At 41.9% G+C, this 143,141-nt stretch overlaps 9 protein-coding genes across 11 annotated transcripts; 3 read left to right on the plus strand and 6 right to left on the minus strand.

The window, feature by feature from the left end:
- Positions 1–1,647: 1,647 nt before the first annotated feature.
- LOC111220332 (leucine-rich repeat-containing protein 4B-like) lies at positions 1,648–10,514 on the minus strand. Its single transcript, XM_022743391.1, has 3 exons — positions 10,330–10,514; positions 5,759–6,367; positions 1,648–5,632 (listed from the first exon to the last, which is right to left on the minus strand). The coding sequence occupies exons 2-3, from the start codon at positions 5,999–6,001 to the stop codon at positions 3,644–3,646; spliced, it is 2,232 nt and encodes a 743-aa protein (XP_022599112.1). The 5' UTR covers positions 6,002–6,367; positions 10,330–10,514; the 3' UTR covers positions 1,648–3,643.
- Positions 10,515–22,649: 12,135 nt separating this feature from the next.
- Positions 22,650–27,275, plus strand: LOC111220268 (heparan sulfate glucosamine 3-O-sulfotransferase 2-like). The gene is made up of 2 exons (XM_022743295.1): positions 22,650–23,152; positions 26,297–27,275. Exons 1-2 carry the CDS (start codon positions 22,650–22,652, stop codon positions 26,913–26,915), a joined length of 1,122 nt encoding a protein of 373 aa, XP_022599016.1. The 3' UTR covers positions 26,916–27,275.
- Positions 27,276–40,463: 13,188 nt separating this feature from the next.
- LOC111220342 (ubiquitin carboxyl-terminal hydrolase 31-like) lies at positions 40,464–53,746 on the minus strand. Its single transcript, XM_022743401.1, has 16 exons — positions 53,173–53,746; positions 49,732–49,869; positions 49,399–49,487; positions 48,498–48,590; positions 48,143–48,278; positions 47,740–47,890; positions 47,325–47,505; positions 47,126–47,237; positions 46,922–47,016; positions 46,244–46,321; positions 45,947–46,076; positions 45,634–45,753; positions 45,259–45,484; positions 44,987–45,145; positions 44,723–44,875; positions 40,464–44,630 (listed from the first exon to the last, which is right to left on the minus strand). The coding sequence occupies exons 1-16, from the start codon at positions 53,704–53,706 to the stop codon at positions 43,087–43,089; spliced, it is 3,939 nt and encodes a 1,312-aa protein (XP_022599122.1). The 5' UTR covers positions 53,707–53,746; the 3' UTR covers positions 40,464–43,086.
- A 1,982-nt stretch (positions 53,747–55,728) lies between these two features.
- cog7 (component of oligomeric golgi complex 7) lies at positions 55,729–63,106 on the minus strand. The gene is made up of 17 exons (XM_022743557.1): positions 62,633–63,106; positions 61,370–61,518; positions 60,970–61,086; positions 60,397–60,565; positions 60,196–60,278; positions 59,931–60,053; positions 59,586–59,784; positions 59,345–59,472; positions 59,052–59,206; positions 58,824–58,940; positions 58,638–58,703; positions 58,292–58,478; positions 58,034–58,174; positions 57,776–57,859; positions 57,522–57,636; positions 56,866–57,009; positions 55,729–56,680 (listed from the first exon to the last, which is right to left on the minus strand). Exons 1-17 carry the CDS (start codon positions 62,796–62,798, stop codon positions 56,514–56,516), a joined length of 2,310 nt encoding a protein of 769 aa, XP_022599278.1. The 5' UTR covers positions 62,799–63,106; the 3' UTR covers positions 55,729–56,513.
- Positions 63,107–63,760: 654 nt separating this feature from the next.
- Positions 63,761–65,721, plus strand: LOC111220269 (myeloid-associated differentiation marker-like protein 2). The gene has a single exon (XM_022743297.1). The coding sequence runs from the start codon at positions 63,832–63,834 to the stop codon at positions 64,732–64,734; it is 903 nt and encodes a 300-aa protein (XP_022599018.1). The 5' UTR covers positions 63,761–63,831; the 3' UTR covers positions 64,735–65,721.
- A 634-nt stretch (positions 65,722–66,355) lies between these two features.
- On the plus strand, positions 66,356–67,096 carry LOC111219632 (myeloid-associated differentiation marker homolog). The gene has a single exon (XM_022742345.1). The coding sequence runs from the start codon at positions 66,356–66,358 to the stop codon at positions 67,094–67,096; it is 741 nt and encodes a 246-aa protein (XP_022598066.1).
- Positions 67,097–68,242: 1,146 nt separating this feature from the next.
- Positions 68,243–70,478, minus strand: LOC111220256 (putative protein MSS51 homolog, mitochondrial). The gene is made up of 5 exons (XM_022743282.1): positions 70,309–70,478; positions 70,084–70,208; positions 69,359–69,922; positions 68,984–69,077; positions 68,243–68,447 (listed from the first exon to the last, which is right to left on the minus strand). Exons 1-5 carry the CDS (start codon positions 70,476–70,478, stop codon positions 68,243–68,245), a joined length of 1,158 nt encoding a protein of 385 aa, XP_022599003.1.
- A 1,983-nt stretch (positions 70,479–72,461) lies between these two features.
- Positions 72,462–81,818, minus strand: LOC111220069 (putative protein MSS51 homolog, mitochondrial). Of its 2 annotated transcripts, none has more exons than XM_022743017.1 (7): positions 81,559–81,818; positions 79,519–79,693; positions 79,183–79,332; positions 77,247–77,371; positions 76,363–76,926; positions 73,816–73,909; positions 72,462–73,252 (listed from the first exon to the last, which is right to left on the minus strand). In XM_022743017.1, exons 2-7 carry the CDS (start codon positions 79,674–79,676, stop codon positions 73,045–73,047), a joined length of 1,299 nt encoding a protein of 432 aa, XP_022598738.1. In that variant the 5' UTR covers positions 79,677–79,693; positions 81,559–81,818; the 3' UTR covers positions 72,462–73,044. The 2 variants fall into 2 exon arrangements, with proteins under 2 accessions (XP_022598738.1, XP_022598739.1); XM_022743018.1 differs by lacking the exon at positions 81,559–81,818 and adding an exon at positions 80,681–80,790.
- A 3,222-nt stretch (positions 81,819–85,040) lies between these two features.
- capn15 (calpain 15) lies at positions 85,041–120,867 on the minus strand. Of its 2 annotated transcripts, none has more exons than XM_022743208.1 (12): positions 120,683–120,867; positions 103,688–105,341; positions 97,655–97,863; positions 95,456–95,639; positions 94,469–94,692; positions 93,546–93,671; positions 92,288–92,440; positions 89,911–90,072; positions 89,557–89,792; positions 89,269–89,438; positions 87,068–87,246; positions 85,041–85,773 (listed from the first exon to the last, which is right to left on the minus strand). In XM_022743208.1, exons 2-12 carry the CDS (start codon positions 105,317–105,319, stop codon positions 85,596–85,598), a joined length of 3,453 nt encoding a protein of 1,150 aa, XP_022598929.1. In that variant the 5' UTR covers positions 105,320–105,341; positions 120,683–120,867; the 3' UTR covers positions 85,041–85,595. The 2 variants fall into 2 exon arrangements, with proteins under 2 accessions (XP_022598929.1, XP_022598930.1); XM_022743209.1 differs by lacking the exon at positions 120,683–120,867 and adding an exon at positions 116,100–116,278.
- Between the last annotated feature and the right edge of the window lie 22,274 nt (positions 120,868–143,141).

Here is a 143,141-nt window from a genome sequence, read left to right on the forward strand (position 1 = left end):
CGGGCGGAAAATTGAATCACAGAAGTAGCAAACAGTGAAATAATATACCTCTCAGTCATTGTATGACAGTCATCGAAGTGCAAGTGCAGCACATGTTGAATTTGCTATAATTGAAGAAATACACTTTGCTGCCACACTGTGTACCTGGCTGGATGCGTGGAAAAAAAAGACATTTAATGACAATACATAAAGACCCAAATTGATAATATCACATATCGGGATACAACCAACAACTGGAAAAGAAAAAGAGGGGGGAAAAAAGAAAAACACAAAAATGACATTTTTTTCCTTTTTTTTTGTATTAAAGAAATCAAAATCTTTCTAGAGCTTAACACTGTTCACTATTTCTTTTTAAAAAGCTTTCAAAACAGACCCAGGTTTTTTTATATATATATATATTGTTTTATCAAACAGAACAGCTTACCTTTTAAGGACCAAAAGGTCAGTCCATTTTCTTGTCTTGCAATTTTGGTGTCTCAGATACGATAATCCATTTCATTAAGGAGTTTTGCTTCCAACAACCCAAGAAATGTCATCTGGGCTGAAGCATCCATTGCAAGCGATGGGTGGTGCAGAGGATAGACATATGCCAGTACTCCATCTGTAGCCAGGCTACATCAATTCTCCACCATAATAAACAGTGAGGTACAGTTGCCCAATCTGCAGATATTCAGATTCCAGTCTCAAGCTTGTGATCCTCATTAAAAGGTGTTACGTTTGTTAGCATTCCTAGAATGAGCTTCCTTTTAAATCGCATCAAGTATATGTACAATGGCAGCCACTATACTAAGATGCAACAGAGCCTCTCTGCATTCCTTCTAAACGTTAATAATAATGATGATAACCATGCATGGTGCATGTTACGGATGTCCAGAGGTATGAAAGGAACATTTCTATGCTGATCAGGGGAGTCACCATCATGTTAAAACATTGCTACAGTAGTGTTACAGATTTGTGGCATGGTTAAGATGCAGAAACGTACCCTCAAACAGCACACAAGGAGGTATCTAATATGCTCTTTGAAATCTGACGACAGAGCCACCAAATGTAGCACATCAAGGGAGCGGCCATATGTTGTGTCTTTAGCCTTCATTTATATTCTATTTGTGTCTCTGTGGGGCTACAGTTGAACCCTGCCCACTAGATCCGTTGGTTGGGTTGCAACACATTTACATTTACTATGGTTTTGAATGAGATTCACAATGGAAAAACACTGACACCAAGTTGAGAGGATACTTGGCTGCAATTTAGACAACCTGAGTTATTTGATCAATCCGTTTAGATGTGCCATTGTAGGTATTAACAGACAGATTTCAAAAGATGGCTTAGATGTTTAGCATTAAACAGGACGAACGTGCTGTGCATTGATGTAACAGATGTTCCTTTCATGGATTAACCTCTGTGACTGCTCAATCTGGGTGGGTTTTCTCTGATATCATCACTCATATCATCATCATCATTATTACTATTCTTCAGTTCCTTTTCTTCCAATAAGTGTGGGCTCATTGCTGATAAGAAAAACCATCATCACTCATATAAAACAGCTCCTATACATATATATATATATATATATATATATATATATATACATATATATATATATATACATGCATGAGGGGGGGTGCAATTAAAGAAAAAGCAAAAGAACAAAAACAGCAAAATCACATACAGAGCTGCATTACAGTCAAAAGACTCACTGATATGATTTTGTTGATACTATCTCAGGTTCATTTATCTGGAATAACTGGTTGCATGTCCAGTTTGTGCTCAATTGCAACAAACATTTTAGGTTCCTACTTAAAAAATACAATCTGTTATCCAAAAAAAAGTAATTTATTCAATGTTTTCCTTAACCTTAATCATCTTCCCATTTCAAAAACACTGTTAAAGAATCACCATGGGAGACGCGTATCGAGGGCTAATTTCAGACAAAAGCGCCTTCATTAAGAATAAGATCATCTAGTTCTGTCAAAAACACTCATTTTGGAAAACCAGTAGTGTCTGTAGAACATCCATAGGAGAGTGACTGAAAGCCTGTGTGAGCATGTTAATAGAGAAGATGGCACCTATCATTACCAGAATGACTAATGGCTAAACCACAAACCATACATTCAATCCAGGTTTAGCGCAGAGGCCTGCATAATGTCTCACACTTTACTTATGTGGTTGCCATATTGACCCGCCACAACCCAATATATGATTGATTTATTTCACACGTAATGATACATGGCTAGACAACTGTACACATTATATCAAACTAACAAAAATAAAGAAATACATAGTTGAAACGCAAGAAGCGTAAATGGCATTTAACATATGAAAGTTACACTATAAAAATGTGGATCTTACAATTGTCATACAACCAGACATTATTATTATTAATATACTGTACATTTCCATTCATTCCAATCATCCTAAGATGGATGTTTAATCCCTTCTTGAATGCTGTTGCAGATAGATGTCTAATCATCCTTATGACAGCATTTTATGGCATGACTATGGTAACCATGAGCAAGGAGGTCATATCAAATTCCTGTCTAAAAGCAAATATCTGGCTACTGATCTGATTTAAATAACACATTGTCAACACTTTATTTTACCCATACAGATCTTTGCATTGAATTACCTTTCTGTGTTTGTGGAACATAGTTTTACCATTATTTGATGCTGGCATTTAAGTATCAGAATTGTCAATTCAAATACCAAGTAGCTGGCTTTTACAAAATACATAATACACTCTCAGAACACAAAAGTTTGTAATGATTATTACTGAAGCAACAGACAAAAGTTTGTCAAACAGAGATCTGCATTTACTGTTCTACAACCTAAATGGACTTTATGTCACAAAGCCAATTCAAAGATTCACAATGAGTGTTGCAATTGAGCCCTTATGTTTCTGAGAAGTAGCCAAACTTAAAACATGTATCATAACCAACGTCCACTATCGCCGCCCCTGATTATTCACAAAGAAACAAACTGTACCAGCTTATACATCCACCCCAAAATATCTCTGCATTGGAGTCTGCGATGATACATATTTAAATGAAAATATATTTATATAATTTGTGGATTTTTCACAGTAGTTTGTACTGCACTGTACCTTTTTGTCCATCTATTTATGCCTACATAATTTTCACCTTGAGGGAGTCTATTGAGTCACTTGAGAGAGAGTGTGGCTTGTGTTTTGTGTGGAAGAAAAATGTCTCTTGGATTTTGTTCTGTAATGTCGCCGATCTTCAGTGTGGTAAGTGCTGTGCATGTCTTTCATCTCTGCTGGCCAACAACAATTTGGGGACTGAATACTCTGAAAGGCTAGTTTTTCCCTATAGGAACACAGCTTGTAGAAACTGCAAAAAACATTTGCTTTGGCACAGATTTACATTGTAGCAATGTCCATTCCTTGATCTCCATGGCCATGATCGTTACTACAAACACAAGTGGCCCATTGTGGTAATCCTTGGCTCAGTACACTGTCACGGATAAGTCTATGTGTTTGTGTATTGCCGTGTCAGTCTATCCTCTCTCCTGGTGTAATGTCAATGCACTCTAGTGTCTAATCATTCCGCGCATTTAAACCCAACATCAATCCCCTCTCTGTCTCCGACTCTTGCTCACTCTCTCTCTATACTCTCACTTTTTGTTTTTAGATTTGAGTCTCTTGAACGTTTTCCTTCGAGCTCCCTTTGAAGAGAAGAGGCTCCATTTGGGGATTCTGGTTTTGGCCCATGAAACCTTTGATCGATCCATGTAAGCCCATAGTTGGCATGGGGAGAGACATTGGCAGCGGTGGGGACATAGAATTGGGGTTGGTATTGGTGCCGTTGCCTGATGAGGTGAGCAAATTAGATGTAGAGATTGGGACTGAGGTACAGGAGATGGGGATATCCTGGCCTTGCTGGTTCTTGAGGATCCCTCCTGGTCCCATCCCTTCGGTGCCAATACTAAGACCCATCACATTGTTGTTGAAATGGGTCTTGTAGTAATGGTTAAGAGTATCTGTACGGCCAATGTTGGGAAGGTTGACTATTTCTGGATGATGTATCCTTAGGGTTCCTTCTCCACCTGCTCCAGAATTCATTGTTGAACCACCTGAGATACCACTCCCGGCCCCGGCTCCGATCTCATCTTCTACATTGACTATTTCAATGGCTCTGGCTGGGCCGTGGTGCTTGTGTAGCTGGTGCTGCTTCCGGAGTTTATAGAAGACCACCAACATTACAGCTGCCATAAACGTAATGGCCACAAAGCAACCAATGATGATCTTAGTTGTTTTCATTACATCATCCAGGCCAGGAATGTTAGTTACATCCATTATGGACACAGTCACTGCATTTTCAGTAGCTCTGTTGGCTCGTGGGGACAGTGAGGAAAGAGAGGAGAGAGAAGGTGATATAGTGATGCCAGGTCTGCCCTCTATCACCCCTCTTTGAACAGTAGGATTAGAGAAATCTATGAATGTCTCATTAACATACTGTCTTGCTGAGTTCTCCTCCTCTCCTCTTACTGTCTCTACTGTTTCCACAGTGACAGTGGTGAAATAACTGTAGCTGTTGCTGGGGTCTGACGCAGACACATTGAGGACAGCGGTTGCAGTGGTGTTTCCAGCAGAGTTGGTTACCATGCAAGTGTACTGCCCAGTATCTTGCACGGTCACATTTGTGAAGTTCAGTGTTCCGTCATGAAGCACTGAGATCCTAACTCGGTACGATCCATGGGTCATCAGAGTGCCATTTGGAGTGAACCAATTCACAGAGGTCATCGAGGTTCCAGTGCGACATTTCAGCTCAGCAGCCATGCCCTCAGTGACATTGAGGTCAGTGGGTGGCTCAACAATCACTGGGGCATAGCAGGTAAAGTGGCTCTGGTCTAGTTCCCCAATGTACTTGCCCTTTAGACCTGGGGGCGCATGGCAGCGAGCACAACATGTGGTGTTGCTGGGAACTGTTTCTTTCAGCCACCAGCTGAGCCACAGAACATCACAGTTGCACACCCAAGGGTTGTGGTTGAGATGCACTCTCTCCAACTGGTGCAAAGGGGTGAAGAGATCATGGGGCAGGGAATGCAGGGAATTGTGGGAGAGGTTGAGCTCCTCCAGGTTTTTGAGATCATCAAAAGCATTGCGTTCAATGACTGAAACTCTGGAGTGCATTAGCCACAGCTTGCGAAGCGACACTAGGCCCTGGAAGGATCCAGGCCGGACTATACCAAGCTGGTTCCCTGAAAGCTCTAACTCCTCTAGTCGTACCAGTGGGGTGAGGTTAGGGATGTCCTTCAAGCCGCACATGCCAAGATTCAAGAAGCGCAAGTTTACCAGACCTTCAAAAGCAGCCTCTGAGATGAAATCCAGCTTCCTGAGTTCCCCTAGATCGAGACGTCGTAAAGAGGGAACTCGGTGAAAGGCAAATGCAGGCAGCGTCTCGATGGGGTTGTTTCGTAGCCATAGTTCCCTTAGCTTGCTGAGGTACTCAAAGGCTTGTGACGGTACCACTGTAAGACGGTTGTCAAAAAGCTCCAGCGTGTTGAGGTTGGGAAGGCCATTGAAAGCTCCCACCTCAATTTGTCGGATGTGGTTCTTGGAGAGCTGGAGGATTTCCAAATGCCGCAGGTGCTTAAATGTGTCAGACTTGATCACCTGGTGTAGAAACAAAAACATGGAGGCACATTGTAGCAACGCCAAAATTATCGCTGTCAACATTTATTCAATAAATCACAATGTATGCAGAATTTAGGGTCTGCATGTACATGAAGCCATATTTACCTGAATTGTGTTCTCTTGTAGATTGAGGTATCTTGTGTTCTCTGAAATACTCTCCGGGACTTGATCTAAACTCTTCCTTGTACAGATGACACGGCTCGCCTGATTGGAGCAGGTACAGGGGGTGGGGCAGGGGGGTGCTGCCTCTGTGAGCTGAGGTCCATGGTTGTGAAACCACAACAAAAGCTGGACCAACCAGAGGAGGGGGGAAGGGGTGCAGGGGCTGGTCACCATGACAACACGCATGGCAACTGAGTCATGACCCACCCCTATTGCTATGATGTTGATAAGTCACCTCCAAACAAGGGAATTTAAGTGCTTATCTTGATGTTCATATTTGATGCTCTTATTCTGTTTTTTCTCCTTCAAGCAGTCACTTTAAAAATTGAGAAGAAAAAGTGCAATGTTATATTAAAGACTATTTATCATTAATAGATTCTTATTTTACTTTGCTCATGTTTCTTTGACTATCACACACCTTATTCTCTTCAATATGTCATTTTAGGGAACCCTGAATTTTTTTGTTCCCATGGCAATCATTAGCGTATAAATCAAATTTGGGGGAGGATTTGCTCTTGAAAGTGTTGTCCCTGTGGAGGCTGTTGCTTCTCACTGTAGGGGGAAGAGAGAAAAGCAGAGAGAGGAAGGAGGTCAAGCAAGTGCACAGTGCTGTAGCTTCAAGATATCAGCCTACCACAAACATGCAAGTATTCCCAGGAATTAAATTATATCTCAAAATATTAAAATGTCCTGTCACCAGACAGGACATTGTAATATCTTTTCTAAAGAGGTGGCTCTCAAATTGTGGCCTGTAGTCGAACTGGTGTCAGCTGCCATTTTCTTCATAGGTTGAACTTAACATCTGGGTCATGGTGTGAAATGGCCACAAAATTCAAAAACCTCAAGCTGGATCACAAGTGCTGCAGTACACCCATTAGGATGACAGTCTCATCATCCACTGGTATGCGTCTAGTCAGATGCATGCTCTCAGAAATAGAATCTCACATTTTAAAGAATGCAAAGTTGTTGAATGCAATTACAACTGCCGGTGGGACTCATCTAGACCTAAGGTTAATGCAGAGATTCGTGCAATCCATCATGAGGCAGCAGCACAGCATTACAAATGAGATAACAAATGATGCCTGCATGCAGTAATTTAGCAATTAAGATATGAAGGAATGATTATTTACTTCTGAAATTTTACTGCAATGCACATGCTGTGTGCAATAAGTGCAACACGTTTAGAAAAGATCCCCAACCAGTGAGAGCGGATGAGCCAAAAATGAAACTGACACTTAGCTTTTGAACAAAGTGAAGACGATGTTGCAAAACACTTTTATGGCTTTTGTAACACATATTATGTGTGTCTTTGGTTAAGAGAGTGTCACACACTTCTTGAAGAAACAGAAATGGCTGCAAGCATCAGCAGACTCACTAAATTTAGAAATGCTTGGGCTTGTTCCCTTATACTGATTAGACCAAAGAGAAAGTGTTCATTGTTTTCTCAAGCTCGACACGATGACTCTAGCAGTCACAAGCCCGTGTTGTCTATTGAAAACAAACAAGAGGATCTTTGTTACCTGTCATGTTATATGACTGCCGTGTTACCATTATTTATGTTCTATATATAAGAACTCTAGGATACGCTTTCCAAATGTTTTAGTCTCTAATAAACAGGTTATTTTTTAAAAGCTTCCATGGCAGTCCTTAGCATCTCCACCTAGAAACACGGTTGCTGTGGCAACCTGCTCACTCACCATCTTGTGTTTTTACTGTCCAGTGCCCTATTCCACATTACTTTGTTTAGCTGAGCTTGATGAACATTTGCTGCACAAAACTGATCAGAAACACCTTTTTGGTCTGAATCAACATAAATTTGACTTAAAGCTTAAGCTGTATTCTCTTTTTTTTTACCAGATATACAATCAATGGTCTTTTGCTCAGTAGATACCTTGACCTAGAGGAACAAAAACTGGCTTTGTATATAAAAATATATATTTACATAAGTGCAGGGAAACCTGAGGAGCACATAGTTGAACCTTGGCCTTCAATATCACAACAGAGGGAACAAATCTGCCATGAATCTTAATATCTACAAGGTCTGAGGATTAGGTCAACATCAGTCTTTATTAAAAACATAGCTCTGAGAACTCTTAAAGCAGCTATTAAGAAAGCTCATAAGGGAGTGTATGCTAAAAATAGACTTTTTCAGATGCTCTGCACATCCCACAGACTCTCTCTCTCTCTCTCTCTGTGCGTGTGACACATGCACACACATACACACTTCCATATCCACAACCTTCCTAAGTGTAACTGCCACAGAGAAATAACAACACATCCATCTCCATGTAGATTTTTGAACACAAATTCTAAACCCCAGCCAGCAGGTAACTGTGCATTTCAATAATTCCACAAAGTTGAAAAAAGAAAACGCTTCAGTGTCTGTCCCAGACATCAGAATTGTATGTGATCCAGAATGGTGGTTTGATAGTTAGAATGGTGATCAGTTCGTCATAAAATGATTCATGGAGGCATCAAAACACAACATCATTAATATTCAGCTGGTCAAAGAATTGATCATACCACTGCTCTGTTTTTGATGCAGTGTATCATACACCAGTACTTAATTGAAAATACTGTTAGGATGGTGTTTTGCTTGTATTTATTGTCTCTTTTTTCTTATGGATATCTTGAAAATATTGGTAGTTAAATGTGATTTCAAGAATCCTGCGCTCTATAATTCCTCCAGCCACTGCCTTCATTTTTTAAATTTACCAAAGCACAGAGGTAATGGGTGAAGTTGAGATATAAATGTAAGAGATGTGCAGCTGTATTCAGCACAAATATATTGTGATGATGGTATAAAGATTTTGCAAAAATGCACAATTGCATTTTGTTCTAAGCTTTAATGTGTTTCCATCATTGCATCATTACAGGGGAAAAGCCTTTGGCAGCAGTCAACAGTAGGCTAAGCTGTTTGATGCAGGTTTTTTTTTCTTAAAATTGAAAGAAGTGAGCATTTTCCTCTGCTTTAAGCAGCAAAAGTCACTGGGGTGAGACAGTCAAACGATCCATGTAAAACACCACACAGGGTAAAAAATTATATTATAAGGAGAGACCTTGAATCTGCAAGCAGGACGCCTGTTGCCTTGACCTCCCATCTTCAAGTTCTCCACCACATGAGAACACAAGAACAACAGCACACACCGATGATGGCCCTTTATTTTTAGAATATTACACCTTGACTCATCTGAGGGCCAGCTCTGTCGCCACTGGCCTTCATCCTCATCCTTGTGAGGAAAAAAAAAGAAAAAAAGAAGTGTTTTCTTTGGGTTTATGACACGGCTGAGACGTCGGCTGAGTTGTATTTTTTTTCCAACCAATTTCACACACAGGTATTTCTCTGTCTTGATCTTAGCCGTTTTTCCATGTCAAGAGCAGATTGCAACCGTGTAGATATTGATTATTTGATCAGGCCTGAGAGAGCGCTCAGTCGTGAAAAGACAAATTAGCTGCAAGCTGCTGACCAATTGCTACAAACCAATCACATCATCGTAAGCGCCTGATTGTATCAATGCCTTGCTCTCAACAAACAGAGTCATTAAGGTTTATGAAGAGGCAAAACGCGTCTTGTTGTTTTCATTAAACATCGAGGCTGTGGGATATTTCCTGTATGCCTACACAAGGCCCAATTAGACCTCATGTATTTACAGATGGTCTGGATGAACACAAAGCGACACAGGTGCAGCAGGGCCAACATCATCTACTGTAACTATGACAACACTAGATTGATTCAGGACGTGGGAATCAGGGTAGGATGGGACGCATTTCAACAGTATATAGTAACAACCATTGCTTTTTGTTTAGAGAGAGAAAAATGCAGGTTGATGCCAAATATTTTCTCCACTTTCAGCTGGTGACGAGTATATTTTCTCATTTCTCTCAAATCAACTCAACAAGAAAAAAGAGAAAGAACGAGAGAGAGAGGGAGAGGGAGACATAACCTGTCCATTTTCTCCTGCAGTCGCAACCTCTAATCTGCAATCTCTCCTCATCATATAGCCTCTAGCATAATATCTCCTACAATTCAACAGAATGGCCTTATTCATCTATGCAGCTGCGCTCACTACGGCGCACCTTCTCGGGAACGCAATTGAAATTCTGAATAGGCCTAATTCTGCACATGCTGCATTACAAAATGGCTTGCATCCATTCTCTCTTCAGGGTAATGACAACATGACTGCACCCAAAATAATCCATAGGCTGTCCTTTTTCTTTATTTGTAAAATAATATGTGTGGACATGTGAAACACACACGCTTACATAAGGAAGCGTGTCATTTTAATACATTTGCAATGAGCAGCACAGCTTTATACCACTGACAAGACAGTGTCTTTTGCTGGTATTAATTATTTACTTAAATTATAATGCATCTGTGCAACATTTGCACATTTCATTATTCAATCTTTATCATCTCGTGACTGATTTCAGCATCCATGCACGTTAGGTAACAAATGCAATAATTACGCCGGCCATTTCAGTCCCTTCTACCTGTACATCCAATATACACGTACCTTAATGTTTCGGCGGCTGCGGCGTGAGGTCGATGTTTTCTCTCCTCTCGTCCCTTCTCCCGATCGTCAGTTTTCCAACCTCGCTATCTATGTCTCCTTTTCTCGTCCCTAAATTGATTCGCTTGTTTCCACGGCTGTGAGCTGGCTCTTGTTCTTGTAGGCTAGATCCGCAGCGCCAACGCAACGCGGGGGGCTACAGTGATGGCAGGTTAAAGATGAACCGAATCCACACACACACACACACACGCGCGCGCACACACACACACACACGCGGGGTAAAAAAAAAAGACAGTGATCAGATTAAGGGGTCGTTGGAGAAAATGATTTTAGTATTATCACATTTAGGAACGAGGTCTGGGACGAGTGCATCCATGCGTCTTATCATCATTGGAGAGGAACGCAGGCAGCAAACGCGACGGCGCCCGCTGGGCAGAGCATTTTGCGTCCAGCATAAGCGACTCTTTACGCACATTCCGTATGTTTCAGTCTGAATCCCACTAAGACAGCATTAGAAGAATAGATGAAGGACCAAGGACTCGTGGATGTACCTGCCTTCTTTAGATGCTTTAATGGATTAAACTCTACATCCAAAATGTTACCAAAATAAGAGAAATATTTTTTTTTTGTGTGTTTTTTAGTCTCAATTTTTTTTTCATATCACATAAGCTCTAGACATGTGATGAGTATAGTCACATCTTTATTAATATGACTCAGCAGCACTCCATGTTCAGCAGAATTAAATGAGTCAGTGTGTTACGTCTAATAAAGGGAGATTTTAAGCATTATCAGTGTTTATCATGGGCACCTGTTTAACCAGACGTCATCAAACATCTGCAGTGAGAAACATTTCTGCTCCACTGAGTCTTGAAGAGTTTTGTAGGCTTACTATTGTCCATATCAGTGCTCAGTGCTAGCACATGCATTTTGGTAATGGCCGGCTAAGATTAAATCTAGCAAACTAATGAGGTCTGTTTTCTGCAGACTTTGCATATGAGTATTTATTTATTTTTTCCCAAAGCAATCCTCAGGGGTGAAATTAAAGCTGTACATAAGGAAGCCACCACTATAACTTGCTGTCAGCATCCAGACAGCAAGCACTCTGCAACCCTGTCAGGCTGGCACTTTATAAAAACCCAAACCTTTGAATACTTCTGAACCCTGCAAATGTGCATAAGAAGTATTTTGTGAGCAGGTTCCAGAGTTCGGTAGGCTGCTGCATGTTTTTAATTACAGGATTGCAAAGAACGTCAGCAAGTTATTAGCCAATAAAGAAAAGCTTTAGTCAGTAAAGAGATGCCAATCTTTCTCTCTGCGTGGCCTGTCCGTATTGATCTTTGCTCATGTGTGCGTCCACACACGTGTCAAGTGCTTTAGCTCCTCTACAATTCTTTTAGTGTAAAGTTAGTGCAGAAGAAGAAAATCGCCCCTTGTAGCTTTGTATCCACTACCAAGACTAGTTTGTGGGTAAAAATAAATCTCAGTACATCTTTGCTCTGTCTCAGCTCTAAAGGTCAAAGGACAGAGAAGGCCAGTAATGCTTCAGAAAGACCCCCAAGATATATACTCTCTCTCCCCCTCTCCATCTCTCTCCTCCCTTCCCTTCCTCACCCTCTCCCGTGCTCCTCCCCTCCCTCTCCGTGAATGCCGTAGTGAGTATTGTTCACGACCACTAGCTTTTGCTGAAAGCCGCACAGCAATGAGGTCTCTGTGCCTTTTTGCCTCTCTCTTCCTCTCCCCTCCCCCTCCTCTGCCTCTCTCCCTCTCCCCTCTCTCTCTCCCACCCATCTACCTCTCTCTCCTTCCCTCTCTTTCCCTCTATTAAATTTCCAGTCACACAGTGGTGCAGAGGATATTCCTCCTTTCCCTCTTTCTCCCTCTTCCCTCATTCCCTCTCACTCATGCTGAAATCTTAGCCCACATCCAGTCTCTCGCTCGACCCTGGCTGCCTTTCAGTGCTTTTCTGCCACTCTCGTCTCCTCTCTCTGTACATCTTTTTGCCTTCCAACCCCCGCGCCATTTAAAATGATTCCACGCCACCCATGCCAAACACACCCTGTGCCTCTGCCCCCCCCCCTCCACTCTATGTCCTCACTGTCATTGCACATTGAATCTGATATTCCCCTTATGCATGTATGGTAGCTTGTGTGTTTGTTTGTGTGTGTGTGTGTGGTGTGTGTGCAGGCACCCTTGAGCATGTGTGTGTGTGTGTGGGAGCGATGGAGTGGAGGGAGGGAGAGGGACATGCATTTGTGCACAGTAAATGAACAAACACTCATCGCTGTATTGCTTGTGTCATCAGTACAGGAAGGCTCTTGGAGTAGAAATACAGCGGAGAGAGCTAATCCCAGTATCCAGAGGACGAGTGCATGGCATTTCCAATACAACCCAAACCCCATAAACTCTTAATGCTGTGTTAGGCGCCACAGGGGAGGAGAAGGGGAGGGCGATGAGGATTTGGCAGCAACATGCTAGTGCCAAGACATATGTGGCATGCTGATAGCAGTAGAGAGGTGCAGCTCACACTCTGAAGAAGCTTAGGAGGGGTGCTGATACACATCCATCACTTCCATGGTTTTGGGATACTAGCTAAAGGCACTCTGGAATTGGATAATTGAACGCAGTTCAAATCAAAGATTAAGAATGTGAATTATTTTTGTAGCAGCGGCGCTGATGTTAGATTCTGGTGAAGAGGCATCAGTGATCTGTTCAATGGCCCGAAGTGTCCAATTGGGATTGTGAACAAAGCGATATTTTTGGTGGTTATTTTTAGGAAATGTAAGTGAAAAAGTTGGATTGGTGCTCATTGCCATCTGTGCCAGAGAATAAGAGAGATACAAGAGAGAGTTTCGAGTTATTCATGGTGACACCCCTGTGTGTGTGTGTGTGTGTGTGTGTGTGTGTGTGTGTGCGCGCGCATGTTAGCGAGACAGAGAGGGAGAGAAAATAGAGAGAAAAATCCTTGTGTCACAGTATCTTAGCAACTGCCTCCATCTCCTTGGAGACAAGAACTGACATCATTTCCTGTCTGCGAGAACTCACTTTTGGTTTGTACACAGTGTGTTTGTGCGTACGACTGCGAGGGCATGTGCGTGTGTGTGTCTGTTTGTTTGTGTGCTGGCGTGTGTCCATGTTCATATGCAGATGTGGGCCTGCAGTAAGTGCACCGATGCAGATAGGATGTATTCTAGTGTTTCAGTCAGGGTGCGTTCAAGAATGTCACTCCATTTGAAGTCAACAAAAAGAGAAACAAAAGTCATTTTCTGTGATAAGAATTATACTGGCACTGATTTCTACTTAAAAAGGTTTAATTGTTTACCCTATAACTATTATTTTTGAAATTGGGATTTTAAATGGAGCTGTGAAATTGTAACATCAAGACCAAAACTAATAGGATTTTCAGATCCAAATGTTTGTTTTTTTCCTCTAAACAATTTGAATGCTATTTTCTTGTAGCTTAAAGTTAAATCCATAAACATAATTTGTACCCTGTAATAGAGCTAGTTTTTCTGTTTGTACCAATGTGAAATGTTTGTATGTTTTTATTTTCCATCCATTTGTACTTTGACAGCCAAGACTGTGTCTGCATCATCAAGTTTGTTAGTATCTAGAGTCTTCTGCGTGTAGGCCTACCAAGCAGCCTGTGAGAGAAAGCCATCTTCAACTGCCATCTTGTGGGCAAAGGAGTGAAGTGCAGTTAGAGATAAATTCTCTCTCACTTTATTCTTAATTCACTGTTATGTTGTATATATATATTTTTTAGCTTAAATAAACATCAAATATTTCATTATGTCACACTCCACAAACATTAGAAATCCAATAATGACGATCATTTATTTCTAGTGTTTTAAATGGGGAAGTGAAATCATGTCACCAGCACCTTTGACTACTCAAGCTTAATCAGAAAGGTTTGAACTTGCCAATGGAAATAAGATATAAAATCATCAATTCAGAATAATATTTTACAGTCAATGCATTCTACAGAATTAGCTTCTTCTTCCCAGATTTAGCCAGCACTCTAGAGTAATTATGGAAAACATTAACCTCCAAACTGCACTCAACATGTTATAATATGATTTTCCCCATCTTCCCATTTTTGTTTTTTGTTTGTTTGTTTTTTCATTTTACAATCTTTGTGACTAATGGGCTAGCTCATGGGATAGCTTCTAATTTAGCATGCAGATATGACGGTGTAATCAAACTGTGTATTTCCCAAAAACTATTTCTCAAAGATACCAGAGACTTGATGATGTTGAAAATGCTTTTGAAAATGCTTTTGAAAATGTTCAATGTGCCCCAGTGGCTCACCTGGTAGAGCATATACCATTAAGGCTTAGTCCTAATCACAGCGGTCCAGGTTCGAGTCCAACTTGTTACCCTTTACTGTATATCATCCCCTTTGTCTCTCCCTGACTTTCCTGGCTCTCTTTCACTGTGGCAAAAAATACCCCAAAAACTAGTTAACAAAAACCCTTCTTATCCTGAAACAACATGATGCCTAGAACCATGTAAAGTTGAGTGTCCTTTCATCAGGTGTGCCACTATAACATGTCAGCTTCATAGCACTTGCCTCCAAAAGTGTTCACTGACATTTAAAAAAACATCCACTTTCACATGGACACAAAGCCGGCTGCAAATGCATTTGAAGGTAATGATTTTGTTTTGCAGATGCATTGAGCGGGAACTACCAAGAACAGCAAGAGATTAATGACACTTTAATGTGCACATGTGCAATCTTCTGTTTACCAACTTCAGAAGCATAAAAGACTCTAAACTTTACCCTACAACCCGAAGGATAAAAAGGACTTTAAGACCAGTTCCAGGAAGATTGGCTCTACTGGGATTACAATGAACTCCATACAGTCACAAGTTTGATGTCACAGAAAGTATATTCTAGTGACCATGGCTCATAAAAGCCAAAGGGTACACTAATCTCATTCTAATCTCACAAGGTATGTCAGGACATTTTAGTATTGTGACAGTATAGATGCTGAAGATGAAAATGACAAATGACAAAAAAGTGGCCAAGAAAGGTTGTGGTGTAAAAAATATGGGTCAGTACATGAAAGAACGCAGAGCTTTTACTTCTACCAGATGATTATTATTCCAGGCTCATATGAATCAACACAGTCAGCAACACAAAGAGTCAGACCATCATACAGATCAGCATACGATTTACAAGACATCACAGGGGAATCAGTGTCCAGCACTGTGCCAAGATGATGCTTCAGCAGAATGTGCTCACTTCAGCAAAGCATTCTTATTCAAGCTCACAACTTCATCATTAAAGTTCCCTCAATCAAACGGAAGAGCTGAGGGAAAGTTAAAGCAGCAAAGTCACTCCTGTAAAAAAAAAACAAAGGCAGGCATCTACAACACACACGTTGCCCTGCACAGCCTGTTCTGTAGCCAAGACAGACATCCTCTACAAAAACACCGGCAAATAGCATATATACAGTGCATTAGGGACATAGATGACTTGATATATAAATTTTTGTAGTTCTGTGAATACACAATAATACAATATGCACTATGTTAGGATCATGTGCAAATAAAGAAGAAATTTTAGTCATGCTAGCGATGTGGCCTTTGGAGAGCAATGTGGGTACATCAGTTCATCAATTTTGTCCAGACTTAAATATCTCAATAACTACGAGATGATTTAACACAAAATTTTGTAGACAAATTCATGGTTCCCAGAGGATGAATCTGTCTGACCTTGGTGATCCCTTGACTTATCATCTAGCGCCACCATTAAGTTCACATTTGTGCTTTTGATTGAAATGCTATGCCTGTTAGATCAATTATCATGAAATGTGGTACAGATATATAGATATACACTCCCAAGTAGCCCCATTATCAGGTTCAAATTTGAATATGTCAAGTTTTTTTTTTTTTTATTAGCAATTACCGGCCAAAAATAATGACAATTACATCAGCCTCTGCTGTGTTTAGTGCTAATTATTAGTGTTAATTATTATTAGTGTTAGCATGCTAACATGCTTCACTATGATGGTAAATATGCCTGTTAATCATCAGCATGTTAACATCATGCCATTGTGGATATGTTAGCATGCTGGTGTTAGCATTAAGCTCAAAGCATCATTTTGCTCAAGTCTAGCCTCGCAGAGCTGCTAACCCTCTGAAACGCTGAAAGAATGTAATATCCATGGACAGCAGCTTTTTCTGTCCATCACCACATTTGCAGGACACTGTCACTTTGAGACTCACACAGCTGTAAGCATGTAATGAGCAAGAGTCAGATGAATGATAACTAGATCAATGTAACTGCAGGGCCTTACACTCTGCAGCACTCATGTTCTTAGTTTCCTGTTGTGCAAAACTAGAGGATAAGCACACAATGCCTTCAGTAAGAACCACTCACCATGAAATGAGCCCACATCACAAAGAGCAAAGTGTATATGCATGAGATTGCTTTATTCTGCATTGTACAAGGAACATCATTATAAGCTTATATATTATTTGAAAATTTTAAGTACACAGTATTGTCATATTTTAACAACAGAGGACACATGGTTAACCAACCATCATGAAAACGAAAGAAAGAAATAAATAATGAGCAATCACATTCATGTGCATGCATCAAAACCACAGCTCAAACTGAGGGCAGTTAAAGAGTGTTTAGGCAAGCATTATGTGAAAGTCTGTTGCGTTCTCTTTATTCCAACAGCGGGCCTCTTGACTTCTCAGATCTTTTTTTAAATGCTGATATTCCGACTCAATTTTTTGGTATTTTTGCAAATGGTCCAGCTCTAAGACCCAGCTGCAAAAAAGGAACAAAACAAGTGTCAAACTCTATGATAAATGTATAGTAAACACAAGGATAGTAAATATGCATTGGGAGATGAGGATGTTGGGTACATAATTTCCGAACAAAATGATCAAGAAAATATGAAAATCAATAAATGTATAAAACACCATATAAAAACGATGCATAACTTGTGCAATTACCTCTTCACGGACCTTCTTCCATGCCATTTTATTACGAGCACAACGGAAAAGTCCCATGTCTTTGTAAAAGAGACAGTCTACCTGAAAGGTGACTAAAGGGTTCCGGTCTCTGGTGTTTGGCAAAGTGTAGTTTGGGTCAAAAGTGTGATGCATCGCCACCAGGATCACTTTCTGGCTTCCTAAATCTGTGGCACAGACAGACAACACAGATCATACTTTGCAGCTAAAAGACAAAATATAAATGTAACATTTTCTCTTGTGTTTGGGTATCTGCACGTTTACCTGGGATTTTGGACAAAGCTGCATCTAAGGCTGCGTTGATGTCAGACTCAAAACGACTGACAATGGGACAGAAGACAATAGTCGCTTCTCTCTCCTCAGGTGAGTTCACTGTCTTTGCACCTTTTTTGGTGAGTTTTTTAAGAAATTTCTGGTGAGCCTCCAATGTATTTCCGGCAACATACGAGTAAATTTTTGCCATTTTTCCTGAAAAAGAAAAAAAAAGAAAAGTCAAATTTTAGTTTTCCCTCACCATAACTTTCTGTTGAGGGTCTTGGAGATCCTGAACCCTCTTCAACAACTCAAACTGCACACTAAAAATAATTCTATCAGCTTGATACTTTTGAAAATATCTTATAATAAACAGTGATGTCATGTTTGTGATGGGAGGGGTTGTCACATGTTCCATCTGTGTAACTGCTCCCCCCGAATCACAAACCTAGATGTTAATCTGTTAATCATGTTTTAGAAAGGTTTGCTCCTAACAGGTCAAGGGGAGGTTTATGCCTCTCTGGGATCTAATTTCCCAAGATATATTGTTGGTCACTACGCAAGATACTGTAATCTGCATTTCCTTGTCTCTGAAGAACTTTTTTAGCAAAGAGAAGGAAGGATGATATGTTTGATCATACAGAATCCATATAACATACAACCTGAGTCCTAGTTTGGCTTAATGGTCAAATTTGCATTTTGGTACCTTTATCTAATATGTAAACCCAGTTTGTTGCAAAGGAGAGGATTAGTACTTCAATACTTATATTTGAAGGAAAAAATTTAGTTTGCAATTATTATCATTATTTTTCCACATCATACAACATTGGCCTCGGGGAGACCAACAACAATGAAAAGGGAACGCCTGTGGTAACTCACAGGGGTTCACTTTTATAGGTGACGTCATCTACACCTCTTCCAATTAGGTTTTTTAAAGGTTTGAAAGGTTTTCAAAATGTTTTGGAATAATTAAACCTTGTTTGAAGCAATTTGTTCAGGACGTCATTTGTAGCTTTGCCAGCAGACAGCACATCATACAACGATTTATAAGAGACATGGCAGTAAATCATTTCATTTAGAAAACTTAGAAACTTACTCTTCGAGTCGATTTATAGTCGAATTGTTTCGTCCGACACCAATCCAAACGATACACGAAATGCAATGTTTACGCCTTGAAAGCTTTCACTTTCACTTGAGTACATTGGCGGAACCAGCCAAATGTCGCCCGTTTGGTGCATTGCCATAATATGACCAGCAGAGGTCAGTATTGCGATGTGTATTGGGCACTCACAAGCCTTAAAAGGATGGCCAACACGGCTACCCCCATAAATTTCACAGTTGAAGAATGACATTAGTGGAAACTACTTTCAAACCCATGTACTATTCATAAATTAAAGATTTATGATGAATCACATTTTTGGTGTCACTTGTCTCTGTGGCCTACACACAGAAGAGAGGAGAATCTGAATTCACAGACTGCATGTATTAAAGCTACAAAGGATAAAGGAGTCCAAGTGAAAGCTGCTCAGGATTTTTCTGTGCTGGAGGTTTTGGTTTGTTTTGATTGTTACAGGATCTACAAAGTCTGTCTTCTTTTCACTGTCAATGCAGCTGATAGGCTACTAAACGTACAGATCCACTGTTGCCTGCTTAAAAATGTTCTTCACACTGTTAGCGTCTGGACTACTGGATTATCTGACGCTACATTTATATCCTAACACTGTGTCAACTGACACACTGACTGAAGGAACACTGCGATTGCATGTTTGTCACCAGACAAAACACTTCAGTGTGTGTGTGTGTATTGTTTCATAAAAGGGGTGTGAAGTGAAGCAGTGGGAGTGTTTTCTCATCCTGGATCATCTGTATCTGCACCCAGTGTCAGATCAAGAGGCGAGACAAGCTGACAACCCCCCCCCCCCCCCCTCCTGATGTTTCACCTACCTCAGACAAATGAGCAGTGCAGCTGATAGAGTGGTCAGTGGGCAAACTATGGCCTTTATCCAGTAATCTGCAAAAGGAAACCAACAGCACAAAGGAAAAACAGTGTATATTGCCAGACACATTTATTTTGTTTCCCCTAAAAGTTAGATCCTGATACATGAAAAATCTGCTCTTGTATCAGCTACTTTTAACTCCTCTCACACAATTTCTTTTCTTTATAAAATGACAGTGTAAAATAAAAAAAACGGTATGGAATTAAATTGTTCCACGTTGCTCTTCTGTCATAGTTGGTCTAAAACGGTCTCTCGCCTCCGTAATAAAAAAAAACCAAGACATATGCTCTGTAAATTAAACTAAGGATAAACTGATTTCAGGTACCAGTATCCTTGATAGTGGCACTGCAAAAACAAGCCGCACACTCAGCACAGGCGATTATAACATTTAATCACTGAGCCCTATCGCCGAGCTTTGCAGGCTTCTCGCCCCAAGGTTTGATTTACCCGCCCTCTTCCTGAGGAAAAATCTCATTCACTAGACGAATTGCTGAGCGGGCCTCTCCGACCGGCCCCTATAAATCATTCTTTAATCAGAGGCCTCTGAGATTGGGCGCAGACACCCGCGGGAGCAACACTGTGACACCTCAACTCCTCCCCATGCGTATATCTGCAGTCCTGGGAGTTTTTATCCTCTTCTGTTTCCACCTCAGGCTTGTCTGCATTTGTATCAGTCATCAGGAAACTAAGAGAGATGACTTACCCTGCACACTTTGCTCACACCAACACCACCTCTGCTAAGAGGAGAGAGATGCCAGGCACAAGATTACTGGTTTCAGGCTGCGAGGAGATACACCCCCTCAGGGCTGGCGAGCAAAGTGGGCAACTGCTCCAGGACCTCAGGACTCCTGTGTCTCTAAAAGCTCCATCCTAACAGTGTGTTAGCCGCTCATGCTGCAGTTTCCAAAATGGGAAATGGAAAAATATGAACTAAATTGCAAATACAGGCAGATGGCTGGCAACTCTGGTCAGAGTTTTTCCTCGTTATCTCCAAACTCCAGTCAGTCAACAAAATATGTTACATAACAGGAAAGACGTGTTCCTGAAACAAAACCTTCATCAAAGCAAAAAAATCAACTCAAAAGTATCAACACATCAAAGTTTAGTCTTAAAGGTGCAATGTATAAGATCTGGCCAGAATTTTAGTTTAAAATGTTCAAAAAATGAACTATAACACTATCAATAGCATGTGAAGGAGCCACCATGGTGATGTCATGACTAAGACCTCCATCTAATGTATTTCAGAGATATCTACTGGAATGAGCATGCTAACCAACAAGCTGCGTCCCAGGCCGTGTTGTTATACCCCTTTATGACACTAGATTCTAGTCCAGTCCTCCCCAGTGATGGACCAGCACCTGCCTTTTCTTCTGTCTGGCCTCATCAACCACATTACAGTAACACCTCGGAGTATTATCCCTGCACAGAACAGATATTGTCTATACTGTGATCTTTTGCACATCCTGCTAGGTCAACACTTAAGCACAGTTTTTTTCAGTTTTATTTTTTTTTTAATATGTGTATCTATGTATATTTATCTTTTTGACTGTTGCAGTATGTTAACTTTTTATTATTTCTTGTTAATGTTCATTGTTTACTGCACCAAACCCCAAGCCAAATATCTTGTAAGTAAAAAACTACCTATCAATAAACCTTATTTTCTGATTCTGCCTTTGTGATGATGTCATCATCCCTTCATCATGCTGCTCTAGCCTGACACCCATGTGTCATGCAGTATGCCTTCATATTTTTTTTATAGGTAAATAAAAACATACTGTTTGTACTACAAGTACTCATAATTTGTTTTAGTGCTATCAACTATGCTATCTATCAATAATAAATGCATGTACAAAAAATAAATGATAAGGAACATGGGAAAACAACATGATTAACTAGACAGCAGCGAAGAGGTGAAATGCTGCCCCCTATGGAGATGGAGCAAGTAGCACAATCTTACACATTACACCTTTAAATGTGGAAACAGCAGTTGAAAGACAAAACTGTTCTTGTGCTTTCAATCATATCAAATGATCTTCATCAGCAATAGGAATTTGCCCAGTTGTGGCATTATGGATATTTAATTTTCTGTTCTGGGGGGGGGGGGGGGGTTCTCACAAAGTTTAAGCAGTGAGTGATGTTGATTTTAAGCAGTGGTTCAAGTAAAACTCAACTGGCAGTTAGCTAGACATGGACAAACCATTAAATAAAAACAAATGTTAAGTTAGTTATCAAAAAAGGTAACCTCAGGTCACTTCAACAGAAAGGAGGAAACTAGTGCTGATTTGCGCAAGAGGATGAAAACGGCTGTAACGCTGCAGCTTCCTCTGAATGGAGGGCTGCAGTGCCGCTGGTTAGGGTCATGAAAGTATTAAATGGTGGATGTGTTTCTTATCCGTTTTGTGCCGTTGGTGTAACTACTATTGCTTCATCCTTCACACATATAGACATATTGAAATTATATACTGAATCTCATCTGGCTGGGAAGAAGAAAAAAAATCATATATGGGGATGCATCATTCAACTTGCAAAAAATAGTCTCGCGCCTCCATGTTTATATGCAGCAGATATAAAGTGTGCCAAAAAAAGACACCTGCATGCTGAGAAGTGAGTAAGGTCAGACGAGTGAGAGGAGAGAACTGGACACTTTTTTTCCTTTTTTTTTTTTTTAAATGCAAAGATGCTCTGACGTCACCGTGTTGAAGTATTTCTCTGTCGCTCAGTCGGTTTGGAGCCGACAGTCCGCTCAAGTTGCCAGAGAGCGCGCGCACCCCTCTGCTCCTCACCCGTGCGTGATGACCATGGAGGCGTCCAGGAGTTTTAAAGGAGGACGTCGTTGCCAAACTCAGTGCGCGGCGAGGGACGCCTTTTCAGTTCCCGAACTGAGGAGATGGGACACGGAGGGATTGTGTTAATATGCTGCGTGATCAAGTGATGGAAGTGCTGACCACCAACTGAAGTTTTTTTTTTTTTTCCTGCTTTGGAGTCGGTGAGCAGTTCACAGCCACTTAAGCGTCTAAAACAAACCAGAAAGGACGGATCGCAGAATCAATTAGAAAACCATGCACTGTTCATATCCATGGAGAGATGGCATGCGTGCTCCTCTTCAGTCGGCTTCTCCCCTTCTCTCACAGGCTCACAAGAACATCAATTTGCTTACTATCCCTTCTCCTTTCATATTTGTGCTACTGTGCACTATTCCCTGCCGATACCATCATGCACAAATCAGGTGATCCGACGCCGAGCTGCCAACGCGTCCTGGCCGATGGAGCCAAAAGGCGCCTTCAGAAATCCCTCTCCTGCGTTTTGCCGCTGGACGAGAGGGCGAGCAGTGTTGAGGCATCTCGGCTGAAAAGCGACCAAAAATCCTCTTTGACTCTCCACATCGTCAGGAATGACACGCCCAGCCCCCCGATCGGTAGTTTAAAGTTTGGGAATAAAAAGTTACCAAATGCCATCATAGTTGGTGTGAAAAAAGGAGGGACGAGAGCTGTGCTGGAGTTCATCAGAATCCATCCTGATGTGCGAGCGGCTGGCACCGAGACACACTTCTTCGACAGGAACTATGATAGAGGCCTGGAGTGGTACAGGTAAGAGCATATCTCACCTGCACAGGTGCGTGTCCATCTGTGCCTGTAATCGAATATATAAACGGAACCTGCAAATGACAACACGATTACAGTTCATTCACGTTTTATGGCAAGAAATCAGAGACTGCGATTGTTGGTGTGATACATTATGCAAGTTTCTACACTGTGGACACTGAAAATGAATTATAGTGACTGTTGATCACTTCTGTTTGTGGGGTCAGTACTTAGTTGCCTATATTGCTTAAAGTGTAGCATTTTCACTCAGCTGGGGGCCCGCAAAGACTCATGGGAGTCTCTGGACATAGGATCAGATCATTAATCTAACATGCACGTATCTGATTGCAAACGAATGGTGAGGAAGGATGTATAAGATGGGCAGTCAGTACACTGTGTGAATATTCTTGCTTTGCAATCTAAAAGATTATATTTGCCGAACATAAATGTCTAATTCAATTCCAATTTCTAGAATTGGAATTTAAAGGGAATTCAGGTAAGTTGTGGCTGATCAAATGTACTTAATGTAGGCCTAGTTTTTTTTCCTAAGATTTCTTTTCTGTGCAAGTCTATCTATTCTTGGAGGAGTTACCCAATATTTTGCAATGTAGAAAATGATGTGCCTCCTGCCAGCCAGTGTAAGTTCCTCTGAGATTTAAAATCACTCATGTAAAATCAGCTTGTTGCTGTTAAAAATACGGCCTTGCACTGTCCTTGTCCCCCTTCCTCTCCAGGGTGCCTCTCTGTGTACAGTACACTGTGTTTTGAGAATGGTAAACATGCTCGATGTGTTTTCCAGTCTCTTGATTCATTTCATGTTCTTATTGCAAGAAACTTTGGAGGCCTGATTTCTGTTTACACCCGCAGAACAGGGGCTGTTTTTTTTTTTTAGATGTACTGTGGAGCAATTCATCAGATTTCTCATAAAAATCCAACCTCTGGAGGCACACAGTGTAAACTGCAGTGTGCAGGCCCGCTGTAGCTGCCAGGCCTCTGAGCTATTGTCTTGTTCTTGTTTGTAATAGTTTTACTAATATCTCTAAATGAACATTAAAGTGGGTGATTTATTGATTTAAAAATTCTAAATGAATGCACCATTAACAAAGTGCTTCCCCATCAAATTGCTTTGTTTGACAGATCATCAAGTATCTACCTATATACTCCATACATGAAGCAGCCACATCATTTAAAACTCCTTAATTACAGATGTAAAGCAGATGTGTGTTGTGGTTAAGTTATGAAATACTGTGCACATATGCACACAAAGAGACAACCATGCACAACACATTCACATAGACTTCCAAATACATTTTATGTTAATGATTGGCTGCCATGTACCCTGCAGGAGGTATATGTATTAGGAGTATTATAAAATAATTATAAGACTGAACGTATCTCCACTAATTGGCACTATTCAGGACAGTTAGAGGCTGAAGCCCTTTCATCTCAGAAATGTCTTGGAGGTGTGAACCCTCCCCCATCACCGTAACTTGACTGGCAGCTGTCAAAGCTGTCGAGGAAAGGTCAAATGCCAACTCACTTACTTTTGAGGATTGCTTTCAAAATAAAGAGTTGCCTCTCTGAAACTATCTCGTAAACACTCATCAATGAAGGCCAAAGTATTGTTTGGAGTAGTCATAGTCTCATTGTCAGCATGCCATTGAGTGTGCTGCTGTTTTGTCTCATGCAAACAAAAGAATAAAGAAAACAGTAGTGATAAAGATCCCTGAGGTTCACTCCCTGAGTGTGGATGCATCAGATGGTGACTGGACTGGCGAGACCAAATGAGAAATGCAATAAATTGGCACAAGTCTGTGCAATACTAAAGGCTGCAGTGCAGAGCCAGGTCGGCCAGGGAGCAACGCTCCTGTGGAAAACAAATAAACATTTCATATTATTTCACAGGCTGTTTGCGGCACAACAAAACCTTTCAGCAAAGTAAGCACCAAAAATTCATCTGAGCTTCATTTTCCAGCTGTTTCAATCAACTTTAGACTATGGTAGAATGTAATTTAATCCTATGCGAGTAGGACTGTAACATACTTGAAATGGTGCCTCCTAGTGGTAGTTTCAATACAACCTGGGGACACAGAAATCAATTGGTTGAAAGCAGCAGATATAATGCACCAGTCAAATTTCAAAAAACACACAAGGGCTTTAATTTACAGATAGACCTGCAACAATTAGTCGATTAATCGATTATTAAAATAGTCGCCAAAATTGATCAGAAACTATTTCAATCATCAAGTAACCATTTAAGTCTTTTTAATTACAAAATACAAATCCATTCTCTAGTTTGTTTCTCAAATGTAAAAAAAAAAAAAAAAAAAAAAATCAATTTTCTTTGTCTTGACATTTACATGAATATTTTTAGATGCTGGACAGACAAAATAAAACATGACATAAAACAATAACATAGACAATGAATCATGACATCACTGTCAGATGTAGGAAATTGTGATGGGCATTTTAAACAGTTTTCTGGTCTTGTATTGACAAATGATGAAGCGACCAATAGACAAAATGTCTGACTGATTAATGATGAAAATAATCTTTAGCTACAGCCCTATTTACAGGCTCTTGTTAAAGTCTGTCCTTGATCTTTGATGGTTTCCAATCAAACTATTACTGTGGGAAGGCGTACCTCTTCACATAATTTCTTTCAAAGACCACAATGGCCTAGTTAGAAGACCCAGAAGTCAGTCTGCTATATGTGTTCTGTTTGCATTCATGGTGATTTATTGCTCTTGAACCATGCAGGGCTGATGCACAAGAGAGCTGTCTGCAAGACAGGTCTCCAGTGACAATAAACTACTATGACTTTGCTTCTGTGCTCCTATTAGCATTTACATGGAGAAAGTGGGTTCACAGTCAAACTGGAGCTACTCAGTTTGTGAGGTTTTATATCTTTGCAAATCACTTGTGTAATCCTGCCCTAAATAGACATCTAAAATACACTTTTTACCATTTGACAGAGTGAATACAAGGACAATATGTCCTTTGTATCCAAGTCTTTTACCCTTCACGGTATTTAAGCAATTCAAAACAGCTAGAAAATATGAAGACAGAAACTCTTAAGATAAAGTCAGTGTGAATGAGAAATCTTTATGTTATTGGAACTTTTACTTTGTGTTTTCATCTTTCATTCAGAGGTTTAATGCCAAGGACTCTTGAAAGCCAAATCACAATGGAGAAGACACCAAGCTACTTTGTGACAAAAGAAACACCACACCGGATCTCCACCATGTCCCGCAATACCAAACTCATTGTGGTGGTGAGAGACCCCGTCACTCGGGCAATATCAGATTACACACAGACTTTATCCAAAACTCCCGACCTGCCAAGCTTCCAGGAGCTGGCCTTTAGAAACCAGTGCCTGGGCATTGTGGACACGTCCTGGAACGCCATTCGGATCGGCCTCTACGCTCTGCACCTCGAAAACTGGCTACGTTACTTCCCTCTGGCTCAGATCCACTTTGTGAGCGGAGAGCGTCTCATCACTGACCCAGCGGGAGAGTTGGCTCGGGTGCAAGACTTCCTCGGGTTAAAGCGCATCGTCACAGACAAACACTTCTATTTCAACCGCACCAAAGGCTTCCCTTGCCTTAAGAAGCCGGAGAGCAGCGGCTCGCCTCGCTGCCTGGGCAAGTCCAAGGGCAGAACTCATGTGCAGATAGACAGAGATGCTATTGAGCAATTGCGAGACTTCTATAGACCTTACAATGTCAAGTTTTATGAAATGGTGGGCCATGATTTTAAGTGGGAGTAAAGGTATGAGACATATTTTTGAAAGATTTATGTATTCTCTGAATCTTCTTTTAAAATAATTTGCCTACAGTAATATGAAGGCGGAGGGGAACTCTGAGCAGCCTTCAGACAATTTGTGTGAAATGTCAAAAACAGTATTATTCTTTCAAGTGACACTAATGAACAGAGCAAAATCTATTCTATGACATTGCTTTTGCACTTGTAATGATCAGTTACCAGCCAGCATCAGTATCCTGTTTGTTGCTAGATATAGCCATTATTTCAGCTTCAGGATCACATGATTTCAGTTCCTGTAACCGTATATTATTGCCCACTGGATTCCCCATTTCCTGACTGGTTTATAAAAATAGAGGAAATTCCAGGGAATGGGATTAGTTCCTCTTAAAACCTGCTTCACTAATCAAGGCAGGGTTTGAAAGCAAGACCTTGGAAAATGTCAGTGAAGTCTTCAGGGAGAGCAGAATTAAGCTGCTGCACTGTGGTGGTAAATCCGAAATGTAAAGCCATAGCACAAGTGTGAACCACCTAATGTTGCTAACTGTTGGTCTCATCAGTTTCTATATAGAGTGAGAGATTTTTTATTTTTCATTTTTTCCCAGCATGAATCATATAAGTTCATCCATGCTGTAACATTCAGCACTTCACTTTGTAGTCTGTGCTTTGTTTGCAAAAAAAAACATGTTTATATTTTTGTTACAAAAAGTATTTAATCACTGCCTTACCCACACTGCTTGTCCATGTACATCATTAAATGAAACAGATGCACAAATACATTTATCAAATGATTGATTCTGTCTCATCTGAAGCCTTGACCTTGATAACATGCATTTCACAAAAGTGTTAATCACTTTTTAAATCCCCTCCTACTCCCGGCTTTTGCTTGACTTATATAAAACAACACACCAAATCAAACAATGCTCCTTTAAACTAAAAGTTGACATTGTGATTGAAATTCAAACTAATCACAAAAACAGCTGAATCAGTATTTTTTGCATCTAATTAGTAAAATTGTGGTTAGACAGCGTTTACATCTGTCTCCCATGTTGCCAGCGAAAACATATCCTTGTTGGTTTGTTGCATTCTGTGAGGTTGTCCGTGTGCCTCTGTTGTAGGTGGGTGAGTGGGTGTAGCTGTGAGGAATTTCAATCACTTTTCAAAAGACAAAGCAAGGAACACCTAGTCGTGGCAGGTTATCAAATAGATTCTAGGACTGCATGTCACATGATTGCAGTGAAAAGTTTGGATTTGGCTGCATGGTACGAATACTAAAGCCCGACTGTCTGAGCTTCAGCCAGACTCATACACTACTGCAAAAACAAAAAGGAAAACACTTTTGTGATTCATGAACGGGGACATTACAGTGGGCTCTATGAGTTGAAGCAGTGTGAATTGAGTCATTGTGTTCTCAGAATTCCATGTTACACAATATATTATGGGTAATTTTTTAGATTATGATTTAAATTCATGCCTTAAATTATTTAACTGTATATGGGGTACAAATAACTATATACTAGTGTTGGTAAATATTTTGGTAACTACAAGGGAAGAAGACAATGGGTTGGGAAATAAAGAGGCAATGATTGTGTTTAAGAAGGACTTTATCTCATGGTTATGGCTTAAAGTAATATTATTACTGGGTAACAAGGCAAGAACAATGAAGGAATGATGAGTGTTGAAATGTTAAAATTAAATTGCCCTACAATTTATTTCAAAATTATGATGTATTTACAAAATCAAGTACTTTGAGAAATTAACATGTAACTTATTTTAAAAATGGAGTAACCTACTTATTATCAAGACAGTCCCTTGACAGCTATAATTACATAATTGGTGTTTTTATTCATGATTTATTTTAATGATGATGAACAGCGGAATAGTAATGCAGTTTTGGATCTGTCTGACAATCAAAGCACAAACAGGTTTATTGGAAGATAAAGTGGGGTGCTGTTCATTCAAATTCAGCAAATGACACTAGGATACTATTAGGATTACAACTGTGGACCAAAGACTAAAAATATATTATAGGGCTAGTCCGTGGTATCAGGATACTGTACCCTATACTTGTTCAATATGTACTGAGGAATTGAAAGTACTTAGTATAGTTTAATACTAGGTCCCATCCAAACAAAAATGTATTATCCCTATTCCCTGTTCTTCTGCCCTACTCCTGCAACAGTAAATATGTAATTGGAACATCTATGTACAAAAAAAATTTACACTGTAACTTGTGATGCTGTGATATAAAGTGTCACCCACTTTCTTTGCAGTCCTAAAATAAAATCGTTGCTCATCACAAACGTCTGCAAGCAAGAATTAAATCAATATCAACAAATGTAGATCCTACAGGAGTAAGCAGACATATGGAGAGAGTATAGAGACATCTAGGGTTCAGTGCAGGGCGGCTCACAAACAGAACAGCAGAGACTTGCTCAGCATTTTAATGTGTATCTTTCAAAATCACAAGTAATAGACGTTGGAACATTGAACTGTGAGAATCGGTGTTCTTATCTAATAATACTCATTAATAATGATTTTGCTCCCAGTGAAATGTAGGACACATTGCTCCTCTCTGTTATCTACATACCTCAGAAGTCTAGTACTTTTATCTGTTTGAATACTACTTCATCTGAGGTTCTCTTGAAATTTACATGTAACACAGTATCCTTTGAAGATTTCTTGGTGTTAGACAGAGCAATACAGAAAGTTGAGCTTATGAAACCTAAATCCCGTTCGTATTTTTACTCTGCTGTATGTTCAGCCTCTCAGTCTCCTCAGCTTCCCCCTCCTCTGCAAATGGCTACAGTGCATTGTTAAGAGAGGAATCATAAAAGATGCTCCACTCTGTTTGACCCTCTCTCAGCCCAGACGTCTGCCTTTTTCTCACATTCTGTCCTCACAGCTTTTCATTAACTCACCATCTCTCTCTCTCTCTCTCTCTCTCTCTCCCCGTCCTCACATTCATTAAACTCATACGACCTCCAGGTGGGGGCGTGGGCCGTGTGGCTCCTACACCTACCCGGTGCCCTTCTTGTCATCATGCCCGCCAGCAGCTCATTTCTGTGGCTTGCTGAGCACAACACAGGTGAGCGTCTATCCAGTAGTCACAGTGAGCAGCAGCTCTCTGTATGGTACACATGGGTCCTAATTAGGCCTGAGGGCTGGAGAGGAGCAATCCCCTAGAACAAGCATCAGCCAGAGTCTGATTAGACTCTGCAAGTCAACGGCTCTCCAGAGATTGCTTGCAGGTCAAATCTCTCCCTCTCTCTTTCTCACCCTCTCGCACGCACACACACACACACGCACACACACACACAGAGAGCTTTCTCTTCAAATATGAATCCCCTCAGGAGCCAGCCCATGCAAATCATGAAATCCTTTGCATTTCGGAGCACCATGACGTGACCTATTTGCACTCAAGCTAATGAGGTGCTTGGTAAGCTTAATGAGTATTTGTTAAAGCTAACGTGTGAATATTGTGTTGATTAATATTTTCTCTTGTTGTTATGAAATGTTGTGACTAAATGATTCATTTCAAGCAACTCCCAACACAAGGTTAAGTTTTAATGTGTGGATTATATTTTTAATTAAAGGATTTTCGTATATAGTACAATTTACATGTGTCATCCCTGTGGAGCTTCTAGGTAATTATTAAATGCTCAAAATACCTGAAGGGACGAATTAATACTTTAAGAGTACTGTTGATAAGGACTAGTTGTTGCCGAGACTAATAATAAGACTTCAAGGACATGAGCAGAGACATATTGTTCTTTTTATCTTTCACACTCCATGGAGAGTTTTGGAAAGAGGCTTAGAGCGTTCTTGATAGTAATTTTTGAACATTGTGATCTGATATTGATTAATGCTTAAAGCAGCATATTTTTTTTTTTTTTTTTTTTAATATTACTGGAGGGTTGAAAATCAAAACAGCAAAAGGTCTACTTTTCTCTAAAGCACCAAAAAACAAGACTAAATAAAAGTCAAGTGCAGAGGCAGAGGACAGACTTTAAGTGTTTAAATGTCACAGTGATGCTCCTCATGCAGATAATGTAGTTCATCTACAGAATCCCTGTTGGTTAATGTAGCTTCAAACATTCACTCCTTTGGATTTTTAATGAGCGTACAAGTAAGATGGAGGCAGCGGCAAAGGATTATTTCAAAAAGGAATTCTCCACTGAAACGTTAATATTGCAGTTAGTATTAGATATAATTGTTAACAATGCCCTAACTATTATAAATGCAAGCCTACAGGAAAATGCATTTTACATGCTCGCTCCATTTAAGCAGCGCTAAATTAAAATAGTACACATTCACACAGCCCTCATCCTTTGCTCGAGATGCTCACATGAGATAGAATGAGGTTCCCTGATATCCGAGCGAGACAGCAGCTGACACTGCAGAGGCAGGGATTCAGCAGTGTACCTCCTTCAGTCCTAATGCCTCAGAATAGTTTAACTTCTGCAGCCGACAGGATGTCCCAGTGGTCGAAATAACCAGTGACTTAGGAGCCAAATTAAAATGAAGTGCTGACAACTGTGGCACAGTCTCAAGTACATAATGATATATGTTCTACAACTATTTGCAGACTAGTGTTAGAAGTGAGTCTGGAGGGATGACACTTAATAAGCATGTGCATGTGATGTGCTCTATTAGGCTGATGGAGGAAACCAGCAAAGTGAAGAGGAAGAAGTGATGTGTAATAGACGTAAGTTTAGAGTGAAATGTAATTTTAAACGTAGGCAATATTCTTGTCTTTATTTTTTTTTTTTTGACAAAATGATGTTATCAACGACGGCCTGTCTAAAAGCAACTAACATTTTTTTGTGTTCGTGTTCCGATCTTTGCATCTATTTTACACATCAACAGCCACCAGCCCACCCCTTTTTAACTTGTCTCCAGCAGAGTGAGAGGAAGATGGCAAAGATGTGAGATTTTGTTGGACGCGTGCCCTCTCAAGATTTAGATCTGTGAAATTCTGCAAAGTCCTCCAAATTAGAAACAGTTGTTCAGTGCCATCTCCTTGTTGTTGTATCTGTTTGTCAGACGAGCCGAGAGCCTGTTTTCTGTGGAGCAGCCTAAGTGAGGTAGAAAGCTGATTAGATTGGAGGAGTAGTCAGACCTCAGCATCTCTCTCACCAGGAGATGTGTTCTAATTAGAGTGTGTGCCTCATGTCTCACTGAGGAGAATAACAAGCCTCATCCCAAGGCTGCCTCCAGATGAACCTCACATCCGCTGCAAACCAAAACGCATCTGATGCATCAGCAACCCCTGGACTCCAGACCACACCTGAGTCGACATGCAGTGCATTAGGATTTTGAGGGGGGTTTACATCGTGTGGTAGCGCTCTCTGAGCAGGAAGCCTTGCAAAGCTGGAGCAACAATGAGGGAAGCCAGGTAGACTGGCTCTGCATGCAGATTTTAATGTCCAAACAGTTCTTTCAGGTAATGAACACATTCCCAAACCCCAATCATTAGCAAATGGGAAATTATATCAGCGGGGCGACTATTTCAATGGTGCATTTTCACCACTGAGAAGGGTGTCTTTTTTTCAACATATGGAGCAGTCTAAAAGGAGGGACAACCCAGATGACATTTAGTAGGGGTGGGGGGTGGGGGGGTGGGGGCTGTGATTATGGGATTCACGCAGCCAAGATGATCCTGCATAAGCCTGCTCCAATATGTGAAGCTATTTTAAATCACACATCAGTCTTGGGTTGTTGTGCAAATGCCTCCACACAAATTACAGATACAAAATAAGGGTAAAACCAATTGACACTGTGGGAAAATGTGAGAGCAGGCAGAAAAATTTGATGCTACATGCTACTCAACTCTGGTGAGAAAGACTCAATCTACTTTCAGTTTTTGAGTTTTTGGGTCTTAAAACAATTTCTGATCAATAAATAATGATACTATATTTGATCTAGTGTTCACCAATAAATCAAATAACTACACATATTAGAAAAACATTTGATATCAATAGACCCACAGTTGAAAGAAAAATGCCTGTTCACTCACATATTGAGCTTCATTGACTATTGACTTACCTATAAATCAATCTCAGTTTAAACTATTATCAAGGCAGCACAGCGCTTTCCTCCACATACATTTACATAGTACTCGATCAGACAATAAATTCTTTGTTGTGTCCATAAACATCAGTGCACACATGCACGCACGCACACACACACACACACACACACGGTGGAGGATGGTCCAACCTCCCCGGGCGGCTTGTCTCAGATTGGATGTCAGATGCTGGAGACAGCTGCACTCATCACAGCTTTTTATGAATACATTACCTTTTATGTTCATCCAAGCACTAATTTATCTTCCTCAGAAAATCAAACAGGACAGACATTCACCAGTCCTCTAGAAAATTAGAACTTTCAGAAATTGTGCTCGTGTCTAAGACAAATATCTGCAGCCAAAATAACCGCAAATCATTCAGCTGGGTGGTAATTCAAACCTCGTCTTTGACGGATTGCGTGTGCGGATGTGTGTGTGTATTTGTGCTGTCTGTTTGTGCCCGCATGTATTTTCTTCTTTTTTTTTTGAGCTGAGATGGCTTATGAAATATCAAAGTGTGTTATTTGCCTCCACGAAACTCCACAACATCAAAGACTTTCCCCCTCTCCCACAAGAACCCAGGAACCTCGAGTTTTTTACTCGTGCAGCCTTGCCTGCCTTCCATCTCAGCATTGCTCAAAAGGCAAAAGCCTCTAATGATACAAGATACAAGATGGAGAGACTGCTGCCAACAAAACATGGGGAGAAAAAAAAAAAAAAAAAAAAAACAGATCAACAACTAAACAGACACATTTTGGGTGATGATTGACATCCCTGCATCTTTTTATTATTCCTGTGAAGTTCGTCCAGACACACTGATGCCAGAAACTGTGGCCTCACACTTTGGCTGATGCAGCAATCTGGTGATATGCGCCTCTCTGCCTGCCAACCACCTGGCTGGAAGAAGCATAATCAAGCTCTCAGTCAATCATTCCTCACACAGCCAATAGTGTAGGAAGAGTGTCAGAGGAAGCGTGGCAGACATGCGCTGGCTGTATGTCCAACTTTGACACTTCACACCTTGCTCTCTAGCATCCTGATGATGTATTGGCAAGTTCTGAGGATTCCAGCAACCCACTACTGTGCATTATGTAGGAGACATGAATGTGCAGCATGTGGGAGAAATATGGCTTCTGGGTCTCAAACATTTAACAGGTTAAGGTTTTAATAAGTGTATCCCCTGCCATCTTAAGCAGAAAGAGCAGTCGACTAAAATGTCAGTGAATTAATTCATCAGAGCGGTTTGAGGAAAATTACACTAAAACCATCTTACAAATAAAGCTGCAAGTTGATACTGTGCTGGTAGAGGAATGATGGAAATTGCATCCTGTATGACTGTTCTATTGCATAAAAAAGGCTTTTGTGATCACAAATGACTCCTGAAAAGGTACTATGAGGACTAATCCTGACAGTTCACGGGAGTCATCTCTGGTCCGCTAACAACAGCACAGTCTCCTTGGGTGTTAAAGTTGTTTTCAAGGCACCACTCACTGCTCAGGGTTATGTAATTCAGCCATGGACGTCCCACATGACACGTTATGTATATTGCATTGCCTAAAAAGCAGCTCTCTCTCTCTCCGCCTGCACTCAAGGCTCGCTAGATTTTTCATCTCCAATTAAAAAGGGAACTAAAGCACTGCATCACTGGACTCAAGAGAAGAGAAATAACTGACATGCTCGCTCCTGAAACAACTGAATAATTGAATTTGTTTGCCATCCAGCGGGGGGGGCTCGCATTGAGAATACATTTAGTCATGTGTAGTTTGCTGCTTAGTGTGATGCTAAAAATTACATTTTAAGATGATAAAATGAATAGGCGTGACTTGAAATAACAAGAGAGATCTGGTGTTTTTGTAGTAATTTTCTCCAACTCTGACAGTGACCAAAAAAAAAAAAAAAAAATTGTGGTCTAGAATAATGCTATTTTTTCTTATGAGCCATTTTTTCCTTTTTATTGCTATTGTAAATAGAAAACGCATCTTGACTGTAATTAACTAGAAATGCAAAATACTCTGATTTGGGGAAGTTCAACAGATTTTTCTAATTTCTGTTATTAGGAATTTTATTGCTGCTTTTTGAAACCAAATGAGGTTGTTTAAATTAATACTTATAAACTGTGCAGTACGTTACATCTTGTTCCATCACTACACTCTCTTTCTCGCTCACACACAGACATATTGACAACGGACCCTTCTCTCGATTGGCTGACAGCAACGCATTCCTGTGTATTTGCATATAAAGCGGGGAAGTGAGAACCGATCACAAGTGGTCAATCGAGACGCATGTGGAGTCGCATGTTGAGGCCAGGTGTGAACTGACGAATTTATAGCTGACCACTTGGGACCGGATCACAGAGACGGATGTTAATACCGGGTCTGAACAGGGCCTACTTTACAGTTGCCTCCTGAAATTTCCTCAGTAAGATTTAGCATAATGATGACTGGCAGCACTTCAAAGCTAGCCCATGGCCCTGTTCAGATCAGGGCCCTATTCCATCAAAGCAGATAAAGGAAAATCTGGCTTATTTTGTTAAGTCTCGCTAATATAAGACAGAGTTCTGTTCCATCACTGTGGCCTATAGGATTCCCTGCTCAGTAACCATGGTAACTGATACTGCTGAACAGTCATGCTTAACTTAGCTGTGTCAATGAATTTCCAACGGACAGAAACAGAATCCCAAAAGACAGCTCCATCAGGTTTTTTTTTCATGTCCATGTTCAGAAACTAGGGTCAACCCCCCCCCCTCAAAGAATAGCTTGATACTTTTTTCCTCAGCTAGATAAAAAGGTTTTTCTCTATGTGTAGGCTGTATGTTTATGTTTCTGCATTGTCATATTAATAATGTAAGCTATCAATCATATTTATGTATTATATAATAAATAACTATCTTAAGCTTCAGCCCCAAATCTAAGTGAATGGATGGAATATTAGCATGATCAATCTGTATAATATAGGCTAACATAGACTATTATAAAGGCTACAGTTGGCAAAATACAATTTAACATTTATTGCCTTTATCCTGATAGCCACAGTAAGCGAGGACATGACATGAGGGAAGGGCCACGGGTCAGACTTGAACCCGTGCCATTGAGGTTATGAGTAAACTTTGATGATATGCGTTCTGCCAGGTGAGCTACCAGACGGCTGTGTTACTGACTTTACCTCTCACAGGTAAATCTCACAGCACACAGAGCTCATCAGTTAGTGCTCACTGATAAACTCCAGTCCACCTGTAGTTGTAACTAGTTTGGTTTTACTTGGCATTACTTTATTCACATATTATACAGGCCGGGTGGTAACCCTAATCAGCAGGGGGTTGCTCTGCTGCTGAGAAGAAGACAGCTCTAGTTTTCCCTTCTTTCTGTGACATCATCATCTTTTTGACAATCGACTGTTCTGGGGTGCTTGTATAGTTAGTGTGCGCGCATCATGCAGCTTGTTCAAGGCTGGTTTGAGTTAACGTTGATGAGGCTCGGCTAAACAGTGTTAATGGAACGGCTTGAGCCTAAAGTGAAAGTTGGCGTTAATTCTAAGTGGGCTTTTTCAAGTAAGCGCAGATTTCCTTTGAGACGTTGATGGAATACCCCTCTGGTATTAACATGCGTCTTCAGTGGTCCGATCCCAAGCGGTCAGCTATAAATTCGTCAGTTCACACCTGGCTTTAACATGCGCCTCCACATGCGCCTCGATTGACCACTTGTGATCGGAACTCACTTCCCCATTTTCTATGCAAATAAACACGTATATGCTGTTGTTTTTGGACATGTTGTGGAATGAGATAGCGGGGGACGTAGAGGTGGAGCAAAGTAATGCGCTGCTTACAGGTTTTATAATGAAATAAAGGTTTATCCATTAGAAATAGTAAAATATTGTCCATTCATTATGAAACTGTGACGAAACAAATTAGACTGGCTTCATACGTGTCTGAACAGATACGCACTCCTACTTTAATCAATCCAGCTGTCTACACGGGCTCACATTTTACTCACACTATACACCAACAAACGACCAAAAAGCCAAGGTAGCTTGTTTAACTTCACTGTCATTGTGAGCTTTAACTCCCATGCATCAACCTTAAGCCAAACATAGCCCTTACAGTTAACCATAAAACACCTCACATAAAATGACCCCACTTTTGAACATACATTTTGAACATGGTTGCCAGAGGTCTGGACTCACTTAGGACTGTTGTGGTGAGATGTATACAATTTAAGATGAGACCATTTAGACAATACCAACAAACCCTCTCCACAAGATTCTGGCTGACAGAAGCAGCTGCAAACGTCTCATCTCACTGCGCTGCAGAACAGAGAGGTTCACGAGATCCTTTGTTCCCACTGCCATCAGGCCATACAACACCTCACCCAAAAGAAGTGAACTAATTTAATTTTTTTTATTATTGAATGTTAACATTACTAATGAGCTACTAGACACATGAATTTCCACTAGGGAATAAACAAAGTATCAATCCATATATCTGAATAAATGTCAGACACAACGGTTAAATGCAAAAACAGGAAATATTTATTCCACCCAAAATAAAATGCATGAAAATAATAACCGGGGTTTTCGTTTTCAGTTTATGTCACCATAACATTGGCTTTCATGTTGGAGCTCATTCTGAAGGGCAATATTGTCATTACTCACTGTCCGTTGGGAAAAGCGAGAAGCTTTTAGTGACCAGCAGTGCAAACCCTCTGTGGAGCGGCTCGCTGAGCAATGAGGCTTGATCCATGTGCAGAAAGCAGTCTTCTCCGTCAGCAACAAGTCCTGAGCACCTCCACTGCAGCAGCATGCGTGGCAGCGTCTGAAGCAGAGTCAATAGGAAGCAGTCTAATAAACTTCCGGTCTATTAACTATACATGTTCATATTATTATGGTTTTAGGATCCATACTCACTCACAAGCCTGGTGAAAAGAACGTGCTTTCCCACACATGCAGTCAGTCTTCTGCTCCAGTGGAACAAGCGTGAAAATGAGTTAGCTAACAATAGTTCACGCCGTCCACACGTGCTACAGCGTTTGTGCTAATTTAGCAGCAAATTACCGACTCAAACCACTTCAAATCTGATCTCCTTCACGGTTTCACAAGGTACATCCTTCTATAAAACCACCAACTCTTAACTTGACTAAAATGGAGTGACTTAACAGGGTCTAATGAACTTATTAATCAGAGCTTGACATCTCCTCTCTCCACCTGTGTCTCTCTCGGTGCGTCTGCTCCTCGTTCTGAGTTTTAGTCCCGCCCCTCTAAGAATCCGACAGGTTACACTATTCATCCCAATTTTACACTGATTAGCTGATACTGACTGATTGACATCTGTCTTTAGCCAACACACACACACATACACACACAGAGAAAATGCACCTGAGACGTTCAAGGTCTACCCCAAACATAGGAGACTTCACTACCTTACCAAAATAGTTTGAAGTATACATTTTCTCGTATTGATGTCCAAAAATAACTTCACACTGACCCATTATATATTTCAATATACAAAATATAAAAGGATAGAACTGAAGGGCATATAAAAACACCATACAAAATCGAAATTAGTAGGGTACTACATAGTCTTGCTTTAAAATAGCCATTTAAAATTTCAAACTTTGAGAAAATTCTTGAATGAAACTGGAAGAATTACACTGTGTCATAATGCTGTTTGATTCTCCTGCGCTCTTCTTAAAAAAAAGACAAAAATTAATAAATTACTCAAAAGGCTTTTTTCTCTTTCTTTCTTGCTCTGAGAAGAACTTCAGAATTCTCTCTGATCTATAAATACCAACATATCTGACTTGAGGTGTATTCAACTCAGCTGCTAACACCTGCTTTGTAAAGTTTTCCTCTTGTCTGCAAGTTTCACATCTTTCCTTTTCCATCAACATTGGATGAGTGTGGATGTTTATGAGATGCTTAGACCTGCTTTCAAATGTCCCATATTCCTCTGGGTTTTCTACAGTCTGTAGTGTCTATGGCTAACATAGGCCTGTTAACAGAAAGAATGCACTGTAGCACAATATCACTGATGTAAATATGTCAGAAGGTGGACACAGTGTCATTATAGTGCAATCCAATTCAATAGCCCTGAAACAAATACTATTATTGTGCATACTGTTCAGTTTTATTGAATTTGTTTCATAGTGGTGGTATTGCTAATTCTCAGTTGTAGTTTGGTCTGTGTTGTATCGTATTGCAATATGATGTAAGATACTGTATTCTAATGTAACATCATGTTATTGGTGCAATGCCACCACAAACATGGGTCTTGATATTCTCAGTAAAAAATTTCTGACATAACAAGGTTCACAATGTTGCAGGGCTATTTTATTGGTTTGTAATATGGAGGTGTTAGGCTGTATTATACAGGTGTTTATGATATTGTGACCATCCCCTGTATTTCGGTTTCACCACAGCACTCAATGCATTGATCCATCCAAACAGCGAGCAGTGAAAAAGTGAAAGCTAATCATGAAAATTCTGTTCGGCGTCTCCTATCCAGGGACAGAGTTTCTCAAAATGGAGACTTAGCAGCAGCATTAGGGATCGAATTTGGCCCCGGGAGATACCAAGATTGCATTGATCAATAAGATAAGATTGCCTTTCTACAATGCATCAAACACATTAATGTAGCAAAAGCAAAACATGTAAACTAATTACAGCATGTTAGATGCATTATGTTGAGGAGTCAAAAAGGGTAATGTCACAATTTGTGTGTTAAATCCAGATAAAAGTTGTTGAATTCTCCACTGAGGTCTTGCTAATGATGTTCTCTTGGAGCTTATACAATTGGCAAATGATTATTGATTTCAGCACTAGAGAAGCCTGGCTCCCTTACAGAATGATCTTGTGCCGGGTTGCAGTCTGTGAATTTTCTAATTACATTCATGTATGTATATTAATTGCACAACTTCGTATTTTCCTTTGGAATGCGCAAATGCTCAATTCTGATAGGATAAACAATGAAGAGCTTTACTGCTGCATGTCAAGAGAAGCAAGTTGCAGCACCCTCACGCCACAGGCCATTTTTTAAAATTTCATTGCTTCTCAGACTACGCAAGAGGTGAGAAGTGAGAGGGTGAAAATGTAATTCCCAAAACTGATGACTGCTCTACAAAATTACAAGAACAGAAAGACAAAGAGGCCGCATTAACACTTAATATGCCCAGCCTTGGGCCAAACTAATAAAACCACAATTGAATCAGCTCTAAATAAATGATGGTGCTGTAGTTTAATAACATATCATCTCTGTCACTGACAGCATTAGATTTGACGCTACTATATATCTTAATAATCCCACAAGTTCAAACTGAAGGGCATTTCTCACGGACAAATTCATGTTGAGCGCTGCTTTATCTCCCCATCTCATTATTTTTGTGTCTACTGGGATTTTCAGGCAAACACAGAGCACCACCAAGTGGAGCAAAGGAGAAATGTGACCCAAAAAGTAGCAGCACAAAAACTGGAAATGCAAAACAAATGACCCAGAGCTGCATATGTCGACAAAATTTTATTTCATGACATTATTTTATTTTGTTGTCGTTTGTCTTGCATTGCTAAAACAATGCCAACACACACTGCTACCCCCCAAAATAAGATGAACACAGTACATGTCAAAAATTACATTATATCACAGAATATAAATGGAAAAATAAAAAGGTTTTTCTCATGCATTTGTGAAAATAAATAACTCCTCATAGCATTTCACTAGATATATACATCCCTCTCATATGATCAACACTGCAAGATTTCACTTAAAATTGATGTGACGTACTGTACATAAGTCAGTTTATACACTGCATGTGTTGGGTGTAATTCCACAGTATGAACACACTGTAGCCACCAGGCACTGAAGATAATGTTTAGATTTATTCTGCACCATGTGCCAGAAGGCTGTAAAGTAGTTTATGGTCCAGCTGCTTGGGCAAATGATGCACACTCCTCCTTGAATGTGACGCTTAGTAGATCAGTAGATCTATAATTGTGATGTTTAATCATTTAAGAATTTATACTTGGTGGGACTCCTTACAACGTTAGTCAATGATACCTTCGAGCGCAATCTGTCACAGTGAAAAATTCAAGATATTATCATATACAGTATTACAGTCAAGATGTTATGTCTATTGTTGTATTGTGACTTTTTTGAGACAGGTTTGAGGTTTGATCATACAAAAATTAAAACCAGAACAACATCAGATTTCAGAGAATATATTGCACATTGTTGCTTTTTTTGGATCTTCAGACAAAAGCAGAAGACTGAGGTCATAATGGCAGCATGTTGTCTTGAACGGTCCCAACCTAACCTGACAAAGTGTGTACATTTAAAACCAGAAAACAAGCCTGGCATTACGTCTTGTACAGCACACTACTGGTGTTGGCCATTTTAATTTCTCAGCTCTCAGAGCAGATGTTACAGATGATAAACAACAGTTATACCACAAGTTATAAACTGCAGCGATGTTTTGTTGCCAAAACCATATAAAAACAATTCTTCTTTTAAAATCTGATTAAAATTGGCATTGTGGGGGGAAAATGTGAGACAAATGAATACAATACAGAAAACATTAATTTGCAAGTGAGTTGATTTACTTTGAGAGGGTGAATGAGCAATACTTATCATTCATACAAAATGTATATTGATTTGAAGAAATGTGCAAACAAAGCTTTAATAAAGTATGCCTTAACATGCTCTCTGATGCTGGCATTTGGAAAAATATACAGTTAGAAATATATACACATCCAAGAGTAGCACTTCTACATACTCAGTGTGGGCATTAGCAAGAGTCTGCTTGCATAGTTAAGTGCATGCATAAGCAATTTATCATGCAACAACTGTCATATACTTCATGAATAGTGATCTCTTTTTCTCAATCTTTGTCAGTGCGTTCAGTGTTGATCTACTCATTGATGCAAGCTAAAGATGTGCACAAGCTGTGATGTCATGTATGAAAGACAAGAAGATGGGCTGACTCACACGCACCATAATGCTCTATGTACATGTATGGTGTTCAACGAAGGCAAACCCAGCTGTCTCTGAATAATGTTGTCTGTGTGCGTATAGTGGCTTTTTACATTAACCCTGTGTTCGTCTGGGAGGAATGTTTGGAGATGTCTGGCAGTCAGAGGAGGCTGATCCCCATGAGGGACATGGGCACCGCAGGTAAGTGTTGGCATCAGCAGCTGGAGGGCAGAGGTGGTGACGGGTGGGTGGCTGTCTGAGGGGTAACAGGTTATTACTGGTAAATAAAACACAAACATTTAAGAACCATTACAAACCAAAGGTCTCCGGACATTTAACACCAACGACACATGCTTCATTCCTGCACTTCTCCCCGGTCTCTCCATCACAGTCTGATTTTGGCTGCAGAAAAATACTTCTTAAAGGCTGTTGCACAATTACTACATCAAGGAGCATATGTAAACAACAGTTCAGGTTAAATAGGCTTAATTGTGTTTTACTTGAAATTACATTTTCAGTGCTTAATAAATATTAAAATTGAATTATAAATTTACCAACACCTGCAGTTATACAATTTAGATTAAATACTTCACTATGATTATCTGAGGCACTGATGTTCGTTGTTGACATATGGCTCTCAATATTGAAGGAGAGCTGTACATAAAGATTTTTGGAAATATTTCAGTGTTTCACTGCATCAGCATTTTAAAAATTGCCAGTAAACTTCCTTTGGTGACTGAGTAGTCCATGTTTGATATTTCTCAAAAGTTTCTTTCCACCATTATATATTTGCTTTCCATCTTGTGCAAAGTCACTTTTATTTTCACCTCCTACTGAGATGTACTTCTCCCAACTATGCTACAGACAGAACAAGGCAATATTTTCAATACATGTGCAGTCCATGCTTATTTACAATACAGTATAATATTCCTCAAAAACAATGCAATCCATACAAAGTGCTTTGTTAAAATCCATTCCTAAATAACTATTTAACAATGTGGACAGTAAGTGTCCAGTATGGCAGCTGGTATTCAGTAACCACTGAAAAGCTACAGGTGCTTTAAAGATGTTGGGGTCAGACACTGGGTCTAGTTTGATGGTTAAAACACCTCAGAGCTGCACTTGAGAGATTGTTATCAGGTCCTCAGAAGAACATTACTTGGACCTCTGGCTAGTTTGTGTGGAGTTGATGGGAATTTTTCTAGACTGCATTGTCTTTTTAGCAGGCTCTTTCTTCGAAGGGTCTTTTGAGTTGGCGGAGGACTGGGTGGTCGTTTCTGCCCCAGAAAGCTTGGACTTTGTGGAGGGCAGCAGTGAATGCTTAGCTGCAGCGGTTGCCTTGGAGGATTCCTTGTCTTTGGCTGTGGTCACATTAGTCTGAGCCTCTGATGCCACATTCTGGGCTTTCCTGCTGGCTCCATGTGGGACTCCTTCTTTAACTGCATCCCCACCACTATCCTCTGGACTTCCTTTAGCTTCTGCCGTCCCTGATTTCCCACCATCAACTGACTTACGGGTCTCTTTGGGCCTCAGAGCAGTTTTGAAGAAGGACAAACCTTTCTCCTCTGTCTTACTGTTCCTACGAGGTCCCTTAGATGGTGGGGCCGCGCTCGCAGAGGAAACTCCCACACTCGAGGATCGGAGACTAGCCATAGAGGAGCTACTACTTGAGGTCCGGGCAGCTGCCTTGTTCTCCGCAGCCCGGCCCGGCCTGCCCTCAACTTTACTGGCAGCACTTGACCTGGAGGGAGGTCCTCCAGGGTTAACCTTTTTCTCTGAAACCGCACTGGTCCGTGAAGATTCACGGCTAGTGCTCCTGTCTGCTGCTCTAGTCCTTCCAGAGGCTGAGCCTTTCTCGCCTCCACCTCTAGGTGTTGTCCTTTTCTGAGGATTTGAGCTTTGTAATCCCGGAGAACCACTCTTCCTCTGTTGGGCAGAGTCAGGGCGTAAGACCTCTGGGGTTTGAGATGACCCTTTCTTAGAGGGGGTTGCTGTTCTTGAGGAACTAGCCTTGCTAGTTTTAGGAGGTCCATCACCTTTGTCCTTGGGGTTTGATGCTGATGCTGCACTCTTGGCCTGCGTTCGAGACGGTGACTTGTCAACAGCTGGGGACGCAGGAGAGAGAGAGCTGGATGACGTTGAGGAGGTGGCAGGACGCTTCTTGGGACTCCTTTCACTCTCTATCCCGGTCTTTGCTGAGGTCCTTTTGACACCAGTGCTATCTGGAGCCACATTTCTTTGTTTCGGCTCTTTTGCAGCCGCCCCATGTCGAGGACTAACCTGCTCAGCAGCAGTGACTACATTGTTGTTATCCCCGGTCTGGACGGAGGTCCTCTGCTCTGCCTGTGCCACAGCCTTGGAGTGGACCTGCTCTATCAGCTTCTTACTACCAGGATTACTATCCAAGGCTGTGAGGACTGACTTGCCCCCTGACAGCTTGTCTGGCTTAGGTGACCCAGGGAAGCAGGAGGTTGACAGCTTGTTATCAACCACCTCTCCTATCCTCTCCAGAGTCGGAGAAGAGGAGTGGGATTCCAGGGAGAAGCGTGAGGGAGAGTTGGAACGGAGTTGGAGCTTAGCAGAGTGGGGCCAGGTTGGTTTAGTGCCATTTTCATTGAGTACCAGTGGACTGGCAATTGAAGATCTCGAGGAGAACGTTTGTCTTTGCATGCCTCTCACTGCTGGGCGGCTTGATAAGCCTGCATTGTAGAAAGATACACATCAATAAGAAAATATTCATGTTTATGAAATCATCTGAGAAATCGCCTGTCTTTGGATGAGTGTCCCTCACCATCATCCTCGCTCCGTTCACCGGCAAACTCAGCGGACTCCGAGAGGGAGGCCAACGAGGTGCGTCTGGAGGAACCAGACGAGGCTTGGCTAGGTGGACGGCTACCCATCAGCCGACTTATCCAGTGCTCACACAAGGACGAACTGGTGGATCCTAAAGGCCCAAACAGAGAGTGGCTGATCATCTGCAATATATTCCATAGAGCACACCCGAACAAATACTGTATGTAAGGAAGTGTACAGCCTAACATCAATAAAAGATTACCTCCCACAGAGCTGTTGGCAGACCAGGAGGGAATTGTGGCGCGTCTTTGATAAAACAAGATGTAAGCAGTCTGCTTGCACACCTCATCTTCAGACATGGGATGAACATCGCTATCATCAAAGCAATACCACTGTCCATCAATGGAGTTCTTACAGTGAGCTACAAGACACAATGCAATAAAATGTTAAAATATCCTGCAAAACTTTCATAAAAGCAAAATCAGTTAATACAACAACCATATCTGTCACTGCTTGTGCATGGTGCTGTGTTACCTGTGTAATGTCCTCCCTGCATGGTCCCATGATGGTTGCACACTGCATACAGGTCATAAAGGTAGTCCTCCGGATCACGGCCCAGCCCATAAGGCCGTCTCCATGGTGACCAGTGGGAGGGGAGACTCCAGCTGCTCTGGCTCCTCTTTACCATATGGGGCGCCATGTCCATACCCGTGAGCGGGAACTTCACCATGTTCTGCATCTTCATCCGTCGATCCCCATCCTGAAGGATGCAACACATTCAAGTGAGTATATTCTTTTAAAAGCAGTTCCTATTCAGTAACATAATACATACATTATCTCTAATTCATTAGATTTTTTTTTACTTTTAGAAATCTGAGCATTGTGGCAGCTTCGTTTGCAAGAGAGCACCTGTCTAAAGCGCTTCAGGTGAAGTATGAGGATGTCTGGCAGGGTCCACAGACTGAGCTTGATGCTGCCCTGCTGGAGCTGCTTACAGTGTGGACATCGCCATGCATCATCAGGAGCGAGCTGAAATGAATGTGGAAAAATATCAGTTATTAAAGAGCAATGTTTTTAAAACTCTGCATTAGTTGGAGACGGGCTGAAACTGTCAATGAATGTTAGCACGCGGCAAAGATTGACAAAAACTTTCTTTAATCCGCGTATTTATTCAGTATCAGTGATATTCTCACTGACTACATGATCCCATGTCTCAGCCTACCTGTTCCTCTTTGGTGTAGAGTTGAAAGCACTGGGCAAGTGAACATGTCTGAGGCTGCAGGTGCTGCTCCTTTACTTGACGCACACTTTCAGCATCTGGGATGTATTCGTCCTCAGTTCTTTTGAACAGACTGCAGGCATAACATGGCACACAAGTCTCACAGGGATCACATAGAACTTCAAACATTACATGTGTTTGTGTTAAAATGCTCTGACAGAAGATACAACATGTCACATCACACATCTGCCCTGAGCTTCATCAAGTGAGTGAGATTAGTTTTTGCAAGAGCTCACTTACTAGTCTTTTGTCTCCTTGTCCCATTCAACGACAATTTTCACATGAGGGGGCCCTCCAGGGCCGCAAGACTTGTATGCCCTGTTAAAAATTAGATTAAGAGAACCCCAAATTAAACTTCCCATTTTAGACATTTAGCTACTCATACAGAATTATAACTACCATTGACTGAAGAACTGGAAAGAATATTTGGAAGCTACACTGGACTAAGTTTCATTTTGAGACTCCCACTACAAGCCACTACTACAAATTGTTTGGAAAGTGTGTTTTGAAATTGCACATTGGATCCCAGATGGTTTTAATAAACACTTGAGTCAAAAAAAAAAAACCCTGTTGATGCACAATTAATAAAAGTTCTGGTAAACCAATGCACTATATTAGGCCAGTCTTCAAGGGTTCATTTTTGTTTGTTGAAGTAGTGAAGCAAATGTCATTTTTTCTCATTCCCTCCATTTAAAAAAAATCCATGCAGCAGCCACAGAGGTTAGCACCTTCTGAGAAGGAAATCCATAAAAAACAGGCAAGCTATTATACATATTTTAACATCAATACCACTGAAGAGACAGCCTACATACTGTAGCTCTTCAATCAACTTCAAGTGCATTGAACACACTGCAGGATTTATGTAATGACTACTCAAGTGAGGTAACACACCCCCCTTGTGGTGGTAAGTGACATTACCTCTCCACAGAGGGATGGCAGAGTGGCTGTTCCTCCTGAGGCAAGAGATATGTGATTCCAACCACTCCTACCACACGCAGAGTGAAGGGCCCCACCTACAGACCATCCAGGATAAGATATTTTAAAATATAACACATGAACGTCATGAAAGGATGATTCAAATCAAAGGGTCTGCGTGGATAAGAGCATGCTTAGAGTACATACCTGCACAAAGACTCCAGGGCGCAACAGATGCTGCATCTTCTCCAGGATCTCTTTCTGAAGTACATCCCATGTCACTGTACGCTCCAGATACAGAATGAATGGATTACCAAACCTGCACGGAAAACCAAAGCAGTGAGGTTTTAAAGAATTCTTTGAGTTGATGAAGGACATTCTTGCACTTTGTTGCTCATTAAAGTACCTGCGTCCTTGCTGTCCAGCACAGGCTCTGTTACACACCAACAGGACAATCTTCTCAGCCTGCCCACTGTTCTTATTAGGACTCTGAGGTGGTGTTGTAGGCTCTTGTATTTGTGTGGATATCCTGTTATTATCTGTGCCATACTTCAAGTTGTTCTGGTTGAGATTTGCATGTGGGCTTCCTGAAATCAACACACAATGTTTAAAGTTACAAACTTTTTTAAAAAGTGAAAGCCATACACTACTTTATAAACTGCCTCAAAAATCAATCCAACATGCAGGTCAGTGTGTGCAGCAGCTTCCTGAATAAAGCATTTCTCCAATATTAGTCCATTTCTAATCCAATCTCCACTCCTACTACCGTAACGAGACAAAGAGCTAAACTAATTTCTGGGGGAATACACAGGATGTTGTACCGCCTCGCTTGGAGCGGATCTGTTCTGGTCTGAACAGCTCAGGTGTCTCGAAGGCAAAGATGGAGTCACTCTCCTGAATGATCTCAAGGTCGTCGTCGTCGTCACAGAAGGAGCGATGAAAGCCGTCATAGTACATTTCAGTGAGGACAATCTGAGCAGAGACGGGGAACAACAGCAGAGCGCGGGTTGCAGAAGAATTGGTAGCAAATAAAATCAATGAGGTATTACTAAAGAGGGCAAATATCAGATGGTCAGAAAGACAAACATAACCAACAAATTCTCTCATGTCTAACTGAAAACACTCATCCATCCAGTTTCCTCAAAGTAGCACACACTCTCTTTAATCCTCTTCACTTTGATGTACTAAGGGTCTTAAAAAAGGAAGTTTCAAATGAGGCAGCACCTGTTGGGCAGGGATTTTGGTCTCTTGGGCCACAGCTTGTCTCAGTCTGGACACGGTGCCAGAGAGAGGCACCGCCACCCCGACTCTCATACAGTGGGAGCACTTTCCTTGGTACACCACTGTCACATACAGTGGCCTGCAACACAGAAAGATTGAAATTAATTGGCTGTTTCATAGCCGCGGCTGGACTGATGTTACAAAGATAGATGGCATCTTCTAATTTTAGCTTTCTCCTGTCAGATCCTTCATGGTGTTTGTCTAGGCTGGGTTTGACACTCTTTTTAATGCTGGCATACAGAGACATGTTTTTTTTTTTTTTTCTCTTACTTGTAAACTAGATACAGAGCCACCTTACCGTGTGTGAGGTACCGGGATTGGCAGTGAGATGCAGAGGAAAGGATCAAAGGTGTTGCTCTGTTTCTGGCAGTGAGGGCAAGTCAGAGAGGACCTACACAGAGACATGATGACAATAAAGCAAAGCTGCTGGAGTACTGGTAGTTACTGTTAGTTACTGCTAGTGTATCATTTTAAAGGAATACTTCAGTGTTTCAGTAAGTACATTTATTTGCCTCCTTGCTGAGAGTTAGATGAAAACATTGATACCACTCTCATATCTGGTTAGCTTAGCTTTAGTGTAATGACTGGAAACAGGTGGAGAGCTAGCCTGTCTCTGTCCAATGGTTAGAAATCTACCTTCTTACTCTAGAAAGTGAAAACGACACAGTGTGGTTTTAGGGTTGAACTTCACAATGACAACAAGACTCCAGGAAGTCACTGCTCCTGGCTAACACACTCCACATAACCCCCTGTAAATCCACAACTTGCTGATTTTACATTAAAAAAAAATTACACTTGCACAAATTAAACAAACAAGATACAATGTGTTTTCCAGGTGCTTCCTATCCCTAAAATTTTAACTTCAATCACTTGTTGTTATCAAGTGACCAAAGTTCGAAACTTAGGTTGCTTGATGACAAGATGACAAGAGAAAAAAAGCTAGTGAGTGAACCTTTAGAAAGTTTAGAATATTTTGTCACAATTTGTGTTTTATGTGTTCAGCACATGTTGTCAGAGTTTTGAACAGATTCCCTTGACTTAGACAATGCAGGTTTTTGTGGACATTGTTTTACTACTTGTGAATGTTCCTCGTTGATTTTCTGATAATTAACCTTTATGTGAGTAAAGTGTGTGCAGTAAATCAGTATTTAATTTGGTATAAATAGATAACAGTATATACCAGTGATTGAAAATTTCACCTGTATTGTGCCTGAAACAGCTCCTGTACAAAAGAGCCAGGTGCTGGTAGTGGAGATCCTTCAGGGGGATTTTCTTCTTCTACTGGAGGCTGCAAATATAAGACAGACACTGAACAGTTATTTGGGACACAAGCACAATGTAATGCACGTTAGAAAACAGCAGCAGTACAGTTTATTGCAAAATTGATCGGTCAGGTAACACAAAAGGGACAACATCTAGTAAAAACATTAAGAAAACTGTCCAAAAATATAGATTATACTGGTCTATAGCTGAATATAGAGTATCCTATACTGCAAATACAATATCTAACTGTGTTCTAAGTTGCTGTTTACCTTCCGGGGGGGTCTGATCTCAGGGTGGACGATATGATTGAGGTCTTCATGAACTCTATCCAGCAACCAAAGGAGGAATTCCTGGGCATCGTGCTGGGAGTTACCCCTGAACTGAAGGGCACTCTTGGACACCACATTCTGCAGCAGATAACAGCAGAACAAACAAATTAGGTCGTAGCGCATCGCTCCAAAAACAGGGAGATGGTTTGATAGTGCAAGCGAGTTGGCTGATCATAAAATATTCAGTGTGTTTGACCAGGATGACGATCAGCACTCTCCTAAAGGTCAGCAGAGGTTGGGGGTGATGTTTGAGAGAAGCTTTTTAAAACCAGGACACAGGCTGAAAATCGACAGCTTAACCTCACTAACAATTAGCTATTGGAGATGACAACAGTGTGTACTCTACAGAGCCACCCAGGCTGGCAGCTATAAAGTCACCTCTACTCACCAGCTATCAAATGTCACACAAGGTCAAAGATATGGGGGGGACTGAGCACCGTGTGCCGTCCCAGCCACTCCCATGGGACACTGTTCCTCATTTTGAGGACATTACCAAGGCAGCCTCTGCAATTTGTACAAACTGTGATGCAAACAAAAAGCGAGCTTTCCTTCTGTGGCTTGACCACAGAGGCTCCCTTTAGGTAAAGGTCTGTTTATGAAACTATGAGACATTATGAGACAGTTTTAAGGCGAAAACACAGAACCACTGGGCGAAACGAAACGTAAACACGAGCTGTTTCAGTGAAATGCCAAGGAAATGTTAATGATGCATTGTTTTAAACATCTGTATCCCTTTGAAACAGACAGAATTAGTGAGTCCTATGAATTATCAGGCTGTATGTGAAATATTTAGTGTTTATGAAGCAATCTAATGGAGAGTGAAAAGAAAGACTGGGGTCAGATTTTATACTATTGTGGAAAAATAAATGTTTTCTATTACACATTTACTATTCAGTGTGTCATGTATATGTTATACTGTTATTTGCAATAAAATTGATTTTGCAGTGTTTACTAATTTGTCAGTGATTTCTCATGAGTAACAGGAAGTTGATCTGAATATCTACACTGACATGAAAACATGGGTAATTTAGTTTAGGCAGCTTTCAAGTCTGTGGGATTGTTAAGGACCAGTTAAAAAAACTGAATTCTGACTCAACGACCACAGTAGAGATACTTGAAGTCACAGATCTAAGGGCTAAAATGTCCCATTAACGTAAAGTAAATATTTCATTACGACAATGGAGAAGAAAATTGTCTAACACTGATCCTTTGCGATATTAGAAGAAGTTGATAAAGAAGCTTTTAACTTTTCTACTTTATTCCATCCCAGATATTTCACACAGCAACAGTTTGGGAAGAAACAGATTAATCCTTCCAAATTATTCTTCTCAGCAGTTGTGCTGATCAAAACCATCATTTTGACTTTAAGCAGGTTAAGCAGGACATTAATTAATGAAAGACTGATTGCTTGAAGCTCATCATTTATTAACATTAGAATAAAGAAGATCTACAGAAAAGCCTAATAACTGTATCAACCATGGAGTTTGTGTTGTTTACACACTGCCATCATGTTGGATTTGTTTTACCATCAATCATATTATGAAATTAAGTATCATTTTTCACCATCAGTGAACGTCCCTCCTAATCTTCTATGAGAGAGTTCTTGTAGCTCGTGCTCCTCGGCAGTTTGGATGGTGAACAACAACATTATCTTCAAACCTATTTCTTTGGAGAGAAAATGGATTCTGAGGCACAGTGGATGATTCCCCTGTGTTATTACTACGGATGTCTCCCTAACGATCTTTAAGTGCTCTCAGTTTAGGCTCAGATTGTGGTCTGAGGCAAGAGGCACAAAAGCGTCACATGTGCATGCTGAGCAGTAAAGTACACGAACCACGAAAATAGCATGCTTCGCTAAAGTTCAATTAGCAGCGTTTAAGTTTGTGATCTATAAATTGGAGAGCAAAGTACTTCCAATCCATCTACATGTTTGATTTTGTGAGTTATTAGAGAGAAAGTCAGTAAAATTTTTACTGTATGCCGCCCAACACACATCAGGAACAATGATATTAAAAAACAACAAGTAGGATTTACTTCGGAAATCAGCTTATTTCAAATTAAAATCTAAATTGAATAAATTTTCCTTTTCTGAGTACCTGATACTCCTGATAGCTGTACTTAATCTCCCTACACAGTTAAACATATTCAAGGCCTCTCACTCTGAAGAGAATAATCTATATCCAATCAGACAGTTTGTACTCTGGCTGGCAACCAAGGCAGAAAAAAATGGACAGAAATAGTAACACTCTAAAGAATAAGCAAAGTGTTGAATAGCCCTGTTCAATTTAGTTCCTCTCCTTCGTACATTTTGAACTTCTGAAAGAAGAAAATAGCTTATCAGACAGAAAAAAAACACACATAAAAAATAAAAAGAAATCCCTGTTGCAAAGAACAAACCTTTGTGATTGTGACAGGCAAATTTTTCAGTGCTGGGATAAGAGTTTAAGAGGCAAAACGTTGAAACAACAGATGAGGCTGGAACAAAAGCTGATGAGTGTGGGATGGACAATCAAGCAGTTCAAAAAAAAAAAAGCAGCTCTAGGACTCAACAATCAGCTGAGCAGCTCAAAGAGCCTTTTAAAGAAAGGAGTTTTAGTCCAGGAAAACTGACTTCGCCTCTTCCATTATGATTCATTCTCCTATAAAAAGGGTGATTATAAGCAACTCACAACTGTGAGCTGTGCTGTGACTCCTGTATAAAAACTGACACTTGACAAAAGAGAAACTACCTTGTTTTTCATATATATGTACATAAAATATGGAATGAAAGGTGGAGACTATAATAATGCCAAATGAATGATGAGCTCCAGAGGCTTGTTGACAAGAAAATCAGTCATTGAAGGCTTCTACTTAATCACGGCATCTGACCCTGTCTGCAATTATTCTGACGAATGAAGGAATAAGGGGATATTAAACAGGCTCAAGTTCATATTTTTAGGCTGACCAGTATAAGGCCAAAGCATCTGCATCTGGTGTTGTCAGTATATTGTCAGAGATGGCATTGTGCAAACTAGCTCACTTAGATGCCTTATCCTTATGGCAGAAAACAAAAGACAACCGGGGGCTGAGGTATCCAGTAATGTTATTTGTAACAATCTGAACTCAGTTGACTTTACTTTTCTGTTGTGAGTTAGACTTTCAGCTGAAAAGAGGCTAAAACTGACCTGAAGATTTGCCACAAACAAGAATCAATAAATGTGAGGGGGAAAAAAATCAGGACCTGTAAACTTAATTATTGTATTAAAGCACTTACATTGATGTCATTTGAGTCTGTATGCACCATATTGCTATCCATATATGTCAATATAATGCATGCACTTCATGCATTATATTTTGGGGAGGTATTGTGAGATTAATCATGCTTTGAGACCTCACACTTACCTTAAAGTCTCTGCTGTGCTGAGGTGTGTACTCAAAGGTCCAGAGCGCCCGAACCAGCCCGGACAGCTGCTCCGTCACCTCCCCTGCCTCGTGCTGCTGGCTCCCCTTCTTCTGGAGCAGCACCCCGTTAGACTTGGCCTTCTCGTTGTTGCTGGTCGTCTCCCCTCCTTTGAACTGCTCCAGAGCCAGGTACTCAGCGAACAGCTCCGTGTTGCTCAGGCATTGTAAGATAGCGTTCATGAAGCAGGTGTTGCCGTGGTTCTTGAGTCCGGCGACACCTGGCACCTTGTCCCCGAAGGGAAACCCCCCGCAGTCGCTGTCGTCGGACGGGACTGACCCCCCGGTGGTGGTCGGGATCAAAGTTGCGTCGTCCTTCTCGTCCTCGGCGGCCTGCTCGTCGGTGCCGAAATGAGACAGAGTCGACAGAGTCCGGAGAACTCTGTTCATAAAGCTCCCCACTGAGCGGACCGAGCTCCTCCGGAACAGCCTCTTGCTGAAGGATTTCTTCTCCTTGTTACTGACAACTTTCGACATGGTCAGTCCGATGTCTTTGCCCGCGTTTTACGCCTTAAATCCAAAGAGGGCCCCCCCTTTATTCAGAGCACCGCTTCGTCCCCATGAAATGACAGCTCCTTCACTTTCTGATGTTTTACACAAGGCCTGAGCATATTTCACACAAACACAAAGGCCTGGCAGTTCTGGGGATCATATCATATGGATACAGCAGAGAAGGATCAAATCAGCCCACTTGCAACACTGCGTCGGATTGCATAAACAGCCTCCATGGAGAGCCACTACCAGGGCGCTTTACATGAATGCCTGGGGTAGTCCCGCACCAGCCAGCAGCCATCATCTCTAGCAGTCGGTCGGGTGAAATAACACAACCTGTGTCATTGTTTATACACAAAAACAAGGCGCTGTGGTTGACTACCAGTGGACACAATGTCTGCCAGACATAAACATCAAATCAACCTTTCACAATTAGGCAGAGTGACGCGCGGAATTCCTCATCATTTATTAAAGAAACCGCAGCTCCACCCTTTTAAAGGTATTCCTTCACCTCCGGTCATCAAATCCACGCGGATGTTGAAAACGGATCGGTTGGTGGTGTTTACCCTGTGAATGTCTTCCCTAAATCGCCTCCACAGTGAGCGCGCTCGCACGAGCTCCGCCAAACCGAGGGACCCCCCGACCGGAGCGGCACAGCCCGCCGCTCCCTCGCGCCTGCCTGCTGTGGAGCATCTTTTCGTGAGCCAGATGTGAAAGGTGCACGTTTCGGTGTCCCCATCCGAAAGTTTCGGAATAGTTGTCTTAGTCTTCGTGCGTCTTAATTCCCACTCCGGATGGGATTCACGGCGAGGCCGCTTCTCCCGTCTCCATCATCTTCTGTGGGCACCGACACTGCAGGCAGGGCGGTAACGGCTGACGTCAGGGCCAAACACTGGTCCATGTTGGAGTGGAGCAGGTACAGCGGCATGTGATGCTGGATGATGCTCCATCCATCCCCGTCTCTGGACAGCATGGACACTGCTCAATGCCAATTGGTCAGCAATGTCAATATATTATCACATCATTAACAGATAATAACAAGACTAATTCTTTGATCGAGCCAACAAGTCCACAGCAAGCTTTACCATGAGTCCGAGTGTTAGATGAGTTATTAACCTTTAGATATATTAGTACATCTTATTGTAATTCACTCCGCTGTACAACATTCAAAAATCATTCAAAATTATATAATGTAATTCTATTATGGAAAATGGCCCTTTTAACAATGTTATATTATTACATATTCCACCATATTATTGTATTAGTATTATTATTAACATATAAGAAGCATGGTCAAGGAGGAGCTATTTTTAAGTATTTTATATACTGTTGGGTAGGTTCATCTGTAACCATGCCATTAGTAGTTTTATAAAATGATCATGCCATGTTTTGTATATAAAACCTTAATATGACAGCTGTAGTAACTATACTGCAGCTGTTGTGGAGTAAAAATTATAAATCCCATTGTGTGTTTTTATTTTCTATTGTTAATTATTTTGATGACTTAAAGATTGTTTTAGTCTGTAAATGTCACAACCTATAGTGAAAGGCTATGTATGTCAGTTTCCCAGAGCCCAAGTCTTCAGATTTCTTGTTTTGATTGAGAAACAGTCCAAACCCCAAAAATAGTCAATTTACAGTCACAGAGAACCACAGCAGATCTCTACATTTGAGAATCGATGGCATTTCTGCTTAATAAATTACTTAGTCAATTATTAAAATTGCACCAGTTGATTAATCAAAAATAATCAGCACTAGTTCAAATATTAGATTTTCCCATTTTGCCAAAAAAATTTTTTTCCTCTTTTTCCTCATTCCTCTCGTCAGGAGTCTTACCTGTGTGTTTCAGTAAAGTCTTCTATTTCTGCAAGTATTCCCCTGACACCTGACTGTGACAGACAAGCCAATTTTCATGGCTCGAGGGTGCAAATACATGCAACATCGGTTAAGAACATAAAATGGTAAAACAAGACACTTTTAGACATTGGATTCACAATCTGCGTTTGACAAGCTACGAAAAAGGTCACACGTTTATTAAACTAGATCAGTTACATTAGCAACTCATTCTGCCCCCGCATTTCTCAAGTAAATAAAAAATAGCTTTGGAAAATCACACAAAAGGCTACATCATAGTGTTGATGTAAATGTTTTATGTACAGATTTTCAAGATACTGCATGGAAAAATTAGGAAAAATGTCCACATGGAGATTATTCATATCATTTATCCAACCCCTACTACATCAGAGAGAGAGAGATAGACAGATCCTCTACCTTTACTGTTTAAAGTCAACTGCTGAACGTGAGGCTCAGTTACCAGAAAAACAATAGTGCTCATATCAGAAATATTACCTTTATTATTATAGATGAATTATATCAGTCAGATAGATTTCAAATGCTCTCACACATGCCCTGATGTACATTTTGTTATTTCCTCAGATGCTTCAGCAACTTATAAACGCAGAGATTAAAGATGTAGTGTCAAGACACTTTCGCTTTTTGGCTTGACTTGAAGGCATTATCACTGATGACACTGTCACTTTAAGTCACATTTAGTTCAAAATTAATCAGTATAAAAAAAAAAGTCTGGACCACCCTGATTTCAGTCTCTTAACATTCCCATAAATCCCATACATATACGTATGTACGTATATACATATACACGTAGACAGAACAATAAACCTAAAATGCTGCCGCCCCAAACAATCCAGGAATGGATAAAACATCGCTGCGAGTCCCCGGTGCTGCTCTGGGAGCCACTGTACCTACATAGTCCTTCTCCCTCTCCCTTACTGTTAGTAGTCGATGCAGCGGAGGGCAGCGATGGTGGAGGCCAGTCGACGAGGCAGCAGTTTGGTGGTCTGTCTGTAGTTCTCTGGCTTGGCCCTCAGCAGGGTGACGATGTGCTGCAGGGCGCGGGAGGGCTGCAGGCCCAGAGCGTCCATCACGTTACTCAGATAGTCTGTGGAGCAGGAACAGGAGTCATCACCCAAAATGATTCAACATACATTCATTTACTGGGGAGCCAGCATTTCATTGCCTTTTTCCCTGTGAATATTAATAACAATGTCATTATATATCACTGTTTCTCTTAGCCATCAGTCATGGCTAACTGCATGTGTCCATCCAGCGTTATGGTTACTGTACCGATATCTGTGGCCAGCTGTTTGGTGGAATGGGTGCTCAGTTGGGGGATGAGCAGGATGGCATCACAGTAGGTCTGCATGGTTGCCCGAGCAATGGAGCCCAGCCAGTAGTCTGCTGTGTTGTCCAGCTCGGGAAGGTCATCACCTGGAACAGAGGGAAGGTGACGTTTCAGTCAGTCAGCTGACAGGGTGTGAAAGGTATAAGAGATACTGGCACAATTGCTGAGACGTTCTTGGAGAGGTTGGTTGGGAAAAAAAGAAAGAGCCAAAGATGGAGGATAAAGGTTAAAATTAAAAAGGTAAAAATAAAAACCCAAAGATAAGAAAAAACTAGTGCTGAATCCTCAACTCTTTAGGTTCTCAACTGCCTTTGCTCATACAGTAATGTGGGCTAAATGGCTTTTTATTTAAATATCCAATTAAAATTAAATTTGTGCATATGCTCACACATATACATAAAAGTTTCACTATGCTAAGGTTATGAAGTATCTCTCCTTCTGGCTGTGAATTTCTCAGGAAAATGAAGAAACTATAAGTGCAGAGCATTAGGGCTTCAGAGCTGAAGCGGAAGGCTTTGTGGAAAGAAGACAGCGGAAGAAAACAAATATCGTTTAGAGAGACAGATTGAGAAGAGAATCAGGACTGATGGTCAGTAACCTTGCTCTGGAGGGAAAGGCAGCTTCCCAGCATGTAAAGCCATTTCTAGTGCCGGGTCCTCCTGTGTCACAAATGGCTCCAGGTGGAGTGGCAGAGACATCAGGTACTGCCCTATCTGGAAGGGGACAACATAAACTAATATTGCTTGATATCCAGTAATGATCTGCACTCAACAATTTAATTGGTATAAATTATGATTTAGGGATAATTTACATTAAAAATCAGCGCTTATATTCAGATCAAACCTGACTGACATTTGTAATGTATTCTTGCGGCGACAGGCTGAAAGTCGGCAGGTCCTCTGTGTAGCTCTCTCCAAAACCGGGTGCCTCTTGACTCTTATCACAACGAAGGAGCGCAAATCAAACAGCATGAGGTGAGATTAAAATAGATACAGCAATGCTCAGATGCACATTCACACATACAATCCAAAAGCTCTTAGCACTCATACACTCAAATCACATCCATCAGTATTTGAAATCAAATAATCTAGAAACTTGACACTTAATCACCTCCATCTTGGAGACGAGGCAGAGCTGGTGTTTGATCTGCAGGAAGACGGAGTCGAATGCCAGCTGGTTGGCCTGCTGGTTGAGTCTGGTCAGAGCTGCTCTGGGCTCAGCTAACAGGCTGGAGTTACCGGTGCCCTTCTCCTGCGAGACAAACAGAGAGAAATGCATCAAAAACAGCTGCAGAGGGTGTTTGACTGAGAGTCAGTTCTTTTCAGAGAGAAATCACCAGACTTTTCTGACATCAGCACCACTCCATACCTTTAATGAGTAGAGGACTTCCATCAGGCTGTTATATTCAGCCATATTGCCCCTCTGAAGGTAGTTATATTCCTGCCATGGGTTCTTGGTGGCGCTCTTCCTCTCTGTGGAGCTGGCCTCCTGGATGCCTGCCAGGCTGCGGGGGCTGTATGACTCTGACAAGTACTTACCTGCCGTACCCAGGATCCTATAGGAGGGATTGATTGATGACAAAAATGTTTTATTAAATTCCCTTAAACTTGATGATGTGCCTGACGATGTGCCACAATTATACTGTGTACACAACAGTTTAAGGTAAGATGGGACAAGTGGAACATGAAATATGAATCATGAAAGTTTCTCTTACTTGTTTGACAGCTGCTGCTCAAACGCCCCACATTGTCTCAGTAACTCTCCACAAGTGGCAATAATCCTGCAAAACACAACAGAAAAAACAGTTAAGTATGGGCAACGTCTTGCATACTCTCATCCTCAAACTAGTAAGGTGTGTACCACTTGGTTTTTCGGATCTGAAATGTAAAGGAGAATTAACCTGACTGAGTTCTGGAAGGCTGTCCAGTCCTCCTGAAAAGAAGATGAACTAGGCGTATCCTCCAGTTTACACTTCTTCCTGATTGACTGCAGTGTCGTGGAGAAGTCAGACACATACCTACGAAAGGGACAACATTAAAACTGGCAACACAAATCAAAAGTTCACACACGCTAAAAATGAGGCAAATTATTTCTACCAATATTCCATGTGAGATTCAAGGGTGTTTACTTGGTGAAAAGGGCTTTGAGAGCTTTAAGGAGGCCACACACGGCCAGTCCGTCAGTCAGTTTGACACAGCGGTCCACAGCCGCACTGGACAGGCCAAACAACTTGCCGACAGAGTGGCTCAACTCCTCTACACAATCAATTACCTCCCCGTGTTCCTAAAAAGAAGAAAGAATATGGAGTGTGTGAAACACGAGGCAACACCAACTTTAAGAAAAGAATGAAAATGGGAAGGGAATCAGACGAAAATGACATTTGTGGCAAAAGTGTATGTGTATGTGTGTGGGTTGTGTTACCAAAGGAACGGCACTGATCTGGATGAGGAGGTGACCTTCCTCCAGATCTCCATACTGTAGCTGATAAGATTTATAGGGGTCGTACAGCGCACACACCAGCTCATTCACCTTCAGCAGGTTATTCTCACCTGGAGAAGTAGAACAGACGTAACATAAGTAACATAAGTGAGCTAACTCACCACACCTTCAATCAATACAGTTTCTTTGTTTTGAAAGCATCATTTCTTGGCATTGTGCAGACCCAGGTGTGGCAGCATGGCGGCCTCCAGGCTGTGTCCAAAGGTGGATGTAGTTTGATGGAGTTCCAGCAGGGTGTCAAGACGCTGCTCGAGAGCTGCCCGCTCCATGGCCGTGCTCAGGCACACAGCGATGGACGGCACCATGGCCCCCAGAGTCTGGATCAGCAACACTGTCACCACTTCATATGGGTTCTTGAACACCTGTTGGGTGTTGACAGTTCAGGTAAAGTTTGGTATTGGACTTTTTCTGCCTGATTACTGTCCGGCAATTTCAAATTATGTGTTAGCGTCGATGCAACATGAAGTACAACTTATTAACTGTCTGTCAGTGCTGTAGTGTTTCTGACCTGGCTGCTCCACTGGAGCTGAGCGTGCCACGTGGAGAGCAAGGTGTCGTAGAACTCAGACAACTGCTGATTCAGACTGAGCTCGCTCTGAGAGAGATCCTGCCAAATGCTCACCAGCTGGCCCTGGAGAGCCCAAAACAAACATTCATTCACAAATGGACAGTAGTGCATGTCTCCACCGAACAGGTTAAAAAGAGAATATGATTTTGTGATGGCTCATTTATTAATTAATAATCAGGGTCAGGGAGAGGCCCGTCACACCCACCTTGTGACACTTATAGTAGTAGGCAAGGAGCTGTGGCATTCTATCTATCTCTGTGAAGACTTTAACAAACAGCTTGGCTTGGTCTGCAGAGAAAAAACATGAAAACATACAGTAAGCATATGTAGTGTACACTGACAGTGACCTACAGTGAACAAAGAAATGGAAATCTAAAACACAACAGCACTTGTCACAAGTTTTTACCTATAGACATGGAATTAAAGGTCGCTACTATCTGTGGACTGGCGAGGGCCTCCAGTCTGTTTTTCAGAGCCTCCAGGTGGACACACTTTTCAGAGTAGTCTGGTGTGTCCACCAGCATGGCCAGGCTGTTCTGCATGCTGGTCAGCTTGGAGGAGATCACTGCAAGGTCCTGGGAGAATAAAGAAGCATATTCAAGCTGAATGTCAACAAGCCAACACCTAAAATTTTATTGTCAATTCTTTCGTACTTTACAAGTATGAGATATTAAATATTTTGATCACTTTTTCTGACCTAAAAAGAATCTGTTGCTATCAATTGCCTGTGATAAGGAGTGAATCCATTAGGAGCTAATTACAGGATTTAGTTGTGTATGAACTCCTTCTCTTACAGTATAATAAATATATATGTCCATTTATGTGAATGGTTTATATTACATAAAAAGGAATTCAATCCCATGATTTTCATTTTGAGAACATTTATATAGACAGTGAGAAGCTGCCACAACACAAAGGTTCAGCGAGGTCTACAAAAACTTAACAACCAAAGTCCTTCAGGAATTTCTTTCATTTATACCTGTGTTTTGAAGGTCTCCTCAATGTCTGCACTCAGTGTGCTCCATTTGTCTGCCTCCTGTAGAGCCTCAGCTGCCAGCTGCATGCGGCTCTTCACCTGATCTATCTCCACCAGGACCTGGTGAATAAGACCCACACAGAATACAAGTCATGCGTAAGAAATATCCTCAGAGCACCCTGCACAGTTTATGCTACTCAGGCTTTGATGATTACGCTGCTCAAAAACAAAAGACACTAATTGTTTCAATAATATCAAATTCATCACTTGATCCCTTTAATAGTCAATGTAGATATGTGTCTTTGTTTAACATGCAATATGTTACTTGTGAACCCTGAATATACTTCAAGTATGCAAGTGCTAATTATGTAATAATGTCATAGCAATGGAAATGTTCGCACACCTGCATTGACTGCACAGTGTCCTGCTCAAACTTCTTGATGTCCTCTTTGACCAGGACCATTTGCTCTTTGAGGAAGGAAGCCTCCTGTTTCACAGCCTCCACATCTCGCAGCACTCTGGGCATATTTTGGAGGGCCTGATGACTGCTCTCTACAAAACAGGAACACAGCAGTCTTTCAGTTACTGAAGCACATAACAAGAAAATTATAACTGTAACCACATTATATCATAGTTGGTGCCACTCTCTAGAAAAACAAACTGAAAACAGTCATTACATGCAGTTCTCTTTGGCATTAGTTTTAGCAATGAATGATGTGATTTCTCTGGTGTGCTGATGCTTTTTTTCCAAGACATGAGAATTGTCTTGACCTTAAGCAGTAAAATATATTTTTTTATAGGGCTGAACAATATGCAAAATATTCATATTGCGATTAATTTGAGAGTCACTGGTAATGGTCATTTTTGCATTTTATTTTAACTTAGTCATTATACACTTAGTTGCCAGTTTATTAGGTAAGCCTAGCTAAAGGTAATGCAGTCTAATACAGCAATCCTGCAACAAATCCTCCCTTCATGAATGTTATAACGTTTTTATTGAAACTCAGATGGTGTTGATTCAGCTGATTCTACCCCCCTTTATATGAATGACACATAAACACCTCTTTGTATAATGCAATACAATTCAACAGCACCTCAAACAACATCCTCTAAAATTATCACAAAGTTGAATCAACACCTCTTTCTGACAGCATCAACGGATGTAGCTAAATGTACTTAATAAATTGGCAATTTAGTGTATGTAAAGGATTCACATAAACATCACTGTCCTTTGTCCACTGTCTACAATGATCTTGTCCAGTTAGGGTTACCAGTTTTCTGATGATTCATATCACCTTCTTTGAATTGTTGCAAATTTAAAAACTCTCTCAAGACCACACATTTTCAAACTTTCCACAAAAACATAACTCGCTTTTGCATCATTTTAAATAGTGAAGTCAGCAACGATAAATAACTATGTAGATATAGTGTAATGCCCTACTGTGTAGACTGCGAGCAGCAATAGTAGTGGTTTGTGGTGCTGTTGAGTCCTAATTTTTATATATTGAGAAGTATTTCTAGTATTTAGTCTATCCCACATATATATATTCAGAAAAGGTAAAACACTTGACAAGAGCAAATATTGTTAAGAGAGGCAGCAGGCGAAAGAAGACGTTTGTGGTGCTATAATGGAAAGATACACTTTAGTTTTCTTAAACTAACTGACCCTCAATAGCATTGTTGACCTCCTGGATGAACAGCTGCAGTTTCATGACCAGTGTGGCTGCGTGTGTGTCTGCTTTCCCCGGCGCGTCCTTCTGCACCACCTTGAAGGCGCCGTTCACCCAGTCTTTCACATCAAAGTCATCGTCCAGGAACTTAGAGAAATCCATCTGGCCTCCTCCCTCCTTCCCCGGTGCAAACAGCTGGGCGGTGTTCAGTCAAACTCTGCGGCTGCAGTCTGTGTCATCGACCCATTGCTAACGTCAAGCTAGCTAATTCTTCCCAAACAATGGCTTCGACACGAATATAAAATAAATAGCCCAAGAAAATGAAATTATCATTACAACTAAATATAGTTCCAACAAGGCGACGGCTTCCTCCAGAGTTGTTTTTAAATGTCTACAGTTTCAAAAGGAGAAAAGTACGGACATATTTCTCTGTGTTTGGCTTGATGCTGTTACTGCCACTGACACTTGACAACAACTTCCTCCTTGTGCTTTCTGTTTATCTTCCCCAGAAACAAGCGCCAGCTCCAACAGACTGACCTACTGAATAAAAAAAATGTATCCGCAGTATTAAGAATATTTCGTCAACAAAATGGCACAGTTTGTTTGTTTAAAATATAGATATAAATGAGCGAGGTGCACATACAGTGGTTGGGTTGAAGCAGTGGCACAAATAAGTATATCCGTGTAGAAACGTGTTTTTTTTTTTCTCGCCCTTTAACTGTCTAAAGGGCTTGTTTGCCCTGAGCTTGTCTCTCAGGCAGTCCTTCATTCCAGGCTTTGTAAGTCCCTAGACATCTGCACCTCAAATATTTTAGATTACTATGGTTATGTTACATTATTGAATATATAGCCTGTAGGTCAGCAGCATGAATGTATGCACTCTGCTCCCCCCCACCCACCCACCCACCCCCATTACCTTTCTGTAATAGTGTCCCTATCCAAATAATGGCTTTACCTAGTCAAGCATCAAGCACAACTTCAGTTATTTCATATCGGCTGTAGCAGACATTCGTCCCTACACACAGCCCATTTCATGACTATTATGCAAAACAGAAAGGCAATAAAAGAATATAAGCAAAGTGGAGTTGGAAGGCAGCTTAGCAAACACATTTCATCCACTTTCTTGCAGCTACCTGGGAGGACGTATACCTACATTACAGGCATATTTCAATCACTCTTCAGCTCCTTCAGAGAGATGGGAATAATTGAAAGTATTAAGGACACCTTATCCAAAGCAGTGTTTACTCCTTCTTCTCTTTTATCCGGACGAGGCGGGCTACATATGGCTCAGATCATTCTGTCTCTGGTCACCTTTGTCCTGGCTGCCTTCAGAGGAGGGAGCAGCCATACCTACTGGAACTACGCCATGTTCACCTGGGCCTTCTGCCCCATTATGACCCTCATCATCACCATCATTGAGATGTTTAAGCTTGACATCGTACTCAATTTGTTTTGCATGGACTGGTCTGACTTCACCACTGGGATGGCCATGTCTTCAACACTCATGACCGTTTCTGTTGCTATCATATATGCCAACTTCTATGCCTGCTTCAAATTTGCATGTCTGTATGGCTGGATAGTGAGTATATTTGCTTTCTTGTGTGGTATGGTCTACACATTTGAAGTGGTGAAGGACAAAATCCTGGACAAGAAGGAGGGGAAGTACCTTGCTGCTCTGCCTGGATTCTTCAAGGTACTGGAGGCCTTCGTAAGCTGCATGATTTTTATATCACTGACTGGTTACAGAGACAAGCCGGCTCTGATCATCTGCGTCATAGCTTATATCATTCCTTTCCCCATCCTCCCTCTTATCATAGCCACCAACATCCTCAAGAAACTGAAGAAATGTTTGCCTTTTAACTTGGACAGATTTGTGTTCATATTCCTGGTCATCTCTGTTGTGCTGTATATCTTCACTGCTATCATGTGGCCCATTTTTATGTTCAGGAACAACCCTCGTCCCAGTGACTGTCCACCCAGCTTCTGTATCTGGGCCATTCAGTTCATGGTTGCATTCCTGACATATGTGAATCTCATTCTTTTCACACTGGACCTTATTTTCACCTTGCTTGGTATCTGTGGCTTTAGCAAAACATAAACATGGCAGAGACTTTCCAATCATCTTTTTAAAACATTCAAACTTGAACTACACCTCTAAATAACTGTTTGTAATTCAGGTAATAAAAAAGTAATAATAATAATTCATTTATTTATTTAAATTAAAAACTGTAAGGTAAATGCTCAACATATCTTCCCATAGCATTAAAGTAAAATGCTTGAATAATGTTTGTGTTGTCAGAATGTTTAAAATGTTTGAATAATGCTTTTAAAGTCTGGTCTCAGGTTGGTGAACACTGCCATTTCTGCACTGAAGTCACATGATCACATTTTCCACATCTGGGGAAATGTAATTGGTTGCACACAGTCTCCAACGGAGCAGAAACAGCGCTGCAGCTGTACACCGCAACATCACAGACTGAGGCTTTGAACATCCACTCAGAACACCAGAGCTAAAGGGTAATCTACATTTTGTCATGCCTCACGTGTAACTTGGTCCAACACACAAGAGCAGAGTTAACACACGATCACATTACACAATGTATAATATGATTTCAAAGCAGAAAATGGTGCTATTGTCAAACAGACTCACAATCAGACTGGAGTGGCAAAATAGGATTTTTGAGCATTGAGGGTTCCGGCTGCAGTCTTTTATACAGAATATTAATTTATATTTTCCATGTCATATGTATTCATGAACAATGAGTACAGTTCTGTTGAAGCTGAGACTTTTAATATTAATCTGTTGTTTTGTTTTGTCCCATATGACGTGTAATCAAACCTAAAATTACACATGAGCTCTGTGTGTAACTTTCCATTCTCCATTTTTATACTCCCTGATGTGTTGCTGTGTTTCTTGAGTATATTTGGAATATGAACTGCCTATGGCACTGCCAATGAATATTATGTAAAAAAAATTGTAACTTGCAATGTGTCTGTTCCTGAAAATGAGATTACACATGAATGAACACACCTGAGTTTCCTGTGATCTGTCAGCCACAGACACCGGTGTGAAGTGTGCAGTGGGAATAAAGACGCTCTGAAGAGACGCTCTCATGTTCTTGTCCTGATTTTTTCAATACCAGCTGAAAATGGTTTAAAATGATAGAAAAATATGTATGTTAAAAAAGAGACAGAAAGGCAGTGTGTATGTGTCTGTTATGGTTCACATATAGTCAGTTTGGAGAAACTCACGAGGAATTGTTTCATATTCAATTTTCCATTTAATTCAATTACAGGAAATCTAAACACATTTTACATTTCATACACATGGAAAAAAAACATAGCAGAAAAGTTGCAGCATATTCACTAGATTTTAAGCAAATAAGGGAATAAATCTTCCAAATTGAATTATTTTAATTACTAAATAAATGACTTGAGAGTTCAAAAGCAGTCCTTCTACTAAACAGGCATTCACAGAAAACACACCTACATAGTCTGAAGAACGATTCCTGCACTAAGAAATTTGAATACAAGGAAATGTGGTGGTCATTGGGTCAAGTGTTCATTGTTACTGATGAAGCAGCAGCAAGGACAGTTCAGAGGACTGCACCAAACTGAGCATCATGTGTGGCCCGTTCAAGAGCTGTCCGGGCATTTTACGCCTCCTGGAAATAATCTTCAGCGCTCTATCTCTCCTCATTGTTATCTTCAGAGGCAGGATGGTGAGTCCATGGGGCGTATGGTGTGAGTTTGTCTGGGTTTTCTGCATCATTGTGCCCTTAGTCCTGACTGTGGTGGAGGCCAAAATGTGGCACATCCTCCTGGCTGTCTTCCTCCCCAACTGGGCTGACCTGACCTGCGGGCTGACCGTCCTGTGTGCGGCGATGATCACCTCCGCCACGCTGATCTTTGCAGCCGTTTTCATCTGCCTCTCCTGCATCAGCAGCATCCTCTGCTTCATCTTCTCCGTGGTCGCCGCCGTTGTCTTCCTGGTTGATGCTGTGATGCAAAAAATGAAGTGTCCGAGCGGCTACCTGTCCAGCCCGAGAGGAGTTCTCCGCACGGCAGAGGCTTTCACGGCTTGTATCATTCTCACCGCTGCCACTGACCACTTTGTAAATGGCGAATGGTTCTTTCGTCCTTTCGGGATGATGTGCGGCATCATTGTGTTTGCTGTTTTCCTCCTGGTCACTGTGGTCATCATTGTTCTCAACCTGCTGAAGCTGCTGCAGTGTCTCCTCTCATTTGGGCTCAATATGATGGAGCTTGTGTTCAACATTGTGGCAGTGCTGTTGTACCTGCTCGCTGTCATTCTTTGGCTTGTCTTTGGTTACAAACGATCCGGATACAATCCTTACATCAAGTGTTCCTACACTGACCTTAACACTGTTTCCATTGGAGCCATTGTCAACCTCGTCTTTTACATTGTAGACCTGGTTTTATCCTTCAAATCTCGCTAGAAGTGTAGACATGCCTCGCATTTACAGATTAAGATGGAAACACTGATTTGCTTGTGATGCATGATTTTATTTCCTCACCTGAAAGTAGATTTTTTTTTAATTAGGAAAATGTTTAATTGACAGCAGCCGTGTATGTTATGTAATACAGGAAATTAAGCAATTTAATTATCATTTTAGCCCAAAATCAAGTCAAATATTTGTTTGTTTGTTTTTCATCTTTAAAAATAACAGAAAATCCTTGCAGAATACAAGTGTTGAAGTCAGATGGTTAATGAACTAAATTGTTTGCTTCATTCTCACTAGTTATGAACAGCTAAATATAACCTCATGATGAAAAGGTGCCATTTTCTTCTTGGGTGAAATGATGTCTTTAAAATAAAGGAAAGAAATCAGAACAGACAACACAGTCTCTCCCATATTTAATCATTTGAAATGTTTTATTGAGAAGTTATATCAGTAGACGTTTGGATAGTCTGCCGACAGAGAGTATTTGTAAGATTTCAACAGTTATAAATTGAGATTAAACAATCCAGCTGTTTTGCTGATGCTCACCCTCACCACTTACTGGTTTACTGATTGTTGGTTGAATACTTGCATCGGCCATACCAACGCTTCTCAACAGCACAGACCCCAATCTGATAAAATGTTTGCTTTAACATGTTTTATTACAGAAAGTGTTTGAAACCCGTGACCAGAATAGTCATACATTCTGCCATCGTGTTCCTTATAGATGGAATTATAGCGAAAATATTTTTTGCATCGTTGAACATTAGTCCAGCAACCCGAATGTTCAGCGAAGATCAGTGAAATATACTCTGTAAACTCCCTGTAGGACAGACTACAGGACTGACAATGCCACAATAGTTCAGAAACAGTATATTCAAATCTTACAACTCTGACAGTTGCATGACATGAAACTGCGATAGTGAATGCAAATGTCAGAGTCAATACTTAAAACTGTTAACCAAGGGAAATGGTACACAATTTGTTTTAGCAATAATAAATATGTATTTACGTGTTATTTTTTAACATTAATATTTTTATTGCTATTTTTAAAACATGATTACAGTAAAAGAAAAATGCGGTCTTATAAAAACAATGCTTCATAGTCTGAAAAAATCAGAGCTCCAGATGTGAGAGGCTCCTTCAGGCCTCGTCCGGCTCCTCAAACTCCACAGTCTCCAGGAGACCCTGAAAACAGAAGTAGTGGGAGTTGCAGTAGACGGGAGGCTTGTTGGGACATGAGCCCACCACTTCTGGTTTCAGCGAGGAGAAGGGGTTGGCTCCACTTCCCTTCATGTCCATCTCCAGCTCCAGCAGGATCTGCAGGGAGTAGGTCATCTCCATCTCACTGCGGAGAGAGGACGAGAGGCATCAGTAGCTGCGCGCCCTCCACGATAAGAGGGTGGTGAGAGGATAGAGAGCGAGCTCGGCTGACGGCGGCGGAACCACATTCATCAGACATTGAGTATATTTGCATACTTTAAAGCACTTGTGTAACATACACTACAATAATGCAAATAATATGTGCCATTTAATAATAGCCTATGCCAATTTGGACGCTATTCACTGTTAAATCACATGAAGGACATGTGGGAGGGCAGGGCAGTTTAAAAATACAATCCATAACAGATTATTGATTTTTTTTTTTTAAAAATCAGTAGTACAGTACAACATATTTAAACACAGTAATAGGATATGAATATTTGAGATATTTCAAGTTACTTTAACTCACAAATCCCCAAAAATATGCACTTAAACAAAATACTGTAGTGTATTACTGTATTGTAATATGTAATCTGAAACTTCTTTTATATTTATGTGTCTCTATCTGATTCTGTTACAAGGACTTTTAACCGTGTGTGACTACTAGTCTGTAACACTCACTTGAGAGCAGTGAAAAGTGAAGGAATCTCATAATCCCTGAGGAGCAGTAGTGTTGGAAGCCAGCCGTCGTCCAGGCCCTGACTGGCATCAAAGCCTTGACATAAAAAAACGAAAATAAGTCAAAAAGAGCTCGGAATGGATATAAATCTTGCTGAGCACCTTTTCAGTATATGTATTACAGTCTAAAAGTCAATTAAATTTTATTTTCTCCTAAAACAAAATGTTATATTTCATGGCGTAACACTTTTATTATATCTTTGTCTAAAGGGGAAGACGACAATTTGAAGTGAAAAAACTCCTTTAACCAGACCAGCTCAAGATTTTAGAGTTTGTACAATCACATCTCCAGGATGACGCGAGGTTGTATGTACATACCAGGATGAAATCCCACCACCAGGTCTGGCTTGGCTGCTTCCTCTTTCTCCACCAGCTCCTCCCAGAACTGGTGGTAGAGCCCCTTGTAGGCGCTGATGTAGACCCTCTGCTTGGGGCCAAACGCTCTGAGTGGAGGCCTCACAATGGGGCCATCCAGCACCTCTGGCCCCACCATGACTATCTCGATTCCCTGGTGTCCGGGGAACATGTGGTTTATCTCATCGTAGTCCGTCAGTCTGGCTGCCAGTGTCTCACTGTGGCCTGCTCCCACCAGGTGAATGGTGAGAGGTTTGGAATAAGGGTTAAGGCCAAATAGCCTCATCCCCCAGGCGATGGTCAACGGTCTGCAGAAGAACTCACTGCAGACTCTCCACAGCGACAGCTTCAGGTCTTCATCGTCAGGCCGAGGCCTGCCAGCATTGGTCCATAGGTCTTTCATCTTTGCACCATTTAAAATGGGATTGAGGCGAGCTGTGAGATCTCCCTGCATCGCAAGCCAGTCATCCCAACCTTTAACCTCTGACTGGGGCTTTGACCATTTTTCTGTGGGGAACGGAAGCTCTTCTGACGATGAAAGAAAATCAAATTAGCTCAGTCGTCTAACAGAAATGCAGACAGTTAATGAGGCAGTAACTATCATTTCTTGTACATTCCTCCATTCCTCTCTAGGAAGAAAAAGAAGAATCCTTTCTCATTGTCTTTTACTGTTTGTGTGGATGTTTTACCTTTGAACACAAGCCACTCCACAACTCTGTCAATGGCAGCCAGACGCAGCTGTGAGCAGAACTTCTTGTGTTTGGGCCAGTCGCCCTTCTGACAGTCTTTACAGCAGTAATAAACATTTAGACATCTGTGCAAAGAGAGGACAAAAAGTGAGAGATCTATTGTCTCAAATATTCCTGACTTTGATGACAAAATAACATGGAGGTTTAGTGGATGTAATTTTTTACCTAGCACAACGCTTCAGGCTCTGTGGGTTTGAAAGTTGACTCGGCCGCTTCTCACATTGTGCACAGATTTTGAAGGATTCTTCTATTTTCTCAAACATCTCTTTTTGAGACCGGAAGGCCATAGGTTTACCGTTGGTCTTGGTCTCTGGGACAGCTCTGTAGAAAGACATTAAAACATAAGAAATAAGATATAGATAGAGCAGAAATGACCTGTAACAGATAAGTGATTTCATAAAAAGTTGTCAACACCCCAAAGATCCAACTTGTTAAAATATGTTTCAACTGCGTTCTCACCGAGAGACTACTGAGGCCTTCACTTTGCTATTCTTAGACTGGGACATTTGCTGCAGTATGAGGAGGGGAGTGGAGGGGGTTGCAAGGGCAGATTCATAATAAGTTTACATATAGAAAAAATAAAACAGCAAAGAACAGCAGGGAGCAAAAGTAATGAAACAGGCCTTGGTGGTATGCTAGTATCTCAAAATGCCATTCAAATGTCATGCTGTCACTGTTTACAAGCACCAGGCGGCTCTGTTCCCGCTGCGCGTGGCTTCAGACACGTGTGATTTTTTTTCATGGTGTCATGAGGTGGTAAATGTAAATTTAGAAATGTTCTCCAAAATCAAAGTGCAGGGTAAAGGAAGTAAAACCTACTTACCTCTCTGACTCTGCCATTTCTGAGTCTCAGACAGGCTTCGCTTTTTCTTCCTCTGCTGCTCCTTGGGTTTGTTATCCGAGCAGCCTGTTGGGGGCTGCTGCTGCCAGATATAGCACCTGTGCTTTCCCTTCTAGTAAGTTTCTGACAACTCTAGACCATTCTTGACTTTACAAGAGCTGGAGTCACCCCAACCGTTAAAAAAATTACATTGATACAGGTTTTTATGGGGGAAAATAAATCACTCATAAACAAAGGCGTTATTGTAGAATATGATCCAACCCATAAAAGCTTTTAATTGGGTTCAGTTCAAACAATTGTAATGGCAACCCATCAGGAAATAGCCTTTGACCACTAATGTTTCTGAGCCCAACACGACCTGTACTTTCTGTGTCTTTACTGCGCTCGTCCACTAGAGGTCAGTGTCACATTGTTTCACCAGAACTCTCTTCTTATGAATCAAAACAAGAAACACATGCAGACAGAGATGTCATGGTTATGTTTCACACATTAGCATCTGTGCCATGATTGAGCATTATGAATTATTTTCATATACTAATCCAACAATAATATGCTCAATTTTACTGTTTACAAAGTAGAATTATTTCACTTTATATACCCTTTACCACCATGTTGGGGTATTTTTTTATATTCATTTATATTTATATATATCTATATTCATATGCATTTTGAAGTGGAGAGGTCAGTGTGATAAGACAATGGTGTGTAAAACTGGCATCACTTTAACATATTACTGTTTTAATAAACTTTATCACTTGACTACTAATAAATTATTGAAAGTTAAGCTATTTCTCTTTTCGATTGGAAGCTGGAATCAATGACTGTATTAACACAGAAAGAGGGCGTGCAAACTACTGCTTGAAGTGTTTGCATAAAGTAGCTCTAAGAGTAGTTTTGTAGTCTTTGTAGAAGTGGTCATTTCACAGCTGCTACAGAGGCTAAATCCTATGGGTTGTCCAGGCTTTGTAATACAATGCTATCCTATATAATAGGCCTGGAATTAGTGAAGCATATAATGTTCAGTTTTGTTAAGACTGTGTCAAATCGGGTGATTACTTATCTCATGGTAATATTTAATCCTGTAGCTCGTGCAGTGTTTTATAATATAATAATATAATATATAATCCACCCTGAATAAAACTGAAAATAGCTGTCAAACAAATGCTGCTTGGCTTTTTGGCCTTTTTATTGTTAAGAGACGAGGGAAAGATATAATTGCCTATTGAGAGTCTCCATTTAGCAAATAAAGAACTATTGTATTGTCTATTCAAGAAGAAGACAATTCCAATGGTGATCAGATGACTGTTGAACAGAGCCATGAATGACGGCGGGTTAGGTTAATGTCCAAAAACAGAGCATCCACCACAGACCACACCACAGGACACAAAGACTCACCATCCGGCGGCAGCTACGAATGAGAAACAGAATCACAAAAGTTAAGAAAAAAACCCAAAACAAAACAATGGTTGAGTTCAAATCAGACTCTGCAGCACACAGGATTTATTGAAGCATAGCTTTAGATCATGTGTTACATTAATGAGCATGTGATCTGATTTCATGCAGCCATTGTGAGGTTTTGAAATAGGTTCTAGCTGCAGAGCAAATTACAGACAACCATCAAATGAGGACTGAACTCATTTTGGTCTCATTATGTTTGTACGCCCATGACCCTTTGTATCCAACATTCATGTCACCTCAGGGCACCAGTGATGTGCAAACCTTTGTGCCCCTGCTGGTGCCCTCGGGTTCCTTCACATGAGCTTTGAATGATTTCTGTAATCTGACTCATTCATTAATAGTATCAGAATTCAAAAGGACACTATAGCAGCAGTGAAGGCTTGTTTTTTTACTATGAAAAATGCTCTCTTCCCCAAATCAGAATGTAAGCTTCATCGCTCACATCTTCCGACTAGCTGCACAGTCGAGCAATGTCCATCTCTGAGAGGCTGCAGGAAACCCCTCAAGTTCCCCAGGAAGTTCCCGAAATCATATACTGAAAACCACATCTTTAAAGAGGGGGACCAGACAGGCTGGGATTTTTCTTTCTTTATGGTGGCCGCTTAATTGTCTGGACTTGGCTCCTCAAAGTCTTCTTGTGGCAGCAGTCCCTGGAAACAGATGTAATGAGAGTTGCAGTAGACTGGGGTTTTGTTGGGGCAGGCCTGGACCTGCTCTGGTTTCTGTGAGGTGAATGGATTAGATCCGCTGTCCCTGATGTGCATCTCCAGCTCCAGCAGGATCTGCAGTGAGTACTTGAGCTCCATCTCGCTGTGAGGACAAAGAGATGGCGGAGGAAATCGATTAATTAAGTACGTTTAGCTTTATGGGATGGGGCTCATGAGAGGCCTGGCGAGAGACTAAGCACCTGTTCACAGACTTATTTCAATATCCGTCTACAAGAAAAACAGCTTCAGAGAAATTATAGAGAAGCAGCATCAACAGAAGGGAAAGAGAACAACATCAATAACTCTGCTGTATCACACGGTCTGAAGGGGGAGTTTGCTGAGAGCGCCTGCAGCGGAAGAAATAAACAGGAAACAGGTATTGGCCGCCAGAGGGAGGCGAGTGTGAGGTGTGGAAGGAGAAGTGCGATCTGGGTTTGCGGGCAGTAATAACTGTATCGGGACTGAGGACTGTAGTGAAGAAGAAGACACTGCCACAGAGGGGATGCAGTATTTAAGCAGGTTCTATATTAATCACTTAGCAGAGGGAATACAATGCGAGATAATGAGGACGAGGAATCTCAGACATTCACTGCTGCTCAAAGGGAAAGAAATCTTATTATCTCCGTTATAAAAAATGTGAAAACGGGTTTTTATTATGTGACTGACCTATACATGGAGAAGAAGGCAGGGATGTTGTAGTCTCGGAGCAGCAGAAGAGTGGGCAGCCAACCCTCTACCAGACCCTGGTTAGCGTGGAACCCTGGGTTCAAAAACACAAACACCAACTGTCATCACATTCTCGTGTAAAATCTTAAGTTGAACCCTAATTGGTGCGTGGAAGAACCTGACGTCACCTTTTTCTGATACTGACACTAAAAAAAAAAAGCACTAACTGGGCTGTCTGTTTCTCACACAGACTGACAGAGAAAGTTAGATCTTTTTCTCCCCCTGGTGAGGTGAAGATCGAGCGGATTAATCTTCATTAGTCTCCACCTGCACACGTGTTTCTCTTAATATATTTCCCTCAGGACGTGTCACTGACGGTGTTTTGCATACTGTCTAATTATGAGTCAATATGACAAAGCTGATCGCGCCCCAAACAGGTTGACCTCGTCTACCTCGTTTACTGGAGGTGCTCAAACTCACACCACGCCAACCGAAAATGTATGACACTCACACGCTCACAGAGAGAGAGAGAGAGAGAGAGACAAATCAGTGCAGCAGTCTGGCTATATTCGAGCTGGGGTGGGTAGATAATCCTGCAGCATATTAACTGACAGATGTCACTTTCCCCTGACTCATGGTTTATGTCAGTAGTATGTTTTTGTCTTTCTGAGCAGCATGGGTAGTTTGGTGAATGGCTCGCCCTTCAACCAGATGACTGAGGTTCAAGCCTCCATGGCAGCAAACACTGTAAATCCATCCGGCTTAAGTGTCCTTGTGTGAGACAAAACCAGCAGAGCAGCAAAATAGAGAATTTCCCTACAATGATCAATAACGTCTCACATTATTAGTCTGCCCGAGAGAAAGATGTAATCACAGATTAAAATTCAATCAGCATTCAGAAAAAGTATGTATGTGAGAAACAGGAGAGAAAGCTATGAATTTGTTAAAGCTTCAGCTGCTCTGTAACGTACATGCTGGTGTGTATACTGGTTATGTGTGTTTGCTGGAGGGGCTCAGGGGATGCCACAGAGGCTAGAGAAATGTCGGGCCCGTGATACTGGCACACAGATGGTATCATGTTATTCATCGCCTACCGGAAGTCAAACTGCAGAAAGAGAGGATTCTGATTTGAATAATGCACGCTGTGATACGAACACCCCTGAGGTTACACTCCTCATCAAAGTAAAACATTTAACAGGGAGTAAGCGTTTAGGCGTTAAGACCTTCCAGGGATAAGGTGACAAAGAGACGTTCCAGTCTGACTGTTAATGACTGCAATAATTGCTTACCACCAGCGCCACTTTGGGCCTTACGGCAGATAAAGTTGCTGTTATTAATGGTCGACTTACTTTGTTTCCTGGTCTGAAAAACTACATTTTATAACTTTGAATATACAGTTTGTTTCATGAATTACAAAAAGCAGCCTGTGTGTTGAGTTTCTGTTTCTGAAGTGCCTGTTTTCAGTGGTCTATCTCTGTGTGGATGACAATACTTCCCCCACATCCATCTCCTTTGTGAGAGCTGACAGCTGACATCACCCTCTCCTATTCTCTAAGGTCAAGCCTCCTCACACACATACACACACCATCCTTTTTTTTTTCCTTCCTCCTCTATCGCTTGAACAGTGTAATAATGCAGTGCTCTGCCAGCTTTGCAGTCAAGATGCAGCCAGACACTCAAACAGTTTACTCACAGGATGACTGGCTCATATATATTTAGCTCCAGTGGAGCCTGCAGTGATTGCAGTGACAACTGAGCCAGGGGTTATGGGTTCAGCTGGGTTGGGGCTTTACTGCTGCTTTGCAGGTCAAAGGGTGAGACACATGACTCAGCGCAAGAGCTTAGGAGATGCAGAGTTATAGTGCCACTTTAATGAGGTTGGTTGTCTGTGAGGCTGGGCAATAGGATGGTAACATTTCAGTCTAACATGCTATTTTCCATGAAGAGGGTAAAAAGTTCTTGTATTGTTAAAGTACTTGTATTCCAAAAGTTTTAATTATATCCCTAATTCAGAAAAAGGGTTTTATTTGTTCGGAATATTGTTTGTCCTCTGAGTGAAAACAGGACAGGGATGGAGAGGTTGTTTTACATCAGTTAGTTTGCACATGACCATGGCATGCGATGTGCGCCTGAGTGAATCCGAGGGGGCGGACTGAGACTCCCCTTCCAAAAGGACAGCTTACTGACATTATGCTGAGTCCAGCAATCAGAAGCCAAACTCTTTCCCAGCTGCTCCCATTAATTACCCAAATCCCCAATAAAAGCCTGGCACTAATGAATAGGCCAGATCTAGTGAGTTATATGTGTCCTACTTGCTCTGTTCTCTGAAAGAGGTTATTGTCAGATGAGCATGAAAGGAGAGAAGTCACTGGTTCTGACTACTAAAGTTAAGTTGCTTCTATTTATAGCTGCAATGTTTATTCCGCTCATTACTGGATGATTTAAAAGCAATCTGAGGTGGAGAAACTCCTTTCAACCAGACCAGCTCAAGATTTTAGAGTTTGTGCAATCATATCCCCAGGATGGCACGATGTCGTGTGTACATACCAGGATGAAATCCCACCACCAGGTCTGGCTTGGCTGCTTCCTCTTTCTCCACCAGCTCCTCCCAGAACTGGTGGTAGAGCCCCTTGTAGGCGCTGATGTAGACCCTCTGCTTGGGGCCAAATGCACTGAGAGGAGGCCTCATGATGGAGCTGTCCACCACTTCTGGTCCAACCATGACTATCTCTATGCCCTGATGTCCAGGGAACATATGGGTCAGCTCATCATAGTCAGTCAGTCTGGCTCCCATGGTCTCATTGTGGGATGCCCCTGCTAGGTGAATAGTGATGGGTTTAGAGCTTGGATCCAGGCCGAAGCGTTGCATGGCCATCCCAACTGTGAGAACTCGAGAGAGGAACTCGCTCTGAAGCCGCCACAAAGATTGTCGCAGGTCAGCATCATCTGGCCGTGCTCTGCTAGCGTTTTTCCAAAGTGTTGCCATGTTGGTACCGGACAAAATGGCGTCCAGACGTGGCCAGAGGTCTCCCTGCATCGGGAGCCAGTCGTCCCAGTTCTTTACCTCAGCGACTGACTTGGACCACTTCTCAGTGGGTAATGGAAGGTCTCCTGTGTGGGTGGTAGAACATTGATGATTTTATGTGACACAAAACTGAGGATGAAGATAAGTGTTGATTGTGCCTGCCAAGTTTAGATTGTGTTTGAAAAGCAATCAGAGAAATTCAAAGGCTGAGGAACTTTAATTAAAATTTCAAAATTACACCAGTATTGCACTGCGACTTTCTGTCACTTTTTGTCTCTCAGGCATTCAATCTCTGCAGCTCAGCTTTAAAATTATACCATCTCATTAGCGTGATTTCTCTGTTTTGTGAACTTAGACAGCTGTTCAGGCATTTTAATTTAAATGGCACTCCCTTTTCATTTCTCACCGGTGAACATCAGCCACTCCACTAGTCTGTCAATGGCCACCAGGCGAAGCATCTTGCAGACCTTTTTATGCTGAGGCCAGTCTTTTTTCTGACAGTCCTTGGTACAGTAGTACACATTCAAGCACCTGTGAGAGAACGATAAGGGGAAAAGCAACACAAGAAATGGAAAGAAACTATGAAATTCATGAAAGTTAATCAGGAGCACTTCAGTGGAGTTTGGAGTTTGCCTTAAAAATTCTACAGACATTCAAGGACCCTCAAGGATAAATACTCATCACTCTGGTGATCAGCTGACCTCTCATCTAGCACCATCAACAAGTAAAAGTTTCAGTTTGTTCAATAGGTTGGTTCACAACCAAATACCTGGAAAGTGAATCACATTCCCATCAGCCACAGCTGTAGCTTTTTTTTTTAGCGATCAGCAAATGTTAGCATGCTAACACATGAAACTAAGATGATGAACATGTTAAACATTAAACTTGCAACATGTCATGCAATGTCATGCAAGCATATGAGCATCTTCATGTTAGCATTCAGTAGTGTAGGACTGCAGCGCCCAGGGTTGCATCACTTACGTAACGTATATCAAGATGGCTTCTTTATTATTAGAATGTCGTGTCTGTGCCAGGATGTAAATACAATCCTACATCCACCTAGAACCCATCGTTATATTTGACCTTATACTCATGACACTGAAGACGGATTCTGTCCTGTTTTAGATGACAGCTGGCAAAAACATCCATGACTGGCAGAAGCTGGAATTTATTACTGATTATATGACCTCTTTGTATGTACCCTATGTAGCCTACGGTTTAGGTGGTGAGGTAATACGTTGGATTAGAGGTCTGACAGCCACTGCCAGTTGGCGCTTTGGGAGACTATATTACTTTACCTTGCAATCATTTGCAGCCTCAGAGGCACGCACATTTACATAAAATCATTTATCAGCCAACGTGTTCTGTCAGGGCGCACCTAGGACGTATTGGTCCTCCAAATGAGGCTTACAAGTCGACGAAGGAATCAAAACAAGGCGAGAAAACAGAGATGGCTGCAGGGGCAAAATGTATAACACGTCTTCAGAGATACTTCAGCCTCAAGAATGATGAAAAGGGTAAAATTAATCAAAAGGAGAACTGAGAGTCTAATGGAAAGTCACAAGCAGACACTGTTAGACTATTGGTGGTAATTCTCAGATGTCAAAGGTTTGGAGAGTTTGACTTGTCAGCGAATCTGGGTTTCTTTTTCTGCTGCTACTGGGTACTTTTGAGAGAGGCAGTAGCAGCTGAGAATTTGAAGGGAATGCACATGGATAACAGTGTGTGAGTGTTTGTGAATCAGCCTGAAAGAGAGAGAGAGAGAGAGAGAGAGAGAGAGACAGAGAGACAGAGAGAGGGAGATAAACAGAGCAACAGGAAAGCATAGAGCATGATCAAAAATGAGGTGCAAAAACAATGAGACCCATGTGAATATGCAGCATAATATCCCACTCCTTACTCTCAACACGCTCCTTGAAACACACTCTGTGGTGTTGTGACACTATAAACTACATTAAGCTTCTCTTAATAAGCTGCAGAGAAATGAATCACAGTCAGGGGACTTAGCTATATTTGCCACTGGCCATTGTCCACCTCTGTAGAGCTGTCCACACCATCGTTGCCTATCATTCTGTCGCTGATACAATGGCAACGGGTAATGCTTCACACATGACAGCTATTGGGCAGCAATGTCAAAAAAATGTCCTCACCGGGTGATGATAAGAGCTGAACAGAAAACAGTGCAGGTTTCAGTGGCCTAAAATATTCTGATTGTCAACAATGATTAATGTTAATCAGTGCTAATGCTAAGATATTATAAATCAAGCAGCACAGACCACCTACTAAAGCGAGCACATCAGTGATGTCAAGGTATTGCCCTTCAGTCGCGGCTTTGCACTCACTTCACGCAGCGTTTCAGGGTCTGTCCCTCGGCGAGATGGTCGGGCAGTTTGTTGCAGCCGGTGCAGAACTTAAAGGTCTCCTCAATCCTCTGGAACATCTCCTTGTAGTTGCGGAATGAGATTCCTTTAGCCTTTCCCTCAACAGCAGCCCTTTGTTAGTTAGTGAAAGTTGTGCCAAAAAGAAGTGTTGGACAAAAAGGAGTCAGGAAATGCAACTACATGAAAAAGTAACCAATCATTTATGACATATACGTTATATTAACAAATCAAAGTCTGGGTGCTGTGAAAGTGAAACAAGAAATCTGGCAGAGTAATGAGAATAACATCAGTTTTTACCTGTACTGTCCGTAGTCCTTCATGTTGAGCTTGTTGAGAATCACCTTAGAGAGCCCGGGCACATTGGCGTCCAGAGAATAAAAGCCGGACTGGTCAGAAAAGACGCTATCAGTCCCTGGAGCGTAGGACTGAGGGAGCGCTGGGATCTGGGACGCCATATTGTAGCCTTTTCTTTCTACAAGGAGAAGAATTATGCATTAAAAAACAAGCCATGCTGCAGTGATGTAGAGACGTACTCCAGGAAACTGTGACATCATTCTTGGTTTCGGTTACTGGTGCAGCAAAACACAACTCTGACCACACACGTAACTCAATGTCCTTGGGTTGGCTGCTGCAACAACCGGTTAGATATGTGCAAGTGCACATTCCTCATAGATTACTTTGTGAAGTATGTGCCATGATTTAACAGTTTACCTTGTGATCATGGCAACGGTAATTGTTGTGGTGATTACTCTTCAGAGGTGCTAATTCTGTCACAGAGTATTATAAAATGTCATGCAGTGTTTTGGTGCCTGTAATGGAACTGGTCCCGATACCGGAAACAATACACCCCTCCGCCAGTTCAACCTGACAGACGACTGACAGATACAAAGCAGAGTCAGTGGGTTGTGAGGGACACAGACAGAGACAGAGATAGGGACCCCCCAGGCCCCCCAGCCCCCACCCCCTCACCCCAAAGTCAGACTGACAAATGAGAAAAAGCAGAGCTGGAAATATAGACTTTAGTGGGAGGATGTACAGTTCCAAACCACACAGAGGTATTTGTAGTATGCACCCTGACAACCAAGTAACACAATGCACTGACACAACAAAGATTTTATCTGCTTTTTGATGATTCCAGACAGGGTTTGAAATGCTGCTCTTGATAATGCATGACTGCTGCCAGGACCCACAAAAGCTATTTCAGTATCAATGATAACATTACACAAGTACACAAAGTAAGAATTTTAAAGCATATGAGATTTTTTTTTACCAAGCAACAGTGATTTGAGCTATGCATAAATACAGACAGCATAGATTCCTTCATAGTATACATTGCGCTAATCTCAAGGCAGCTATGGGTAGCGTTTCTGAACAGATGCAGTGGGGTAGAGTACACCAGGCTTGCCTCTGTGCTTTAAAATACACCCTCTTGCACCCGCACTCACACACACACTCCAACCTGATGCCCTGATGACAGAAACTCTCACAACGAGAGGATCGCCCAAATCTCAGACAAGCAGAGGCTGCATCAGACGTGTTCCAGTTGCGTCACAGTGTCTCTGCCCTTGACCAAAATCCTTCGTCCCCACAAGCCATCCACCCCTACTTGCATGTCACATGATTTATTTACTTGGTTTGACATGAGGGAAAATAAAGAGGGGAGGGAAATGTGATCATCTGGTGGTGGTGGTGGTGGTGGTGGTGGTGGTAGCAGCACACGTCTCTGTAGCTCACATGTCTCCTTCAGTCTTTCTTTAGATTTTACTGGGAACTAACATCCAAGACTAAGCTGTTTAGACTCATGCGTGGCAGCATGTATGCTACATTTTAATCTAATTTATTTGGCTTAAATCAAGTGCCCGTAATTCTTTTTCCTGTTGATTGTGATTAACCTGTCTCTAAAGTGCAGCAGTACTTAACCTGGCCTTGAAACCACGCCACAGTGCAATTAACTCCAAACAGGTCGCAGCAATAAAACACTATTCTTAGCTTGGGAATGGCACAATAAATGTTTTCTTTTGTACTCTCGGCACTCCTCCTCCAAAACAACTTTTGCTCTACTGTGAGAAACTTTGTATCTTTTCAATTTCATACTAAGTGTTGCTGGGGAATGATTTTGGTCTTATCATGTCTGCAGACAAAATTGAAAGGTCTATATCTAATTAGTTCCTCCATATCTACAGAGCACCAGGGAGGCATGAACAGATTTCCCGCGGGAGAGCAGGTCTTTGCTTTTCTCTCCTTACATATCTGACCATGACAGTTTTTTTAAGCATGCAAAGTCCCTCCACTGACTATCCGGCCAATGCATTATCACAGATATTTTAGCAGCCATACCTTTGGTTCCAGGCGAGCAGAGTGGCTTCTAGATGATTCTCAGTTGTCTTGGTTCCACGGTACAGGAAAGAAGAAAGTGATTGACAGGTCCTTATGCTAGATGTGAACACCTCATGGAGCCTTCACACTGTCTCTGCTGGTGTCTTGAAAACCTACCCCCCCAGAGCCAAAGTAGGAGAAGGGTGGGTTGAGGACTATGAAGTGCTCCTGACATCTGAGGTTTGGGGGTGGGGGTAAACTAAGGAGAGGGAGAGGGACATGGATGGGTTGGGGAGATGGGTAGCCCTGGAGGAAGGTGGGGGCAGAAGAAGAGAGGGGTGGAAAGCGGGACAGAAGTCCATTTTTAGAAAAAAGTGGGTGGGAGGTTTGGGAGAAGAGGTGGAGACTCAAACAGTGAGTGGACACATAAACACAAACACAAGGATTAAACACCCCAGAGTGACATATTCCTCAAAAACACAAGATGAGAAGATGCACATCACAGGCCAGGGAATGAAGTGATAACAAACACATCAGAGGGCAAATTTCTGAAATCAATAGAAGTGCAGTAAACAAGCGCGATGTGTGTGTAAATGAAAAACATGTTTGATATGTAAATACTTTATCCTTTCATCACACTGTGTTTTTTCTTCTTAAATATCGGCAGCTTGAAAGCTTTGACTTCCTCTTATTATTCATCAAGTGCAAGTCTGAGCAGAGAAAACATCTGAAATCATCTCAGCTTTGACAGGCCTGCGTGCCTGTCAGGTCATTTCTTTGAGTCGCACACTGAGGAAGCCTCTGTGTTAGTGTATAATTGATGGAAACTTGAACGTGGTAAATATTATATTTGTAATAATGACAAACGTTGGATTTTAATTTAAAAAAATTTATTTGGTCCATTGGAACCTGAGATTGAAAATTAAACATACATATGTTTGTACACATATACTCATATCCCTCCCCCAGAAAAGATCAATAAAATATATCTCACATTCATCAGAGATCCATTTTTTTCAGCATTAGGTTTCTTTTTTTGTTTCTACTATCATACTTTTATTTATTTTTTTTTACAAGTTTAAAAGGGTCAGTTGATTTTTTTTCCCATTTTTTATCTTTTGTGTGGCTTATGTTTGCAGTCTGTACAATTTACAAGGAGGAAACCAGACGAAGGAGAGGAGAGAAAAGGCGTTGTGTTGGCTGCTCTGTCAAGGACCAGGTTCTCCCTGGTTGCAGCCTCTTGAGCAGCAGGGGGCGCCCCTGAAGCACAGAAGAGTCCCCACTACAACTTAATAGAAAGAGGAGTGGGCTCATAGGACACAAGCAAGAGCCAAAAATGACAATTATGACAAAAAAAGTAAAAAACAAAAATCTCATGTAAATGTAAAGTGATCCAGCAGTGACACTGAATTCTGAGGTGCCTTGTCTTTGCAGGTGTTTCAGTGCAGGTTCATTTCTCGTCAAGCTAATCCCTCTGGGCTCAAACTAAAGCCTTACATTATCACATTCCTTTATCTGTCATTCATCAGCTCAGTAATCAACAGTATTCATTAGACAACAGGCCTGCAAATCACTTATACCAATAAATTAGACACTATACTCACAGCTGCTTGGCTGTGATGACGCACACACGCACTCACACTCATAGGACAAACAGACGTCTGAAAGTGGTCATTACACATCATGTTTCTTTGGAAAACATATTTACACTTACTTCAGCTTAAGGTTTCTTTAAAGAAACTTTACTCTGCTGTAGTAGTTTTCTCACAAAGTGTCCTGAAGATGTCGTGAAGCTCGGCCTGCCGGCGCTGGCAGACGCGGTTGTGCAGAGCGAGTCTGCGGGACTGCAAGCATCGGGACACAGTGCTGACTATACCGACAGAAGGGACGATGCTCATGAGATGATGCACGTTTCAGCACTTGTTTGTCGCTGAGCTGAATCATCTCTCGGAGGAACAATATTCAGACTCAAAGTGTTCGTGACATGAAGAATTAATTTTTTTCTACCAAAACAATCGTTCACTGTACGAGTCCTCCGGGGATTTTGCTTATCAGCTTTCAAGTTTTTTCCCATTTCACTACATAATAGTAAGACATCAACTTGTTGCTATAGTACCGCATTAGTTGCCCCACCCCCCTCTGATAAAACACCTACAGTATGTTGCCATGGTGAGGATTGAGAGATCCTTAGTGAAAGAGGAGAAATGGCCTTGACAGTGGAGAAACTGGAAAGAAGGAGCGGCTTAAAGAGGACCTGCGTGAGACAGCTGTGGGCAAAACACCCTTAGAAACCACGCCGAGAGAACTAAACTATTTTCTGTGTCACAACATGTCTCAGGGGTCCCTTCTCTCTCTAGTTATGTGTGCACGCAGTCTGACAAAACGGTAATTTGCTATTACACGAGGACTCTGTCTGCTGTCGCTAATGTGCTGTCGGTGTATTCTTGTGGGAGGATGGCCCAGATGCTCATGCTGCACCCAAGCAAACAAAAGTGGTCCCTGACCTCCCAGAGTAAACTCGGCAGCTCCTCTTAAGAACTCCCCTATGGCAAACTGACTGTTCAAACAGCCAGTAGCTCCTCTAGTACTCCCTAAGTACACTACAGTGTAAATCGACATACTGGCAAACTGCTGAAGTGTGGGATATAGACAAATACTCATTGACCATCTGTACCAAAAAGGATCACTCACAATCCAAGAGTGCAAGATGCAGCATTAATTCACTCTCTATAATGTCTAGTGTGTTCAGATGTAAACTAACTGCTCAACTGGATGTGAAAAGGCAGTGTGCCCGAAACTGATCAAGTGATCACTCGCCCCCCGGTGTTTAGACCCCAAACTGAGGCTGAGGCTGAGTGAAAATGAATTAAAGAAATAAGAGAAAGGAAAAACAGTGGTTGTTTCTCTGTTGGGGAAAAAGCCAAAACATTTTGCTTGTCTATCAAAGCACTAGGGTGAGAATTCTATTATGTGTCAGTGCTTCGCAAGATAAAACCTCCCAAACACAACAACACTTTCTACACCACAGCGTGGCCAGTAAGTGGTAACGAACAACAGCGATACAGAAAGATGCTATTCCAGCTACCGTACACCTGTCACTGAATCAGCTTGAGGTTTTGCTTGACTCCAGCTTACCATACAAATCATGAGTTTGGTCCTGAGCAAGAGAGCGCTATACAGCACTGCTGTGATGATGGGGAGTGGAGACAACACAGTACTGTATGAATGATGGCTTTTTCTACGACTGCAAAAACACAAATATGGACAAGACAGCAATAAGGGTCATGTATAAAACAAGTAAGACTGATACTGACGAGTGTATTGTCTCAAATAAAAAAACATGTATGACTATGAGTAAACCGAGAAGTTGGGTTTGGCTCATTGAGTACCGTGTTGAGAGCTGGCTGAGATAAACCTCCCCTGAAATATCCCACTTTGTTAGCTGTCTTTGTGCATGACAGAAAAGGGTGTGGGTGGGTGGTGGGTGGGTGTGTGGGGGGGGGTGTCTGATCGTTGCAGGTGATTGGCTCATAGGTTGTGGGCCCACAAATGGCTCAGTAGTTACAGCACTCCACCCTGGCTTTTGTGAAGCTCAGTGAAAGCAGGGTCATCTCCGAGCATATGAAACCGAGGGCTGACATCTGTTCCACATACAGCGCTTGTACAAAAAAAAAAAACCTCCAGAATTTAAAGTAGCCTGAAGTGGATCCTGTTAGATGCCCGGGTGAATCATCGTTTTGTGAGTACGTCTTGGTCACTCTATGTGGCCTGCTTCCCTCATTTCATCCTGACATGGCACATCCACTTGGCAAGGGACAGAGCTCGTGAGGGCCGGATGAAAACTTTAGCATTTAAGGAGCATTAGGAGGAGAGCACATAAATGCTGCCCATTCATGCTTTACATTCAGGTGTGTGTTCATCCAAAAATACACAAATACACATCTCTCTCCGTGTTTTTGGGCTGCACACACCACTCGACCACCCTGGCCTGGTTTTCCAGTGGTCTGACAGTTCATTGGATTAGAGTCTGTGTATGTACAGGGCAGAGTGGGCGGTGGTCATAGTGGCCTGGGCCGGTGCAGGCCATCAATGTCCGGGGTGAGCTGCGGGCTGTGGGTGGCTTTAGTGGGGGTCCAGTCTCCCAAAGAGGCCTGGGCTGCCTTGCGATGAGCCAGGCGGTGTGTGATGGAGAAGCCAGCGTTTCCTTCCAGCTGTGAAAGCACAACCAGCACCTGCCTGCAGGGGGAGACAGAGAGGGTTGCAAACAACACTGAGGTGCTGAGAGACACCTCCACTTTTGGGCCTTTTGAGCCTCAGTCAAGGACATGTTGAGCTTTCTGAATATAAATATGATTCTCTTCAGTTGTGAATTGTGTATGATGCAGTAAAGTAAGGGAGTGTATGAAAATGATTAGGGTGAGGAGGGTGGGTTTAATCTTATATTATATTATATTTTTGAAAATTATATTATATTTTAGAAAAACAAAGTCTTCCCCAGCATTATTAATATTTTTTTGGAGCCTCCCCTTATCTTCAAAATACTGCTATAGATCTTTTTGGTGTAACTATTTAATTCAAATATATATTTACATTTTGCAAAAATAAATCTCACAAGGGAAGACTGAACTTGACAATAAATGCGGGATGAGAAAAAATTAAAAGACCCTTCACTGCTCTCCCAAAAAATTATTTTTCTGACCCCTTATAACAATTTCATACAGTCCCTAAAAACGCCACTGATCTGGGGACTGTTTAACAGTTGCTCAAAAAAGTAAAAGCTAGGATCGGTTGATCGTGACATATGGTGAAAAAAATATCCAGTGACAATTACATCATATCCTAAATACGATTTCCAATTTTCACTTATTATGAAGTGTATTGACTGTATAAAGTGAGTGAGTAAGAACATCAGACAGTCTGACTGAGATAATGCAGCTCTAAGTGTTTTTATCAAGTGCATTGACATAATGTTCTTGTTAGATGAGAAAACGACATGGTTCTCATGCATGGTGACTTTTTACAGTTTCCTATTATGCGGCACATAACTATGAAGGGATAAGGCCGTAAATTTGCATTAATGTGCAGTAATGTGTCTGTGAGACTGAAGCGTTCACACAGTAGACGTCCAAAGAACCTAAATTCAGAGAAACCTAATGACGTGTGAACAGCTACATCATACTCGATTCTGCAGGTGTGCATCTACCCATAATATTTTTCAAGTCTTTAAAGGGCAGCGTAAATTGGGATCAACAGAAAACAAAAGCAGCTACAACTGTGCTGAGACCAGCCTGACGAAGATTATTAAGAAACATAGAGCGCTAATCCTCCGGGATCACTGCGTTTATATAAGTGTGTATGTACAGATATAATCGTCTAAATGGGTGGATGTTTGCTGCACCTGTACCGAATGTTCCCAGAGCATTTAATCTCCTCACTTGTTATCTATTCATGTGATTCCTACCAAGGCAAAATATAGCTTTCAGAGTTGTGTGTATGTGAGGAAGAGAGAGAACGGGGTACAAGTGCGGACCTGTGCAAAGGCGGTACGCTGTCGATGGTCTTGAGGCTGCCGCGTGTGGACACCACGTTGAAGCTGTCAGTGCAGTCGCAGGAGACGTGGAGGTAGTATTTGGGGTGGCGGTTCTCCACCACCACGATGAGCCCCGCCCAGCCGTGGGTCAGGTAGTAGCACGTCATGCCTTCACGGCCCTGAGAAGAAAAAATAAAGCTGAAAATGTACATAGATCATACAGTCGTGATGTTAATGAGGCCTACAGGTTGTTGTTATAGGTTTAGTCAGCACACTCAGCACGAGGGTTTAAACATTTATTGCAACAATAATCCTCTCAGGCCCCCCACAGAGCCTAATTTTCACACATTCTAAATGCTAATACACACAAGAGAGCGAGGAAGGTGACAGGAGTTGAAGTGACTGAAAGCAGGTAGTGCTGTATTAGCAAGGATGCAGTGGCAGGGCTGAATGATATCGAAAAAAAGATCATATTTTAGCAGATATTGGGATTGTGATATGAGTCACGATTTCAGTGAGAATGGTAATTTTCGCATTTTCACTGAAAAAAAAAAAGAAAAATTATGATGATGTGATTTTTGCACGTTCCTTTATGTGTGGAGAATATGATTTGTAGGCCGGGGCATCTCTGCTGCACCAGAGACACGCTTCATATATGGTATGTCTTTATCTCTAAAGAAAGAATTGCAGCTCCTGCCATTTGGATATTGCAATTTTGATAATATTTCGATTAACTGGGCTGAACAGTTAGTGGTCAGCGAAGGTCTATGCAGATGAAATTAGTGCTAAATTGTTATATGGACCATCTAGTGTTACAGATGGTCGTATCTGATGTGAACATAAACAACTTTGGTGCCTGAAACGTAACGATCATAAGGTTTCATGAAGTGAAAGAGAAACCATAGACAATAGGAAAGATCTGTAACATTCAGATAGCCAAAGTCAGCTTGTGTTTCCTACCAGCTTGAAACTTTTTGGGCCATACTGTGCTGCTTTCCCTCCAATTTGGGGGTGTTCTGGGATTTGTATTCTATATATATCCCCCATATATCTGCATATACAGTGCGCCCCAGGGTGATGTAGGTGAAGAGAGCGATATTTCTTCTAATAGTGTAACAAGTGAAAAATAAGTTTCATATTCTTCATACCTCATGGCAACACTGCATTCTGCTCTATTGAGGTTACTATCTGCAGAGAGACTGCTAGATTTCTGACAGTAGGACTATCAAATGACAGAGCAAAAAAAAGGAAAAACCTTGGTCCTTGACGAACTGGTACCAGTTACCGACATTGATGTTTCAGATTCTAACTACATTGTATCTGCATTGTAAATGTCATATCAGCACCAGCAGTATTTTGTAATAGTGTTAAAATGCTAAAAGACTGCATATTGCATTCACAGTAACAATTCTCTCTGAAGGTGAAACGACTTTCATCTCTCATGCAGTGACCGCTGTCATTTCACCTCAGTAACAGTAACCGTCCACGAATCCCACTGTAACTAAAAAAATATCTGTCAGCAAGACATGTATGTGGCTCTTTTTCCATGACTCAGGACTGGTCAAATTATTTTTTAATATCCCCCAAAAAAATATTTCTCAACCATATTGTTAAACACAACAAGTGTAGTGGCTGCCATGCTATCTGCAGCGATCAGCCCAGCGTATTTGAGCGACGAATTCCTGGAGAGCTGCAGAGCTGAATGATTTAACAAAGATGATCTCAAGTGTTTAAAAAGCTCTGTCATCCTCTAAAATACTAGCCAATGTGACAGCACTTGTAGGAAAGCGCTGTTCAGGAGAGCAAGAATAATTTGTTTCCTTTGGTGCGAGTGAGTGTGTGTGTATGTGTGTCTGTGTGTCTGTTCGTGTGGGTTAGATAATGTGCACACACTTGCATGTGTAAAGGCAAAATAGGATTCTGGGCTCTGCTGAGGAAATCTAGTGTTATCTCAAAGTGGCTTGCAGAGCTGCAAGTGTTCTACAGCTTCACAAGCATATATATGATATCCAAAGATGAAACCTGTTTGTGTGTGTGTGTGTGTGTGTGTGTGTGTGTGTGTGTGTGTGTGTGTGTGTGTGTAGCTACATGGGAAGACGGGGAAATGAAATCTATGGAGTGAGGATACAGTTACAGATATTTAACAGATGTATGGGTTGTTTCATTGCAACCGTGCTTGTTCTGAAATGACTGTGTCTCACCTCGTGTCTTTCCCCTTTGTTTTCCGTGAGGAGTATGATGGCATCGGCCAGCGTGGTGGCGGTCGCCTCCACCTGCTCCACCATCACCTGTCTGGAGCTATAGATGGCGAGGATGTAGCCGGGGAAGTCCTGGCTGGGCCGCCGTGCTGCTCCACTGGTAGGGCTGGAGACTTTGAGAAGGACACAGTGATGTACTTCAGAAAAACTAGTTTCAGACACAAACTAACAGGTGAGGTCAACCGAAAGCTTCTGTTAATGATGAGTAAACATCTGCGTCTGTACACCTACTGGGTGTTGCTGGACCTCCCGTCGCACTGACATTCATCTGCCAGTGGTTGAAGGCGCAGCAGACAACAGCGTACTCCCCCGGCTCCAGCATCACATCGCAGCCGACAAACTTCTTCACCGCTCGCTTGCTGTGGGCCAACAGGCGGCCCAGGGTCAGCTTGTTGCCGCTGCCGAAGGAGGCGCGAAACACCATGATGCACAGGTCCAGCAAGTGGCTGTCGGCTGTGTCTGAACGCCTGGGGAGGTAGAGGGGGATGGATGGGTTAGAGCAAAGGAAACAAGAAAAAACAGAAGGGCAGGAAAGGAGGAGCAGGAGAGGATTAAAAGCTGTTGTCTGTTGTCTGATGACTGTACCTGCTTCCCTCCTGGAAGAGAGCAAACTCCAGTGCCGTCCTCTCCAGCACAGTGAGGGCTGTGACAGTGACCGGCCCGCTGGCTTTGCTGGGGAAGCAGCCCTGCAGCCTCACCTCCTGCCAGTCTGAGTGGATCTTACAGATGTCCACCGAGTCAAAGTACCTGTGGGAGGAGAAAGCAGAAAGGGGAGAGCGTTCTTTAGTCTGTATACAGCATGGCATCAACAAAATACCCTCTATGTTTCCAGTGTAAGGACATTTCTCCTCCTTTATGCTGTCATGAGCCAAGTCTATTTGTATGCATCACAAGCACCTCTTTAACATTAGCATAGCCTCTGAGGGTGCTGCTGTACAAACACCATTTACCTTGCTAACATATCAGACCTCCTCATTCAAAGACGGAGTCCCCGAGAGAGATTGTATTCCTCACTTTCAGTCTTTTTCATTGTTTCATCACTTCTTAACCTCAGTCTGACAACTGTCTTACATCCTGCTTTTGTCTTCTTGACAATCGAGAAGAACAGAGAGGAAGAAGTGGAAGGTATGTTGAAGTTTTACAGTAGATTTTGATCAGAGACAAATGTGTCTGCTGCTGAAATCTTTTATTTCTTAATGCTTTATAATAATCTTTTTGAAATGAATAATCAGCATCTGTCCTATTTGTCCACTTGATGCATATGAATCAATGTAAGAGTGTAAATCGTCCAACAAGCTGAGCATTTTTTCTTTATCCACACCGACACAAGCTTGGGGCAGTCACAGCCTGTGGGTTTGTCATATAGAGCAAAATTGAGAGATTATTTTACTGTCAGAGACAACGACAAACACCCAGAAGACAGATGGGATTGTCATCTACCCTAAACAGATTTTTCAGGTTGGAGTCGTTCAGGAGGAAAGCCACATTTTGTTCAGACAGGAGCGACATGAATAACACACTGGCTAACACATCATTTATCTTTAGATGAACCTACTGACCTGGTGGACTTTATGACAACATGCACTGATCTGACGGTTCGCTAAAAAACATTTTCTAGCCAAGTGCGGCTCTGAGTTCACTTTGTGGTAGTGTAAAATCAGGTTAGTTACACAAAATATAAACACTTAGTGAAATGTTTTTGGTGATAGTCACACTGATTCTTGTTTAACTTTATTAGATTTTTTGCTTTTGAGTGATTTTAAGGCTGTAATTCAGTTCAGTTTTCTGCTTTCCATTCTGTTGCATTATGGTTGCTTCAGTCCCGGGCACAGACTCTCTATTCTGTTTCAGATTACTTTCAGTTTTGTTTTCAATCAAATTGTTACAGGCAACAGTGTTTATTGACCTCTATGAGGTCACTGGCTGATGAAATGGCCATTTTATGTAAAGATGAAAGTAGAAAACTACTACTAGTCAAGACTTGATGCTGTGTGAAACTGAATGACAGGATTAATCTAATATGACAAAACACATTACGAGCCATAACAAGTCTAAGTCTTTGCCTGCCAAATCTCTGGCAACCAACACAACCACAAAAAAACAAAACAAACAAAAAACAAAACAAACACAGTTCCATAATAACGCCATGGTGTGGGAAACATTGTATGATGCGCTTGTCAACAAACACAATGCACTAAAAACAACAACAACAAAAAATGCTGTCATTCAGTTTGGTGTCAATACCAGATGGTCAGTAACATCCGCAGAGGCATGAGATTACGAAGCCATCCATCACACATTATGTGCGTCCATTACTGCGCACTTAAAGGAGATTTTGAGAGTCATTTCACCTGCACTCAGTTAACAAAAGCTTTGACATTTGCTATTCAAAACAGCCGGTGCTGGGTAGATCTTTCCTGGGATAAACCCTCTCAGGAAGTCATGCATTTTACGTGTCCAACAGTGGAGTGTCTGGAATACACAAAAGAAGTGGGTAAGTGTAGCGTTAGCGGCCACAGTCACCATGGCTAATATTTAATAAGCAGTCCATCATTCCAGTGGGCTCAGATACCGACTGTGAAGTCATATGCAAGAGCAATGGTAATTTATGTTGACAAAATATCCCAGTTCAGATGCCGCCATGACTCCTGAGGGCCTCTGGGGGCAGAGAGGCAAACCAAGAATGAGCCAGTGAATGAATAAGATGGAGTTACTTTAAGATGTGATTCCCTTCTACAAATTGCAACTTGTAGGTTACCACTTGAAGATATTGTGGTGCCATTGGTCTTGGTGAAAATAAGCTGAATAGTTTAATGTATCTCATTCTGCAGAGTCTATAATGAAACTCATTCAGACCAACTGATTCCTGAGGTAGCCAACAAAAAAAAAAAAAAAAAAAAAAAAAAAAAAAAAATCACTGGTCTCAGTAGATCACATTATATTGTGTAAACTTGTCTCTTACTTTATGAAGTCGGTGTATTCCATCCAGAAGACGCCCTCACTGCTGCCATGAGCCATGAGCTCATGCCGCAGGTGCTGTGGCCAGTCTGTCCATTCATCCGACCAGCTGCCGTTCCACGAGAAGCGACCCCACGGGTTACGCAGCCGCAGCAACCTGAAGCACGGGCAAAGAATGACAGGCAGGGAGAGCTGAATACATGATCCAGTTAGAGTGACAACAGCTTTCAATCAACGCAGCATCTCCATCCCTGCAGACTCATATTGCTCCTCTTATGGATGACTGGCTACTTTTTAACAACCCATTTCATTTCACGGCCTCCTCCCTACAGTGAAAAACTTAGGAGGTGTAATAGAAAACCATAGTGCAGAGTCCCCACTTTCCAAAAAAAAAAAAATGCAGGTGAATCACAGTTTCCAAGCTGCTTTTCATCTCCTCGGGCTCCTAGCAGGAGGACTCCAACTCATTTTAGATCAAGCGCTGTGGCCCAATCTTCCACTCCGATTGCTTTATGGCAGTAAATTAAAGTGGCTGTGTGTGGCTCTTGAGCAAATTACATCTGGGATTTGAGGCTACTCACAACTTCCTCTCACAGGTAAGACCGAAGAAGCCTCCATTGTGTGGACTCACAATGCTCCCCTGATCAAAGTGATGAAACTGTTCTGTACCAAGCCCCATTTCCCACCTACCTGTCAATCATTTATACGTTCACAAAGAATGCATCTGTTCAATCAATTCTACACCTTTTCATCAATGTTTATAATATATAACATGTAACTTTAAATTTGAGGCAAGACTTGTTTATGAATATGTTTTTTAAATGAGTGAACAAAATCTTTAAGGCACCTTTTCTTTCCAATGCCAGTGCAACCTGCTGTATGATTTATTGGTTCTGACTATAAAATATACATCAGTTGTGAATGGGAGATGGAGTTGGAGGACCAGGAGGAATTAAGCAGTTTCAGCCTTGAGACAACTACATTACACATCTTTTGTAAGTGGAATGGGACTTACAGAGTGGGGGGTGGTGGAGCTGTTTTCCCCCATTCTGTTTCTCATTTCAGTTTTTTGCTTTAAATATTATTTTCTACATCATTTAACACAGAAATAAAGGACTCTCCCAGATACTTATGATATCTGCATCGGTTTATGTTACGGTCGCCAATTTTAAAAATATGAACATTTCTAAGAAATCATGACTCAGAAATCATATAGTTACAGCACATGGACAAACACCAAGGGGTCAGAAAGACCACCATACCTGTAACCCTGGACATCTCGTACGTCCAAGATGGAATACGCATGTCGAGGCCTTAGACCCAGAGACTCATAGACAACATCGTCTACCTTCATGTTGCCTCCTCCGCAAGATGCACCCATCAGAAACCTGACAGACAAGGGCGACACAAAGGGTTCACTGCAGTGTCACTGGCAAACATACTGTTGTGACAATGCAGCCATATTGGCCCCTAAGCCCAAGGGAGGTAACTTAAGTTCTGTGCAAAGTATTTTCAACAGTCTTTTCTGTTTTACATAGTTAATTAAGTTCATCATTTCTTGGCTTATTAAATCTTTATCTGACCAGAAAAGCCTCAGAATAAAAATCAAACCTCTTTCTTTTTTCTGACGAAGTCGGTTACAGACAAACATCAGCTTAAAACAAATATCAGTTATTTATCCATATGTCAAACATTTTTCTGATGAACCTTGTCTCTGTTTAGTAAAATATATATATTGTCCTTATTTTCCAGACATGTTGTCATTATTTTCCCTTTTGCTACATGAAATGCTGCAGCTTTTCTGACAGATGGACCTGCAGTTTGGCCACAGATGATTTGGCCCCTTCGCAGCTCTGCTAGTTGTTTCATGTTGCTTTGAAAGCTCACGTATCAAAGAGCTGATTAGCAGAGCTCTTTCATTACTGACATATGCTGCAAATTAGCACCTTTGTAGCCTTGTAGCACCTGAGTGTTTGTAGTTGTGATTATTGTGAATATTGATTCAGAGTCTTCCAAATGTTCGCACAAGAATATACCAATCTATTGAACAGGCACTGTGTGTATGTGTTCTGTTGTTTAACAGAACACAGTGGAGAGTTACAGAAACAGAAAGAAAGAAAAGCAAGCCAAAAAAAATATTCCTCATCCTCTAATTCCACACAAAAATATTTCTTCTTTCTCTTACCCGGCCTCTTTGGAGCTGAGCATCTTGGCCCAGATGAGGTCTGTATCGATAGGTTCCTCCCGGGGGTTGGTGGAGCTGACCTGGAGCATGAGTGAGTCACAGGGAGCCCCCGTCAGCGTGGCCAGACCCTCGATGGCGCGCCCTGCCTGCAGGGCAAAGTAGGAGCCATGGAGTTTGGCCAGGGCCTTCTCAATCAGCGCCACCCATAACTGCTTCCTTTGGGCCTAAAAAGATGGGAAAGAGAAAGAGGAAATATTTAGTCATGTGTGAACCAGGGTACGGCTCACTGACATTTGAAACAGGATGTTATCTTTGCTGTGACGCTTGTTTTAAGGTGTTGGCTACGACTCAAATGTTCAAGAGGTTTCTGAACAGGATAACCACATTTTTTTTATCACGCCACACTTTGGTTTTGTTGAAGCATTTTTTACGTTTTTTTACTTGTATTTTACTCCTCGGCTTCTTTGACAATCTAAGATTAGTGGTGCAGTATGTAGAAAGATATGATGTTATATAGTATGCCTCTCCAGCATGTCTGTGCGCCTGTCTGTTTCCCTCTGCTTTATTTGTTGCATAATGCAGTACTTCATTTGTCCTGAAATTGACTGTTGATTAATTAGACCTCTAGGTACGTTCCCCCTCTGTGGGGTCCTCTGAGACATGCTCGTGATAAAAAGCTAGATAATGAATTATCTTGAACTCTCATATTAAGAAGTTAATATTACATTGTTGTAAGGCTGCAACAAATAATGAGGTGAATGTGGCTTCATGACGCACTGTTTACAGACACATCAAAGAGTTTATGTTCAGTCAAACATCCACTACATGTTTTGTTACCTTGATGGTTTACAATGGTTTGTGGATCAAATAAATTAACGCTGCAAGTCCGTGTGCATCAGATGATGAGTTTTTTTCTATCTCTTTCAGATGCAACCTCACTGACCTTAACAGTATATCCCTCCCTACAGGATTCCCCACATGTCTGACCTGGGAGAAGAGGAGGTAGCCATAATCATCGCAGGGCAGCATGTCGTCCACCAGCACAGTCGTCCACGTCCCGTCTTTACACAACCGAACTTGGTAGGCCCCCTCTGGGCAGATGGTCCTGGTGATCATCACCCTCTCCACCAGCTCTGGACGTTCCGCCAGCACCGCCAGCGCGCTCAGGAACCTGGAGGGAGATAAAACTCAATGAACTGGAAAATGAAATGTCGGATCAGGGCGGACCGATGGGTGAATGAGAGGATGTGACTGAAACAAAGTGCAACGACAATGTGAATTAAGCAGTGAAACGGGTGGAGAATAAAAGACATAAATGATCAACGGATTGTGACGGACAGGTAGATGGCTGAATGGGCGCCTGGATTCAAACAGACGGGCAGGGATAAGGAATGTCGACTGACAGGCGCAATCGTAGAGAAAAAAGAAACAGACTCACAAGAAACCTCTAAATCTGGAATTAAAACATCCTTTTCCGCAAGATACCTTGAGCAGTTATGAAAAGTTATGATTTTTTTTTAATACATAATTAGCGCTCATTGAAAATCAATCACATTTGATGAGTCAAGCTTCTGTGCCTTCTGGTTACCTCCCCATTACTGTTAATTCACCCTGCAGCAAAGACAAACTGGCTCCTCTAATTAGCTTGCCACAGAAATTAGTTAATCAAAAATCCAGCTACATCAGAATATGCTAATTCCCCGCACAAAAATGATGTGGCTGGGGACACAAGGATCCAACTTAAAAGGAATGTTTCTTAAAGTGAACATTAGTTCATCGGAAAATGTAGAAAGAGATCATACAATACTGATGAAACACCAACAAACAGAGGAGGTTTTGGGACAATGAGCTAAAAATATTTCTCTTTGTGCGCTGCTGACTTACCACTAATTTTGCACATGCAGTATTTTGACCCCCGTATTAACAACACAACTAAAATCTACCAAACTGAGAAGCTACTTTTGCCACCGGTATTGCTGCCACTATATCTACAGAATGAAGAAATATCACTTTCAATCCACCCGTCGATGTGTGTTAGCACAGAAACCATTTAAAGACTGAAACTCTTTTGTGTGGGGCTGGAAATGCGTATTATTAAAGCTATATTCCATCTGTTCAAGTGGCAGCTGAGCGAGGCCGATCAGCCCATTCTGTCGCTGATGAAAAACCAATCGGCTACAAAGAATCAAATGAAAATCCAATTAGCCGTGCCATAATGTGACTCTAATGTCAGCTTGTATCACGGCTGTACTCAAGGACAAGGGTGATTGGCACTACTTTCTTCTGCTGTCATTGGCTGGCTGGCGGGAGCTGGGGTGTTTGCTGGTTTATTAGGACAAGTGTGTGTGTGTGTGTGTGTGTGTGTGTATTAGAGACAGAGTGAGAGTGAGAATGAGAGAGATGCAGCCTAAGAGGAAGGATTTGGGTTACATCCTGTTGCGAGTGAGAGGATTCCTCTCTGGGGAGGGTTATTTTTGATAAGCTGTGTGTGCTGGTGATGAAGTGAAAAGTTGTATTGGGGCAACTTTTGACTGACTGCTCTTTGTGTGTGTGTGTGTGTGTGTGTGTGTGGGGTGGGGGGGTGGTGGTGGGGGGGGTGGGGTGGTGTATGGCAACACACACACATACACGCGCACCCCGAAAGGACATACAGAACAAGGGCAGGGAGATAAAGCATGTGTCCAGACCCACATTCCGGTGAATAATCTCCCTGTCAGGTGTATCTGTACATCTGTCCAGCTCTAGCCTGCTCTCTCAGTCATTTAATCCTCGCTACCTTCTTTTTCTGTCTCCCAATTTTTTAAGTTTCTCGCTTTCTCTTTCTTTACTCATTGTTTCACTGCCTCTCTGTCACTGTCTCCATCTCTCTCTCTCTCTCCTTGCTTCAGGCTGCAGTGTTCATCTAAAGCAGACTCACAGAAAAACCACACAGACCTGAAGTGTTATCTGTTGTCTGTTTTATATTCCTCTGACCTCTCACAGAGACTGAATGGAATAAAACATTTCCTTCTACTTTGGGGATTTTCAGCTATTCTCGTTTGTCCTGGGTCAAAGCATTAATCAGGGCATATTTCCATGTGCTTTTTCAAAGACTTGTTGTAAATGAATTGTCTGTCTCTAGATCATTCTAGTTATCTAGGCTGATTAGTGTCCTACGCGTCCTTGCATTCGGTTCTGACGACTCACCAGCAGTTTCCGAGCAGGCCTTGCAGGATGTCGGAGGGCCGTGGCGTGCGGAAGACGGACCACTTGACGCCTCGGTCTTTGAAGTTGCTGCAGTTGATCTCGTGGGGGCGCAGCCACTTTTTGATTCGCTGCTGGACGCTGTCGCCCTCTGGGAATCCCACGGAGCGAGGTCCCGGGGGGAAACTGTCATCCACAAAGTTCACAGCGTTCTGAACAGGGACGAGAGGGAGAGAGTAGGGTGGAGGGTGGAGGGAGAAGTGATGAGGGAGACAAAAGAGTGGGACGACTGAACCTGTGTAATGCTGTAAATATTGTCATCATGACTTCCATGTAAGGAAATGAAGATTGTTAGGAGAAAATGTCTTATCTAAAACCTCCTAAATCTACACCCAAAGGAGCTGGTGAGAGCAGGCTGCCGTGTAGCAGCCGGGATATAGGACACACATGCAAATCGCTTTCAAACATTTGAAGCGCTTCACTTTCTGACATATTTCTGCAGAGCAGCAAGCATTCAAAATGACACACTGGATTTTAACACTCCGAAATGTAGCTGCCTCTCTACTGTACACACGACCTGGTCTACATGGATACATTAACAGATCAAGACACCCAATCTGACACAGTATCTGCCCATCTAAAACTTTCCTGTATGAACCTGAGAGGGCAAACAGCCACACACACGCAACCCTATACGGTTTCCTATTTGTGGTGTCAGAAGTGGGCTCAGACAGTTATGTTGCGAGGCAGGCAGGGGGATGTATTGTGGGCACCCCACTGATGGCTCACAGTGAGGCGAATTGATTAGTCGCCATGCCCCACAATCCAATCCTGTAGCCTGGATGCAGCGTTTGCTACCCGACAGAATCACTTTGCGGTGCCTTACAGCCCCGACCATCCGAGGTCTCCATGTAGCTTAGCAATTCTGTAGCTCACTGGTTTATGTTTGACCCTTGTACTGGCTTTTATTGCGTGGGCTTAGGGGCCAATGTGGATTTACCACAGAGGTGGAGAGAGAAGCTTTGGCCCTGAACACTTACAGAGACTAAATTTCAAATGAAAGTCACCCAGAGCACAGTCTGTACATAAACAAGACTATAGAGTAATGAGGAAAAACAAGCCTGTGATCAGTGAGCAAGAGGTTAAAGAGTCAGCCTCATTAAGTCCAAATTGCCCGTGTCAGAGCTCAGCTCCAGCTGTAAGGTAGTTACTGTGGCTTCTCTCTTATGAGGCAGGTGCTAATGCAGAAATGATTCCTAATTTTTTTACACTGCTATTCAAACACACAACGTGATTGGTTAAGCTAAGACGATAAAGTATTTTTCTAAATCCTAATGGTTAGCCATATACAGGTTAGCTACATAAATAAGTTAGCATGCCCAGATACTTGCCACCAAGCATTCGACCATCTGCAGACATTATTCTATTTAATCTGGTGAGTCAGGTGTGGACATAGTTCAATCAAATTTTGGGCACCACTGTGTTGCAGTGGTTAGCACTGTCGCCTCACAGCGAGAGGTTCTGGGTTCAAACCCCAGGCCTGGGGCCTTTCTGTGTGGAGATTGCATGTCCTGTGTGGAGTTTGTTCTCCCTGTGCTTGCCTGTGCTCTCTCCAGGTTCTTCAGCTCCCACAGTCCACAATAAGCACATTAATTGCCGGCTTTAAAGTGCCCATAGGTGTGAGTGGCTGTTTGTCTCTATATGTCAGACCTGTGATAAGACTGGTTACCTGTCCAGCTTGTACCCTGCCCTCGCCCAATGTCAGCTGGGATTGGCTCCAGCCCTCCTGTGACTTTAAGCGGTATAGATAATTGATGCTCCAAATTTAGCCTAAGCTGGGTGTTTGATGCAATGCTATGCATTAGCTGAGTTTTACATTCAGTGTTTTAAGATTTAATTAATTATTTTGAGAACTACTTTACTGTTTGGCAGGTAGATGCTTATTTTCTCACTCTCTCATCTGCAGGTTAAAGGGAACTTTAGTACACAGTACACAAAGTGTGTGCCAGGATATTCTGCCATGTGCTTCCAATATATTTTCAATCCATTTCTTTGACATCCAGAGGGTACTGTTGTTGCAACCACCTCTTATATCATGGACATATTTGAGCCAATTGTTCCGGTTATTTGACAGAGTTGATAATCAGCAGGGTCGTCTGCTGCAGTCTGTCTGTGAGGCGAAGACTGTGCTGTACAGGCTGAAATTAAGTCTATTCACATCAAGAGTGCACAGGGTGTTATATGAGGATAATGTCTTTTCAGGGACAAGGTCTAAATCTTAGTAAGTAATCAGAATCTATGAACTAATTCAAACTAAATGCTTCATTTTCTGAGTACCTCACAAACAAGCTGATCCCGATACAGTTACAATATACTAATATTAATGATGATAATATATTAAAATGTATGTAAGATTATGTACAATTAGATAACAATATAAGTAATAAGATAAAGAACATTAGTACCAAAGTACAAATTATTACATTTTTGGATTGTGTAAGGACTATGAATAACATACACATATACAAACATTTCCCCGTAATTCAGGCTGCGTTGTTGTGACGTCTACCAGTGTAAGTCTAGCTGTGCGTCCTCATCGAGTGTACCTGCTGCTGCTGTCTCTGATTCTAGCACTGGGCACATGCCAGCATGCAAACCCAAGACTGCAATCAGCCAATTCTGTGCTGAGCTAAGAAAACCTGCTGCCTTTCAGCATCTCCCAGACTACACACAACTGGCAGCCACACAAGGCCTTTCCTGAGGATAGTAAGCTTGTAGCGAGACATCTACATGTTACAGACAACATATTGATCTTGGAAATATGTGGTGACAAGAAACTATAGAGCTGGATTTCACAGCGCCACACTTATTAAACCCAAAACAAAAGCGTCCCAGAACAACCTGGCATGTACAAGACTGTCACAGGCAGTGAGAACCTGTCACTGCAGGCAGTCACAACTTACAATCCAACATGTAAACCAAAACCCCAGATAAAATCCCGAGTGTGGCAAAAATTCAAGCAACAAATAGCACATAGAGTGGTGTTAAGAGGAAAAATAAAAACAAATCAAAGTCAATCTGTTGCCATGCAGCATCTTTTTGTTGCTCTATCAGAGGTTGACATGGAGAGGTAACAGAGGAACCAGTTCCAGCCATGCTGAGTTTTACAGTTCACAAGCGGCGCTGATGGCTCTTAGTAGCATTTACTCGTTTGGCACAGTGAGTAAGCGGACACGCTCTGGGGCACTGGCACCAAGAGCACACCTCTCGCTCTCAAAACCAATCAAGGAGAGTAGAAAAGCAAAGAGGCAGGAGAGATTAACTGCACTCAGGTGAAGAGAGAATAATATTTCTTACACAATAACGCTTCACACTTCACTTTTGGTCTTTATTGATTGCTGCAATCTGGATAAACTCTCCAGTAACTTATACAGTAAATTTCATCAGCAACACAATCTGCTATAACCCGACAGGTCTGGAACTAAACAAATAAAAACTTATGGTCTGAAACTTTGCACCGTGTTTGTGTGAATGGACTGCCCACACACACCTTGTAACAGGCTAAACCAAAAGCTTTTATCATTATTACATTTTCACCACCGGTACTGTGATGCTTGCCAAGTGTTAATGCCTTGACAGAGATGGATTAGAAAGACTAGCGCCTCTTTCTTACCAATTTTACCTCCCTTCATCTCTCTGACCCCTAAAACTGAGCTGCAGCAGTTGATGCTGTTAGTGATTACATTCACTATAGGGAAGAGGATCATTTCTGCTCCTCTCCTCTCTAGCTCTGCTGCTAAAAATAGACCAGCCCCTGTGTTCACCTTAGCACATACACATACACACACACACGCACACAGCCAGCCAGCCACACATTTTAACTGCTACACTGGAGAATTGAGTGCAGTCATGTGGAGAAGGTGGGATGGAGGTGGAGGGGGTGCGCTGGGTGGCAAGGGGAAAGCATATTTTGAGATATTAGCAGAGAGGAAGAAGAAGAAGAAAAAAAAGGAACAGAATGAGCATGTGAGGATGGATGTGATGAAGGAGATGGGATAAAAAAGGAGATGAAGAGGGGGAAAGTACTTTGAAGAGTGCAGAGGGGCAGAGCTAGAGAGAAGGAGGCCTTAAATATTTGTCGAAAAAAAAAGGGAAAGATGATAAAAGAAAGAGTAGTTTAAATGTCGAACTTAAATTAGGGAAGAGGAGGGGAAGGTGGGGATGAGGGATCTCGATATCCTTCCTTCCTACTGAGCCAACTTCCCTCCCACGCTCACAGCAGTGGGCCCTGTGACTTTCAAAGAAGGCATTAATAATGCATTTTAAAGCTCACTTCATGCTATTGTAAACATGGCATGATAGGTGCCATGGCGGTTAAGAAAGTGGGCACGCATCACACACACCCAAATAAATTCAGAAAATATAAGCTTGGTCCAAAAAAAAAAAAAATTTTGAAAAATAAATAAATAAAAAATAAAAAAGTTCTGGATTCTGCAACACCCACATTTTCTCTGAGGCTTAATTAGTCCAATCAGGTTTGTCTCATTAGCAGAGGTGTTAGTCGTCTTAAAAAATGGTCTCAAATGAACCCCTGTGACAGCCCTGAGAATATCCATGACAACATAACACAGGCTTATCAAAGGTTCATTGCAGAGACAAAGTGAGCATGAAGTGGTGTGATACAAAGCAGCAACATAAAAGGTTGTCACACCTTAAATTTAGTTGCTAGGGAAGACATCTCTGTTTCCTCAAACAGCTGTGACACTTTGACTCAGACCAATAATCGGAGCTCATGATGTTTCCTCATCTTTGAACATTAAATGCCGAGGCGCTGGATCATTATTTTAGCTCATTATGACAGACAGACAAGCCTGCAATTACAAAAGCACAATTGCACAATTAGCCTTTTCTCTATTAAGAAAAAAAAAAGCCTTTATTGATCAAGTTGTTTCCATGTGACAGTTATGCAACTTAATGAAAATGTTCTGTTTCAGGCTGTATATTGATATAAAAAGGAGCGTTTAACAAGAACCACAGCTCTGATGGTTTAATAACTTGGCGAATGGAAGCAGTTAGGTTCACTTTAAAGGGAAATTACATTCAGAATGATCAAAAATGTTTTTATCTCTCACAGACAGGTCTGCCATTATACAGTAAAATGTATTTCATTAAGTAGTCTAATATCTCCCAAGAACTTGTGGTTAGAGTCAACGGAGGACAGGAAATAGAGTCTGACTCAAACTAAGCTGTCAGGATTTGAAAAAAAACCATCCCAATAGAGTCTATTAAGAACTCTCCTAATACAGAACTCTCCCAGAGTCTCCAGATACAAGAGTTACAGTCCTGCAACAGAGAGTTTCAGAATTTTCTGAAGTGATTTCTCTGTGACCGAGGGCAGCTTGTAGTCTGGATAGAAAAATGAGACGCTCTGTATCTGCAGCTCATTTAGGTGGCCAAGATTCACCCGCTGGTCGTTTAAAACGCAGCTAACGAAGCAACTGCAAACAGAGGCAATGACAAAGCCTATTAGCATTTCTCTGAAATTAGAGACATTGTGGGAGTGGGAACAATGCCAGAGCCGTAACAAAAAGAGGAATTACAATGAAGGAACTGTGCTCTGCAAGCCAATGTGCACCCTGTGACGCATCACACATTGAAATAAGCAGACGTCGACTTCTCAAAGAAGTCAAGGAAAACTCAAGGAAATGAAAAGAAAATGGTGACACATGCGGAACTCATATTTGCAGGGGAACAAATGACCAGTGTCAGTTGCCTGTGGATGAAAACTTGCTGCTTGGCTTTACTTGTTCACCCTATAAGGATAATACAGATTCAGTACAATAGAAAAACCTACTAGCTGCAAGTTCTTATGAAGTGATAGAAGTCCAGGTAGTATAAGAAAGCTCACCATAGACAGTCCCAAGCTCTTATAATGTTCTAATGACATGTAACACTGTGTCTCTAACCGTGAACCATGTGGCATAAAAGCGTTGATGTTTGTTTTTGTGTTTCCCAGCTACAACATTTTCCTCTTACCTCTCTGCAGAAGCTGACGATGTTCTCCCACAGCTCCTTGGCCTCGCCCTCGTCATTTCGTCGACGGGCCTCTACATGCATGCTCTCCCTCCTCTTCAGAGGCTTCACCACTTTGCGAAGGGTGAGGTACTGCTGGGGCGTGTGGCACGCTGCACAGTTCTTGGCCTTGATGTCATTGAGCAGAGTACATGCAGGGCAGCTCCACTGTCCCACCTTCTCTTGAAGGCTCGCTGAGGTGGAGGACGAAGAGGAGTTGGAAGCAGCGATAGCAGAGGAGGACGAAGGGAAGCTCCGGATCTGTTTCCGTGTTTTATGACCCGAGGAGGATGAAGAAGAAGAAGGTGTACAGGAGCATGATGCAGTACCAGACCCTGATGGGAGGCCACAGTGTGTACAGCAGCGGGGCAGGGGCGGCTGCTGCTCCTGAAAGCCATGAAGCTTGGAAGAACCACAGGCTGAGCACTTGGGTGCACCAGTAGGATTGCGCAGGGTGCACTTGGAGCAGGCCCAGGTGCTAAAGTCCGGGCTGGAGGGGCTGGCCGGGGTAAATCGTACCGTCTCACAGCCTACAAGGTCAATGAGGTCAGCACCAGCCCGCGATGATCGGCAGGCCTCGCACTTAGATGAGCTACCTGGGTTGGGCAATGAGCAGCTAGGGCACTTCCAGGTGGGGGCGGCTGGGGAAGCAACCGGGAGGTGAGGGGTCAGTGGGTGGTGCTGAGGGTCTTCTTCCTCCAAGATACTGAGGCGCTTGCTTGGGTATGAAGGTTCCTGGGGCTGGGCATGTTTGGGCTTGGCTGGCCGCTGTGGGCCTGGCTGGGGTGGCACACTGGCCGCTGAGGGTGAAGTGGGACTGGGAGTGCTGGTGCCTGCGTTTGGTGGGCGCCCTGGAGGGGGCACCTCTCTCCTGCTGCGGGGCACAGGATTGTTCTGGAGGGAGGAGAAAGAAGTAAAGGGGGAGGACACATGGGGAGGTTCTTGAGGATCGCAAGGAGGGGCTGGGGGAGAGTCATCTGTTAGGTCTATGAGAAGTGGGGCAGCCCCTGCTGTGTGGACAGGAAATCCTAGCACAGGTGTGCGTACCTCAGGCACCACCAGTGCTTCAGGGGGGATTTTAGGCAAAGACAGTTTCCTGGGCCCACCACAGGCAGAGCATGACAGAGCCACGGGTGTGTTGTGGAGTGTGCAGCGAGGGCAAGCCCAGCCCGAGTGCTGCCCCTCCAGGCTGCTCACCTCTCCATTGCTCTCAGACCGTCGCAGCACTTCCTCCTTAGCTGGATGCTGTCCATGGGGCTCAAGCAGAACTGTGGGCGTGAGGGTGGGCGTCGGAGGTTCAGTCGGAGCAGACGGGAGGCCGTTGGCAGTGGCGGCTATGGTGGTGGTAGGAGGCGTGTGAGTGGCAGGAGATGGCCCAAAGCCGCAGACAGAGCAGGCTCCAGATCCCTGGGGATTGTTGAGGGTACAGCGAGGACAGGCCCAGCGATGCTCCTCGGTGCTGCTCAGCCGCAAGATCTGGTTAAGGTCAGGTTTCTGGCGTGGTGCCTCACAAATGGAACAGCGAGGTGCTGCGCCGGCATTTAAGAAGGTGCAGCGTCCACATGACCACTCACTGCCTCGCACTGCTGCTGCCATGGAGCCAGGAGAGTGAGAGTGGCTGGAAAACAGTAAACAATGAGTCAAAACACATTCATCAACCAAATCAGTCAGTAATACATTCTGCCATTTAACTGTAATTGCTTAGCAATAATGCGTGCATATTTAGCATGCCGCTACTCAATCATTTCAGCTGTTTCAGTCAGTACTATTGTGAGCAATGTTTGAATTAAGTATGTGTGATGCAAAGTGGGAGGAAAGGAAAAGACGGGAGGAAGATGGGGTCAGAAAGAGTGAGAAATACGGAATAACGACAAAGCCAGAGAATAAATTCATGCTTCCTGTCAACTAAGGGTGATTATATTAAGGAAGAGAAGACAGCAAAAACATCTTGAGTCTGCAAGAGGAGGAGAGAAAGACAGAATTAGAAAAGTAAAATAGAGTGTGAGAGGGAAAGATTAGCCAGTGCAGGGGAAAAAAATCAAATCTCCCCCCTGGGGGCACTGAGGGCAGTAAATCCATACACAATGGCCACATGATTAGAGCCAGGAAAACAGCACATGGAGAGGAGAGGAGAGGAGAGGAGAGGAGAGGAGAGGAGAGGAGGCTGCTATTGCCTCAGAATTTTAAGGCAAGAGCTCCTCGAGTCCTCCTGACTGACACTTATTAAACTGGGAAAAAAAAAAACACACAGGCTCTCTTCCACTTCACATTAGCACCTCTCTCCCCTTTTACTCAGGGCATGTTAGTGCAGGGTAGACAGGGGCAACTTAAGGTCACGTCAATCCTGTGCCCAAATGAATTTCCAAATGAATTTTGAATGGATAAGTCTTCTAAGTCTGGCAGAGCACTTATGACTGGCATATTTTAATGACAAATTATTCATACTACTGGATTTATGGCGATTCAGAAACAACTACTATCAGCACCTTGAACAGGACATCAACAGTGTGAACAGTGTAGAGGGAAATGTGAGGAAAGGAAAACAAATCAATTTTAGACAGTTTTGATTTAGAAGCAGAGGCAGTAATTCGTCTGTCTAGTCAGGCTCCTACGTTGATTTCCACCTCCTCCACATAATAACCTACAACAGTCTGTTGTTTTGAATTGACTTGTATGTACAGTTCACTCTGTGTGCCTGCAGTTCAGTCAATCTGACTTATTGATAGTGGGTATATTAGGGCTTTTTGGGTGGAAGCAGAACAGCTCGATACCTCAAGCAGGGGTTTGGAGAGAGACGGCCCAGAGGGACGGATGTGGTTGCTGTCTGGACGAGTACCATAAAAATGTCACTGTCACTCAAGCTGCTCATGTGTGAATGCCAACACAGAGAAGGTAATGTGGGAATTGTAAGGTAGCGGAGGGTAAGGTGCTAAGAGCTAGAATACTTCAATGCTGTTTATATTGATCCCAGTGGCAAAGATGCTGTCCACAGAATGACCGCAGAGCTTGCGGATCCGGTCACATTTATCCCTCTTCATTATATTTTGGCCGGAGAACTATGCCCACATCTAAGGCTGCCGCGGCATAGCTTTTGTTAGGGAAGCAGAGGTTAGTGGCTATTTGTGAAATGTCTATACAGCCTGTTTTTCTGATAATCCTTTTGTTGTTTTCATATTAGGTCATGGAAAAAAACAACCTCACAGCCCATGTGACATTTTCATATAGAAGGGTTTTGTAAGGGTGACTGCCTGCTCTTCTCCAATGCAGCACCATGCGTGCTGGCCAGCTGATTAGCCCTTAGTTCAACTCCATTAAGTTCTTTCAAACCAGGCGAGTCATCAGAACCCAGGGGAACATCTTACAGAAAACCTCTCACTCCCAGCTCCTCTCCTCTCGTCAGCTCTCCTCCCCAAGGTAAGGAGGAGAATGACAGCAGGGAAGGGTATTATTGCGTGTTTGTGTCTTACCGCTGGGTGTGTATGCAGGCATGTAGCTATATTTATTTGTATATTGTCTAACTGCATTTGTGCCTCAGTTTGTATGTGCACATAGCCACAGGGCAGCAAAAGGATGGAAGTAGAAGGCCCAGTGCTTTACGTCAAGAGCCATTCATTCTCCTGGGCTGAAGTGAGCACTCTAACATAAACCAGGGCGCCAAGAGTGAGGATGAAACTCAGCACTACAATGATAATAATGAGCAAAACTAGATAAACACAATTTTTGCAAAGACACACAGACACAGAGATCAGTACTTAACTCTCTGTTTTGCATTCATCCCACAGTCATATCTACCATGTCCTCAGGAAGCTATCAAATATTAAGTGTTCTTAACCTTAAAAATGAAAAGAGGTGTCAATGCAGCATCAGTCACTGGGTAACAATATAAAAAAAAGCATTAAAAATGTTTGCGAAAAATGTCTCTTTACTACACTCTGAAAATACTGTATCCATCCTCAACTTGTGCTGTGTCCTCAGACTACAACACATACCCGCCCCCTCATCAGTTTAGTTAAATGTGGATGAATTAAGTGGCAGCCCCATGCTAGCATTGATGGCACATGTTCACACCGTGCTTCTCTCTCCGAAGGCCTGCCTATGTGAGGGCTGCAAACAGCAATGACGACGGCAGCAACAACAACAACTACAACAACAAGTGTCAACACCTCATGTTTGATGACAGGTTCCTCCCTGTGGCGATTTCCATAACTGTCAGGCCTCTTTCATCTCCAGCGAGAGAGCAAAGTCATGGTGTCAGCCACACGGAGACTTTGTCAAAGCAATTGATTTGGTTCTTGCTGGAGCGTAGGGATTGCAAATTCATTATGTGTTTCTATCTGCAGCAGCTGCTGCAAGAGCTTTTCCTCAAAATGATCAGTCTCTCAAGGAATTTTTAATATCTAGCTTAATTATCTCATTATCTGTTGTAAGCATTATACCTATCAAATGAAAGAACAGGTGATGAACAACTACAACCATAATCCTGATCCTCACTTAAAAGGATGCATTATGGATGCAGCCTGGGTACACACACACACACACACACACACACACACCCTTCTATGTACAGTACATGCCTGCAGCAGAGGATGAACCACTATAGCCTGTGATCCTGCATTCTGCTTAAAAGGATTCTTTCCGTGTGCATGTTCCACTCATTCACTGGAGTGAGCACAAACACGTAAAACACACATAAACACATGCACACACCTTTTGTCCTTGGCCCTGTGTTTAGTGGAGCTGCTTTAGAAGTGCCCACTTCAGCTTCTCAGTTCCCCAGTGTCGCAGACCTGGGCAGGAAGCCAATAGCTTACAGTGGAGAGAGAGAGAGAGAGAGAGATAGTGCGAGAGAGAGAGACAGAGAACTCACCTCTAGAAAACCCACTTTTTGTGCAATGAGGTCCTCAATGCCGCATGCTGCCCATAAAGTACCTGCTCCTAGTCTAAATTCACTTAAGTAAGAGTATCAGTGACCTCTGGCCAATTTTTCAATGCTTCACTGGATGCAAGACAATCAAAAGAGCACTTGAGCAGACTATTACAGGGAGTGTGAGCTCTAAAACGCTCAGTGAAAACGAGCAAACCACTAACATCATGGTAAGGGGAAAAAGTTAATTTGACTGCCGCAACTTAGATGTCTGCAAGGAAGTCTGCAGGCCTGAGAGAAAAAAGGGTACCCATGAGGAGCAGACAGAGTTAAGAGGTAAAGAATGCAGACAATGATGAATGTGAGATGGGTCAGTGAGGCTGCAAAAAATCCGAAGGCTGGGGTATACCTACAAAAGCACTGTTGATGGTGTGCAGGTCACCTATGGCTGGCTACTTGGATTCGCTCCACACACTGAACTCTGTTACGAGATCAAGTGAGCCGAGTCTCGCCAGCTTCTCCCTGCCTCGCTGTGAGACATTTGGCCTTTGTGCGACAGTCATTAGCACTGCCTTTCCAAGGTTGGCCCTGAGCCCAGGGCCTGAGGGGAAGGTGTGGTGCGCTCCTTCGCCACTGGGGGCAGAGAGTTTCGGCTTCATTCATTCAACACAAAACCAAGTATCACAACAAAACTGCCTGTCATCATTATTGACAGCCATTTTCCTTGGTAATTAAACATGTCTACACTGCCTCAACAATCACATTCAACTAATAAAGAAAGAACATCAAAAATCCTAAGGACAAAAATATCATACTATGAATTAACATCAACACTTAACTGTCTCCTGAATGAATCTTGGGATTACACTATGGTAAAACAAACCAGGAGTCAGTCAGCACTTACATAGAGATATAACATAACAGATGGTCTGTCAGTCAGCATACAGCAAGTGTCACACAGGGTTTCCATGACAGTTTATATTGTGACTAGCAGCGCTTTAAAAACACAAGGTTTCTTACTCAGAGCCTTGACTGTAAACACTCACAACCACACAGAATGCGTGGATCCCAACATACTTTTTATACTATACACTCATTCCAATTAGACTGACAACTAATAATTACAAATACATGTTTTAATATGTGTATGTAAATAATTTAGTACATCTGACAATAAGATATCCAGTCAGCTTCCTGGTATGAGGCCACATTTGCCAGACAAAGAAACAGGACCCAACTGTAACTAGGTGCTGGTATACATTAGTGTGAAGCTTGTACTGAAAGCCACATAAAGCACATGTCAAGACAAATTAGCTGCAAGCTAAACCTCAAGGTAACCACAAGGTGTGTAGCCTTCGTATATGATAACTATTTTCCTACTAAGATAAACTCGGCTAAATGGCTCACCAGTCACTGCATGTGGTGAAGTGAACTTGCCCATATGGGGGTTGCTCCTGATCAATAATGTGCCCAATCCATACAGAGCTGGGTCAAGCTTGTCAGTACACTTTAAATCTCTTTGAAAGGGAATTGTAGCTACTGCTTAAATCTGCTTTTTAATAAATTATCATCAATAGATTTCAACTACAAATGAGAAAATTAAGATTCCAAATATTAGGTAATTACTGTATCACATTTAAAAGACCATCTCAAATCAAGAAACCAGCACTGAAGCAAATGGCTAATTAATTAAATACCCAAATTTTCCTATAATCAACAATTATCCGTTTTAATTTGGGAAAACATCAAATATGGTCACAGCTTCACAAATGTTCAGACCATTAGTAATTGAATATTGGGGGTTTTTTGGGTTGCATGTTGAAGCAATTTTAAGACACTCACACAGGGTCAATTAAGCCTAATGAATTATCAATAGATTAATCAATACTGCAGACAATCAGAGCCATACTATCTTGCCTTCACACTAAAGCTGCAAAACACTGTTTCATTCTGTAATCCTTGCTAGTTACCTTTACAGTATTTTGTAATGGACCTACATTTACTATTAGATTATTGTTTACATAAAGTATTAAGATCTATATTACACTATAATTTGCTTTTATCATTTTAAATAATTTTGCTATTTTCTTCTGCTTCCATTGCTTCCTCTTAGGATTTCAGTTGTACTGTATCCCTTAGTCAGCTGTTTTCTTTTTATTTCAACTTTTTATAACTACAAAACTAATTTCCCCACAGGACTGAACAGTTTCATCCAATCTCATATTAAATATGCTACACCTGACCCGTTGATAATGCATTCGATTTGTTATTTGTTGCAGCGCTCACATCGTTTAATGTAAACATTCTCCTGGGTCATTTGAATTTCCTCGCAAGCAGCTTTGCAGCATCAGTTATCTGGGATCACTAACAGGCCGCATGAGGCTGGATAACTCTAGGTAGCCTGACTGTGTTGATAACACTTAGCGAGACAGACTCCAGATGTAGCCCCCACCTTCCTCCCTCCACACACACTCAAACACACTCAAATAAAGTGAGTCACTCTTGTGATAAATATTTACAAGCGCCGTTTTGTGTGAACACAGGGAGAGAACTGAAGACTTAGATCTGGAGCTTATAAAATGTTTATGTTAGAAAAATGTGAAGGCCATTGTGCACTGGACAATGAACCTGTTTAATAGCTGCGACCCTCAATGTGACAGAGATGCAGGGAGTGATTTTCATAACTACCATCTGCGAGGGTATTACCCAGGTGTGCAAGCATTACTGCTTCTGCTTTCTGTTGTCTTTCACTTCCTCCATGCAAACACCACTGGCAGAGACAATGATGATGCCAACTAAATGATGTTTCTTGTTTAACAGAGCAGAGCTTGTTATTAAAAATTAGACTTATCAGAGGCCAATGCGCCCTTGGATCAGACAAGCTGTAAAAAAAAGGATAATGAATGTTGAAACGTTCGGCTGCATCTGAAACACACCCAAAAAACCCTGGTGACCATGATTAGATCAGCACTTTCACACATTCTTTACCACACTTGAGAAAACCCACTGAGAATGTATTTTACCCCTTTAATAATGAATGTGGTCTGTCTGCAGCAGTTTTACTGGCAAAATTTTTGTTTATCACTTCATTATGGGATTTTTCTTGCCTGTGAGATCAGAGCAACCTTTTCACTTAAAAGTAATTTTCCCCTAGCAAACAGTCCTGCCGTGCTCTCAGAGGCGCGGATGAGTCAGGGTCAGATTCACCTTAAGAACCTCCTTTCTACCTGCCAGCTAATATGTGGTGGCATGATGAATATGACTCATTAATAATCAACCCAGGCAGGACTCCACCATTCATTCGTTACAACAAACATTATGAAGCAGAGCCACTGACTTATACTTATTTGAGATGAGTATCTAGAGCCCAAACTTTAGCAGCAGGTAAAGAGTTTCGACTCTGAAGCCCTGAGACTTGGTAAAAAGGGATTGGTGACAGTGAAGCCTGAGTCATAGGGGACAACACAACAACATAATTAGGGAAGTTCTGATGAAGTGACATTGAGCAGGACACATTTTAATGAGATGAGAGACTTCTTGAGACAGAACATGAGGACAGAATAGGTTTATAAAATGTTATAGTACTGGCGTTGGGACAAAGACTACTATCAGAGCAAGTTAGACAAAAGGTCTTTTGAAAATGTGCCCTTAGGGTGAGACATTCCTCCAATAAGCTTTGCGGAGGCTATGCACTAAGAACAATTTTAAAAGCTGAATAAATATTCCCCTCATGAAAATGGAACAGCGCATGAAGGGTGTGATGCTGTAGAAACAAGGGTGGCGTTGTGTAAATATTATGTGTCAGGGTAACGCCATGCATGAGAATATCTTAGTCTGGTTGCGCTTTTTATGATGTCAAGTTCAACACAATTCATTGCTATTGTTTTTATGTGGTTGTTATTATGTAAGCCGGGCCCAGATGATCACACCTTATGATCAAGGCCTCATAGCCCAGAACTATTATTAAAATAAGATGTGACTTAAAAATGTCTTCCAAAGAAGACACTGGAGATACCAAGAATACAAATACTGGTCAAGAAAGGGGAAAATAAACGGAAAGAATGCCAGTCGCTTCTGACCTCTAGCTATGCCCTCGGTGAATATTTCACGACCAGCGCTCATTTATGACGAGTGAATCTGTCAGCGGTGGAGACAGCTTCAGACATTTGAATCTTTAAACAGAAGAAACCGTCTGACTGGGTTTCAGCAGACATCAGAAGCAGGGAGCAAAGCGAGCGCAGGCAGGAAGCTGGCAGGAAGCTCCAGAATCAGGGAGGAAGAAGGGAAAGAGATGGCAGGGGCACGGTGCTGCTGCTCATCTCAAGTTCCTGCAGGCAACCGAAGCTGGAGGGCAGGAGCACTGCTGACACAGCGCTGCCTCCAGCCAGAAGGGAACTTCTCAAACAGGCAATACAAAGTAGAGTTTTACTTGCTGTTACCAAGGCACAAAAAGGCAAACCAGTGGGAAAAACACTTGCCATGAGGTTGCTCTAGCTCAATGGCTTCTACCTGACATCACTATACACTGACATTAGTAATTAGCAGGTTACATGGTATTCTTCCAGAGGTGCCATTTGGCAGCACAGGTTTCATGCGTGTGTGAGACTGGCAGGTTACCATGTGTGGTCTTATCTAGGACCCAATGAAATTAGGTTACTGAACATATGCTACACATTTCCATGGCAACAAGAGTGGGGGAATCTGTAATCATGTCAGTTGCAGTGCCAGTAGGCAATTTTTTTTCTTGCCGCATCAATCCTCTGTTTTCCAAAGAAAGCCACACTGTGAGACAAAGCCTGCATGCCAAATCTGTTCTGGAGGCTTGGGGACTGTCCTGACGCGGCCCTGTCTTCATCAGACAGACAATAGCAATAGCGCGTTGAAATAATTCAGACATAAACATGGCCAGTGACCATGCTGGTCCAATCCAAGTGGTCCCACTTTAATCCAATTAAAGGGAGGAGAGCCAGTGGAATGGAGCTGGAATAAACGCCATCATCCATCATGCTGGGACAGTAGAGACACTGGGATCGACTCTGGAGAGAGCACACGATGATTTTAACGGCTCAGGGCTTCCACCCAAGGCCATGTGAACGCAACACACTTGCAGTAAGGAGCTGAGATAAAATCAAGCACATTAAACAGTAATAGCACTGGGATTAAACGGTTTTCTGCTGCTATTGATTAAAACAGAGAGATGATTGAGATTCCAAAGTTATAAAACATTGTGGCTCACACAACTACACCTCTGTTGCAGACCTTTGTCTGCTGAGTGGGTTTTTTTTTTTTTTTATCTTGAGTGAACCTTTACAGATGAGCTACTGATTCAGACAGTGCACACAAACACTTCCCAAAGTCAATGGGTCACTGTTGGATGAAAACAAATTGAAAGTAGCCAAGGACAGGAGTGTTCATGTGGTCTCCAAGCTAAGAAAAACAAGGGAAATAAAAGGTTTTATAGGACAATATATTAGAGAATAAACTCTATGAGGATGGCTGAAGTTAAGCTGTGCTCATAGTGTTCTGTTGTTTCTATATTTCATGCTCTGTCACAGCTCAGCAAAGCTTGCCTAACGTTGTTAGGCTCACAGAGCAGTGCGTCTATGTGCATGAGACTGTGAGTGAGTGTATGTATGAGAGAGCGGGAGTGGGGGTAGATAAGAGGGCATGTTCCAAGTGCTGCTGCACAGTCTTTCTAAAACATCTATTGTCAGAATATGTGTGTGCGCGTCCCTGTCTGCCTTGCAGCAGTAGACAGAAATGGTGTGTGCTGTCTATCTGTGCATGTCTGCACGTGTTTATGTGCTCGGCTGACCGAGGGTGCAGTCTGATTGGTGATGGAGGCAGAGGCTTGTTGCTACAGAGATGCGGGAATGCAATGGAAGACTCTGTTGAATAAAAAACAGGTTGACTGCATGATGCAAAACTACACTGATGGAATGATCTACACTTCAGTTTCAGTCATGCATGGAGGTATGGTTGATGGAAAGTCTGAGCTAAACCCAGCCCCTGTCTATACTTTAAAACTCTTAGAAGGGTAAGCAGGGGAAACCATGACAGCCTTAACTATTAAATGTAGAGCAACTGCAAGCAAAGCATTGACAGCGGCAGGCAGGAATCAAGAAAGATGAAAGCCCAACTGGAGACTGATGCTGAATAAATAATGACATCCATTGTGGGGAAATGTGATCGGGCTCTCTGAAAATCAATAACTAACAACCGGACCATGATGCCCTGAGTGACTCAGCAACAACTTCAATACACTACAAGCGGTCGATATCAGCTGCCTGTTTTCGTTTCGGGAGACATGACCCAAAAAAACTGAAGGAAAACTGGAAACACTTCTGAAACAAGTTTCTGTGAGGGCGGTTGAGAGGATCATCTTTTGGAAGAAAAAGTCAGTCAAAACTGCTGGATGAGCTGCACATTCAAACTGAGCTTCTTACAAACTGCTGATAGGCCTTTCACTGTGTTGACAGTGATTCAGAAGGCAACGAATGGAACAATGGATTATTGCACCACAGTCTTTTTTGTAGATACAGTAACTGAATATATCTTTTTCATGCAGTCAATACTAAAAAACACAGTATGTGTGAATAGCATGTCTCTTCCACAAATAGTTTGCCCTGTTAGACATAAATCTCGCTAAACTACACAGCAGTATCTATCTCAAAAAGTAAGTTCGCTCTGGGAGAAATTCCTAGTATGTGTTGTAGTCTGAAAACCCCCAACAATTTCAGACAATCAAACTAAGGAGCCTCTATTCACAGTTTTCTGAGGAGGGACAATAGATGTGAGTATTCCCTGAATAAAGAAACACCACAGTGCAGCCACAATTACCAAGGCGCACTCCAAGCGAGAGTATCCACTCGGTTTTTATTCATTTTCAAAATTAACACAACTGAATGAAAGCTTGTCTTGAAACCTGATTTTAAAAAAGCATGACAGCAAAACACATCTTCTAATTACCCTTGGGCTGCTTTTCATTGGGCTCACAGAGGTCAGGTCAATCTATCTGTCCAGGCAATCCACTCAGCACTGACTAAACTGAAGCACATACTGTGCAGATGTGCTTGGAGGAACCAATAGGGTGGGATTTTGGTTTACAAATCCGGCTTAGCGAGATTTTGGATGCATCATAGAAAAAAACATCAAAATGTAGGCTTTGATTAGATAAGCTTTGATGAAACAGTGAATTTGATCCATAGCTGTGAGGTTATTGAATCCTCGGTAAGCATTTATAGAAGTCTATGAAAGAGACAGCATTAAGTTTCTCAAATGAACAACACTGATTAACAGTGTCATTTTACAGCACACATCACCCAAATACTGAAGCCAAATACAACATCAGCACAAGCACACTTACACCCACAGCTTTAAATGACAGCAGTCCTGTGTAATACAACCCCCACTACTCATTCCTCCTACGACTTCCCCAACAACCAGCCAAGCCAGTCCAGTCTTGCCCCAAGTGCACTCAACTGAGAGGCTGGTTAGACGGCTGGCTCTTACCTGCGCTCTCGATGAGGCAGTGGGTGCTGCTGCTGACGTGTGATGAAGGTGGTGCCCCACACCGGGCTGCTGTGGCTGTTCCTGAGCCAGCCCACAGGGGGTGACGATGGATAGGGGGTGCTGCGGAAGCCATGGTCCGACTCAGTCTCTGCAGTGAGAGACGAGGCTGAGCTCCCCATCGCCACAGCGATAGGAAATTAGTCTCTGAATGCACTCTGATAGAGAGATCTGCTTGTTTTGTTTGCCCCTAGAGCACAAAAGTTGACAAGGGATCCACAGTTGTATTCAGTGAGACACACTGATTGGGAGGATACTAAGGGGGTTGTTTTGACTACACCAGCAAGCCTTATCATGTGTTTCTATTTGCTGTAAACTTCTTGTTAACAAGTTTCATGCTTCGAATAGGAAGAATTTCCTCCTGCAAAAGAGCTCCGAGAGCGTTTGTGTAAAAACAAATGAAAAACACAGCAACAGGGAATCAAAGATAAGGGTACTCAAAAATGAGTCTAACTTGCAGGTGGCCAAGTATGCAGATCAGGGTGGATTTTCCTACAGTGCACAGGAAGAAATTCTCAATTCAAATAGTAATTTGATGTGTGGAGCGCTGATTCCAATGCAGCAGTTGGTCTCTGAGAGGAGAAAACAATTTTCTCACAGCAAAGGCTCATAATTCTGTCTCTTGTAGACTTTAAGCCTGTAGCACTCTGCACCATGTCTTCCATAGTGCCACTCATAATTCCTCCCGCGTTCCCTCTGACACATCTCCCCAGTCTGTGCAGTCTCATGCCTGGTTCCTTTTTCCTTTGCACATGGTCAGACGTTCGGCATAAGCAGGAAAAGATGTGTGCAGAAGAACATGTGTTCACTGTCTTTCAGCATCTCAGCAGTCACACAGTGCACCTGTGGAAAGCATACGGTTCAAGGAGGGGGTGGGGGGAACCCATCGGGGATGTCACAATAATATCAAGGTCCATAAAGACAGCTGATACTGATCAATGATGGCATAGAACTTGCTGGAATCAAAGTCTCGCAGAATATATTCACAGAGTTATTTACAATGTGGGCAATGCAGAAAAATCAATGCATTGCATTTCCTTGGAAGGGTGTTGGCAAACCTACAAGTATGCTAATGTCCAAGTCTCATCTTTCAGACATCCAGTCTGACTAACAGCTGCTGTGGAGGTTTACCAGTAAAACACCCCAGCTGCATTTCTCCCACTGGATAAAACCTCATGTTTGAAACCTTTGGGAAGGGTTTTTTTCAGAATTGAGGCCACTTCTGGTATTTGCAGAATTCTGGATTTCAACATAAGAAAAAACAAAAAAAAAACGACAACAACAACTCACACGAACTTCAGAATTTAACCTGAAGAAACCCCGGGTACAGGGAGGTGTTGAGTTCTAAAAGAGCTGCTCTTTAAACTTCAACTGTTGCCACAGCGTGAAAATATTTACAGCTCAGCTTGAAGTTCTGTGTAACATCCGACAAAATACCCGAGAGGAATGTTCCGTTTCAGGCTGCGGTGCTCTGCCAACGCAAGGACGGGAGATGATCCTAGTTTCCGCTGTCTGAGAGACACAGCTTAATTTCTGTCTGATCCCACCGCCGAGGCCGCCCGGTCTAGTTCATCAACTTGCTCTTGGATTTATGTGGACTTGCCAGCCTGTCATAGCAAGTCTCTACAGGCGAAGCAGCTGAGGGAAACAAGTATCATTCCAGCGAATGATTCCGCCAAGGGGGAGAAATCACATTTGCATGCACTTTGACGAGTATCGATAGCTTGTAAAAACCCTGAGGCCGAAGTCTAAGGTCAGCTGTATTCCGTGGTTTGTTTTAGCTTTAATTTACATTTAGTATTAGATGTTTATCATGGCACCAACACAGGGATCACATGGGCTTAAATCTATAGTTTAGCTTCCCAGTCTCAGTGAATGTTATACGCTCATACGATCAATAACCGATAATGAACGCATACATAGGTTTTCAATTTAGCCTATTAACAGCGCTGCAGAGCATTACTAATATAAGAAGGTGGTCTGTGTCCGTTTCCACGCAGCAGCTCAGAGGCCAGAGAGAGTACCGTGCAGTGGGCGACATACACGTTTAGGAAACGTGGAAATAGCCGAGGAGGTCTCCTCCAAGAGGGCGCACTCAACCGCAAATTTCACCATCTCCCGCCGGCTTCATTCCTGCCTGTGTTCGTTTCACATTCCCAGCGTTTGGGCTGTAGATGTTGAGCCTGGTTGTCTTACATTAGGAGACATCCTCCTTCCAGTCCCGTTGTCGCCTTGGATGTTAGACTGCTCACAGTGTAAAACTGCTCCATCCCAGAATGCCTGTTTATAATGGTTCCGTTTGGGTTTGTTATGCTCCCATTATATGTCCTTATTGTCCCAATGTAGCGTCATATATTCTTCCAGGGGCTTTAATTCTCCCTCGCTGATAGCCTGAGCGCAGTGGACGGGGATGCAATCTCCTCCTAACAGCGGATTACTGGAGTGTCAGCAGAGCGCAGGCGCACTGGCCCGGGGAGCAGAGAAAAGCTGGAAGGCTGCGTTCACGAGATTTAAATAAACCTCAATAGAGTCCAAGACAGAGAGGTCTCACTCATTAATGTGAATAGTATCCCAGGGTAATGACTGCCAGTGATGGATGTCAGAAACAGATCGGACAAGATGAGGCTTGTTCATTCTGGGAAAACACTTGGCGGTAAAAACACTCAGACACTGTCTTACAGTCGAAATGTCCTTATGTTTTTCTGTTGGTTTCTTGAGAGAGATAAGGCTAACTATCAAGGGCACTGCCAGAGGAGATAGTAAAGGGTTAAGTAGAAGACAGTGGTGACTGCAACATTCATCATTGCTCAACTGTCCCTGCACATTACTGAGATAAGCCTTCAAACTTTCCCTCTCCTCTCTCTTCCACTTCATATCGTTTTACTGACCTCATTCCTGAGCTCTTGTTCTGGCTCTGAATTCACAGTGTTCACTATTAAAACAGTGTATGAAGGCCTAACTCGTACCACATATTTTTATATTCTGAATCATTTGTTGCAGAGGAAGCTTTGGGTTAACTTTTAACCATGAAGTACCAGTGCAGCTCAAGCAGACTGAAGGTGTGCCTAGTCATTTGTCTGAAACATAGTCTAACCAGGTTCACAGGGGCCACAAGGGTGTGTTTCTCATGCAGTGTTGCGACTGAAACTGGTCTGTCTGGTAAAGTTGACTTAAGCAAACAATATGTAACATACTTGCTGATGTGGATGTAAGTCCAACCCCAATACCAGAATGCATGACTGATGACTGGAGCTTTCAAGAAAGCCTGTGTGATACTGAAAGCAGGACACTAACAATTTACTTGTATCAGCTATAAAACTCCATTCAAAGACCAAAAGCAAGCAGGTTGTACTATCACACTGGGGTGTTTCAATTTAGCCAAATCTATCAGAGTATCAGATTTACTAAGAAGACATACTAACAACTACAAAGCAGAACATAAATGCAGATATAACTGAATTACCATAGCAGCTTGCACATATTGTAAGTATAAGGCAGCAAAAACTACACTGATGAGCAACCAAAAAATAAATTACAATAAAAACAAACAAACAAACAAAACTGAACATAAACCAGGCCAGAAGTCTGAGGACTGCAATCTTTTGTTAAGGCTGCACCTGTCCAAGTGCCACCTGTCTCTATGCAAGTCAGCACCCTGGGATACAGCAGCTGACACAGCCAGTGCCAGAGAGAAAGAGAGAGAAGGAGGGAGAGAGAGAGAGATTGGATTTCATTTCTATTCTCCAGGGACACAGAGGGGGAAGAAGGGAAAGGGAGGATGTGAGCTGATTTCACGGTACATTGTAAGTTGTCATTTCTACACCACCCAAAATGTCCTGACTGTGGCAAGCTTTCTCCCTCTCTCTCTCTCTCTCTCTCTCCAGTGGACATGCTCAAAGCAGAACACAAATGATTAGACATCCCTCGACAAGTTCACTTTCAAGCAGCCCCATGTAAACAGTCTAGATTTTATTTTGCTGTCAGTTCTACAGTACAGCCAAAGCTTCAACTGGATAAGCTGAGGTCAGGTCTGTGGACACATATCATCCACCAAGCTGAAGAGTCAATGAGCAAGTCAATGTGCTTCTGTAGTATCTGGATGCTAATTTATCGACCTGACCTTGCACTCTGACTCGCCCAACTCCCCCAAACTGACAAGCAGAAGAAAAATGCCCATGTTGTCGTTGTATTACACTGTTATGTAAACTGAAGCACAAAAAGAGGGGAATCAAGTAAACTCCACAGCCGTTATGTGTAACCACTGTTAATTATACGAGACACTGTCACATAATCGATCTATTTGTGGACAAAGTGTAAGCCTGTGAGCCCTGTCAGTAACGCTAACATTAGCCATACAGTGTAGCCAGATGAAAACTCTGAACAGTCCCATTGAGACAGCGGGAGCCGAAGACGCCGGGGTCCTTGTAAACAAAGACACTCTATATTCACTCATTTGGTCGACATTATCGACGCTGTCCGACAGCTGTGTACTTCGTAAAGCTCACTCAAAAACCGGTTATTCTTACCTCAAGTCGGTAGAAGGGAATTATTCCTGTTTTTCAGTCGTCTGAGCGTTAACTTTTCACAGCCATCGAGACGATAAGTTCTTCCCGGGTTGTACTTTAGCTACCGTAACCTCTCCAGGCTTTAGCTACGCGCTCTTCGCCGCGGTTGCGTGTGACAAACATGTATATGTGTAGTTTATTTTCACTCCGCCAGGTATTAACGGGACTGATGCGACCGTGTTGGTTTACCTCAGACAGCCCAGGAAGGAAGGGGAATCTCCAAGGAGCAAACAGAGAGCAAACGTACGTCAAATGCGTACCAAGGGGTTGTTTGCTGCGGGGGAGCGCCAGTAAACGTACGTAAAATACGTTCAAGAATGTAAAGGTAGAAAACTACATTTCCCAGGCTCAACACGGACATTTTCAACTAGGATAGCTGGGTACGAATGTCGTCACCACTGACAAACATAAATAACCAAAAAACATATATTCTCTGCCTTACTAAAATAGACTAATGTTGAAATGTGTCATGTCGTATTTACCTTTCCTTATGTTAGCATATATTGTACAAATATCCAAGTTATGACCAGATTTAAATCAAGTTTCATATCGCGGAGTATTCCCATTCTACTTCCATGCCAGTGTCAGATGATGGCACTCTAGTGTCATCTAGTGGTATTGGAATTGAACCATCAACAATCTGATTTGAACTGTTGTGTTCAACAACGTGTGGGCCTTGTTCTGAATGCAATAAAACAGATAATTTCACATCTCGAAAATTTATATCTCGTTCTCTGCAAGCCTCATCGCTGTTTCTAGAAATGACAGTTATCTAAAGCATCCAACAATGGTGAGGTCAGTGGAAGTTCTTTATCCATCAGCCTCTGGTTTGCATCAGCTACACTTGATGGGAGCAGACTTACTGTAGGAGACAAGTGAAGTGCCCTATGATATGATATGATATGATATGATATGATATGATATGATATGATATGATATGATATGATATGATATGATATGATATGTTATGATGCAGCTACTAAAATTGTGCAAAAAACTGAAGATAATGAACAGAACATATATATATATATATATATATATATATATCACAAGTGTTACGTGTCACTAATGCTCTAATGTTTAAAGTAGCACTTGGGTGAATTTTTCTTTGATCTGTTTTCTTATGTGTGATTGCTTTGAAGCACATGAACTGCAGTCTAAGATGTACTAATCATGGCTACTGGTGCCTCTACTACTTTTGATGGCCTGCAGCTTTATCACCACAGATCTGCTCTCAGCAGACATTACAATCCTCTGATGGTTTAGTGATTGTCTATCTGTTTGTCTGCTTTCAAGTTCTTGCAGAATGACACTGTGGGAAAATAACAGTCTGTCAGGCTGGTCTCTACTTATTTACTTCTGGTAGCCATAGTTGCAGGCCATACACTACCACACAGCACCACGTATGCTTATAAGTCATATAAGATGCATCTTTAGTTAGGGTTATTGTCTGGTATTGTGATAATGTAAATCAAAAGTTAAAGTTAAAATATGCCCCTCATATTCTTTGTTTTTGTACCAAACAGTACAGTTTATTGTGACCTATTGTTCTTAATGCAATGTTACAGCTGTTAAGCCTACTTGAATGTTGGTGCATTTGTATATGTGGGCTCATGTAATATTGCTGTAAAGTTTTTTTTTTCTCTAAAGGGAAATTTATTATTTCCAGTCAACCTAAATAGTGTGGCCATTTGAACTTAACTTTTTAGTAAGATACAAACCATGACCAGTCTTAATTGAAATTCACTCATAAAACATTGCTGAGAACTTTCCTTATCTTAAGTTTATTTGATGTTCATATTTGCTGATTACTCTAACAATAGACATACACGAAATCTGTCCACTGACTATAATTCATTGAGAATTTAATTTCACCCTGTTTTGTTTACTATGTTGAGTTGTGTGCTATTCCTTTTAAACTGTGAGTGAAATTTAAATTTCATTAGGATAAAGAATAGCATGTGAAACATTCAGTGAGTCTGGATTATCTCTGTTAATGCCGGTGTCACCCGGGTTGTTTGAACCGGGGAAGTTCAAAGGATTAGGCCAATATCAACCGGGTCCATATACTTCAATAATGAGATAGCAGTGCGAAGTCTAAAAACCCATTAATGTCTAATTAAGATAATTGTCCTGTGAGCAATCAATCACCAGAATGAACCTGGACTGTGTTTGTACCAAAAGGAGGAAAGCTCACAATGAGTGAAGTTAACACTGGAACCTAGTGTTTGTGTGGATGTGAGAATCATACAAATGTAACCCTGGTGGAAAATTAAGGAAATCTTTGTGAAAAAAGACGGACTCCCATGAGTTAAGAGGCACAAACTATAAATCTCTTGGATAATAGTCATTTATCTTCAGGGCTGAGTGAGGCGGAGCAAAGCATCCTATGATAGACACAGGCAGAAGAGTTGAGAATGAGTCTGGGCGGAGAAAGTTACCGCTGGAAGTTGAGTCTCACATGTCGTGTTGTGCTAGTCCTCGCAGCGTTTAGGATACATGCTTAGAAAATGTTAGTACTGGTGTAGAAAACTTTATGTTTTGATCATACTGGCGGGTTGCTAACCCACACACGGCTCGGGAATACTTGTAAAGGGAACGGAGATTTCTTCGTTAAGAAGGTATGAGAATGAATGCATCTTTGTACACTTTTTTTTGTCTCCATTAGACACTTGTGCACTTGCCTCTAGCTAGAGCGAAAGAGGAACATTTCAGTCGCGACTTTTCTTCAGTGTTTTTTATTCGGGCAAACTTTTCAGATACGACTGAAAGTAGCTTGTTAGCTCACTTCAGTCAACTTTTGGTCGGTGTATTGTTTTCAAAGGCCAGTGTCGGTGCGTACACACTGTTGTCATGACAATGCTAGGGAAACCCAGCGCGAGGCACGTTGGGAGGCACAAAAGACACCAGCGCCAGTGTTGAGCTTTGCTTTTCTAAGACTTTCCCAGAACGAAAACTCCTGTAAAAATTCACTGCAAGTCTAAAACAAAACCACCAAGATTGTTATGTTGTCCCCCTTTACTCTTCTGCATGAAAACGTCAAAGAAAGATAGGCGCTTTACAAACGTTTAGTTATTGGGATCCTGTGTCAGTGGAAAGAAGAGCACTTTGGGTGGTAAGGGGGTCAGAAGGATATGTGAAAACTGCTAGGATGAGGTGTGTCCTGTGTTTATATGAGACAAATTGTGACCCTGCTAGCCAGGAAAGGGATGCTTTTAGTCGGCTCTTTGCTGTTTTATGGCCAACACATATGTGGAAATGACAGGCTTCCACAATAGAGAGTGAGCAACACAATTGTCTTAGGGGAAAAGGAAAAAGATGTGTGTGTGGGCGAGTGGGGGGCAATGCTTACATGAGGGGAAGCAAATGTGTGTCATTGTACGTTTCATAGGGTGTGTGTGTGTGTGTGTGTGTGTGTGTGTGTAGAGGGTAGGAAGGTGGGGTCAGGGTCACTTTACATGGTCATGGACACATGTGCAGACAGGAGGGGACACATGGGGAGTGGTAGTGTCACTAGTACAGATATAACCACATGCATACAGTAGGCTACACACATCCAGACAAAGCAAATCAGTCAGCTCCTGGCATGAGTGAGGCTAATGACAAGCAGGATAAGCTCTCCCCTCTGATGACTCATGATTATACTTGTTTACAATCTTGAGCAAAGGAAGTTTTCACAACTCCAGGTGCTAAAAGATGACAGTCTGATGGACCAGTGCCATACTTGTCATTAGTTGCAACGCCAGCAAAATATCCTAAAGTCAGCATCCACTCATAAAACACTGGGTGGTCAAAACACTAGGGAGACCAAACTACTATGAAGCAGGAAGCCTTCTATTTAATTATTTTAATAATATAAATTATCTTTTATTTTTCTAATGACGAATCTCTCAAATTACCCAAAGAACATTAAAGCATAGCTACTGCATTCAGCAAAGGTTGCTGTTGGGTAAACAGTAAATCACTCTCTGGGTTATTAAATGTTAGAAAATGCTGAAAATGCCCATCACACTTTTTCCTAAAACAAGCCAAGGTGATGTCAGACTGTCAGTCTGAGCATATTCAGTTTACTATCATTTGAGATAAAGAAAAGCAACAATTCGTCATAATTCAGAAGATGGAATGAGGGATTGTCATTTTTATTTGAAAAATTACCAAAACATTACATTTTATTTTTGAATTTTTGTGGATTAATTGTCTGTTGATCAACTAATCATTTTAGCTGTGCTTTGAAAGGTCTCTGCATGATTGTGGAACCTTTAGAAAAAGAAATCATAGGGTAACACATTTAAAATTATTACCATGTGCTCTCCATAATATTGATGGTATAATAATACAGATAAATACTCAGTATGTGATACTTCATAAAGAAAAAGTATGAATGTACCATGTAACTGAAGACCACAACTTGAACCTATTTGAATTACATTTTCTACAATAATTAATGATGATGGAAATGTGTAACACAGTGCATTTAATCTTAGTCTTTTTTAACAAATGTACATTACAGTAGCACATGTATATGTGCCAAACTAAAGTGGCAAAAGGCTGAAACGCTAGAGAGAAGAACAACTTCAGTTTAAATGTTGGTGAGATTATATTTGAGATGTAATCTTTTTAATCAGATTCAGGGCAAAAGAAAACTTAATAGTGATTTAATGCAGAAACTATCTGAATAAAATCCACAGTGCATACAGTATGTTACTATACACTGGGGTCACACACATTCATATGAATTATGCATTGAAAGATAATGTATGGCAATATATTGCTGCATTGATTATTTGTCCTGCCAAAGATCTATGTCTTCCCTCTCTTCGTGTGTGTTGGGGCATGCAGCTGCATCTCCCGAGTCTGGCTTGCACCCGCAGGGCCTGGAAGCACACTGACGAACACACATAAACATACACACACACACACACACTCATTCACACACTCATGCACATGGGGCAACATGAACAAGCCTACATCAAAGATACATCTGTTTCTTATGCATGTTTGATGGGACAGGCAGGCAGCGGCTGGCCACTGCTCCAAGTTACTGCACAGATTAGTATGCATGACTAGGTGGAAGCGAAGCCGTGAATGTGGATGACGATGGTGAGGGAAAGAAGTATACAGCACAGATTGACTGTGCATTGAAAGAGAAGTGTAAGGTGAGCAAGGTGTCCGATACTTCTTGTATGATTTGATTTTAAATGACAGCTTGATCACCTTTTGACTTTGGAGTAGCACAAAAACCAGGTGTTCATGACCAGTGACCAAAATGTAGCCAATGCTAAGGCTGAGTGAAGTGAGATGTGCATAGAACTGGAGCATGTCACAAAGCTGAGACACCAGCAAGTTCATAACTCTTTCCTCTGTTGTGCAGTTGTCTTTTGTTGCTGCTGTTTGATGTATTGTTGGCCTTTTTAGCTGTGAGCAGCTGGTATAAGTCCCTTTGTCTGGTTGTCAGCCTGCTGCCCAAACTTTTCCATTCTGGAACACAGTAACAAAAACGATATCAGCTGGTTTCCCAGACAAAGATTAAGCCCAGTCCAAGGACATTTAGAAAATTGCTCAATAGATCTCTCCAATTCTATTTGTCAATATTCTGTAGGTTTAAATGAGCTTTCCAGAGCAAACTGAGTTTAGCTTAGTTGGTTGGTTAAATTCAGTGTTTACCATGTCAGACCCCCTGGCTACAAATTGAGTCAAATGAGCCAAAAAAAATCTTAATATATTAATGTATTGATCATTTATACAATTAATTAATTAAATATTTCATTTTCAGTGTCTTGAAAATGGCTTCTGTCTGTCTTAAAAGCATGAAGAAATACCATTTGCAATGATATGAATGAATAATAATATGAAGTAGAGAAAAGTAGGCAATCTTATTAACATTAGATTCATTTTCCTGTGATTCATTAACAAACTAACAGTTTCAGCACAAGGCATGTTCATCATTGAATTCAGGTCAAAACAAAACAAAGTAAATGATAGGCTTCAACAACATAATCAAAATGCCCCTCTCTGTAATGTCAGTCAGCATCCTTGTACAGCACAGAACACATCAAGGCAAAGGTAAGCGCATGTAAAACAGAAGTGAATTAGTTTGCATTTTTTATGCAGCACTCACTGTCTACATCCGCTGTCCTTGCTCTGCCAGGATTTTTCTATCAAATCAGTGAAAGCTGGGATTGGCTGCTTATCAATCTTGACTGGAGCAGATCTTGGCACAGCGAGATATGCGCATCCCAAATTTAACTGTGTTTCACCTTCCAAAACATCCAGCACTTCTCTGGATCAAGGTCCCGTCGGTTCAACTTGACAGTATGTTTCCTTCTTGCCAGATGTTCTGCTTAATTAACATGCAGGCTTGGGGGGAGAGAGGTGTCACCACCAAAACATGGTTTATCCAGGTGCCTCAGCTCTGCATAATTACTTCATATTAACATGAATATTATTAATTAGTTTCACAGTGTGTTTCCTGGAGTGAGAAATAGGTCAGTGTCATTGGTACACAGAAAGGTTTCTTGGTGATGATTATGTAAGAAAGTCTTAACATTGTGTTCAATGTGCTCTTGAGCTGAAATCAGACATTACAATGTGTATTAAATTTTCAGGCATAAAGCAGTGGTAGTTGAACAGGATCCTGTCAGGATGAAATGACAAAGATGGAGAGACCTCGATAATCATGACCGCTTTTATTTCAGCGCTTCTTCAAATTCTTCAGATGTTTAAGTAGAGGGATAGTAATTGTGAATACATGCAGGAAAGTCTGAAAGTCAGAGAAACCAAGGCTAGCTCTGTTTTCATCATAAATCACACAGTATGAGGACAACTTTGAAACTCAACACCTTAAGATCTGAGAGGCCTACAGAGGCCCTTAAAGAGACAGAGAGAGGGTGTCAGATACAAAGGACTGACGGTGATTGTACTCTCTGTATGTTCTCAGAAACACGGGTGAAATCTGTGGTTTTAAAATGAGTGATGAGTTTGCATAACCCATCAGTTTATTCATCATCTCCCTCTCTTTACGTAAGTTTTATCTGTATGTTAACCCACTACCAGGCTAACACATACTTGTGTATGTTCCCAGGTAAAAGCCAGGAGTCACAGTGTAAGAGGAGGCACATCAACCCAAACCTGGGGAGCCACTGGGGCGCCAGGGTGCTGGAATGGAACAACTCATGGAGTAAGAGAGACTTTGTCTTTATTTGTGTCATGTGACAGTTGCTTTTACACAGCTATTTAACATGTTTTATTGTGTTTACTAAATGAACTTCCCGTCTCTATTTTGGGGCTTCCTGGAACTGTTGTTGCCCACGCTTCAGCTCTATGCATGGCATTGCAACTGGAGAAGCATTTTAGCTATATATACTAGCAGACTGTAGATTACTTAAGCTCACTGAGTCCTTTGGATCCTGTAAAATATGAGTTCTTCTAACCAGTAGTTTCATCTATACTGTGTATATCTTTAGCCTTTTCTTTTTGAAAAGACAATTTGAAGACACATTTGTTTTTAAAACACTCTGGTTTAACAGTACTGGCTTTGAGGTTTGAATTGAAGTGTTTACATGAGCTGAGTTGAGGACATTTAAAAGAGAACATTAAGATCCTACAGTGTCTGTCTGTTTAAAATACAACATCTTGGCTGAAATTGAAAACAAGCCTAGTCACACTCTTCTTTACGGACAACTCTTTTGGCAACCGACGATGTCTAAACAGATGCTCTGTGTTCCTCCAACTTGTCTCTCCGTTGGACAGGTTGATGAGGTGCTTGAAGGTTTACAGCCCAACATGTCTCTGCATTTTGAAAACCTGTTATTTTCTATTTTTAGCAAAACGGGAATTATCATCATCCGGCATGAAAAAGGTTGCAGTTTGATGTAATGAATGGAGTTTCTGGGAAGTAAGCGTTGACACAATCTCACAGGCACAGTGAAGCAGAGAATACAAAGAAACCCACATATAATCATGAATATAGCTTGGTAGCAGTTGCACTCACAAATTCATCCAAACACACACAGACCCTACTTTTTAGGGCGCGAGTCAGCAGAAAGATGAAAGAGGACTGGGGATGATGCCACAGAGGAGCAATAACTCTGCTGTCTGTATGAAGGCAACCTACCGAACCCTACATACCTCCACTCCTCTTTTGTGAATGAGCTATTCAGCTCAACACTGCTAGACTGGACAGATACATTTTGACATATGTCTATCTGTCTATCTTTTAACATGTGTTGTTACTCTCCTCCCACCTGCTTTGCTTCTTTCACAGCATAGTACCTTCCTTTGCAAATCTATCCCCTTCCCCTTTTTGTCAGTCCTGCTGTGGCTGGGCAGAGTGTGATAACAGCCATGGGAGTTTTATCTTCTTGGCTCTATTGCATGCCTTCCTCCCTTATTCTCAACACATTTCTGCAGATAGCAGACACGGGATTGACATTGTGTTTCTGGGGTATGTGTGCACGTGTGTGTGTGTGTGCACGTGTCTGTGCGTGCGTGTGTGACTGTTCATTCAAGTATGTGTGTGTGAATCACACACTCCTTGTCATTTCATTATACCTATCTCTCACCGGCACAAGTAGATGCAGCATGTATAATTCATACCTGTGACTGTGCCTAGGAAGGGATGCGTGCCTACATGCTTTTCCTCCTACTTGCTACACCCCAACCTGTCAAGTAAAACCATTCATTTACAGTATGTCAGTGCTGCCCCCCCCCCCATGTCTTGTATTGACTGTAACACGTCAGTGATTGTTGAATCATCCTGCTCATTATCCAACACCCCCCTGGCTCCTGAACCAATGTGACTAGTTTTCTCTTAATGATGAGGTTACGCCACCAACCTGCCGCCAAACAGTGGAGTGGCAGAGAGGGGCTCCTCACTTGCGCAACTCCACTCTCCTCTCTGGCCTGTGACTCACTGGTGAGTCATGGCAACAGGGAAAGGGGTTATGAATGCACCCCCAAGAGCGCACACACATGTCCTCGTGCTTGTACTTGAACACAGTGTTGTTAGGTAAACACCCGTGAAGTCAGAGCGTGCTGATGTTCATCGTGGTGTGCTTCTGTCTATGCGAAATTAAAAAAGTGGTGTGTATATGTTTCTGGTATCTGTGTACACCCACGCAGATTATATGTCTGGCCTTCCTTTCTCTTTTTCTGCCTGAGTACACACACACACACATACACACACCATTATTTCTAATAAAACAATTGTAATAGAGTTTATCTTTTTCATATGAAAACCAAAAAGCAGAACAAGCAATTGTTTGACACTTGGTGCATTCCAATTACTGTTCTGTTGACTGAGCCCTGAAAAGATAAGGCTAAGCATAATTATGAGCAAAGTTCTGATTTCTATGGTAAATTAGGTTGCAGTATTCAGCCACTAGAGGGCGACACAACCATTAGTTTTCTAAGGTGAAGTATTGAGCTCAGAGAGTGAATAATATTAAGAGTTTCTTTATTTGAATTTGACGTGGACTCATATTTACTCTTACTACAAACTGATATTTTTAAGATAAAGATGGGTGTTTGTTGATGGATGTTTTTAGTTCATGGATTAACCGAAGTTGTTGAAAGTGATTGGAACAATATTCCATATTTCAGTATTCCCATTTTCACCATTGATTTATCTGTTAATTGTTTTTTTTTCTGTTTTTGATTAACTGATTAATTGCTGAGTCTATAAAATGTCAGAAAAAATGTCACATGTCCTATGGATTAACAATGATAAAAAAAACAGAAAAATACAGAAAGGCTCACATTTGAGATGGTGGAACCGCTGAATGTTTGGCGTTTCTATTTAGAATGACTTCAATGATTATCAAAATGGTTTAGGTGAAATTTTCTGTCGATTGACTAATCAATCCATCAACTTCCTTTTGCCAGTGAATCCACAGCTGACCTCTCAGGTTTTGTTTCAGATATGAAGGACAACGTTCACAGTAGCATTTGCATTCAGACACAGTTATGTGGTACAAGTTTCAATTTTAATACAATTTTAAGCCAAACAAAATAATAGGTTTAAAACTACTGAAGAATCAAAAGTTTTGATGATCTTATTTTTCATGTTGTTGTGTTATTGTGTTTTGTCAGTGGATGCTGAAATGTATGTAAACCAGTAGCCTATAGTAAACGATCCTTTGAGGACAATAAAAGTGTCATCGTCATCATCATGCTGTCAGGGACTTAAGCAGTGCTGGATTTCATGTGATGGATGGAGCTGCTGTGTGAGCACAGTTGGGTTTATATAAATGTCAACTAAATGCCCTGTCCAGAAACCGACATGAAGCCCATTATTACATCTTAATCCCATCTTTTAATATGGTTTTCTAGGGCAACAAAGAGAGGAGATGGCCATAGTGCAGCAGTGTTTAGAAGCTTTTAAGAGCTCATTAATTTCCCTCTTTGTCTCTGCTAACATCAGTATCATTTGTCTGGAGCAACTGGCCAGAACAAATTTACCAGTTCCTTTTTCTGGGGATTAAATTACTTGCACTGAGGTTAAGTTTATGGCTGCAATCTGATCAGGGGTTCCAACATCAGATCTATTCATACGGCCAATGAAGAAATCACTGTAGAGAAATTGAGGTCTAGGCTATTTGAAGGGGTAATGACCACAGTCTATTAGGAGAATTCACACATTAAATCAGCGTTTCAAGGAAACCGGAGGCAGAGGGCCGATATTATAAGTGTTCACCTGGAAATCAGATTCTTTAAAACCCCAAGTTACTTAAAGTATAGAAGAAAAAGGAGGGTAAAAATTGTAAAGTAGTGCTGGTTTGTCAAATATGCATTTCTAGAGGGCATGAGTAAGCATAAATGTCCCATGGTTCTTGTCACAAACCATATGCTTTGTGTATTTATGTGGCTGGTCTTGACTCTGATGAGCTGAGTAAATACTATCTGTTGCAGTGGGCAGCTCACTAGAAGAGACCTAATTGGTCATTTGGCGCTGAGCTGTCAGACTACAGAATGCAGCGGTGCACAAACTAGCCTTTACACCACAGTAACTGTGGATCGACAATACACATGATGCATTTAGCTGTATAACAATGCCTTCTCACTATTTACCCAGGGTGCATTATATCCAAACTACAAACATAAAAACTTTCACCACCACACACCCTTCCTAAGGTCATTCAAAGTACACAGACACAGTGTGAAATGAAGACGCACTTAATGCTTTCTTGTCAAGCCAGGGGTTCAGCGTTTGTTCGGTGTGACGGCAGTGACGTCAGACCAGTTGGCTTGTTTTTGCTGTAGCTGCCCTGTTTATTTGATCTGTGTCACAAGTGGGTCCTTGAGGTGCCTGTTTATGTTGTTCTCATCACTATGCATCCATGCTGAGTGGAAGGCTGCTGCATGCATTTGGGTTCAGAAGACAGATTATTGCTGCCTCACAGGGAACGCATGTGTGTTTGTGTGCTCTTGCTTGTGTGTGTGTGTGTGTGTGTGTGTGTGTGTGTGTGTGTGTGTGTGTGTGTGTGAGTTTGTGTCTGTGTGTGTGCACGTGTCCGACTCTCCAAGGCTGTGCGAACAGCATAGCTGAAAGGTCTCATGTCTGTGTCTGCAGATAGACATGATCCCAGCACGTAGTCAAAAGCTTCTACAAACACTCACATGTGTGCACGCCAACAGGCTTACACACCCTTGATCCTTTTATTGTCATTATGTTTTCCAGTTATTTCTTGCTTGTTATTATATCTTTTGGTGTGTCAGATGGAGCTTTGTTGCAAAACACGATTCACTCATCCAGAAAAAGATTCTGATTGTGTCGTGGCATTGCAAACCACCACTGGGAGAGCACTCATCTCACATCAAAAACGCCGCCTCCACATATACACGCACGCACACACAAATGTATACGGAGCGGCAGCCTAATCACTCTCCAGACTCTGATGACAATGAGGGATGACACACAGCGTAGTTCAAATCTAAGTGAACTGCTGCATAATGAATCATGGAGGGCAGTCAGCTGGACATCAGACATGAGCAAAAACAGAAACAGTGGTCGGCTTCCATCAAAACAGGAAGTGTGTGGTGTGTGTGTCAGTGTGTGTGTATGTGAGAGGAAATCACTGGAGTGAAGTAAAATTACTTTCTGAGTTGTTTATGTGAGAGAAAAACAAAGGCAGCAGTGAACATATAAAGATGCTGTGAGTGTCAGTGAGTTGATGAAGAGGGAGAGAGGGACAAAAAAGAGGCAACAAGAAAGGGAGAGGGTGTTTTTGAGAGGGAATAGTTTCCCTGCTTGGAAGTTGGAAAAACACAGAAAGACACCACAGTGTGCTTTGAATATTATAGTAAACAATTAAATCATCAGAACACTGACCCCGTCCTTGCATAGTCCTGACGCAGTTCTCCCAGTTGCTGCCAGATTCTACTGACTGAAAATCCAGTAGCGGATCAAAGAGACGTCAGAGCTGTTGGACATTTAATGCGCTGCTCTAGGACACTTATACACACCGGATACACACCAGATACTCACCGAAACGGTGGCTTGAATCCAGTAAACTACTGACTACACCGCCTTGCTGCCGTAAAGCTTGCGTGTGTAAGCTACACCCTAACACCTCAGTGAATAAACCCCAAGGAGAATTGATTAGCTCTCTAATCACGGGGGATTAAGCTGGAAAAGCACCACTGAAAACTGGAATTTTCAAGAAGAGGGATGGGAATACTGGAATGACAAGAGGATCCTTGTGAATATATTTACAGCCCCTCGGGTTTATAATGTATGTATGAATTGTACATTTGCTTGTGTTTACATAGAGCTGTAATTAACTAAGCATTGGACTTTGCTTCATGTCACAGTCAACCTCACATTCTCGTGATCGGCATTTAATTGGACACGAGTGTAGTTTTAACGTCAAGAAACAGTTTTAACCTGCATCCTGGAAGTGAATGAATGATGAATCAGCAGTTTTAGAGGTCAAGGGTTTAGGGAGGTAAAGGGAGTTAAAGAGAAGCTCAAAGTCAGCAGTCAATACTTACATTTGCTTCATCTTTTATTCAGACCAGCCCTCGGGACTAGAAGCTCTCTAAATTGTGGTATATGTCAGACTGGCATTAAGCAGACGGGGAGAGGCGGGGTGATTTTATAGAGTGAGGGAGGAGGAGATGGATAGACAGCGAGGAAAAGACAAGAGTTATGGAGGGAGAGAGAAAGAGAGAGACAGAGGCACCATGGTTCCAAGTCCTCCAGGCAGAACATTTCTATTTTCCTCTGCGAAGATGATTAATTTAGAGAAAAATGGCTTTCCACCCAGGTGCGTATACACAGTATGTGCTCCTGCTTACTGGTGTGTTTGTCTGTGTGTGACTGTGTGGCTGTATTTATAGGACAGTGCTCATTCTAGTCAATCATTTTAAAGAGCAGTGCTCTATTTGGCACCCATTATACAACACAGCATACTGATGAAACAACAAAATAAATAGACTATTGTAAGCACACAAAATACCGCACATAAATACAGAGAAGAACACAAACTAAAAACACAGAGGAGTTGAATCGCCTCGGGGTTTGTACCTCTTTTCAACCTCTTGGGTTAAAACAAAGCAGACTACTGCTCCTCCCTGAGGGCATGTCCTCTAAGATGGGAGACGCTGCCTGAGAATCATCCCAACAATATTCAGACCATTTTGGTGAAGTCAAAAATAATAAATTGTAGAAAGAGGTGGGAGGGAGATGGTAGCAGCTTTAGAGTATACTGAAATCAACTTTTTAAAATTCTCAGCTGTTTTCATGCAATTTTTGTGCATTTGTCTGTGTCCACACTTTTAATTAAAAAGCTTTATATGAGTGGGGTAGAGAGATAGTCTTCTCATTTGATTGCACTAAACAGCTACCAATTTTTTAAATATAAAACAACCTGATATTTTATGTTTTAGGCTAGTCACTACAAATTGCATATCCATTACTGCTAGCCATTTCCCAGAGCATGCTGCTTTATATTTCCCTACCTTCCAGGCAGCCATTTGTCACATGAAATATTTTTAGTCTAGAGCGGTGAGCATTTATTTTTTTGTTTTTAGAATCACCTGTAATGTGCTGTTGTGTTCTAACAGTAAATATTATGTAATGTAATGTGTCAATTTGTGTGCTGTGTAAAAGACTTTTTCTGAAGCAGATTATTAATTTCCAAAATGCAACACTCACATTTGAAAAATGTCACTTATCTTTGACTTTGAATCGACGTAAATGAAAAGCAGAGTACATAGCAAACCAAATTTCTTTACAACCTTTGTTTATCATTGAGAAAAACTGAATGAGATTTTATAGAGAGCATTTTGACTCAGCACTAAACACAATTTTTATCATTGTTTCTGTATAACACAGATGTTGTCAGGTTGACGCTCCGTTAGCTGTCCTGAAGAGCGAATCCTCCTGTCTTATGTGTGTGTGTGTGTGTGTGTGTGTGTGTGTGTGTGTGTGTGTGTGTGTGTGTGTGTGTGTGTGTATGTATGCACACATACACATCTATACAATATAAATGAGAAACTGAGTGAGACAGACTGAGACTTTGTATCCCTGAAATTTCTCCTTTGCAAAATCCATAATATGTCAGTGGGGGATATGAATCATGCGGTACCCAGCTGCTATTTGTTCCTCTCTGATCACCCCTTGAGCTGGTTACAGAACGTACCAGACAGATACACACATGCGTGGACACATGTCACAAATTCTTAGAAAAAATCTCCGAAAGATGCTGAAGCTGCTGCTGTGTATGCATAGGAATATGTACGGGATAGATGAACCGCTGCCGGGAAGCGGGATAACTTGGGAAATGTTTTTTGGCTTTATCCTGTAATAATTCATAGATTCCATGATTTACATTTCAGTTTGATGCCACACAGAAGAATACAAACCAAGTCAATATGTCTACTGTGAAAAATGATTATCACCTTCTGTATGTGTGTGATCTCTGAACACGAGCCTTGCTGCAGTTTAACTGTGACCAGCTAATCTTCCACAGAGAAGACTAGAAGGAGAGAAGTGGTCTTCTTCGTTTTCTTCCTGGCTTTGCATAATCATATAAATGACAGCGGCAGCACTTTGATAATGTTAGGACATTCTGACAAACGGGAGATTATTGGAATTACATAATGTAAATCAAACAGAGTTTCTGTTAGGGGTTTTATACAGCTTAGATGATCAGAGGAAACATTTATATCAAAAACAGTTTCTAAATAATTCCTTGATCTATGTGCTTCTTTTTGCCATCACACACCTGACTTGGAAGTGGCATGCTTGCAGTGAAAAATTATTTTGTTTTATTTTTATTCATTATTTTGTTGAAGTAGCAAATAGATGTAATTCAACCAAACAAAAATGATTAATAATTAAAATAGAATAATATAACCCAGGTTATCGTAATCTTGTGACAGGCGGCAGGTTCATCTCATGCAGATTGAGAACCTGCAGGTATAACAGGTGGTTTTACTCCCAGGTACAGATTGCTGTAGTTTAAAGCTACCGTTGTAACCCTTTTGAATTGCTGTGTATACTGCAGGTGCAACTGCAAAATGGGTGGAAGTGCAAGATTTTTACAGAATCAAAGAGGTGTTGAAGGTCAAAGACTTAGAAAAAGAGAGAGAGAGAGAGAGAGCAGAGAAGCCCAGCTGAGAGCTAAAGGAAGATTTCACTAAAGATGGGAAATAAAAGAAAGGAGAGAGGAAAGTTTACAGAGGTGACGGCTTGGTAAAAGGCTGACGTAGAGGCAGGGACGTCACAGCCTGAACACACTCGCACAGAGGGAGAGAGAGAGAAAGAGAGAGAGAGAGAAGTTATCCTGAGGCTGCTTTGCAGTGCCCCATGATGACTCATAAAGACGATAGTAGTGCTCATCCTCAGCATGTATGTATGTGTGTGTGTGTGTGTGTGTGTGTGTGTGTGTGTGTGTGTGTGTGTGTGTGTGTGTGTGTGTGTGTGTGTGTGTCTTTCTATAGCGGGTGAATATCATCTCATGAGGATATCAAAGATTTTTTATCCGGTGCGCTCCAAAATGATGGTGTTCATTTTATTGTAAGTAACGTAGGTTTTGTGTGTGTCTCATTTAGTGAATGGTCCTGTCTGACTAGTCCCAGCGGGAAAGGCTGCTGAATGCTGCCACAGTAATTACAGGAAGAAGCTTTCTCCACGTCTTTCACTTTCTCCAGGGATGGCTGCTTTTCTCCGGTCAAATGCGCTGTAGAGTGGTATTGATGTATCAAGGTGTGTCTTTGTCAGTCTTCAGTGTATCACAAGTAGATATTGATTTAACAATCGTGATTACACACATGCCTCACATTCGCATTATAGTCCGAACAATACAGGGTGTTTCAGGCCATATTACACCAGGTAAATCTAAGATAGATAATCTGATGATGTATCAGCTGATATTTGTTGTTGTATATTGATGTTTTTTTTAACATAAACAAATAACCAGAACGACTGTTTTTGGAGAAGATCCCAGTTCACTCCGGTGGACGTGCTATGGAGTGGGGACGCTCTTTCTAAATTACCGTAAACATATTTTCGGCATGTAGTGGTCGATATCTATGCAACATTCAACCATGAAAAGCTAATACTGATCAATAATATCATTAACATGCACACACACACACACACACACACACACAAAAGTAACGGCAAGGTAATGTCAGGTAATGTTTTGGTTGTGTTAACTTGCCCACCACTGGAGGGACTGAGTTCAGTTCCTGACAGGTGTGTGTGTGTGTGTGTGTGTGTGTGTGTGTGTGTGTGTGTGTGTGTGTGTGTGTGATCCTGTTGTCGTGTGTGTGTGTGTGTGTGTGTGTGTGTGTGTGTGTGTGTGTGTGCGTGTGTGTGCGCGTGTGTGTGTGTGTTGAAAACTGGAAAAGCGTCATGTTCTGGTGACTTCACTAGAAGCTCCTGTTCTCTGAAGCTCCTGTCTGTCGGGTAAAAAGAAGAAACAGCTGGTGACGTGTGTAAACAAGGAGGCAGATGACAGTTTACCAGGCTCAGCAGTGGGGTCAGCAGCAGAATGGGTTTTTGAACAAATGAGGAATATGCAGCAAATGAAGCGTGAACCAAATTAAACAACAATTCTCGTGATAGCTTATTGTTCGTCAGTGTGGCAACGCCCAGGTGGTCGAAAACCTGAATGAAATGAGCTACCTCGCTGTGTTTTGACAGATAATTGAATTAATAAGTCTGAAAAAATAATCTATTTAATTATAAACCATGATTGAATTATAAAACATTTATAATTCAAAGGTGAAGCGGCTGCCCAGTGTCCACAGACGAGCTCATCATCATTCTTAGCTCAGTGGAAACGACTTTCTAAAGCCAAGTATTGTGTTCCCAAATGGGTGTTGTCAAAGTGAGGATTTTTTGTGGTTGAATGAAAACAGCCCTTAAAAAAATAGCAATATATGATTTATTCAACAGCCAAAACCATTTTAGAGCCAAATGCAAACTAAAGGCAAAAAGCAGCCTGAGCCATCAATACTTTGAGCTCGGCTCTTCCTCGCTGTGGTAGTAAATTCCCCTCAGAGGCTCGGTGCTCGCTCTGTTGCTGCTGGATCCTTTTTTTTTTTTTTTTTGTCAAGATCCTTTCTCTTTCTCTGTGTCTCCCCGAATCCTCTGAACTCCCGCTCTCCCTGCCTCCCTGTCTCTTAACACTTTCTCTTTCTGTTTCTCCGTCTCTCCAGCTATTTAAAACACCGACAGTTTATAAGCCACCAGAAATGGTGCAAAGTACTTTTTACCTAAGGATTGCAGCACCGATAAGAACCATTTCAAAATAAGATTGATACGAAATAGTTGAACTTATGCAGAAACATGCACTGATTTGTTCTCGGCGTATGAAGTATGGAAGATCCAGAATATTTTTTAATATGTTTGGTAAAAATCTGTGCACTTTACATGTTATCACTGCTTCTGCTGCATTTATGAGTAAGAGCAGTGTCACAAAGACAACACAGAAAAAAAACCCAGAAACATTAGTAAACAGCTATCTCAGGAATCCACTTTATCTTCTTCCCCGTATGGTTTTAAAAAAAAGGAGAAGCGGGGAGATTTTCTGTTGATACAGATACAAAATTGTTCTTGAATTAATGTACAGCTTCAGTAAATGTGCACTAATTTGTTATACAAACACAGAACATGCATCAGCTCAGGACGCACAGTACATTCATAATAGTGATAAGTCTGTTTTGCAAATGTGTCTCACCTACTACTGTAACACTGCAGATTTATTAAAAAATAATACTCTAGCGTCAGCACTCAGCAAGGATGAGGAAAGCAGAGGCTTTAAGAATCATTAATATTACACAGTGTTCACTTAATTTGTCTTTCTCTGTTTCTTCGGTATCTTCCGTCTTCCCCTCCCCCCTGCTCTCTCCACCCAGAGACTTGGACTGAGTAACACTATATGCTTACTGGGCATTATAATCAGACCATGCTGCTTCTCAGATCAGTGGGAAGTTGGGGGAGGGGGAAGTGCAAATCAGAGAGGGAGGGAATGGAGAGATTCTTGATCGAAGAGGAGGGAGACGGAAGAGGCCGATCAATCAGCTGAGCTCTTTAGCACAGGAACCTGCGAAGCTCACGCAGCCCACACCTTTCACACAACATTAACTGCAGCGTGGGATTGCAGAACAGCAAACAGAGGCAGAACGCACACACAAAAAATATAAAAGAAATTAAAAAAACTATATCTATAAATTGTTCAAATCGAGTCAAATTCCTTTCCACACATTGCTTTAAATTCCATTCTGCTATTACTGTAATCCAACTCAATGCAAGAACTAGAATATGTTTTTCCTTGGTTTGAATAATAGTGTGGATGTTTTTTTTCCCTGTGAGCACTGTGTCTGATCATGACTGGAGCAGTCTACATACACAGGTAGCTACCAGTGTCTGTACACAGGGATCCCGCTGTAGAGCACAGCTGTGCCCGAGTGTCACGTATCTTCAGTGGTTTGGTCACATGTGTTTCTTCTCCAGACGTCTTCCTTTTTGGTTTGAGTGAATTGCATTTTTGGGTGCTTTCTTGTTGAAACACCTCAGCTGCCTTTCACACAAAGCTCTCTGCTTCGCACACTTTATGACCTCGGTCAATGAGACAAACTGCAGTGCCTGGAGAGATCTATTTTCCCAGTGAGTAATGCCAAATTTTAATTCTCATCCTCCTCTGAAAGTGCAAGAGCATCTAACTTAATTTTGTCCACTTTCAAGTGTTCCAAGTGCAATCCCCATTTTTACTAGAGTATCTGTCACTCCTGGCAACCTTTAAGTCGATGCTTTTCATGCATCTCCCCACCACCATTTCTTTTCTTTTCTCTGTTTTTTTTTTAATCAATTTAATTAATGAATTCAGGCATTCCTACTCTTATTATTACTGTGTTTATTTCTGATTTATTTGTATTTTTCCTAGATTTATTTATGCTTGCCTTGATTATTTTAGTTCATTTTAGCTAGCATTGGTTCTCACTTCTCTTTTGAAGGGTTAGGGTTATCTCTCCATCGATCTATCTCCCATGATACTCCCTAATATTCCCACACATACATATTCACTGACTTCTCACTAATTAGTGATGATTAGAGCTGCAGCGATTAGTTGATGAATTAGTCAATCGACAGAGAATTAGTCTGTTACTATTAGTTGATTAATTATTGAAGTAATTTTTCAAGCATAAATGTCAAACATTTGATGGTCATGTGGAAGATGTGCTCCTTTTCTTGTCTTACTTTAATTGAATGTCTTTGGGTTGTTGGCTGCACAAAACCAGATGTTTGAAGAAATGCACATTTTTTCTGATGTTTCATACACCAAGCAAACAAATATTGAGAAAATATTCAGCAGATTAATTGTTAGCTGCAGCCCTTAGTGGCAATGTGTCGCAAATGTGTCATTTGAGCAGGAGAAACTGCTTCCTGCGCGATCACATTCATAAAACATGCGTAATGCAGTTTATGTTTCCAGTGGGATCGTACCAACTTTGATGGCAGTCGGCTTTGCAGAGCTTCATTTACTCCGAGTGAAGGTGATAAAGCAAATGTGAAGCTGACCAGTTGTACATGATCATTCCTACACAAGCAGCAGTGTCCCAGATCACTCCTAAAACAACAGTGATACTTCCATCAAAGCTGTATTCTACTGTCAGTAAATGTACAAACCTGGTAACAGTGAAGGTGAACACTGTGGTGGGGGGTTTCCTCTTGAAGTGCGAGTCCTGGCTGATGTAGAAAACCTGTTGCAGCTGTGAGTGAATACAGTAGCCTTTGCTTATATTTCACTCTTGAGCTTTGAAGTGCACCTTCTCAAGTCAGCATCATGTACATCGTGTTAGACCATTTAGAAGCTCGCCTCTGGCTGTTTGAATAGAAGAATGAGTAAAGACGGAGAGGAGAGGCAGGAAAAAGAGGATGAGAAATGTAGGGAGGCGAGGCATGTGGAAGGAGCTGGATGAAAGGGGAAGAGAAGCAGGCAGCTCAAGAGGATGGAGAGAAAAGAGGAGGATGCAAAGGAGAGATTTTGACAAAAATGACGTGTTCACCCGTTTTGAAATGGATTTTTTTTTTTAAAACAGTGAGACAGTGAATAGACAGAGGAATGCTTGTATGTATGGTGTCTGGATATATGGGAGGGAGACACACACACACACACACACATACACACACACACACATACACACACAATCTCACACACACACACACACACACTCTTACTCACTAATGAGCTCTAACCCTCCCTCTATACCTCCTTCCCCTCCTTCCTCATGTGCTCCCCTCCTGTCCTTCCCCCTGTTCCCCTGCTGCTGCCTCCGATCTCCCATCATCCTTTTCATTTCGAGTGGAGTTCCTTCAGATAAATGCTTGAGGCCACCAGTCGGTCGTTGCACCCGAACTGCTCCGCTTGTTTTTCATTATTGACGAAATTAGAATTAAAGAGAGAGCCTTCCTTTTACACAGACAAACAAGCAGCAGAAAGTTATGATCCTGGAGCACTTTAGGTTTAATCTGATTGCGGATGTGTGTGTGTGTGTGTGTGTGTGGGTGTGGGTGTGGGTGTGGGTGTGGGAGAGACAGAGAGAGAAGGGAGGAAGGAAAAGAGACGGAGAGCGAGACAGAGCCCATCATTGCCACCTGCTCTCCAGCTTTGATCGAATGCGGTGTGTGTGCTCACCAAGAGTCAAATGGTTGTGTGAAAGAATTCATGCATGAGAAAGAGAGAGAGAGAGAGAGAGTGCGAGCGAGTGAGCAACACAGACAATATGCGCTAAAAAAACAGAGGGAGAAAGAGGGGGGTGGGCTTCGGTACAAGCATCATAGCAGCTCATTTTCTCCCACCAGCTCTGCTCCGACCAACACTGAGCCACCACCTCCCTCCCTCCCGCTCTCATTTTCCCTCTCCCTCTCTCTCTCTCTCTCTCTCTCTCTCTCTCTCTCCTCCTTCTTCTTTGCTCTCCACTGGGGGGGCACTGCTCCTGCTGTGTGGATTGGGAGGCAGTTACAAACGTTACTATTTTGAGAGAGTCAGTATATGCACTCTGCGCGCTGTAGCAAACGATCGAACGAGGGGGAGAGAGGCAGAGAAAGGCAGAGCGGGGTCTGGCTCGTTCTCCTGCACATTAAGTGGTGTGCACAACAGGATGAGGGAGCATCGGGAGGCTCGGACCTGCAGCTGACGCCGAGCTGTGACACTGAATCCAGGTAGAAGCAGAGGAAGGGCAGACAGTAAGTCAGGAGGTCGCGTGTCGAGGAGCTTTTGCAGAGCAGATCCAGAGGCATCTTTTTACGGATCGAAGGAAAGGAAGGCAAAAGGAAAGAGGGAGGTGGAGGTGAACAGAGACAGGAAAGATGGCGAGTTTTGGGAAACTCACAGACTACTTTAATCGGCGTAAGTCTCGAGAGGAGCTGCGTGTGGGCAGGAGCTCCAGGCGCAGTGGCAGTTACTGCTGCACCGTGGCAGAGGCCAGGTAACTTGTGTTTATGTCTGTCTCTGTGTCTCTGTGCACAGGTATGCCAGGATATATGGGTGTATGGCGTTTGTCTCTACGGCTGTAAACATGTGTAACGTCCCTGTGTCTTTCTCTTTGTACAGCAAATTGAACATGTTTACGTGCTGTGTCTTGAGAAGGTTATGTTATCATTCATCATTGTTTCACCACACTGTGTCTCAAGTGTTTTTTTTATCAGAATTTAATGATTTAAATATATTTGATGTGAGTATAATCGAAAGAACACAGTATGTCAGTCTGAATTAGAATTCAGGCTGAAATAAGTTAAAATTGTTTAAAAAAGTCAATCTGTCAGTGTTTTATCTGTGCATACAGGTGTTTGTATACGTGTGTGTGCTCATGTAAGCATGTGTCTGAATGCATGTGTGAGCAAGCGTTTGTGTTACATAAGTCTGGAGGTGTGGTGGATGTGTGTTGTCAGGCATGGTGCTGGCTA

Source organism: Seriola dumerili, unplaced genomic scaffold (genome assembly GCF_002260705.1).
Source record: "Seriola dumerili isolate Sdu_G_001 unplaced genomic scaffold, Sdu_1.0 BDQW01000068.1, whole genome shotgun sequence".
NCBI lineage: Eukaryota > Metazoa > Chordata > Actinopteri > Carangiformes > Carangidae > Seriola > Seriola dumerili.

What these genes read in the sequence shown, in the direction of transcription:
- LOC111220332 (XM_022743391.1), bottom strand. Translation starts at nt 6,001, where the DNA reads ATGCGTGTTGTCATGGTGACCAGCCCCTGCACCCCTTCCCCCCTCCTC. An exon ending in TACAAGAGAACACAATTCAG is followed by an intron (nt 5,633 to 5,758) that starts GTAAATATGGCT and finishes TTTCTACACCAG; the next exon opens with GTGATCAAGTCTGACACATT.
- LOC111220268 (XM_022743295.1), top strand. Translation starts at nt 22,650, where the DNA reads ATGGCATGCGTGCTCCTCTTCAGTCGGCTTCTCCCCTTCTCTCACAGG. An exon ending in AGAGGCCTGGAGTGGTACAG is followed by an intron (nt 23,153 to 26,296) that starts GTAAGAGCATAT and finishes TCTTTCATTCAG; the next exon opens with AGGTTTAATGCCAAGGACTC.
- LOC111220342 (XM_022743401.1), bottom strand. Translation starts at nt 53,706, where the DNA reads ATGTCGAAAGTTGTCAGTAACAAGGAGAAGAAATCCTTCAGCAAGAGG. An exon ending in ACCTGAAGCGCTTTAGACAG is followed by an intron (nt 45,485 to 45,633) that starts GTGCTCTCTTGC and finishes TGCATCCTTCAG; the next exon opens with GATGGGGATCGACGGATGAA. An exon ending in GCAGGGAGGACATTACACAG is followed by an intron (nt 45,146 to 45,258) that starts GTAACACAGCAC and finishes TGTGTCTTGTAG; the next exon opens with CTCACTGTAAGAACTCCATT.
- cog7 (XM_022743557.1), bottom strand. Translation starts at nt 62,798, where the DNA reads ATGGATTTCTCTAAGTTCCTGGACGATGACTTTGATGTGAAAGACTGG. An exon ending in CTCAAAGCCCTTTTCACCAA is followed by an intron (nt 58,941 to 59,051) that starts GTAAACACCCTT and finishes TCCCTTTCGTAG; the next exon opens with GTATGTGTCTGACTTCTCCA. An exon ending in ACAGCTGGCCACAGATATCG is followed by an intron (nt 56,681 to 56,865) that starts GTACAGTAACCA and finishes CCTGCTCCACAG; the next exon opens with ACTATCTGAGTAACGTGATG.
- LOC111220269 (XM_022743297.1), top strand. Translation starts at nt 63,832, where the DNA reads ATGGGAATAATTGAAAGTATTAAGGACACCTTATCCAAAGCAGTGTTT.
- LOC111219632 (XM_022742345.1), top strand. Translation starts at nt 66,356, where the DNA reads ATGGTGAGTCCATGGGGCGTATGGTGTGAGTTTGTCTGGGTTTTCTGC.
- LOC111220256 (XM_022743282.1), bottom strand. Translation starts at nt 70,478, where the DNA reads ATGTCTTTCTACAGAGCTGTCCCAGAGACCAAGACCAACGGTAAACCT. An exon ending in AGCCTGAAGCGTTGTGCTAG is followed by an intron (nt 70,209 to 70,308) that starts GTAAAAAATTAC and finishes CTCTTTGCACAG; the next exon opens with ATGTCTAAATGTTTATTACT. An exon ending in GGTGGTGGGATTTCATCCTG is followed by an intron (nt 69,078 to 69,358) that starts GTATGTACATAC and finishes TTTTATGTCAAG; the next exon opens with GCTTTGATGCCAGTCAGGGC.
- LOC111220069 (XM_022743017.1), bottom strand. Translation starts at nt 79,676, where the DNA reads ATGGCGTCCCAGATCCCAGCGCTCCCTCAGTCCTACGCTCCAGGGACT. An exon ending in GGAGTGGCTGATGTTCACCG is followed by an intron (nt 76,927 to 77,246) that starts GTGAGAAATGAA and finishes CCACCCACACAG; the next exon opens with GAGACCTTCCATTACCCACT. An exon ending in GGTGGTGGGATTTCATCCTG is followed by an intron (nt 73,910 to 76,362) that starts GTATGTACACAC and finishes TTTTGAACCCAG; the next exon opens with GGTTCCACGCTAACCAGGGT.
- capn15 (XM_022743209.1), bottom strand. Translation starts at nt 116,278, where the DNA reads ATGGGGAGCTCAGCCTCGTCTCTCACTGCAGAGACTGAGTCGGACCAT. An exon ending in GGGAGGTCCAGCAACACCCA is followed by an intron (nt 89,439 to 89,556) that starts GTAGGTGTACAG and finishes TCCTTCTCAAAG; the next exon opens with TCTCCAGCCCTACCAGTGGA. An exon ending in ACAAAGGGGAAAGACACGAG is followed by an intron (nt 87,247 to 89,268) that starts GTGAGACACAGT and finishes TTTTCTTCTCAG; the next exon opens with GGCCGTGAAGGCATGACGTG.